The 144,179-nt window shown below is 45.0% G+C and overlaps 1 protein-coding gene across 5 annotated transcripts; it reads right to left on the bottom strand.

The window, feature by feature from the left end:
* Positions 1 to 75,065: 75,065 nt before the first annotated feature.
* On the bottom strand, positions 75,066 to 143,658 carry CLCN4 (chloride voltage-gated channel 4). 5 transcript variants are annotated; one of them, XM_070365558.1, is made up of 14 exons: positions 143,622 to 143,658; positions 143,385 to 143,473; positions 141,988 to 142,240; positions 112,680 to 112,834; positions 109,347 to 109,446; positions 104,739 to 104,926; positions 101,845 to 101,967; positions 96,118 to 96,324; positions 95,937 to 96,017; positions 94,316 to 94,861; positions 92,742 to 92,928; positions 91,273 to 91,671; positions 84,430 to 84,646; positions 75,066 to 75,235 (listed from the first exon to the last, which is right to left on the bottom strand). In XM_070365558.1, exons 4-14 carry the CDS (start codon positions 112,821 to 112,823, stop codon positions 75,145 to 75,147), a joined length of 2,283 nt encoding a protein of 760 aa, XP_070221659.1. In that variant the 5' UTR covers positions 112,824 to 112,834; positions 141,988 to 142,240; positions 143,385 to 143,473; positions 143,622 to 143,658; the 3' UTR covers positions 75,066 to 75,144. The 5 variants fall into 5 exon arrangements, with proteins under 5 accessions (XP_070221659.1, XP_070221660.1, XP_005909621.1 ...); XM_070365559.1 differs by lacking the exon at positions 143,622 to 143,658 and adding an exon at positions 143,020 to 143,109 and having other exon boundaries at positions 143,385 to 143,510; XM_005909559.3 differs by lacking the exon at positions 143,622 to 143,658 and having other exon boundaries at positions 143,385 to 143,521.
* Positions 143,659 to 144,179: the final 521 nt, after the last annotated feature.

The raw sequence follows: 144,179 nt of genomic DNA, 5'->3' as shown, positions 1-144,179 counted from the left end.
CCTGCTTCCTGCCATCACCTCTCCAATAGAAAAACCTGCGTCTAAATCCTTATCACAGATGCTCATCTCTGGGGCTAAGACCAAGAGACGGCTGGAAATGAGGGAAAGACAAGACGAGGTGTGCAAGGAAGATTCCACACTTCGGGTGAAAGGCAAGAGGCTGATTGAAGCCAGAAATGTCTTTACAAAGACAGACCTCCTAGATCCCAGGCTGCCCCACAGCTGACCTTGAAGAGGGGCCCCAGTTCAGGACAGGCTGAGGAACTGAGCAACACTTGGCTGAAATCTGAAGCCTCTGATTAGGCACTGTTCAAGGAGCTCTCATTTTAATAAAGGATGCAAAAAATGACAACCTCTTGACATAGCCAACCTGCATGGAGCTTTAGGGTAGGCTGAGTGAGAAAGCCAGTCTCAAAGGGTTACATGTGGCATGACTCCATTTATATAACCAGGCTGAAGGGATTAAAATCACAGTGAGAGAGAAGAGACTCAAAGTCACCAGGAGTTAGGGTTGGGGGAAGGGAGTAATGTAACATGAGGGTGTTTCTTCATGGTGATGGAACAATTCTGCATCCTGATTGTGATGGTTCTTTGAATCTATGCATTTCACAGATTTCACAGAAACACACAGATGTACACAAACACATGTACACAGACACAAATGCTTTAATAGTATTGTACCAATGCTAACTCCCTAGTCTTGACAATGTACTACTTTTATGTAAGACATTATTATTGGAGGAAACAATAGTCCAGGAACTCTCTGTACTATTTTTCCAACTAATAAGTTTTAAACTGTTTCAAAATAAAGAGATAAATATTTTTTAAAAATTGGATGCCAAAAGAAAGAGAGAGAGAAATACAGCCAACTTTCCCTTTCGTCTCCTTCAAATGGCTGCTGTAAGGCTGCATCCAAGGCTGAACTGTTGAGATAATCCATATCAAGGGCCCACCCCAGTATGTTCAGAATAGACATTACCAGTCTTTACGATGACTGTTGTTGTTGCTGCTGTTTACTCATTCAGTTGTGTCCAACTCTTTCGCAACCCTATGGATTGTAGCCCATCAGGCTCCCCTGTCCATGGAATTCTCCAGGTAAGACCACTGGAGCAGTTTGCCATGTCCTCCTCCAGGAGATCTTGCCAACCCAGGGACTGAACCAGCATCTCTTGAAGCTCCTGCATTGGCAGGCGGATTCTTTACCTCTTCACCATGTGGGAAGCCCTATGACCATGATAAGCAACAAATACAATATAGATTTTACTTTGGCCACCTAATCAACCAACAGTCTAAGATCTGAGCAAAGGCATTTACTCTACTGCTTAAGATAAGGAATCAGAGAATTTTCTGAATGTTTTATTTATACTGAATCACTCCTTGGGCCCGATGGCTAGAGAGAATTTCAACTTAGCTGAACGTGATTTAAACTGAAGTTGCTGGAGACGCTCCAGTGACGTCACGCCGGGGCCGGCGCCGAGGCGGCCCTCTCGGCCCGCGCCCTCCCCATCCCGCCCCGCCGCGCGCTCGCGGACAGTCGGCGCGCGGGCCGACCCTGGCCGGCGCCCCGTATTAAAAAAAAGAAAAAGAAAAACTGAAGTTGCAAAATGAAGGAGCTAATACCAGAGACCAGGAAAGCAGGTTTGGATTGGGGTACCATCCCACAAATTTGGTGCAACAACTGTGCTGAACCTGATCCAGATGAAAAGGAGATCTGCCTGCCATGCACATGGCTTCCAAACAGAAGGCTGTGGTCTGCACGTAGGTGCACACATGCGTGTTGGAGAGTGCCAGGGCATAAGCAACTATTTGATTCAAGGCCATCTGTTGGGACAGAGCGCTGGGATGAGGTGGTGAGGAAAAGTCTAGCAGCTATATGATGGGAGAATCAGCCACTGAGAGCAGATGTTAGAAACCAAAAGTAGGTTATTGGAAGGAAGGCAGAGCTGGCAGAGAGCCTGCAGAGCTTAAATTTTTTCACACGAGCAATTAAGCAGATCATCAATGGCAAATGTTCAGCAGTATTTTACAAATTTTTTTCATGTCCTAAATGTTAGAGAAACATAAAAGCTTTAAGGATTTAAATTTAATATCTACATTCCATGCACCACCCCAACTTGGGCGATTTCTCTTTCAATAGATTAAGGCCTGAAATTTCAGCAGAAGTCATGAGAATGGGGCCAAGAGAGAATCCACAGTGGAAACATCAACAGAGGGTAGACAGTGTTTTACCCAGTTTCAAAATGGAAACCCTGAACCCAAGTGAAAGAGCAGCTCACTGAAAGCAAACAGAGAGTGTGGAGAGACAGAAAACCAAGGCCGTGCCAAGAGAGGTCTAGCCACAGCTTCCCCCCAAAAAAAGACAGAACTGAGAACAGTGTTTTCCCAACCCCAATAAAGTTCTAAATCTGCCTTGGTACTTTCAACTCTCTATGCTGAGTCCACCACAATTGCTACGGAAAAGATAAAGAGAAGAAAATGGGTAGGTATGAAGTAGCAAAAAAAGAAAGTGCCTTGCTGGTCCAGGAGCCAGGGGTTAGAACAAACTAACTGTGAGGATAAATAGTGACTTGTGAAGAGATGTGAGAAGGGGATTCCGTTTTCAGAGCTTGGGCTGCAGGAGAGCTGAGAATCATGTTACAAGTAGAAGGGCCTAAGAGAGGACAAGCCCAACTTTTGACACAGTCAATGACTATTTGGAGAAAAGATGGATGGACGGATGGAAGAGCACAGGTATGAAAGGTAGGGACACTGATAGTACTAACTCTGATAGTACTAGCAATGACAGGAGAGATACTTAGTTTTGTTTTGTTTTGTTTTGTTTTTTTTTTTTACCAGAAAATATTCTTTGTTTTATTAGAATAAGAAAAGTGAAATCACTTCTTCCAGAAATACACAAGAAAGGACAAGGAAGCCCATGTTCTACAATGGAGCTGAAAGTCAGCTACCATCAAACTGTCTTCTTCAATGGTCATTCCTGAGCCACGTTCAACAGTTGAGCATTATTGCTGGTTAATAATGCTAAAAGATTAAGCAACTTATGAATTTGGAGCCATTCTGCATTACAGGATACAAAGACACAGATTCCAACATGTTACCTAACCCGGCTTTAGGGCCAAGCCCACAGAAGTCATTTTCCAAACAATAAAATGTCATTTTAGCCTCCAAATAGGATTCCACAAGTGCCTTCAGTATTTGATCACTGTCAAGACTTCTCTCGTCCATTCCTGAGCCACCGGCATATTTCCTGGAGAGGAAAACTCATCTTCACCATCCTCATTCACCAACCATTCATATAAATCAAGATCGCAAGTATATTTTCTCTTCTCCAGGATCCACAAATCCTAGTCTTTGGCCAGGCACACAAATCTTAGAATTCCTTTCCAAGTTGTTATTAGCCATCTTTTCACTCTTTATAAGTTCTCTTTATTTGTCATAAGACAGTCCAAGGGATTTTAATAAAAGTTAATCAATGCATTCATCCCTGTAACAGAGTTGATGCAGCTTACACAAATTTAATTTCAGTTTCAGTGTCTAGAAAAAATTAAAACAGACATTTGTCAAGCTTAGAATTGCTGGATCTTACATGACACAAACTCAGTTGAAACTTGTGTACAGAAAAGAAATGTGAGGTTTATTGATTCACATAATCTAACTTAAAGCACGCTGATCTGGAATTCAAACACCATTGCCACCTCACTCGACTTTTCCTCCACCTCCAGGTCTGCGTCTGCCCATTTATGGTACTGTGTCCCACGGTGGGGGTGGGGTGGGCGGGCTCCTCCAAGCTATTACTGGATTCCAACATTATTGCCAGTGACCCAAGGAAAAGGACACAGATTCCCTCTCCAGTTGCCCATGTATCCATTAAGGGAAAGGCTCAGGACTTCCCTGGTGGTCCAGTGGTTAAGAATCCACCGGCCAGGGCTTCTCTGCTGGCTCAGTGGTGAAGAATTCACATGCCAATGCAGGAGACACAGGTTCGATCCTGAGCCAGGAAGATCTAACATGCCGTGCTGCAGCTCAGCCCCTGCACCACCACTACTGAGTCCACACTCTAGAGCCCAGGCTCCACAACAAGAGAAGCCACCACAATGAGAGACTCATGCGTTGCCATGAAGACCCAGTGCAGCCCAAAATGCAAAGACAAAAAAAAAGAAGGGAGAGACTCCACATTTGCTGATTTGCCCTCCACTCAGAGCAACCAGTGTGACCAGATGATTAGGGGAATCTAACTGACCAGCCTGACTTGCGTTGCTTATACGTGCAGACAGAGAGGAAGGACGGACAGCCCGCCCACGTGAAGTGACCTGGAGGGACGTGACCCCAAAAGAAAGGCCAGGTGCTGTTACCTAGGATGGCCAAACAGTCCACCCTTGTCAGGGGCCAGGTGAGTGTTCCATAGTCTCAAAATAACTGACAATTAAGTATGAATTTCACTTAAAACCTATTTTTCAAATTCTGCAAGATACTTTGTGTTCAAATATAAGACGATTTTGTTCTTTGCAAGCTAAAAAAAGTTTGACCTTGCAGTGAATACTTTGTTTCACTGATTTAGACCTAAATAAAAGCGCATCGTGTGCATTACCTTGACAATTTTTGTGGTATCACCGTGTATTTAGAATCAACTGTTTGAATGTGGGGTGCGTATTAGTACATTCCCTCGGGGACTGCAGGCTGTGCAGGAAGTGATCTCAAGGCCTTGCAAACCATTAAGGATGCTCTGGGGAAGGGAGCAGTGGTAACCATGGCAGCCTGTGTTGGTGACAATTGTTGAACAGGGTCTTCTCCTAATGAACTCCCTCATAGAAGACAATGAATTGTTAAAGATAAGTACTAAGACTGTGGCCCTGTGAATTTATATATATATATATATATATATATTTATTTATATATTTATATACATGCACACACACACTGTGTGTGTTTATATATATGTACACTAAAACTTTATACCTTGTGAATAATATGTAAAATATTAAAACCTGACATATATGACAACCAACTTTTCAAACTTAAACCAACACAATTTGGTTTTGCAGAGGAAACGTATTTCATTACTGACATTATTTTAGAATACTGGAGTATGGAGATGGTAATCAAAACAGAACCAGCGTTTACTTGGGTTTATTCTTGTAATAAAAGTCTTCGTGGGCAATGCCCCCCAGTATTGCCTGCACGGGAGGTGGGCTACTCCCCCTGCTCCACCTGTGGGAGCCCATTGCTCCATTCTAAAGGCCTTTGGTCCAAAGAAGACATACAGATGGATAACAAACACATGAAAAGATGCTGAACATCACTCATTATCAGAGAAATGCAAATCAAAACCACAATGAGGTACCATCTCACGCCGGTCAGGATGGCTGCTATCCAAACATCTACAAGCAATAAATGCTTGAGAAAAGGGAACCCTCTTACTCTGTTGTGGGGAATGCAAACTAGTACAGCCACTATGGAGAACAGTGTGGAGATTCCTTAGAAAACTGGAACTGGAACTGCCATAGGACCCAGCAATCTCACTGCTGGGCATACACATCGAAGAAACCAGAATTGAAAGAGACAGCGGGTACCCCTTTGTTCATCACAGCACTGTTTCCAATAGGCAGGACATGGAAGCAACCTAGATGTCCATCAGCAGGCGAACGGACAAGAAAGCACTGGTGCATATACACAATGGAATATTACTCAGCCATTCAAAAGAATACACTTGAATCCGTTCTAATGAGGTGGATGAAACTGGAGCCTATTATACAGAGTGAAATAAGTCAGAAAGAAAAACACCAATACAGAATACTAACGCATATATATGGAATTTAGAAAGATGGTAATGATAACCCTGTATGCGAGACCATTAAAGAGACACAGATGTACAGAACAGTCTTTTGGACTCTGTGGGAGAAGGCGAGGGTGGGATGATCTGAGAGAATAGGTTTTAAACATGTATATTATCGTAAGTGAATCAGATCGCCAGTCCAGGTTCGATGCATGAGACAGGGTGCTCGGGGCTGGTGCACTGGGATGACCCAGAGGAATGGGATGGGGAGGGAGGTGGGAGGTGGGGTTTAGGATGGGGAAGACGTGTACACCCCGTGATGGATTCATGTCAAGTATGGCAAAAACCACTACAGCATTGTAAAGTAATTAGCCTCAATGAAAATAAATGAATTAAAAAAATAAACTACATTCCTTTGCTAAAAATGGCCTAATCAATGTTGGCTTTGTGATGTCCAAAAACACCATGCTTTCCTTCCTTTCTTCCCTCCTTCCTCCCCCCTCTTCCTTTCCTTTTCTTTCTTATTATACAACTGTTAACGTTTGCCTTCCATTTATAGTTAATACAGAGTACTGGCACTCTTCCCCACGTTGTACAATACATCCTTGAGCTCATCTTACACCTAACACGGTGTGCCTCCCACTCCCCCACCTCTGTATAGCCCTTCCCTCATCCCCTCCCCGCTGGTAACCAGTAGATTGTTCTCTGTATTTGTGAGCCTCCATTTTTGTTATATTCTCTACTTGGTGGTGTTTTTAGATTCTATAAGTGATATCATACAGTATTTGTCTATCTCTGTCTGAGTTATTTTACTTCATAGTATACCTTCCATGTTGCTGCAAATGTCAATATTCCATTCCTTTTATGGGGCAACTTCCTTCTATGCCTTTTTAGCAAATGGCACTGCCACCGCACGCATGACATGGCTCCCCGGCTCAGTTTCCATCTCTGCACGCACGCAGAAAAACACCAAGTCCTCTTCCTCTTCTCCCATGGGAAGTGTATCTTTGAAGCTGAGTCTGGAACCAGTTCTTTCCCCCCCTACTTTCTGGCAAACTGGACCTTCTGGGCCCATCTCCAACCCCACAGGACCCATCTCTCTCCCTCTTCACACATTTATCCCTGCCCTGCCCTCTCTGCCCCCACTCTCAGAGAACTCAGAGACAAACATAATTTCACATCAGGTTGATTTTATTTTCTTTTCATTCTTAATGTATGGAGTTGGTATAATAGTCACGTCTGTACTGTTGGCCAGTACTCAGCGGCAAGACCCCCGAAGAATTCTGAGGTCTCTAGCCATGCCTTCAAGTCACTGGCTGCCCACCGGTCCCGCTGGAATGACAGGGATCTCCACACTCTCTGGGACCTCCTCTGGTCCGTTCTGATTCAGCTCTTCATTCACCTTGCAACACTGGCTACAGAGCTTTGAGCCTCCGTTTTTTCTAAGGTTCCTTGTGGTGGGTGGTTTCTGAGAAGTTTTCTTGGTCAGCTTTGCCTGAAGGTGATTATTCACTCTCACACTTGCCCTGGCCACCTGGAGAAAACAAGAGAGGGGAGAATGGCATTGGTTTGGGGAAGAGGGTGAAGGTGGACAGGAACGACAGCTTCAGGAGAAGGGGTGTGGGCAGAGAGGGGTTATGTGCCAGGCAAGGCCAGGGCAGGGGGTCTTATGGGGTGGGGTCAATGGGAAGAGGAGTTTGGGTGGCCTCAGCTGACCTTGACATTTTTTTTGGGCCTCAGTTGAGAGGAGGTCTTCATCCTTTTGTCCCGGGTAACAGGAGGCAGGTGTTTCCTAACTACTCTGGAGCCTTGGGGGGTTCCCAGTCCGCGTAGTCATTTTGAGGCCTCCCAGTGGTCTGCTCCAGAGCCCCTGAGCACCGCTATATATACCCCTCCCCAGGGAGACACACCCTCATGCTTTATGAGGTCAGCAAGTCTCCTGCCCAGCCAATGGTGGCCCTGGGTGGGCCTTGACATCACAAAGCCCCATCCTGACACCTCTAGCGGAGGATGGGGAGCAATTCAGATGTTTCGGTTGGAGAAATGAGGCATTTGTAATTCCCCTAAAGAGGCCTCCAAACTCCCTGCCAGCCTCATCTCTCTAAGTCAACTCTGATGGGTCACATGGCAGGGAGAGTGTGTCTCCTCCAAACCTTGTCTATTCTATCTATTGATGACTGTAAAAGTGTAAAGGAAATAAAAAAAAAAAATCTGAAAAAGATACAGCTTAAGCAGCCCCAGTTAACATAAGTTTATTTTCTTTGTTCCATAGTCTCAAAATAACTGACAATTAAGTATGAATTTCACTTAAAACCTATTTTTCAAATTCTGCAAGATACTTTGTGTTCAAATATAAGACGATTTTGTTCTTTGCAAGCTAAAAAAAGTTTGTACCTTGCAGTGAATACTTTGTTTCACTGATTTAGACCTAAATAAAAGCGCATCGTGTGCATTACCTTGACAATTTTTGTGGTATCACCGTGTATTTAGAATCAACTGTTTGAATGTGGGGTGCGTATTAGTACATTCCCTCGGGGACTGCAGGCTGTGCAGGAAGTGATCTCAAGGCCTTGCAAACCATTAAGGATGCTCTGGGGAAGGGAGCAGTGGTAACCATGGCAGCCTGTGTTGGTGACAATTGTTGAACAGGGTCTTCTCTTAATGAACTCCCTCATAGAAGACAATGAATTGTTAAAGATAAGTACTAAGACTGTGGCCCTGTGAATTTATATATATATATTTTTTTATATACATACACATGCACACACTTGTGTGCGTTTATATATATGTACACTAAAACTTTATACCTTGTGAATAATATGTAAAATATTAAAACCTGACATATATGACAACCAACTTTTCAAACTTAAACCAACACAATTTGGTTTTGCAGAGGAAACGTATTTCATTACTGACATTATTTTAGAATACTGGAGTATGGAGATGGTAATCAAAACAGAACCAGCGTTTACTTGGGTTTATTCTTGTAATAAAAGTCTTCGTGGGCAATGCCCCCCAGTATTGCCTGCACGGGAGGTGGGCTACTCCCCCTGCTCCACCTGTGGGAGCCCATTGCTCCATTCTAAAGGCCTTTGGTCCAAAGAAGACATACAGATGGATAACAAACACATGAAAAGATGCTGAACATCACTCATTATCAGAGAAATGCAAATCAAAACCACAATGAGGTACCATCTCACGCCGGTCAGGATGGCTGCTATCCAAACATCTACAAGCAATAAATGCTTGAGAAAAGGGAACCCTCTTACTCTGTTGTGGGGAATGCAAACTAGTACAGCCACTATGGAGAACAGTGTGGAGATTCCTTAGAAAACTGGAACTGGAACTGCCATAGGACCCAGCAATCTCACTGCTGGGCATACACATCGAAAAACCAGAATTGAAAGAGACAACGTGTACCCCTTGTTCATCACAGCACTGTTTCCAATAGGCAGGACATGGAAGCAACCTAGATGTCCATCAGCAGGCGAAACGGACAAGAAAGCACTGGTGCATATACACAATGGAATATTACTCAGCCATTAAAAAGAATACACTTGAATCCGTTCTAATGAGGTGGATGAAACTGGAGCCTATTATACAGAGTGAAATAAGTCAGAAAGAAAAACACCAATACAGAATACTAACGCATATATATGGAATTTAGAAAGATGGTAATGATAACCCTGTATGCGAGACCATTAAAGAGACACAGATGTACAGAACAGTCTTTTGGACTCTGTGGGAGAAGGCGAGGGTGGGATGATCTGAGAGAATAGGTTTTAAACATGTATATTATCGTAAGTGAATCAGATCGCCAGTCCAGGTTCGATGCATGAGACAGGGTGCTCGGGGCTGGTGCACTGGGATGACCCAGAGGAATGGGATGGGGAGGGAGGTGGGAGGGGGGTTTAGGATGGGGAAGACGTGTACACCCGTGATGGATTCATGTCAAGTATGGCAAAAACCACTACAGCATTGTAAAGTAATTAGCCTCCAATGAAAATAAATGAATTAAAAAAAATAAACTACATTCCTTTGCTAAAAATGGCCTAATCAATGTTGGCTTTGTGATGTCCAAAAACACCATGCTTTCCTTCCTTTCTTCCCTCCTTCCTCCCCCCTCTTCCTTTCCTTTTCTTTCTTATTATACAACTGTTAACGTTTGCTTTCCATTTATAGTTAATACAGAGTACTGGCACTCTTCCCCACGTTGTACAATACATCCTTGAGCTCATCTTACACCTAACACGGTGTGCCTCCCACTCCCCCACCTCTGTATAGCCCTTCCCTCATCCCCTCCCCGCTGGTAACCAGTAGATTGTTCTCTGTATTTGTGAGCCTCCATTTTTGTTATATTCTCTACTTGGTGGTGTTTTTAGATTCTATAAGTGATATCATACAGTATTTGTCTATCTCTGTCTGAGTTATTTTACTTCATAGTATACCTTCCATGTTGCTGCAAATGTCAATATTCCATTCCTTTTATGGGGCAACTTCCTTCTATGCCTTTTTAGCAAATGGCACTGCCACCGCACACATGACACGGCTCCCCGGCTCAGTTTCCATCTCTGCACGCACGCAGAAAAACACCAAGTCCTCTTCCTCTTCTCCCATGGGAAGTGTATCTTTGAAGCTGAGTCTGGAACCAGTTCTTTCCCCCCCTACTTTCTGGCAAACTGGACCTTCTGGGCCCATCTCCAACCCCACAGGACCCATCTCTCTCCCTCTTCACACATTTATCCCTGCCCTGCCCTCTCTGCCCCCACTCTCAGAGAACTCAGAGACAAACATAATTTCACATCAGGTTGATTTTATTTTCTTTTCATTCTTAATGTATGGAGTTGGTATAATAGTCACGTCTGTACTGTTGGCCAGTACTCAGCGGCAAGACCCCCGAAGAATTCTGAGGTCTCTAGCCATGCCTTCAAGTCACTGGCTGCCCACCGGTCCCGCTGGAATGACAGGGATCTCCACACTCTCTGGGACCTCCTCTGGTCCGTTCTGATTCAGCTCTTCATTCACCTTGCAACACTGGCTACAGAGCTTTGAGCCTCCGTTTTTTCTAAGGTTCCTTGTGGTGGGTGGTTTCTGAGAAGTTTTCTTGGTCAGCTTTGCCTGAAGGTGATTATTCACTCTCGCACTTGCCCTGGCCACCTGGAGAAAACAAGAGAGGGGTAGAGAATGGCATTGGTTTGGGGAAGAGGGTGAAGGTGGACAGGAACGACAGCTTCAGGAGAAGGGGTGTGGGCAGAGAAGGGTTATGTGCCAGGCAAGGCCAGGGCAGGGGGTCTTATGGGGTGGGGTCAATGGGAAGAGGAGTTTGGGTGGCCTCAGCTGACCTTGACATTTTTTGGGGGCCTCAGTTGAGAGGAGGTCTTCATCCTTTTGTCCCGGGTAACAGGAGGCAGGTGTTTCCTAACTACTCTGGAGCCTTGGGGCTTCCCAGTCCGCGTAGTCATTTTGAGGCCTCCCAGTGGTCTGCTCCAGAGCCCCTGAGCACCGCTATATATACCCCTCCCCAGGGAGACACACCCTCATGCTTTATGAGGTCAGCAAGTCTCCTGCCCAGCCAATGGTGGCCCTGGGTGGGCCTTGACATCACAAAGCCCCATCCTGACACCTCTAGCGGAGGATGGGGAGCAATTCAGATGTTTCGGTTGGAGAAATGAGGCATTTGTAATTCCCCTAAAGAGGCCTCCAAACTCCCTGCCAGCCTCATCTCTCTAAGTCAACTCTGATGGGTCACATGGCAGGGAGAGTGTGTCTCCTCCAAACCTTGTCTATTCTATCTATTGATGACTGTAAAAGTGTAAAGGAAATAAAAAAAAAAAAATCTGAAAAAGATACAGCTTAAGCAGCCCCAGTTAACATAAGTTTATTTTCTTTGTTCCATAGTCTCAAAATAACTGACAATTAAGTATGAATTTCATGTAAAACCTATTTTTCAAATTCTGCAAGATACTTTGTGTTCAAATATAAGACGATTTTGTTCTTTGCAAGCTAAAAAAAGTTTGTACCTTGCAGTGAATACTTTGTTTCACTGATTTAGACCTAAATAAAAGCGCATCGTGTGCATTACCTTGACAATTTTTGTGGTATCACCGTGTATTTAGAATCAACTGTTTGAATGTGGGGTGCGTATTAGTACATTCCCTCGGGGACTGCAGGCTGTGCAGGAAGTGATCTCAAGGCCTTGCAAACCATTAAGGATGCTCTGGGGAAGGGAGCAGTGGTAACCATGGCAGCCTGTGTTGGTGACAATTGTTGAACAGGGTCTTCTCTTAATGAACTCCCTCATAGAAGACAATGAATTGTTAAAGATAAGTACTAAGACTGTGGCCGTGTGAATTTATATATATATATATATATATATATATATATATATATTTTATATACACATGCACACACTTGTGTGTGTTTATATATATGTACACTAAAACTTTATACCTTGTGAATAATATGTAAAATATTAAAACCTGACATATATGACAACCAACTTTTCAAACTTAAACCAACACAATTTGGTTTTGCAGAGGAAACGTATTTCATTACTGACATTATTTTAGAATACTGGAGTATGGAGATGGTAATCAAAACAGAACCAGCGTTTACTTGGGTTTATTCTTGTAATAAAAGTCTTCGTGGGCAATGCCCCCCAGTATTGCCTGCACGGGAGGTGGGCTACTCCCCCTGCTCCACCTGTGGGAGCCCATTGCTCCATTCTAAAGGCCTTTGGTCCAAAGAAGACATACAGATGGATAACAAACACATGAAAAGATGCTGAACATCACTCATTATCAGAGAAATGCAAATCAAAACCACAATGAGGTACCATCTCACGCCGGTCAGGATGGCTGCTATCCAAACATCTACAAGCAATAAATGCTTGAGAAAAGGGAACCCTCTTACTCTGTTGTGGGGAATGCAAACTAGTACAGACACTATGGAGAACAGTGTGGAGATTCCTTAAAAAACTGGAACTGGAACTGCCATAGGACCCAGCAATCTCACTGCTGGGCATACACATCGAAGAAACCAGAATTGAAAGAGACAGCGGGTACCCCTTTGTTCATCACAGCACTGTTTCCAATAGGCAGGACATGGAAGCAACCTAGATGTCCATCAGCAGGCGAACGGACAAGAAAGCACTGGTGCATATACACAATGGAATATTACTCAGCCATTCAAAAGAATACACTTGAATCCGTTCTAATGAGGTGGATGAAACTGGAGCCTATTATACAGAGTGAAATAAGTCAGAAAGAAAAACACCAATACAGAATACTAACGCATATATATGGAATTTAGAAAGATGGTAATGATAACCCTGTATGCGAGACCATTAAAGAGACACAGATGTACAGAACAGTCTTTTGGACTCTGTGGGAGAAGGCGAGGGTGGGATGGTCTGAGAGAATAGGTTTTAAACATGTATATTATCGTAAGTGAATCAGATCGCCAGTCCAGGTTCGATGCATGAGACAGGGTGCTCGGGGCTGGTGCACTGGGATGACCCAGAGGAATGGGATGGGGAGGGAGGTGGGAGGTGGGGTTTAGGATGGGGAAGACGTGTACACCCGTGATGGATTCATGTCAAGTATGGCAAAAACCACTACAGCATTGTAAAGTAATTAGCCTCCAATGAAAATAAATGCATTAAAAAAAATAAACTACATTCCTTTGCTAAAAATGGCCTAATCAATGTTGGCTTTGTGATGTCCAAAAACACCATGCTTTCCTTCCTTTCTTCCCTCCTTCCTCCCCCCTCTTCCTTTCCTTTTCTTTCTTATTATACAACTGTTAACGTTTGCCTTCCATTTATAGTTAATACAGAGTACTGGCACTCTTCCCCACGTTGTACAATACATCCTTGAGCTCATCTTACACCTAACACGGTGTGCCTCCCACTCCCCCACCTCTGTATAGCCCTTCCCTCATCCCCTCCCCGCTGGTAACCAGTAGATTGTTCTCTGTATTTGTGAGCCTCCATTTTTGTTATATTCTCTACTTGGTGGTGTTTTTAGATTCTATAAGTGATATCATACAGTATTTGTCTATCTCTGTCTGAGTTATTTTACTTCATAGTATACCTTCCATGTTGCTGCAAATGTCAATATTCCATTCCTTTTATGGGGCAACTTCCTTCTATGCCTTTTTAGCAAATGGCACTGCCACCGCACGCATGACACGGCTCCCCGGCTCAGTTTCCATCTCTGCACGCACGCAGAAAAACACCAAGTCCTCTTCCTCTTCTCCCATGGGAAGTGTATCTTTGAAGCTGAGTCTGGAACCAGTTCTTTCCCCTCCTACTTTCTGGCAAACTGGACCTTCTGGGCCCATCTCCAACCCCACAGGACCCATCTCTCTCCCTCTTCACACATTTATCCCTGCCCTGCCCTCTCTGCCCGCACTCTCAGAGAACTCAGAGACAAACATAATTTCACATCAGGTTGATTTTATTTTCTTTTCATTCTTAATGTATGGAGTTGGTATAATAGTCACGTCTGTACTGTTGGCCAGTACTCAGCGGCAAGACCCCCGAAGAATTCTGAGGTCTCTAGCCATGCCTTCAAGTCACTGGCTGCCCACCGGTCCCGCTGGAATGACAGGGATCTCCACACTCTCTGGGACCTCCTCTGGTCCGTTCTGATTCAGCTCTTCATTCACCTTGCAACACTGGCTACAGAGCTTTGAGCCTCCGTTTTTTCTAAGGTTCCTTGTGGTGGGTGGTTTCTGAGAAGTTTTCTTGGTCAGCTTTGCCTGAAGGGGATTATTCACTCTCACACTTGCCCTGGCCACCTGGAGAAAACAAGAGAGGGGTAGAGAATGGCATTGGTTTGGGGAAGAGGGTGAAGGTGGACAGGAACGACAGCTTCAGGAGAAGGGGTGTGGGCAGAGAGGGGTTATGTGCCAGGCAAGGCCAGGGCAGGGGGTCTTATGGGGTGGGGTCAATGGGAAGAGGAGTTTGGGTGGCCTCAGCTGACCTTGACATTTTTTTTGGGCCTCAGTTGAGAGGAGGTCTTCATCCTTTTGTCCCGGGTAACAGGAGGCAGGTGTTTCCTAACTACTCTGGAGCCTTGGGGCTTCCCAGTCCGCGTAGTCATTTTGAGGCCTCCCAGTGGTCTGCTCCAGAGCCCCTGAGCACCGCTATATATACCCCTCCCCAGGGAGACACACCCTCATGCTTTATGAGGTCAGCAAGTCTCCTGCCCAGCCAATGGTGGCCCTGGGTGGGCCTTGACATCACAAAGCCCCATCCTGACACCTCTAGCGGAGGATGGGGAGCAATTCAGATGTTTCGGTTGGAGAAATATTCTAGTTTCCATTTAATGGGTGATCCTTGGGAAATGACCACCAGTGACTGAAACCTTTTTCCATCCCACCTTGGTGATAGGATGAGGCAGCTTAGATGTGTGTGAGCCCATCGTGTGCAAAGGTCTAGTTTCTCATTAGACATGTGCCTCACAAACTGCACTTTTCTCATCTTGTTTTCTTTCTGGCACCTCCTTGGAGCTGTCTTGTTTCACAGTCAAAACCATGGTGGAATTCATTTCCAGGAATAGGGATGCCACAAGCTTCCAACTGTGCTGGGTGATCCCATGAAAAATGACACTGAATAATCAGGAAGGGGTGTCCTGTGCATCTAGTTCCCAAGGTTTCTCATTAGGTGGTTGGCTCTGGAGGAAAGGGGGATGAATTGTGTGCTCCACCTCAGTCCTTGTTTTTCTAATTGACTAGTAGGGTCAACCAGCCTGAGGCACAACCCTGGGGACAGTTTGTTGACTTAGTGGGCCTTCCTGGGTTTCCTGCCAAGTGTTCACATCCTGGTGTCCACTTGTTGCTTATTCACCCACGGTCCATCACACTGCTTAAAATTTTAAGAGATAGAACAAAGCACACCATAAACAAACCCAAAAGATGATCCTTACAATTTTTAGAAGATCTTAAAACCTGATAAAAAAATGTGAAAAAGACACAAGCCAACAGTTTATATGAAACATGTATCACTGGCCTTTAACTTTATTAAGACATGTTTAAAAGACATGAGCAGCCAATTCACAAGAAAAGTATGTAACTAGCCCCTAACCATATAAAAAATATATTTAATCTCACTAAGGAAGATGATGCTGTGACACTGCTGCACTCAGTATGCCAGCAAATTTGGAAAACTCAGCAGTGGCCACAGGACTGGAAAAGGTCAGTTTTCATTCCTATTCCAAAGAAAAGCAATGCCAAAGAATGATCAAACTACTGCACAATTTCACTCATCTCACATGCTAGCAAAGTAATGCTCAAAATTCTCCAAGCCAGGCTTCAGGAATATGTGAACTGTGAACTTCCAGATGTTCAAGCTGGTTTTAGAAAAGGGAGAGGAACCAAAGATCAAATTGCCAACATCCGCTGTATCATGGAAAAAGCAAGAGAGTTCCAGAAAAGCATCTATTTCTGCTTTATTGACTATGCCAAAGCCTTTGACTGTGTGGATCACCATAAACTGTGGAAAATTCTTCAAGAGATGGGAATACCAGACCACCTGACCTGCCTCTTGAGAAACCTATACGCGGGTCAGGAAGGAACAGTTAGAACTGGACATGGAACAACAGACTGGTTCCAAATAGGAAAAGGAGTTCGTCAAGGCTGTATATTGTCACCCTGCTTATTTAACTTATATGCAGAGTACATCATGAGAAACGCTGGGCTGGAAGAACACAAGCTGGAATCAAGATTGCTGGGAGAAATATCAATAACTTCAGATATGCAGATGACACCACCCTTATGGCAGAAAGTGAAGAGGAACTAAAAAGTCTCTTGATGAAAGTGAAAGTAGAGAGTGAAAAAGTTGGCTTAAAGCTTAACATTCAGAAAACAAAGATCATGGCATCTGGTCCCATCATTTCATGGCAAATAGATGGGGAAACAGTGGAAACAGTGGCAGACTTTATTTTTCTGGGCTCCAAAATCACTGCAGATGGTGATTGCAGCCATGAAATTAAAAGATGCTTACTCCTTGGAAGGAAAGTTATGACCAACCTAGATACCATTTTCAAAAGCAGAGACATTACTTTGCCAACAAAGGTCCATCTAGTCAAGGCTATGGTTTTTCCAGTGGTCATATATGGATGTGAGAGTTGGACTGTGAAGAAAGCTGAGTGCCGAAGAATTGATGCTTTTGAACTGTGCTGTTGGAGAAGACTCTTGAGAGTCCCTTGGACTGCAAGGAGATCCAACCAGTCCTTTCTAAAGGAGATCAGTCCTGGGTGTTCTTTGGAAGGACTGATGCTGAAGCTGAAACTCCAGTACTTTGGCCACCTCATGTGAAGAGTTGACTCATTGGGAAAGACTCTGATGCTGGGAGGGATTGGGGGCAGGAGCAGAAGGGGACGACAGAGGATGAGATGGTTGGATGGTATCACCGACTTGACGGACATGAGTTTGGGTGAACTCTGGAGGTTGGTGATGGACAGGGAGGCCTGGTGTGCTGCAACTCATGGGGTCGCAAAGAGTCAGACACGACTAAGCGACTGAACTGAACTGAACTGAAGGTAAGAAAAATCATACTAAAATTCCCTTGAGAACTGAAACTGAGGCAGAAGTGGCATAGATTTTAGAAATTGCAGAGACATTAAAATACTTGGAATAACTGTGGTTTGTGTGTTCTAAAATTAAGTAGAGCCATGGAAATCCTAAAATAGACCCAACTTGATCTTACAGATATGAAAACTACAGAGTCAGATGACAAACTCAGTGGATAGAAGACATGACAGATTAGCCAGGGCAGCAGAAGAAAATTGTGCACTTGAAAAGGTAGCAATAGAAAGTGTCCAGAATGAAGAACAGACTACACCAATATATACAAAGTATGACACAGTATTATGTATTGAGTTTTGTCCCCTTAAGAATCAGGATTGGTTAAACATCTGAAAATCAATCATTGTAATTCAATTTACTAAAGAACTAAAAATGAAACACATTAGGGTCATCTCGATAAATGCTGAAAAATAATTTGGAAAAAACCTAATATATTTTCCTGGGTTGGAAAGATCCCCTCTAGAAGGGATAGGCTACCCACTGAAGTATTTTTGGGCTTCCCTGGTGGCTCAGCTGGTAAAGAATCTGCCTGCATTTGGGAGACCTGTGTTCCGTCTCTGGGTTGGGAATATCCCCTGGAGGTGGGCATGGCAACCCACTCCATTATTCTTGCCTGGAGAATCCCGGTGGACAGAGGAGCCTGGTGGGCTTACAGTCCATGGGGTCGCAAACAGCTGGACAACTGAACAACTGAGAACATTCTGTATAAAAAACTCTTAGCAAACTAGAAATAGAAAACTTCCTCAACCTTATGAAGGTAATAAACTGTATAATTAACATCACACTTTATTGTAGAAGACTAAGTGCTTTACTTCTAAGATCAGGATCTACAAAAAGATGTCCACTCTCACTATACTGAATTCTCTTCATGAAGTCATATTAGAAAATTATTGAGAAGTTATCCAGTTTAGAAAAGAAGAATTAAACTGTTTTTATTTGTAGGCAACATTTATGTAGAATAGCTAATAAAATCTACAGCAAAAACAAAATAAAACTAAAACTAAGAAGTAATTTAAGCAATGTTGCAAGATAGACAGTTGATATATAAAATTCAATTAAATGATTTTCTCTATGGTAACATAGACAATTGAAAAACAAAATAAAAAATAATAACAATAACATTGAAGTTTTAAAAACTTAAGAATCTGACAAAATATATGAAAGGTACAATGCAAAAAAAAATTGGACAAAATATTTGAACAGGAAATTCACTAAATAAGGATATACAGATGGCAACTAAGCACCCACAGCACAAGAAAATGATGGCTGTAATGAGAGAACAGACATGAACATGTGTGATGAGGATGTGAAAAAATTTGAACTTTCATGCACTGCTTATGAGAATACTAAATGGTACACCCTGGTGGAAAACACTTTGGAAGTTGCTTTAAAAATTAAATATTGGGTTACCATATGACCCAGTGATCCCACTTCTAGGTTTATACCAACAAGAATGAACAAAATAAATGTTTACCCAAAGACGTGCACATGAATGTTCATAGCAGTCTTATTTCTAATAGGCAAAAAGCTGAGATGAACAACATGGCAGAGGAGTAGGTGGACGTGGAGTACATCTCTCTCCACGGATACGTGAGGAATACACATTCAGACACAGAAGTGCTTGCAGAACAGCAGCTGAGAGCAGACGGGAGTACCTGACGAGAGGAAAAGAATATATGGAGCCACTCAAAACTTGGTAGGATGAAGGAACTAGGGGGGAAAACAGGAGTGTTAGTAGGACTGGACCTGCCCTCGGTGGGTGGGAGAACTGAAGTAGGTGTCCGATCCCCACATGGGAGCAACTGTCTGGATCAGAGGAGAAACATTTAAGGCTGAGAGTGAGACAGCTGATCTGTAGCAGCCTAAACGCAATAAGAATCAGTCCTTGCCACAGCCATACACACCCCAGAGAGGGATGCAGGTCCCCTAGAAGGCGCAGCAGCTGTGAGCTGGGAACATAGGGATTATGGAGCAATCCCAGGGCGAGGGCTGCTGTTGACTGTAGAAAGGCGGACCGAGGGAACGTGAGGGAAGAGATTGTCGTGGGATATGGCTGTGGAGGTAAGCCAGGCAGCCATGGAAGCAAGGCGATACTGCTGAGTCACTGGAGGAGGGTGGAGCCATCACCATAGCCTCTCTCACCCCACAGGCCAGCATCAGCAGCCGAACAATAGAGAGGCTGGTCCATCAAGTGCCTGACTCACTGAACTACAGAGCAGGACCCCACCCATTGTGCTCCTTTAAGTGACTGATGAGCCAATCTACAGAGTAGGAGCCTATCCAGGGGGGCCCCCTCTATGTGCCTGATGTGCCAAACAACAGAGAAGGACCCCAGGCAAGGGAGTCCTCAAAGTGACTGAAAGGGAAGAGCTATGGAGAAAGACTGGCCAAAGAGGCCTCCTGATCACCAGCTACAAGAGGTTGGAAAAAGATTCTGATAGGGCCACAACTCCTGCGGCACAGGCAGTCCGTGTCCGTGCACACTTGGTGCTGCCAGGGTCCCCACAAGTCAAGAAAGTGCACCACCTTCATGCTCAACTCTCACTGGGACAGAACTGCCACAGGCAAAAAAAGCCTTGCCTCTATGCGCGCAGGGTCACCTTGGTAGTGTCTGACTGTTTGCGACCCTCTAGACTGTGGCCTGCCAGGCTTCTCTGTCAGGGAAGGGGGTTCTCCAGGCAAGAATACTGGAGCATATTGGCCAATACTGGTTGCCATACCCTTCTAGAGCACTATATTTCCTGCTGCCCTAGCTGCCAGCTCCCCTGAGTACCTGGTGCTGCCAGAACCCCTGTGATCCAAGCAGCTGCACCACCTCAACACCTGGCCCTCACAGGGGCAAATCAAGTCCTCCAGGGCAACCTCAGAAGCAAACCCCAGTGGATGACCCACGTGCAGAGATGGAAATAAAACCACAATTGAAACCCAGGGGCAGTGTGGCTAAGGAAGAAGACCCAAAACCTTCCCACCAGCTATACAAGCTGCAGATTAAATCCAGATGAACAACTGGGCAGACTCTGTGTCTGTGGAATATATAAAAGGACATTGCGAGCTCCCACAAAAGAAAATGCCCTAGTTCTGATAGCTATGGACATTGGAGGCAAGAACATGCAGGTGTAGGACCAGATTAGAGTCTGAGCTGCCCCCACAGCAGGTCCAGAGACCAACACAGTGTTGGAGGGCATCCTAGGAAGTCGAGCAAGGGAAAGGACGCTGACTATGACTATGACTATGACTCCCAGCAAGGGAAAGGACGCTGACAGCAGGGACTCAAGAAAAACATATACTATTCTTATATTTTGACTTGTTATGCAGTTTCTTTTGGATTTTTTTTTCTCTTCTTTTTCTTTTTTCCCCTCTCTGTTGTAGTTATCGATTTTATTAGCACTATGAAATCTAACTTCACCAATGAAATGAGAAAAACAACTCGAGTCTTTCTCCTAAACTTGGGCATCAAAAAAGAGCAGTCAGGACCATGCACGTCTTGCTTGCTAATATTCTTCTTCCCTGGTGGCTCAGCTGGTAAATTATCCATCTTCAATACAGGAGACCTGGCTTTGATCTCTGGGTTGGGAAGATCCCCTGGGGAAGTAAAAGGCTCCCCACACCAGTATTCAGGTCGGGAGAATTCCATGGAATGTATAGTCCATGGGGACGCAAAAAGTTGGACATGGCTGACCAAATTTCACTTCACTTTTATGAAATCTGCTTGAGCTTTTACGGCTTTTTTAAAAATCATACCTCTAATTGTTTTTATAAACCTCTGCCTCTATGTTGGACTTTTGCAGTTCTGTGGAGTTTGTTTTTTCTTTTTCTCTTTAATTTAAAATTTTCAAACTTATTATTTTTCTACATTATTTCTTTGTTTGCTTTTCCTACTGTTCTTTCCCACTTGCAGTTAATCTTTACTATACATAAATCTCCTTTATCTACCTCTATTTAACTTTGCATATCTATTCTTTTTTTCTTTTCTTTCTTTCCTTTCCTCTCACCATATTTGTTAGTTTTCATTGCTTTATTCCCCACTTGGCACCTTCCTTTAGTTTTCTTTTCCAGTTTGTGCTTCAGTTAGTTTTGTTCTTAACTGGTAGATATCATTTTTGGTTTCCTTTGTTCACCAGGTCAATCTATTGTACTTTATTTTTGTTGAACTGTTTTGATTTTGCTTATGGGTGTATATGTGTATATTCCATTATTTTAATTATTATTTGCCTAACATTGTAACTGGCATTTGTCTGGGGTTCATATTTGGTTGCTTTTGGATATTTGTCTTAATCTAACTTACTGCCATAACAAACCACCTGTGGAAGCTCTGTTCCGGACCAGAGATCCAGCCCTGAGCCTTTGGAGTGGGAGCACTGACTCCAAGACCCTAGATAACCAGAGAACTCCTAACCCTAGGGAGTATCAAACAGTGAGAACTCACACAAAGGAAACCACTTGAATACAAGACTTGGCATCACCCAACCACCAGTAGCACCCACTGCAGGCATTTCATCCAAACAAAAAAAGACAAAAGTACAAACCCAATCATCAGCAGACAGGATTACCACCTCACTCAGCCCTGCACATCAGAAGTTAAAAAAAAAAAAAAAAAAAAATCAGCACAAGTCTCACCCAATGCAAAGCTTACACAAACCACTGGACAAAGTTTAGGAGGGCAGAAACCAAATGGAAGAAAGAACTGAACTTTGAAGCCTGGGAAAAGGAGACCTCAAACACAGTAAGTTTTTAGAAAAACAATGAAAAGGCAGAGAAATGCTGCACAAATGAAGGAACAAACTAGAAACATGGAAGTCCAAATAAATGAAGAGGAAAGAGGCAAACTGCCTGAAAAAGAATTCACAATAATGATAGTAAAGATGATCAAAAACCTTGAAAACAGAATGGAGAAAAATGAGCAAAAGACCTAATTAACAAAGACCTAGAAGAATTAAAGAATAAAAATACAGAGACAAACAACACAATTACTGAAATTAAAAATACTCTAGAAGGAATCAACAGTAGAATATATGAAGCAGAAGAACAGATCAGTGAATTGGAAGATAAAATGGTGGAAACAACTGCTGAAGGGCAGAATAAAGTAAAAAGAATGAAAACAACTGAGGATAGTCTGATAGACCTCTGAGACAATATTAAATAGACCAATATTCAAATTATAGGGGTCCCAGAAGAAGAGAGAAAAAGAAAGGGTATGAGAAAATTATTGAAGAGATTATAGTTGAAAATTTCCCCAACACAGAAAAGGAAATAGTCAATCAAGTCCAAGAGGTGCAAAGAGCCCCATATGGGATAAACCAAGGAGAAACACATGAAGACATGTACTAATCAAACTAACAAATATTTTTTAAAAAACTACTGAACTTAACTTCTATGTCCAGGAAAATTATCCTTCACAAATAAAGGAAAAGTAGATATTCTCATATGAAAAAAAATTAGAGAATTCATTCTCAGCAGATATCTGGTCTGTAAGAAATGTTAAAAGTAGTTATTTACACAGAGTAAGATGATATTAAGAGAAGCTATGAGTTAAGAGAGAAAGAGTGTCATAAAAAAAGAAATAAATGAAAGCAAAATAAAATGAAGATTTTTGCTTATTAATTAGCAAAAGATAAATGCTTGTTTGGGCTTCTCCATTTTTACTTTTCACTGATTATGAATCTTAATTAAAGTGGGTTTCTTGTACACAACATATATTTTGGCATGGTGGTAAAGAATCCACCTGCAATGCAGGAGCCATAGCAGACATGAGTTCTATCTCTGGATCAGGAAGATCCCCTGAAGGACAGCATAGCAATCCACTCCAGTACTTTTGCCTGGAGAATCCCCATGGACAGAGGAGCCTTGTCAGCTTACAGTTCATGGGGTGGCAAAGTGTTGGACACAACTGAGCAACTAAACAACAACAGACACACATTCCGAACAGAAACTCTGAAGATACTAGAAATAGATGAGAAAATCCTGAGCCTAAACAAAGCTAAACAAAAAGCATAGACACTAGAGCTAAATTATAAAAAGTTTTAGGCAACAAAATGTCTCCCAACAGTAAACAGTGTGTTCCACACAGAGAGGAGTAATTTTTAATACCCACTCAATAGAAACTTTCTAGTTAATTCATAAATTAAAGGAAATAATAAATGTCCAGAAAATAAACATAGTATAAAAACTCTTGATCATTTCATATCTAATTATGAGTGTAAATGTGTTAAGTGAATTTTTAAGAAAAAATTCTTAAATTTATGTTCTGTTAAAGTTCTGGAAGTCCTAGATACATCAATCAGAGAAGAAAAAGAAATAAAAGGAATCCAGATCAGAAAAGAAGAAGTAAAGCTCTTGGAGTTTTTACAGATGACATGATACTGTACATAGAAAACCCTAAAGATACTATCAGAGAATTACTAGAGCTAATCAGTGAATTTAGCAAACCCACAGGATACAAAATCAATATACAGAAATCACTTGCATTCCTATATATTAACAATCCTATATACTAACAATGAAAAATCAGAAAGAGAAATTAAGGAATCAATCCCATTCACCATTGCAACAAAAAGAATTAAATATCTAGGAATAAACTAACCTAAGGAAACAAAAGAACTGTACACAGAAAATTATAAAACACTGATGAAAGAAATAAAAGATGCCATAAACAGATGGAGAGATATTCCATGTTCCTGGGTAGGAAGAATCAATATCGTGAAAATGACTATACTACCAAATGCGAACTACAGATTCAGTGTGATTCCTATCAAATTACCAATGGCATTTTTCACAGATCAGATCAGTCGCTCAGTCGTGTCCGACTCTTTGCGACCCCATGAATCGCAGCACGCCAGGCCTCCCTGTCCATCACCAACTCCCGGAGTTCATGCAGACTCATGTCCATTGAGTCAGTGATACCATCCAGCCATCTCATCCTCTGTCATCCCCTTCTCCTCCTGCCCCCAATCACTCCCAGCATCAGAGTCTTTTCCAATGAGTCAACTCTTCGCATGAGGTGGCCAAAGTACTGGAGTGTCAGCTTCAGCATCATTCCTTCCAAAGAAATCCCAGGGCTGATCTCCTTCAGAATGGACTGGCTGGATCTCCTTGCAGTCCAAGGGACTCTCAAGAGTCTTCTCCAACACCACAGTTCAAAAGCATCAATTCTTCGGCATTCAACTTTCTTCACAGTCCAACTCTCACATCCATACATGACCACTGGAAAAACCATAGCCTTGACTAGAAGGACCTTTGTTGGCAAAGTAATGTCTCTGCTTTTGAATATGCTATCTAGGTTGGTCATAGCTTTCCTTCCAAGGAGTAAGTATCTTTTAATTTCATGGCTGCAGTCACCATCTGCAGTGATTTTGGAGCCCAGAAAAATAGTTTGACACTGTTTTCACTGTTTCCCCATCTATTTCCCATGAAGTGGTGGGACCGGATGCCATGATCTTCATTTTCTGAATGTTGAGCTTTAAGCCAACTTTTTCACTCTCTACTTTCACTTTCATCAAGAGGCTTTTGAGTTCCTCTTCACTTTCTGCCATAAGGGTGGTGTCATCTGCATATCTGAGGTTATTGATATTTCTCCCGCCAGTCTTGATTCCAGCTTGTGTTTCTTCCAGCCCAGCGTTTCTCATGATGTACTCTGCATATAAGTTAAATAAGCAGGGTGACAATATACAGCCTTGACGAACTCCTTTTCCTATTTGGAACCACTCTGTTGTTCCATGTCCAGTTCTAACTGTTGCTTCCTGACCTGCATACAAATTTCTCAAGAGGCAGGTCAGGTGGTCTGGTATTCCCATCTCTTGAAGAATTTTCCACAGTTTATTGTGATCCACACAGTCAAAGGCTTTGGCATAGTCAATAAAGCAGAAATAGATGTTTTTCTGGAACTTTCTTGCTTTTTCCATGATCCAGCAGATGTTGGCAATTTGATCTCTGGTTCTTCTGCCTTTTCTAAAACCATCTGGAAGTTCACAGTTCACATATTCCTGAAGCCTGGCTTGGAGAATTTTGAGCATTACTTTGCTAGCATGTGAGATGAGTGCAATTGTGTGGTAGTTTGAGCATTCTTTGGCATTGCCTTTCTTTGGGAATTGGAATGAAAACTGACCTTTCTAGTCCTGTGGCCACTGCTGAGTTTTCCAAATTTGCTGGCATATTGAGTGCAGCACTTTCACAGCATCATCTTTCAGGATTTGGAATAGCTCAACTGGGATTCCATCACCTCCACTAGCTTTGTTCATAGTGATGCTTTCTAAGGCCCACTTGACTTCACATTCCAGGATGCCTGGCTCTAGGTCAGTGATCACACCATCGTGATTATCTGGGTTGTGAAGATCTTTTTTGTACAGTTCTTCTGTGTATTCTTGCCATCTCTTCTTAATATCTTCTGCTTCTGTTAGGTCCATACCATTTCTGCCCTTTATCGAGCTCATCTTTGCATGAAATGTTCCTTTGGTATCTTTTATTTTCTTGAAGAGATCCCTAGTCTTTCCCATTCTGTTGTTTTCCTCTATTTCTTTGCATTGATCGCTGAGGAAGGCTTTCTTATCTCTTCTTGCTATTCTTTGGAACTCTGCATTCAGATGTTTATATCTTTCTTTTTCTCCTTTGCTTTTTGCTTCTCGTTCTTTTCACAGCTATTTGTAAAGCCTCCCCAGACAGCCATTTTCCTTTTTTCATTTCTTTTCCATGGGGATGGTCTTGATTCCTGTCTCCTGTACAATGTCACAAACCTCATTCATCAGGCACTCTATCAGATCTAGGCCCTTAAATCTATTTCTCACTTCCACTGTATAATCATAAGGGATTTGATTTAGGTCATACCTGAATGGTCTAGTGGTTTTCCTTACTTTCTTCAATTTAAGTCTGAATTTGGCAATAAGGAGTTCATGGTCTGAGCCACAGTCAGCTCCTGGTCTTATTTTTGCTGACTGTATAGAGCTTCTCCACCTTTGGCTGCAAAGAATATAATCAATCTGATTTCGGTGTTGACCATCTGGTGATGTCCATGTATAGAATCTTCTCTTGTGTTGTTGGAAGAGGGTGTTTGTTATGACCAGTGCATTTTCTTGACAAAAAATAATCACAATTCATATGGAAACACAGAAGACCCTGAATAGCCAAAGCAGTCCTGAGAAAGAAGAATGGAGCTGGAAGCATCAATCTTCCTGACTTCAGATTATACTACAAAGCTACAGTTATCCAGACAGTATGGTGCTGGCACAAAAACAGAAATAGAGACCAATAGAACAAGATAGAAAGCCCAGAAATAAACCCATGTACCTATGGGTACCTTCTTTTTGACAAAAGAGGCAAGAATACACAATGGAGCAAAGATAGCCTCTTCAATAAGTGGTGCTGGGAAAACTGGACAGCTACATGTAAAAGAATGAAATTAGAACACTTCCTAACACCACACACAAAGATCAACTCAAAATGGACTAAAGACCTAAATGTAAGACCAGAAACTATAAAACTCTTAGAGGAAAACATAGGCAGACACTTGATGACATGAATCAAGGCAAGATCCTCTATGACCCACCTCCTAGAGTAATGGAAATAAAAACAAAACTAAACAAGTGGGACCTGATTAAACTTAAAAGCTTTTGCACAGCAAAGGAAACGATAAGCAAGGTGAAAAGACAACCCTCAGAATGGGGGAAAATAATAGCAAATGAAACAACTCACAAAGGATTAATTTTCAAACTATACAAGCAGCTCATACACCCCAATGTCAGAAAAACAAACAACCCAATCAAAAAGTGGGAAAAAGACTTAAACAGACATTTCTCCAAAGAAGACATACAGATGGCTAACGAACACATGAAAAGATGCTCAACATCACTCATTATTAGAGAAATGCAAATCAAAACTACAATGAGATATCACCTCACAAAAGTCAGAATGGCCATCATCAAAAAGTCTACAAACAATAAATGCTGGAGAGGGTGTGGAGAAAAGGGAACACTGTTACACTGTTGGTGGGAATGTAAATTGATACAGCCACTATGGAAGACGGTATGGAGATTCCTTAAAAAACTAGGAATAAAACCACCATATGATCCAACAATCCCACTCCTAGGCATATACCCTTAGGAAACCAAAATTTAAAAAGACACATGTACCCCATTGTTCATTGCAGCACTATTTACAATAGCTAGAACATGGAAGCAACCTAGATGACCATCGACAGATGAATGGATAAAGAAGTTGTGGTACATGTACACAATGGAATATTACTCAGCCATAAAAAAGAACGCATTTGAGTCAGTTCTGATGAGGTCGATGAACCTAGGATCTATTATACAGAGTGAAGTGAGTCTGAAAGAGAAAGATAAATATCGTATTCTAATGCACATATACGGAATCTAGAAAAATGGTACTGAAGAATTTATTTACATGGCAGCAATGGAGAAACAGACATAGAGAATAGACTTATAGATATGGGGAGAAGGGAGGAGATGGTGAGATGTAAGGAAAGAGTAACATGGAAACTTACAATACCGTATGTAAAATAGATAGCCAACAGGAATTTGCTGTATGGCTCAGGAAACTCAAACAGGGGCTCTGTATCAACCTAGAGGGGTGGGCTTGGGTGGGAGATGGGAGGGAGGTTCCAAAGGGAAGGGATATATGTATACCTATGGCTGATTCATGTTGAGGTTTGACAGAAAACAACAAAATTCTGTAAAGCAATTATCCTTCAATAAAAAAATATTTTAAAAAAAAAGGTAGAAAAAGGCACTCAGGTCAGAGGCAGTATCATGAGCCGAAGAATGTGCTGGCTTGAGCAAGCAGCAAAAAGTTTGAGGTAAAAGGATGCTGGGAGATGGGGCTGAACAGCTAATTAAAAGCCATGCCACGAAGGCATCCAAATTCCTTGAACTTTTCCTTAAATGTTGTGTGGGTGATGAGGACCCACAGGCAAGTTTTCAATATGTGAGTGTCATCAAATGCACATTTGAGGCTGGTAACTCTGGTGTCAGTGTGGGTATCGATTAATGTGGAGTTGGCTGTCACCAGGAGAGCCGTGAGAGGCAGTTCAGACATGACATGATGAGAGTCTGAAGAAACAGCAGACACAGAGAGAAGACCACATGTTTGGGAGAGATTTAAATGATAGAATCTGTGGGTCTTGGCAGCCAACTGGCAGAGGGAAAAAAAAATCAGTGTGGACTCCTGAATCTCTAGCTAGGGTCATGGAGTTTCTATGACCAGGAAAGACAGAAGAAAGAGCAGGTTTAGAGGAGAAGGGGGTGAGCCCAGTGAGGAAGGTGCACAGCTTGCAATCCCTGTGGAGAGATCCAGGAAAGAGGATCCTAGAATGAAGAGCCCAGCCCTCAGGAGAAAGATCTGGCATTGGCATTCCCCTAAAACCATGGGGAATGCCAATATTTCCAGGGTGCTGAGGAAGATAGGGCAGACAAGGGACCAAGAAGGGTTTGTTAGAGAAAAAAAAAAAGCAAAATGCCAGAGAGTAGAGAAACACACTTCAAGAGGAAGTGAAAGTCACTGTCGTGTCTGATTCTTTGGGACCCCATGGACTATATAGTCCTGGAAATCTCCAGGCCAGAATAATGGAGTGGGTAGACTTTCCCTTCTCCAGCAGATCTTCCCAACCCAGGGATCAAACCCAGGTCTCCCACATTGCAGGCAGATTCTTTACCAGCTGAGCCACAAGCAAAGTCCAGTAAAGAAGATGAAATGAGTAATGCTGAATCCAGAACATTCTGGAATTTTCTGTGGACTGAAGGTATCATATGGAAAACAGGAAGATCAAGAAGAAAAGTGCCCCATTTATCAAAAGTAATAATCATTAAAATCCTTATAAAATTCATATGTTACAGCATTCTACTCTGTACACGGCTGAAAGGTTTGACATAACTTTCTAGGTGGGTGTAAAACTTATATAAAGACCTTTTTATGCAAATGAGAAAGACTTTAAAAGTAGGGTCAGTAAATTTTTTCACCGACAGACACGATAGTAAATATATTCAGATTTACAGGCCTGTCTGTCACAACTACTCTGCCACAGTAGCAGGACAACAGCCATGAAGGACATGAACATGAATGAGCACAGCTCTGCTCCAATAAAACTTTATTTAAAAAAAACAGGCAGTGGGCCAGAATTGCCCTGAGGATCATAATCTGAGGACTCCTCATCCATAGTAATATCTTTAAAGACCTTCCTCCTCTTCACAACCAGGTGCCAAAAAGGAGGGAAGTGAACAAACCACAGCCAGAAGAGCGCAACTTTTCACAGCAACTATAGACTGATGCCAAGAACATTCCAGGGCATTCTGTCAGCCCTGTAACCATCAAAGACTCTAGTCAATGTTCCTGGGAACTGGGAGGTGTTTACTTCTGGCAGAGACAAGTTCTGCCTTATCAGTATACTTGTGATATGCTGTGCCTACAAATTAAAACACTTAGAATTTTTCCCCCAAGTTCCAACCATATGCAGATATCATTGTTTTGTTTCTTTCCACTACTTCTGTTTTAAGTCACTTTCAATAGTTTGTGTAAAACTGCAACTATTCTAATTTGATTGTAGACATGTATGTTTTCTTTTTTTCCCCAGACACAGTGATTTGTATATATAATATTGAAAAACAAGGCATTTGAAGTTTTAAGGGGAAAAATACAAGTGTTAGTCACTCAGTCGTGTCTGACTTTTTATGACTCCATGGACTGCAGCCCACCAGGCTCCTCTGACCATGGGATTCTCCAGGCAAGAATACTGGAATGGGTTGCCATTTCCTCCTCCAGGGGATCTTCCTGATCCAGGCATTGAACCTGGGTCTCCTGCATTGCAGGCAGATTCTTTACAGTCTGAGCCACTGGGGAAGCCCTTAAGATGGAAACTCCTCAGTTCAGTTCAGTTCAGCCACTCAATCATGTCCGACTCTTTGAGACCCCATGGACTGCAGCACTCCAGGCTTCCCTGTCCATCACCAACTCCCAGAGCTTCCTCAAACTCATGTCCATCAAGTTGGTGATGCCATCCAAACATCTCATCCTCTGTCATCCCCTTCCTCAGCAAATTCTTAAGTGAACAATGCAAGATTGCAACTCAGTTAAATTACTAGAAACATTTTTAGACATTTTAGAAATATTAGAAGAATTTTCGTATTTTCTAAGTGTGTGTGTGTCAGCCTCTGGAAGTGATTCATTGAGGTTTTGGCTAGCCAACCGAAGCATGCAGCGAATTTCATCAGTGTTCTGCTTACAGTACAATTGTACTCTGTATCTCCTTGAAAGGTACAGTCAGCTGACTTGCCTAGGCCAATAAAATGTGAGCAAATGTGATATGTCACTTTCAGGCAGAAGATTTCAGAACCATATATGGCTCTGTTCCTCGGCCATAGTAACCAGCAAATTTCACATGGTCAGTGTTCTTTCAGCCTGGGTATTAAACACTTATCTGGGGGACACTCATTTTTTCTGAGTATACCTTAATTTAAAACCCTCATCTGAACAGCAGTTCCTGCAACCCAGGGGTTTGACAATTTTCTCTGGAAATGCCCAGAAAGTACCTATTTTCAGCTTTGTAGTCCATTATAAGCCTACCACCCTGTAGCAGGGAAGTATGGCTGTTGTTTAGTCACTCAGTCGTGTCTAACTCTTTTGACCCCATGGACTATAGCCCATCAGGCTCCTCTGCACGTGGAATTCTCTAGGCAAGAATACTGGAGTGGGTTGCCATTTCCTCCTTCAGATCTCCCCAGCTCAGGGATCAAACCCCCAGTCCCCTGTATTGGCTGCTGCTGCTGCTGCTAAGTCGCTTCAGTCGTGTCCGACTCTGTGCGACCCCATAGATGGCAGCCAACCAGGCTCCCCATCCCTGGGATTTTCCAGGCAAGAGTACTGGAGTGGGGTGCCATTGCCTTCCCTGCCCCTGTATTGGCAGGTGGATTCTTTACCACTGAGCCACCAGGGAAGCCGTAGCAAGGAAGTACCATAGTCAGTAAAAACATAAATGAATGGGTCAAAACAAGTTTTGGGTCAAACTATTTACAAAAACAAGTAGCAGCCAGATTTGACCTGCAGTAGTAGTTTGCCAAAGATCTAACCTACTGATCTAAGTAACTCGGTCTTAGAGTCTAGATGTATTTCTTCCCAATAGGGGAAGGGTGGCTAGACACTCCAAGGAAGGAGGTAATCATAACTGAGAGGAAAAATCTACTTAATCTTATGTTTCTCAACTGCTGCAGGAAAAGCCAGAAATAAAGGACCAGAGAATCCACTGGACTCAAAGCTGAGCACAGGTGGAAGGGCAGAAATTGCTACAGAATTAAGTACTTGGGGTATAAGGAATTTGCTATACAATCATGTACACCTTTGTGTTAATTCAAAATTCTCCATAATACAAAGTGAAGGGGGGAGGGGATAGTTAGGGAGTTTGGGAGTTTGGGGGTACATGTACACATGACTGTATTTAAAATGGATACCCAACAAGGTCATACTAAACAGCACAGGGAACTCTGCTCAATGTTACGTGGCAGCCTGGATGGGAGGGGAGTTTGAGGGAGAATGGACACATGTACATGTATGGCTGAGTCCCTTCCCTGTTCACCTGAAACCATCACAGTGTTGTTTGCTAACCCAGAGTGAAAAGTTGGCTTAAAGCTCAGCATTCAGAAAACAAAGATCATGGCATCCGGTCCCATCACTTCATGGGAAATAGATGGGGAAACAGTGGAAACAGTGTCAGACTTTAATTTTGGGGGTCTCCAAAATCACTGCAGATGGTGATTGCAGCCATGAAATTAAAAGACGCTTACTCCTTGGAAGGAAAGTTATGAGCAACCTAGACAGCATATTCAAAAGCAGAGACATTACTTTGCCAACAAAGGTCCGTCTAGTCAAGGCTATGGTTTTTCCAGTGGTCATGTATGGATGTGAGAGTTGGACTGTGAAGAAAGCTGAGCACCGAAGAATTGATGGTTTTGAACTGTGGTGTTGGAGAAGACTCTTGAGAGTCCCTTGGACTGCAAGGAGATCCAACCAGTCCATTCTGAAGGAAATCAGTCCTGGGTGTTCATTGGGAGGACTGATGCTAAAGGTGAAACTCCAGTACTTTGGCCACCTCATGTGAAGAGTTGACTCATTGGAAAAGACTCTGATGCTGGGAGGGATTGGGGGCAGGAGGAGAAGGGGACGACAGAGGATGAGATGGCTGGATGGCATTACCGACTCGATGGACGTGAGTTTGAGTGAACTCCGGGAGTTGGTGATGGACAGGGAGGCCTGGCGTGCTGCAATTCATGGGGTCACAAAGAGTCGGACACAACTGAGCGACTGAACTGAACACAAAATAAAGTTTTAAAAAAAAGTGAAGTGAGGGAGGAGCAAAGAGAAAAAGGAGGAGGAAGAAGAAATCTCTGGTATTTCATGTAAGTGTTTTGGAAGATGTTTTCTGGGAATTAGTATAATTCATGGCTTTGTATTTGGCAAAATTCACATAAAAAGAACATCATGGCTGGAATCATGGTCAGTATTTTATCTTTGAAATAGCATGCCTATTTTTTTTTTAATTATTTCTCTAGTCCCCGAGAAACTGTAAGGGCTCAGCTGGCCCCTTAATCTATATGACATTTTTATGACAATTAAAATATCACCCCAAGGAGAGTCTTTCGTTCCATTGTCAGATTTTATTGGGCTAACATAAGCTAACAAAGCAGAATAAAATTATACAGCTAATATTATATTTAAAACATCAATTTATTACATTTAAGGTTATTCCAAGGAAAAACACTGGCCTCTGGTGTTAACCAAACAAAATTAATCACACAGATGTTTAATATCTATGTGATATTATAATTCTTCCCTAAGTTTCTTTGTTTGGACCACACTTAACAAGATTCATCCTCTCAAACATAATGAGACTTTAACGGCAACTAAAAATTATCTGATGTCCTTTTGTCAGTTCCTTGCAGTAGTTGTATGTAAATTCACTCAAATCTTTCCAAAGAAAAACTGTCTTTTCTGGGGGTGGGATGGGGGAGAATACAACTTTGTCTCTTTTCCTCCCCTTTGTGGGCTTTGAACTGCAGAGTCATACAGGCTTGAGTTCAAACCACCACCCTAGCACTTGTATGTCTTGGGCCAAATTGCCTAAGCTTTTTAAGTGTCAGTTTCCTCATTTGCTAAAAATGAATACATATATAAATGCCAAAGATTAATCTCTATAAAGCTTTTAGCATGGTGGTTGATCCACAGAAAGTATTCAAGAATTGCTAGCTCTTTTCCCTTCTCTGGGATTCCCAGGTGGACGCTAGTGGTAAAGAACCCACCTGCCAGTGCAGGAGATGCAAGAGACGTGGGTCCAATCCCTGGGTCAGGAAGATCCCCTGGAGGAGGGCATCGCAACCCACTCTAGTATTCTTGCCTGGAGAATCCCCATGGACAGAGGAGCCTGCAAGGCTATAGTCCCTGGGGTTGCAAAGAGCCAGAAATGACTGAAGCAACTTTGCACAATGCAATCTGGAACCACATTTTCCTAAAAAGTCCCTGCCCCCTTGATCTAGTTCAATTACTTATCAATCCTATTTGATTGAAGAGCCCAAGCTTAGTCCCAAACGATCCCATGTCCCATGCAGCCTAAAGTGCATACAATCTAGCTGAGCTGTACAACCAACAGGAGAGCTTTTAAAATACAATTTCCCTGATCCAGCTGGGTTGTCAGCCTCAAGGACAGCACCCTAGAATCTACATTTTTAACCAAGACCCCAGGCAGCTCTTTGGCCAGTGGCCTGGAATCATCCATACATCTCGCTTGGTTGTCACCTATACAGCAGGGCTTATGGTCAGCATCAAGATCCATTTCCTCACCCACAATCCCTGGGTGCTCCTCACAGCTCTTCAATATCCAAACTTCAACTTTTCATAACCCAAACTCAAGAAATGCAAGAAAAATATGAGAACTGCACCAAACAATGTTTTTGTAAACAGCTGCTTTCAATGTTATCCTAGGCTAATGTCATGCTCTCTTGCCAGTGGTATTTTCAGATGTAGGGCAGACTGTAAAGACAACGTAAACTGGGGGGGGGAAAAAACTATCCACCAGCATAGCCTCTCCAAAAGGCATTGATATTGAGCATGGTGGCCACTGACATTACAGGCTTCAGTGTTTTAGTCATGTTTTATTATTTCTCTTTAATTATCAACTTTTCTCTAGCCATTCCTTCTGAATAAATGCCATCTCTAGGTGATGATTCTTCAAGCTATGTGAGTTTTAATTTTTGCTTTTCATAAAGTCACATTGTCCCAAGCAGACACACCAGCAAGAGAAATAATGTTACTGCTTCTTCTAACCAGTGGGGTTAGGCAAGGTCTAAATGACTTTTCCAAGGGCAAAGAGCTATGAGGGAAGGTGGGGAGAGGAGGCACCCCAGATGTAAGGCTCTTAGCCCACCTCCTTCCACTCAGCCATGGTGCAAAACTGTAAAGTTGGCAACCTTGACTTTGCTTTCCTTTTCGTTGATCCAGCTTCAAGAGCTAAACATTCTAAAACATTTGTACTAGACTGGGGTAGTGAGATTCTCAGAGACCAAAGAGTTTTCAGGGTACCCATTTTAAGGGCTTCCCTGGTGGCTCAGACAGTAAAAAATCTACCTGCAATGTGGGAGACCTAGATTCAATCCCTGTATTGGGAAGATCCCCTGGAGGTGGGCATGGCAGCCCACTCTGGTACTGTTGCCTGGAGAATCCGCATGGACAGAGGAGCCTGGCAGGCTGTAGTCCATGGGGTCAAAAAGAGTTGGACGTGACTGAGCAACTAAGCACAGCACAGCACACTGAATGTTTATGAAAGAAAGGGAGGTAGGGAGGAAAGAGGGAGAAAGGGAAACAAGGAAAATGAAAGGAAGGAAAGAAAGATCTTAGTTTTCTGAATGTTGAGTTTAAGCCAACTTTTTCACTCTCCACTTTCACTTTTATCAAGAAGCTCTTTAGTTCTTCTTCACTTTCTGCCATAAGGGTGGTGTCATCTGCATATCTGAGGTTATTGATATTTCTCCCGGCAATCTTGATTCCAGCTTGTGCTTCCTCCAGCCCAGCATTTTTCATGATATACTCTGCATGTAAGTTAAATAAGCAGGGTGACAATATACAGCCTTGACGTATTTGTTTCCCTATTTGGAACCAGTCTGGTGTTCCATGTCCAGTTCTAACTGCTACTTCCTGACCTACACACAGATTTCTCAGGAGGCAGGTCTGGTATTCCCATCTCTTTCAGAATTGTCCACAGTTTATTGTGATCCACACAGTCAAAGGCTTTGGCATAGTCAATAAAGCAGAAATAGATGTTTTTCTGGAACTCTCTTGCTTTTTCCATGATCCAGCGGATGTTGGCAATTTGATCTCTGGTTCCTCTGCCTTTTCTAAAACCAGCTTGAACATCTGGAAGTTCACGGTTCTCTGGCTTGGAGGATTTTGAGCATTACTTTACTAGCTTTGCTGGAGCAGCTGTGAAGAGATACCCAACGTCCAAGGTAAGAGAAAGCCCATTAAGATGGTAGGCACTGAAAGAGGGCATCAGAGGGCAGACAGACTGAAACCACAATCACAGACAACTAGCCAATCTGATCACATGGACCACAGCCTTGTCTAACTCAAGGAAACTAAGCCATGCCGTGTAGGGCCACCCAAGATGGACAGGTCATGGTGGAGAGGTCTGACAAAATGTGGTCCATTGAGGAAGGGAATGGCAAACCACTTCAGTATTCTTGCTTTGAGAACCCCATGAACAGTTTGGGACTAGCAGAAGCAAACTATTATATATAGGATGGATAAACAAGGTGCTACTATATAGCATGGGGAACTATGCTCAATATCCTGTGACAAATCATAATGGAAAAGAATATGAAAAATAATGTGTAGGGATTTCCCTGGTGGTCCAGTGGCTAAGACTCTGTGCTCTCAGTGCAGAGGCCCCGGGTTCGATTCCTGGTTGAGGTACTAGATACCACATGTCACAACTAAAGATCCTGAGTGCCACAACTAAGACCCGGTGCAGCCAAATAAATACAAATAAATCTTTTTTTAAAAAAATACTGTATAGATATATATAACTGAGTCACTTTGCTGAATAGCAGAAATTAATACTATGAACACTTCAATTTTTAAAAAGTGAGTCAAAGAAAAATAATTAATAAATACAAATTCAGGTAGGACAGGGACATGGCACAAATCTGTCCCTTGTAGGAAATAACTGGTGTTTGGGAAACATATTCTCATCAGTCAAGTGTTCCAAATGAAGGAATCGTGTTATCCGGGGGCAGAAACTGTGAGCAATGCCTGCAAAGGCCCAGACAAGCTGACTGTCTAGTGTGGGTGACCCCACATAGTTGCAGGTCTAGAAACCAGAACCATAGAAGTGATGAGCTCTCAGAAGACACAGTCAATCCTTTTGCTTTATGGAGCAAAAATTGTTTTAAGTGACTTATCCAAAGTCACCAAGTTAGCAATTACTGGTGTTAAAACTGGGGCCTCCTGCCAGTTCACCCCTGGCCATCTCCTCTCAAGAGCCCATCCTTTCAGCTCCTGTTCAGCCTTCTAGACAAAGATTTGCTACATCTCCCATTTGTCTGAGAGACACAGCTAGCAAACCAACTCCCCCACCAGGTGAGTGAGGGAGCCAGCATGTCCAGTGTTTGTATGGGGCTATAATATTAAGGAAGCAGGAAGTGAAAAGATATGTGCATGGTTTGTGAGCTCATAAGATTCATCAGCCCAAGAACAATGACTAGTTTTGAAACAATGAGCTTATAGATTACATTCGCCCAGAGAAAATCACTTTTAACAAGGATGACCTAAGAATCACGTACACAGATTTCTTTCATTTTTTTAATGTGTCTGAGTTTTTTAATGTCACATTTGTCGGTTTTTGATGATTCATTTCTTATGGCAACTATAGGCCAAAAGAAAAAGAGGAAATTGGTTTACAGGATAGATTTTCATGTACTCTAAGGGTCAAAACAAACTCCATGGATGAGAGACCAGTGGACTCAACATCATTAAATATTTTCGTCTCTGAAACTGAGACCCAAACAGTGACCTGGGACACAGCCTACAGAGAGAGAAAGACCTTTTCAGTGGTGAATGGCTGCCCACCTCAGCTTGGGGAGAGCCAGGCTGGAATGACCTTTTCTATATTGAGAAGGTCAGGCAGTCTCAGTCAGGCAACCTGCAGCTTATCATGAATAAATTGTGCCAAACAGATAATGTATTCCAAGCTCGTGCCTGCCTTGAGGAATATATCAGCCTCCACAGCTGCTGGTAGAAGATGTTAATATTTCTTCCATTTTAGAGGCGGCATCATGATGAGCAGAACACACTCATTAGACGTGGTCAGAAACCAACAGATGCTAACATGTATCACTTGGCAGCTGTCCATACCAGGAACTCGATGGTGCTATTTCCCATAAGTAAAAGAATGGAGCATTTAATCCCTGGCAAGTGAGAACCTATTACATGGAATTTATGAAATGATAATTCTGTGTATCACAAGAATATGATGACTCATTATTTTCCTACCGAGGAAAAAAGCAAGTTCTTCCTTCTTTGCGGTTTCCACTGAGCATATTTTTGATTGTGAGATCAACCAAGGAGGCTGTTGTCCTTTTTATCACCTACAGACATGTCTCACTTTACACAACACGTAGAGTCCAGAAAAACTGTGGCTGTCTTACATTGCTGAATATAGAGGCATGTTTTTCTTAACTGAAGTACAGTTGATTTACAATATTGTGTTAGTTTCAGGTGTACCGCAAAGTGATTCAGTTATACAAATATATATACTCTTTTTTCAGTCCTTTTCTTTGTAAGTTATTATAAAATATTGAGTATAATTCCCTGTGCTATACAGTAGGTCTTTATGGGTTACCTATTCTATTTTTTTATTTCTTGGCTGTGCTGCACAGCACGCAGGATCTTAATTCCCTAACCGGGGATTGAACCCATGCCCCCTGCATTGGAAACATGGAGCCTTAACCACTGGACCACCAGGGAAGTCCCAGTTATCTATTTTATATATAGTAGTGTATTTCTGTTCATCCCAAACTCCTCATTTATCCCTCCCTGCTCCCTTTCCTTTTTGGTAACTATAAGCTTGTTTTCTATGCCAGCAGGTCTATTTCTGTTTTGTAAATAAGTTCATTTGCCTCATTTTTTTAGATTTCACATATAAATGATATCATTGGATATTTGTCTTTCTCTGACTTACTTCACTTAGTATGATAATCTCTAGGTTTATCCATGTTGCTGCAAATGGTATTATTTCACTCTTCTCATAGCTGAATAATATTCCATTATATATATCACACACACACACACACACACATATATATATATACACCGTACATACTATATATATACATATGTATGTGTATATACATCTTCTTTATCTATTCATCTGTGGATGGACATTCGGGTTGCTCCCATGTCTTTGCTACTGTAAATAGTGCTGCAATGAACACTGGGGTACATGCGTCTTTTCAAATTAGTCTTCTCCAGATACACGGAGGCACATATTAAACCCTCAATGAGAGTGAACAACTTGAGTGCCAGTGGTGCTGAGTGGCTGTCTACTCCATTGCCAAGTCCTTGTTCTTTCAAACGGCTCACAGTAATGTTTCAGAGATGCCTCCCATTTTTCATGGGCAGCTTCAAACTTTTTGGAAGGTAGAATGCAAAACGGAACAAAGGCATTCATTCATTCATTCATTTTTGATCTCATACAGAAATGAAGATTCTTCACAAAAACATGACAAGTCACAACCAATTTTTTTAGTTCTACAATTTTTAAAACTTTTCTATAGTAAACATTATGCTATCTGAGCATGTAGAAAGGCAGAGGTTGATAAAACCTTCCAATTAACTGGGCATTAAAATTCCCTGTGTGTGTTTGCAAAGAACTAGGATGATCTCCAGAGGGTTTGGGTCTGGGGCAAGTCACGGGAGATAACTGAGTCCTCTAGTACTGAAATATATTTCCTCAGGCGAAATTGGGTTAAAATGAACTTCAAAGCTTCCTCAGATCAAGAGAAACCAGAGCTTAAGAGTCAGGATCAGAAGGAGATAAAATTGTGATGAAAATAAAAGAAGTCATCACAAGGTAGGAAAAGTCACAAAGGGCAGGATACAGTTATTTGTTTGCAAATGATTATTATGCTTCTCATTATTGTGCCAGAGGACAGGGACTCCACAAGGAAATGGAAGCTACTGCACATTTCAAAAATATCACAAAATAACCATGGCTATGGACATGCATGTGCGGGATGAATGGTCTGTGCTGCTGCTGCTGCTAAGTCGCTTCAGTCATGTCTGACTCTGTGCGACCCCATAGACGGCAGCCCACCAGGCTCCCCCGTCCCTGGGATTCTCCAGGCAAGAACACTGGAGTGGGTTGCCATTTCCTTCTCCAATGCATGAAAGGGAAAAGTGAAAGTGAAGTCGCTCAGTCGTGTCCGACCCTCAGCGACCCCATGAACTGCAGCCTACCAGGCTCCTCCATCCATGGGATTTTCCAGGCAAGAGTACTGGAGTGGGGTGCCACTGTAATTAAGCGCAAAAAAGCCTGGGGGCTCCCAGAGGGCTTCATGGGCCTAAGCATGCAAATCTTATTTTTAAAATATTCATATCCTTAAAAGAGATAAAAATGTACCTATGCATGTATGTAGATGAATATATACACTTCTGATGCTGTGAGTTACAAAATCCTTGTGCAAATCTGATTTCAGATTCGTTATTCTGAAATCACACTTGGTTCTCCTCAGAGTCCTTGGATCATATATGAGCAGCTCCTCTTAAAAAATATCATATATCCACTTTCTGTCCTCTGATTACAGCCACTTCAGGATCTAAGTTCTAAGAGAGAAAACCAAGCTAAAGGGCATTGTGAAGCTCATGACCACATCATTACAAGATGATAACGAAGTTACTCACCTTTGTAACTAGGACTGGAGGTAGGACGTGAGGCGGGTGGCTTCTTCCAGCTGCATCAGGAGACAGTTTCTTTTTTCCTGAAACAGAAGCCTGTAGGTACGAAAACAGTCCACTGGTGGATTTCAAAGGTGGCAAGTATATTTCCTAACAAGAAATGCAACTATAAATTCCCCTGAACTGATTGAGGTTTGAATTAACTAAATTCTATAAAGCACATCCAAGTCATAAATACCAAGATAACAGAGATATTTTGTTTTACTTGAAAATGTACCACCAGCCCCCTGAACAGTGCCTGATACACTGGGGAAGTGCAACACATGGGTGGGTAGGTAGATGGATAGATAGATAGGTAGATGGATTGATGGATGGGTGGAAGGAAGCAAGGAAATTCTGAGTACAGCACCCTGGGTCCTTGTAGAAGTTCTGATCAGCTCTCTAAAAAATAGTGGGCTTCCCAGGTGGCACAGTGGTAAAGAATCCACCTACCAATGCAGGAGACATAAGAGATGCGAGTTCGATCCCTGGGGCAACCCAGTCCAGTATTTTTGCCTGAAAATGTCCATGGACAGAGGGAGGCTGGCAGGCTACAGTCCATGGGGTTGCAAAGAGTTAGACACGACTGAGCACACAGCACATACAGACAAAATAGTAGCTGGAAGTTATCATACAACTGTATAGTATATTCTTTGGAGCTTGTGGGAAATATCTATTTAACAGTATTTAAATGGGTACAGCTGTCTTTCCATAGCATGGCTCATCTCATCTTGGGTAAACCTTTTATTATCTTCATAAAGTCCAGGTTAAATAATCCCTCTTGCTTTGTTGTAAATCCATATATAAATTGAACAAGTTCTCCCTGGCTATTAAAGTCAAGATAACTATACCCAAGCATGGGGGAAAACAGGTGAGCAACAGCCCTTGCGTATTTTATCTCCATCAGGTTTATTTCTTCCCAGATGTGCTCCATTTCACATCTGCTTTTCCTAGTTCAGGGCACTCTCTGCTGTTATTTGTCCCTAGAGGTCACTGCCCTGTCTACAGTGAGTGCTAAATCATGACTCTAGAAAAGGACCCTGAGAGCAATAAAGAGTGTTTCAAATGCAACTTGATTGATCTTTATCCTCACATAGTGCTTTCTGGCCTAATGATAAGGAACTTCTTTCTTCTCCTATTGAGTGGCAACTGAATTATTTTTGTGCAACAAAGAGTGGAGCATTTATTGATTTACTGCAACCATCTAGATGCACTGAAGCTTTCTTCACTTAGACGCTTCCTTTGACCTTTGGGTGAGACATGAGGGGTAAGGCAAGTGCTCATCCTTATCACATTCTTATCCTCTGAAAGGATGAGGCCCCCTCCAAGCCCAGCATTAACTCAGTCAATAAACATCTGAAGCCTGAAAGCTTGCAGAAGCACTGTTCTTTGCCCAATGATCACCCCTGAAAAAGCCCATGGCCTAAGATAGGGAACAGAGAGGTACATGAGAATTACTTTCATTTAAAACTCTTCCATTGAAGAAATATTTGCCAAGGCTCAAGTATGATTATGGGAAAGTGGCCACTGTATGCCTTTGACTATGACAGCCTTTCTCAGACCTCTTTGAAAGCCAGGTTTCCACCTTCATGGCTTAACAATGAAAATCCAATAGGAGACTTCACAAGTTTTTCCTTAACCAGTCAGAACCTCACATGTAGAGTCCCTCCTGTTCCAGTTATCTGCCACTGTGTAACAGGCCACTCCAAACTTCATGGCTTAAACTAGCAATTTTTGCACAAATCTGAGTTGACTGGGCTCAGCAGGTGGTTCTTATGGCCTTGGCTGGAGTCTCTCACTCAGCTGTATTTAGCAGGATCTGAGTTAGCTGGGTCACAAAGCCCTTACTCACATTTGGTGCCTTAGCTGGCTCTCCACATGGTTGCCTTGGGCTTGCTCACAGCATGGGGTGGTGGGGGCGGGGGGGCGGTCTCAGGATAGTCAAATTTCTCAAATGGCAGCTGGTTTCCCAAAGGGTGGACATTAAAGCTGCCATTCCTTTTAAGGCTGGGACTCAGAACTCCTAGAATGTCATATCCTTGACATTCCATTGGGCAAAGCAAGTCACAATGCCACAGTTCAGATACCAGGGAAGGGTGGAAGTTCCACCAGTGTGGAAACAGACTCCACCCTTGGTAGGTGGAACAGCATGTGTGTATAGGAGGATGGGAATTGATGGTGCCCATCTTTGGAGAGTTTCTTCCCCACTTATTCAGAGGAAATAAATCCACCCTTTTGCCTAAGGCTGGCAAGTTACACCACTGACAGTAAATTTCAGTACTATGTGACAGGTGACATCAGAGAGGTAAATTTTGTTATTATGTTGTCAGGACAGAGGAAATAATCAATGGTGATTTGGAAGGATGCATCTGGAAATTCTTCACAAAGGTAGAAACCCTCTATGGTACTCCTCCAACCCTTGCACTTTAGCAGAGGAGTTTAGGGAAACTAAAGGGCTGCATACAGTGAACACTTCTTAGGGAAGAGTGAACTGTGACTGGTCTGTATTGTATTAATACAAGAGGTTTGTATTAGTTAGGTAGGCTAACTATCATAGTGAACAACTCCCAGATCTTGGTGGTCTCACATTAATTTAAAGGTTTATTTCTCAGGCATATCATAGTTCAGTGCAGCCCATCAGGCAGGCTTTGCTCCACATAGTTATTCTAAGACCCAAGTTCCTTCCATCTAATGGTGCTAACATCCCTGGGGATCTTAAAGCTTCCCATTAGAAGCTCTGTGTTAGATCATCCGTCAGGGAAAGAGAAAGCATAGGAAATAACAAGGAAACTAGATGGGCCAGGCCCAGAGATGGCTTACGACATTTCATCTAACTCCAAGGAAATCTGGGAAATGCTGTCAAGCTTATGCCTTAGAAAGAAAGGAAAACGGTTTGGAGATCAACTAGTTGAACTCTGCCACAAACTCTTACTCACCCATCCCTGCCTTTATAAATTGTACATAACTCCCATTATTGAAAAAAATTCTGAATTTGCATTTAATGCCTATTATCAGCCATTTGAGAAGACTTAAATGTGATATAATTCTGAAGAAATACCTAAGCAGTCTTCTTCTAAAGAGCTTTAACACTCTAAGCTCTGGAAGATATGAGAGAAACTCCATTTCCTTTCCCAATTTCAACTGAAATAAAGGTCAAAAGAATAAATGGAAGGAAGTACAACAAGTTTCTGATTTTCTATGATTATTAGTTTGCTCTATTTTTGAAACATCTCATTTCTGGCCACTCTTGATGGTGGGTGTGTGTGTGTGTTACCAGTATTGTAACCCATGCACTGTCTGCCTATCAGACAGTCAATTCTAGCCCAGTACCTAAAGAACGAAAGACAGAAGATACAGGACATGAATACAGAAAGCTCAGGCAAAAGCATGACTTTCCACAGTCCCCTCCTTCCCTGCCCCACCAGCGACACTCCTCAACACTGCTTTCATGCCAACCCTGGTCCATCTTATAAATAACTTAATATCCCTGAAGAAGCAGTGTTCTGCACGGACAAACTGCATAGGGCTCCTGGGTAGTTTGAAAGAAGACATTATTTGAGTAGAAACCTTGAGTTTGCATTTGCCAGTGCATTTTTGTTTACTTGTTTACTTTGAGTCCTAAAGGAGTTTAACTAGAAGGTTTTTCCACCTAACCTATTTTGATTCTTCAGATACCTGAGGTTGAGATCACCATACTTCAAATATACTTATGATCAATTCACAGACAATACCATGTATATTTTTATAAGAAGGTAGAAATGAAGTTCAGTCAGTATAGGATTGGCTGTGCTGCACTAATAAATATTTCAAAGGCTTAGCACAGTGTAAGTTTACTTCTCACTGACGTGAAGTCCAGAGCAAGTTGGCCAGAGCTCACTTCCATGTGGTGACACAGGTATCCGTTTCCTCCATGCTGCCAATCATAATCTGTGAATTCCAGGGTTGCCGTGCTTGGGAAAGAGAGGGATGTGGCACTTACAGGCCACCTCTTCATTTCCTTGGTCCATAAGTGACGCATGGCTTTTTCATACTCAGTGCCCTCACTAGAAGTTGTCAGATAGCCCCTTTTCACAAAAGCCCGAGAAATATTGGGCAGCACATTGTAACTTTGAAGACTAACCATCTTTGCCATATAAGAGGAATAAAATCAGTTCTGAAAAGTTAAACATACTTTGGATGCAATTATGAATCAGGAACATGTGTATAAATGGGTGACTGAAGAGTCTGGGAGATATCCAGAGCTCCATGAAGACCCTGAGGCCCTGGAAAATCACTGGCTAATCTGGAGATTTAAAGGCATTGGTGCTTCTGGTCACTGGCAGTATGTCAAATTTTCCTTCACCTGGGAAAAGAACAGATACCTAAAATTGATGCTTTTGTCAATAAGGCAAAGTGCTGCCAGACTCTTGTTTCAACCCCAAATATAATTTAGACATGCTGCAAAAAGAGAAGAGAATTGCAGATACAAGTATCAATTCCTGAGCTAGAACTTCCTCTTCCAAAGTTGGGACTTGCTATCTTAATTATCCTATGAGAGAAAACCTTCCAACGAGAAGAGCAAATTGTAAGCAGAAAACATCAGTTCTCATCATTTCTGCCCCAAGATGAAATAAAGTCACTGGGCATGGCTCCATTTGCCCCATCCACAATCTTGGGATGAGCACACCCACCCAGCTCCAACATTTGAAAGATAAAGAAATGTGGCTAAAACACCACATGTCGTTAATAAATGATTATTACTTGATACTGTCATGGTAAAAAGAAATGAGAGAAAAACACTTCTTTTTCTTTGCTTATCTCTTTCTGTTTTGAAATGTCCATCCCAATACTTTCAAAAACCATTGAGCTAATTAGGACTAGTAAGAGTTTGCCCCTGATCCCAGTAAGATCAGAATTATACCAGCCTCAACTTAGAGAGGCAGGTCTAGAAGGTGATTGGAAACTATTCCACTGTGTTACATTCTTTTTACATCGGTTGGATCATAGAAAAAGCAAGAGAATTCTAGAAAAACATCTACTTCTGCTTCATTGACTACACCAAAGCCTTTGACTGTGTAGATCACAACAAACTGTGGAAAATTCTGAAAGAGATGGGAATACCAGACCAGCTGACCTGCTTCCTGAGAAATCTGTATGCAAGTCAAGAAGCAACAGTTAGAACTGGATGTGGAACAACAGACTGGTTCTAAATTGGGAAAGGAGTACGTCAAGGCTGTATATTGTCACCTAGCTTATTTAACTTATATGCAGAGTACATCATGTGAAATGCCAGGCTGGATGAAGCACAAGCTGGAATCAAGATTGCCAGGAGAAATATCAATAATCTCAGATACGCAGATGACACCACCCTTATGGCAGAAAGTGAAGAGGAACTGAACAGCCTCTTGATGAAAGTGAAAGAGGAGAGTGAAAAAGCTGGCTTAAAATTCAACATTCAAAAAGCTAAAATCATGGCATCCGATCCCATCATTTCATGGCAAATAGATGGAGAAACAATGGAAACAGCGAGAGACTTTATTTTCTTGGGCTCCAAAATCACTGCAGATGGTGACTTCCAGCCATGAAATTAAAAGACACTTGCTCCTTGGAAGAAAAGCTATGATCAAACTAGACAGCATATTAAAAAGCAGAGACACTACTTTGCCAACAAAGGTCCATCTAGTCAAAGCTATGGTTTTTCCAGGAGTCATGTATGGATGTGAAAGATGGACTATAAAGAAAGCTGAGGGCCAAAGAATTGATGCTTTTGAACTGTGGTGTTGGAGAAGACTCTTGAGAGTCCCTTGGACTGCAAGGAGATCCAACCAGTCCTTCCTGAAGGAAATCAGTCCTGAATATTCATTGGAAGGACTGATGCTGAAGCTGAAACTCCAATACTTTGGCCATCTGATGTGTAGAGCTGACTCACTGGAAAAGACCCTGATACTGGGAAAGATTGAAAAGAAGATTGCAGGAGAAGAAGGGGACCACAGCGGATAAGATGGTTGGACGGCATCACCAACTCAATAGGCATGAGTTTGAGCAAGTTCCAGAAGTTGGTGATGGACAGGGAAGCCTGGCGTGGTGCAGTCCATGGGGTCACAAAGAATCAGACATAACTAAGAAATTGAACTGAATTATACTGATATTCTTTTTGAAGAAAGGCTATTTTTTTAAGGTTAGATGGTACTAGTCTACCTGTAAACTAGAAAAATGTGCATGTTTGCATGTGTGCTAAGTTGCTGCAGTCGTGTCCAACTCTTTGGGACCCTATGGACTGTAGCCTGTCAGGCTCCTCTGTCCATGGGATTCTCCAGGCAAAAATACTGGAGTGGGTTGCTATGCCCTCCTCCAGGGGATCTACCCAACCCAGGTATCAAACCCACACCTCTTACATCTCCTGCACTGGTGGGTTCTTTACCGCTAGCACCACCTAACAGAAGCAAAATATAGTAATGTTTATCCACGAGAGAAGAGGGCACTGAATCTGACAAATGCAAATGCTCTCATTCTTAGAGATAAATACTAGGGAGAGAGTTGAGTGGTTTAACAGAATCACCACGACCTGGATAGAGTAGCCTTGACAATCCACTAGCCTTGATCCTAATTCCTTGTCAAGCACCCAGTCTTCTGATTTCTAAGCCAACTCCCCACATGTCTGGATACCAGGGCAGAAGGCATCAGGAAGGCTGGCACAGATGCCCCAGCCCAGCACCCATTAGAGTTGGCATTTGTGTTCTATATTATCTTAGTCTCTCAGGTGATTGGCTAGCTTGAGTCAATTCCCAAGAGCTCAATATCACTGATGACATGGATAAGATAGACTTTCTGTCCTTGAAAACCCAGAACATGGTGAGCCCCTACATTGCCTAAGCTGTCAGTCCATCAGCTCATGTCATCTCTCTCCTGGCTTTGGCAACACCAGTCACAACACCTTCCTGGATATACGCACAGACACTCGGTACAATGAAGTCACTCACCTCCGTTATAGTTTATGATTTAACAGGAATAGACACAAAAAGAGCTCGATTCTCAACTACAAAGTAGCAATTATATAGCCCTTTGCTTGTTGAATTTACCCAGCCACAGACATGCCTGTAATAGCATTTGCCTTCAATTTGCCCCTTGAGGCCATGGGAAGTTTCAGGACACTGCCACTGACTCACACTGGGTTTCCACCCTGAAGTTTCCACAGAAAACCACTATTATTTGTATTCACATCAAATCTCAGTAATTAGAAGTCAGATGGGTGAAGCAGAGCTTCTATTCTGTTGCCTCGAGTGCAGGTCACGAGAAGTCACTATGGGAATGTATTATGATTCTCAGCCACTCAGAAAAGAAAGGATGTTGATCACTTTTGTTTACCGGCCAGTGAAAATAGCAGCGACTGCAGCTGCATTTTTTCAGACCATATGACTTGGAATTCGTGCCTTTTAGTTGGCTGACTTCTGATGGCCATTTATAGACCCATAATGTTACATGCCACTTTCCCATAAAATTCACTCCTGCTTTTTAATCCCAAGGCCAGTGATGTGCAAACTAGGTATCTGAATACACATTAGACAGAGTGGTCTCAGAGAACTGATGACACTCAAGTCCAGGGTAATACCCTGTTTCCTGACTCTTCCTTTGACCTTGGATTTCCAGTTTAGCAAGACTAAAGTCAACCCCAAACAAAAGAATCCCAACCCTTTCCATACTGTGCCTGCTGCCAGAAGGCAACTCACATGGAAGATTATCAGTGGAATTCATGTGTTCTCACCTCAGGTTCTACCCAGGGTCAGTGCCTCCATGAGAAGTGGCCATGGCTATACGGGCTACCCCAAAGAATGTGGGTGGGCAGGCCATCTCCTTGCTCTCTGTGTTCATCACCCCACTTTGATGGAGGCCATGGCCTCATCGAAGTAAAGTCTACACCCTACACTTAGTGGCCCACCCAAAGCTATAGGCATAGCTTTCAAATCAGGTCTGCCTTGTATTTCCAGGGCAAGTGTCAGAGAGGGACACAGGTCACCTTGGAAGTGGTTTTGCTCATATAGTTTTTAACAGTATTATTTGTATTTGCTTTGGTGGTGGAGGGTGGTATCTTTTTTTTTTTTTGGCGGTGCTGAGTCTTCACTGCTTCGTGCATGCTTTCTCTAGTTGTGGCAAGCAGGAACTACTTTATAACTGCAGTGTGCATGCTTCTATGGTGGCTTCTCTTGTTACACAGCATGGGCTCAGTAGATATGGCGCACGGGCTTAGCTGCCCCTCGGTATGCGGGGTGTTTCTGGACCAGGGATTGAACCCGTGTCCCCTGCATTGGTAGGCCGACTCCTCACCATTGGACCACCAGGGAAGTCATTGGAAGTGGTTTTGAAAAGAAGCACCAATGAGGTGGTGACTGGAAGTCTTTTGTTGTACCCACTCAAAGTTTAAGGTTCTCGCCTCCCTCCTCCCTCCTCTGTCTTACATCCCTTTAAAGAACATTGATTGCTTCTTCATCTGCCCATGTGCCAGCTGAGTTCTCCAGGAAGCAGGCACCAAGATGGATTTAGAAATGCAAAAGATGTATTGGAGAGGAATGTCTGAGGGAAAAAAGGGAGGAAGAGGGATGGGGCAGAAGAAGAGGCCAGATTATGATGCTGACCTGACAATGTCTCCATCAATCTGACAGTGAGCTCCAGAGCAAAAACCACCCTTAGAGGAGCCAGAATTGGGAAGAAATGGCTAGGATCTTTGTAGCACCGCCTTGTTCAGGCCTTGGCCAGGGACTGCCCTTGGAAGAGCATGACCCTGGCTCCAAAGTGGAGGCAGGTGGCCAAACAGACTCTGCAAGTCATCACCAGCTTTTTCCTGAAGCCAGAAGAAAGATCTGGGCAGCACAACTCCATGTCTGCCAGAGCCAGCCACCCCTCCCCTGGGACCCAGCTGCATGCCCAACTCCATGTCATTCTAGCAGGGCAACGAGTTGAGACCCTTTGCTTTCTTAATCACGGGGATGAGCACATGCCCCATGGAAGGATGATCAGAATCACTTTTTGAACATTAGGCAGAAGGCAGCAAGGGTCTCTCTCTTTTTCTCTGCAGGGATGAATTCTAAGGACCATGGCAGCTTACTGCTTCTGGGGGGCATCTTGTCACCACGCGGATAAGCCTATCAGAGGATCAGGCAGAAGCAAACACAATCAAGAGATGGCACAAGGGACAGGGAGGTGGAGACACACTGATGTGAGGGAGACACCTGTCTGAGCCACTTCTGATCCTCTTGGCCTCTGCCCTTACTCCAGCCACCGCTACCGAGATCAGCATCGTGAAGACAGAATCTGTGATATGTGCTACCCTCAGAGTTCCCTGTGGCTGCACCGAGTTCACTTTCTCCCCAGAGGCTTCTTTCTGGTGGGACACCTGTGGGAGCTGCTCAGCACTCCCATGCACCACCCATCAATGTGAGAGGAGTCAACACCCATGGGCCATGCTTGATGAATTCAGGAGAGAGCCTATGAATCTATGCCTCCCTCTTCTGTCTCCGGGAAGGACAGTCTTGTGATGCGCTGGAAGGCTCTCCTGAAGATCCCACAACTCAAACTCCAGTTTCCTATCCTGCAAGGCATCTTTTGCTGCCTTCCCTTTCCAATGCTGCTCCCAAATAGACCACTGGGACACAAGCCTTTGTCTTAGGTTCTTTTATGGAGGAACCTAGCTTATGACAGATAACAGTATGGGAGCACCAGGATCCAGCTATTCCTGAAACCACTCCCTTGGACTTCTCAATTCCTTGAGTCAATAAAATTATAGTTTCTTTTTTCTTTTTCTTTCTTTGTTGTGTGTGTGTGTTTAGGCTAGTTTGAGTTGAGTCTTTGTGATTTGCAGTCAAAAAGAATTCAGTCCCACAACCCTATTCTCTTCTTCTAAGTCACTTATCACCCCCGTTATAGCACCACCATGTCCATCTTCCCAGTACTCTCCATATTCCCAGTCAGCTCCAGGAAGACAAAGCGTCATCACTGACTCCTTCTCATCCATCTCTTCCCACTTAAGAGCAAATGTCAAACCTTGCAAGCTTTCAGTGTTCTGCATCTAAAATGTGTCTCTTATAGATAGCACCTTGAGCCTGAAGTGCCTGGGAGACCTCAGCTGCACCCGATTGGGAAGGTAGAGAAGCCAATCTGGAGTACCTGAGAAGGTCAAGGCCAGACACTAGTGTTCAGTTCAGTTCAGTCGCTCAGTCATGTCCAACTCTTTGCAACCCCATGAACTGCAGCACGCCAGGCCTCCCTGTCCATCACCAACTCCCAGAGTCCACCCAAATCCATATCCATTGAGTCGGTGATGCCATCCAACCATCTTATCCTCTGTTGTCCCCTTCTCCTCCTGCCCTCAATCTTTCCCAGCATCAGGGTCTTTTCCAGTGAGTCAGCTCTTTGCATCAGGTAGCCAGAGTACTGGAGTTTCAGCTTCAGCATCAGTCCTTCCAATGAACACCCAGGACTGATCTCCTTTAGAATGGACTGGTTGGATCTCCTTGCAGTCCAAGGGACTCTCAAGAGTCTTCTCCAACACCATAGCTCAAAACCATCAATTCTTCGGCGCTCAGCTTTCTTCACAGTCCAACTCTCACATCCATATGTGACCACTGGAAAAACCATAGCCTTGACTAGATGGACCTTTGTTGGCAAAGTAATGTCTCTGCTTTTGAATATGCTGTCTAGGTTGGTCATAACTTTCCCTCCAAGGAGTAAGCGTCTTTTAATTTCATGGCTGCAATCACCATCTGCAGTGATTTTGGAGCCCAGAAAAATAAAGTCAGCCACTGCTTCCACTAGTGAGGGATGATCAAAACCAAGAGCCTGGATGAGGTTGCTGAAACATCTTGACCGAGGGGAGGATTGAGGCTGGAGCCTACAAGCCCATATTTACAGACTGGAGGAGAACAGTGTTCACTGTTGGTCTCCCCAACATTACAGGTATGTTACACAGGCCCAGAGGAAAGCTAAGCTGCAGAATTTCAGGTGCTGCAGAAGATAAAGAAAGACCCAGAAGGAAGCATAGCCCTCACTGAGGGCCCCCTTCCTCTCAGATGGACTCCATCTGGGGCATCACAAGGATGAGGAGGTGAAAACGAGTCTCCATCTTCAGCCACATCTCTGAGTATCGAAGCTCTCTCTAAGATAGCTCCCTTGTCAGTACTGATCAGATTACAGAAGACAATTGACTGGGGCAGAAGTGCAGTTTGGAGGGCAAAGAACCAATTTATGCCCTCTTTTCGAGGCTCAAATCTCTCACTTGTTATCTTTCTCATTTTTCCATTAAAAAACCTCTCCATTTCTGGTGGTTGCTGATCATGGCCAAGCAGCAGGCCTGAAATTTACTTAGTTCTGAATTTGTGCACAATTGAGAACCCAGAAAAGTTCCCCGGGCTTTGCAATCATGCTCAAACTGCATCAAAGGGGAATTGAAGAGGGGCTGGAGAGAGAGCTGACATTCCAGAAACCTGACTGAACTTGGCTTAGAGAGGCTTGGGAAGTGTGTGTCAGAATGACGATACAGTATGAGGTTAGCTGAGTGAAATGGGAGGTGACAACTGATTGTTGAGAAGGCATCTTAATGAAGTTTCTAAGGGAGGAAAGGATACTTGCTGACAGACAGTAGTTGCTACTATGATAGCAGACAATTTTCTGGGGCCTTGAGTAGGAAGGCATTTTGTCTTAACCAATGCGCCCATATTGCAAATACCAGATGGCTGGTGCACGCAGCACACGCTTCATAATGACATTTACAACCTCAGATGGCAGAATTCTCTGCTCTTTCTTTCCAAACATACTGCTTCTGACATGTGCCTTTGAGGACTATCCAGTAAAAGACAAGATAAATTCATCAGTCACCATTCCTAAAACATTAGTTGCCCAAACTAAACTATTGGGTTGTCCCAAAAGTTCATTTGGGTTTTCCCATAACAGCTTATGGAAAAACCTTAATGAACTTTCTGGCCAACCCAATACCTATCACAAGATGAAACAGAACCTGACCCCTAGTGCCTGCATTTTTCCAGGAATATTTACTCCAATAAGATAACTCGGGGATTAGAAGGAGAAGAGAGGTTAAATGTCAAAAGGCAAAAACATTCCATTCACTGCCCTGATACTAGGGGTCTCCCGGGTTGCACACTCATTTGCAAAGGGAGGCTTTGCATCTCCTGTCTTCCTGAGCCTCCTCGCGTTATCTTTAAAAACCCGAGGACTGGCTTAGTGCAGGGGTGTCAAATGGTCCTCACTGCTCTCAACATCATGAACTTGCAAATGAGGTAAGCAGTTGGTCAAGCCAAAGAAGAGTCCTGCCATCTAGCAGAAAAGTATCTACCATAAGGTCAAACCAGGGACAGGCCAAGGATGGCCCTCGGACCCAATCCACCCCCCACCCCTCCACACACACACACACTCATTCACTCTGCCTGTGGTGTGTGGGCCGCAGATGTGACTGGAGTAGGCTGACAGCTGAGAACCTGGAGACCAGCCAGGGTGTCGCCCTCTACCCCTATTCCCTCCTCTGCACCCAGAACCTGACTCTGGGCCCATGCTGGTCACCACTTACACACTGGGGCCACAGCTATGGGCAACTACTGGGTGATGAGCAGCCCAGGCCTCCAGCCAGGAGTGTGGGTTAAGATGACTCAGATGTCCAGGAGAGAGGAGTGTGCTGGGACCTGGGGGTCCCTGAGACAGAGAATGAAACTGATTAGCGGGCATGCCCCTCTCCCCACACCCAGCTCCTGCTCCAGACAGCATCAGGCCCCAAGGCAATGGCAGACCACTCGGCCACTGGAGGGCTCCAGCAGATGGCAACTGGACATGAACTTGCCCGGCACCCAAGACCAGCTACCTGGGCCGATGGACGGGGGCATGGCAGAACTCTCTCTCTCTCTTGTTCCATGAGAATTTCCAGAAGAGGCTCTGCTTTGCCCCCTGACCTGCAAATCAGGAAGATTTATTATTTCCTTACAGAAAAAGGTTGAGACCACTGACACAGATTTCCATAAAATGTTTTCTCCAAAAGATAAATCATGACAGTGAGGAGGGGGCTGGAGAGGGGGAAGCTTTGGGTGCCTACACTGGGAAATCTGAGGTTCTTCATAGGTGTTCAGCAGAGAGGCACAAACCAGATTATGTCTACACCAGAATACACACACTTCTGAGCAATGCATTACTTTCTTACCTTTCCTGTCATCTGCATACCAAAATGGCAAGCCACTCCAGTATTCTTGCTTGCAAAATCCCATGGACAGAGGAGCCTGGCAGGCTACAGTCCATGGGGCCACAAAGAGTCGGACACAACTGAGAAATAACACTTGGTTCTCGTGGGTATTTGACAGCCATCTCCTGGGCACGAGTGGCCTCCACACATTGGAAATGAACTGGGCAGTGACAGCTGGCATCTGATCACATAGCCCGGCTGAGTCACACCACACGTGACAGCTGTCGAAGGATGGGGTACACGCTGAAAGGTATTCTCTGCCACAGGCAAACTTCTCGCTCATGACAGAATGAGGCTTCTCAGCCTCTCTGTGGTGGGGGCTGTCCTGTGCATTGTAGTCTGGTTCTCAGCTTCGTGGCCTCTACTCCTGTTGTGGATTGAACCATGCCCCCTTAAAACACATGTCCAAATCCACACCCCCAGCACCTGGGACTGGGACTGTGCTGGGCAATAGTATCTTTGCAGATGTTAAGTTAAGGCTCTTGAGATAAGATCATCCTGGATTTAGGGTGGGCCTTAAATCCAATGACGAGTGTCCTTATGAGAGAAAGGAAAGGGGGATTTGAGGCACAGAGATATAGAGGGGAAGGCCCCAGGAAGCTGGAGGCAGGGACTGCAGTGATATGGCTACCTGAGCCTGGGACAGAGGCCTGAACGGAAGTCTCCCTCAGTCTCCAGAGGGGACCAACGCTGCAGACATCTTTTGGACTCCTGGCCTCCAGAAATGTGAGACAGGACATTTCTATTCTTTTAAGCCACCTGGTTTGTGGGAGTTTGATACAGCAGCATTAGGAAATGAATATAACTTATTAGAGGCCAGTAGCAGCGTCCATGGAACAACAGACTGGTTCCAAATAGGAAAAGGAGTACGTCAAGGCTGTATATTGTCACCCTGCTTATTTAACTTATATGCAGAGTACATCATGAGAAATGCTGGGCTGGAGGAAGCACAAGCTGGAATCAAGATTGCCGGGAGAAATATCAATAACCTCAGATATGCAGATGACACCACCCTTATGGCAGAAAGTGAAAAGGAACTAAAAAGCCTCTTGATGAAAGTGAAAGTGGAGAGTGAAAAAGTTGGCTTAAAGCTCAACATTCAGAAAACAAAGATCATGGCATCTGGTCCCATCACTTCATGGGAAATAGATGGGGAAACAGTGTCAGACTTTATTTTTCTGGGCTCCAAAATCACTGCAGATGGTGACTGCAGCCATGAAATTAAAAGACGCTTACTCCTTGGAAGGAAAGTTATGACCAACCTAGATAGCATATTCAAAAGCAGAGACATTACTTTGCCAACAAAGGTTCGTCTAGTCAAGGCTATGGTTTTTCCTGTGGTCATGTATGGATGTGAGATTTGGACTGTGAAGAAGGCTGAACGCTGAAGAACTGATGCTTTTGAACTGTGCTGTTGGAGAAGACTCTTGAGAGTCCCTTGGACTGCAAGGAGATCCAACCAGTCCATTCTGAAGGAGATCAGTCCTGGGTGTTCATTGGAAGGACTGATGCTAAAGCTGAAACTCCAATCCTTTGGCCACCTCATGTGAAGAGTTGACTCACTGGAAAAGACTCTGATGCTGGGAGGGATTGGGGACAGGAAGAAAAGGGGATGACAGAGGATGAGATGGCTGGATGGCATCACTGACTCGATGGACGTGGGTCTCAGTGAACTCTGGGAGTTGGTGATGGAAGGGAGGCCTGGCGTGCTGTGATTCATGGGGTTGCAAAGAGTCGGACACGACTGAGCGACTGATCTGATCTGATCTGAACAGCGTCCTTCAGTTGTGACAATAAAAACTACCTCCCAGAACTTCCCTTGGCGGTCTGCCAGTTAAGACTTCCCCTCCCAATGGCAGGGGTGCAGGTTCAATCCCTGGGCAGGGAGCTAAGACCCCACACATCTCATGACCAAAAAACAAAACAAAACATAAAAAACAGAAGCACTATTTTACCAAATTCAATAAAGACTTTAAAAAATGAAATGGAAAAAAAAAAATACTTCCCAACATAGTCAGGTGTCTCCTGAGGAACAAAACTGCCCCTGGTTGAGACCTACTGTGTTAGCATGACACATTCTAGAATTGAAAGGGAAGGGATCATGCCATCTAAAAGGAAGGGATTCCTGAGTCCATAAATGCTACTCAGGCATCGTACAAACAGTGCCCAGGTAGAGATCACCAACATGCCAGGCAAATGCAGATACCTGGATGGAGGGACTGGAGATGCAGAATGAGCAGCACAGTGCTCCTTTTGCTGCTCAGACATTCTCTCAGACATTGGACTCAAGAATACTTTTTAACCCATTTTTGATCACAAAACATTAAGAGACCTGGAAACTTCAATTCTTGGTGAGGTGGATGGTGAAATTCAGCATCCATCAAACCCCAGGAGCCCCCTCCCTTCACAAAAACACATCTCCGGGAGCCAGTGAAACAGTTCCCAAAGGGCTGCCTTGACTGACTCATGGCCTGTTCTACCACTAGCTAAGGCGAGATGCTGACTTCTCTATTGCCAAGAACAAACTTGAGCTGTTTCCAAAAGAGGGTGACATACAGTATCAGTGCTGGTTAGAAGTGTGGGCTTGAGAATCAAGCCGCCTGCTTTTGGAGGTGGGTTCTGCCATGCGCTAGTCAAATGAGTTACCCAGAGCCCCACATGCTCGTCTGTACAGTCTGTGCAAGTAGGGGCAGCCATAGGGGACTCAGCTCAGATTGACTTGTCAAAAACGTAATGATCTTAAAAAGTGCTCAACCTGAAGCTTGACGGGTCAAGTGTTAAGGAAATTCTTGTGATTATTAATTAGAATGAAGCCCATCCCTGAATTAGCCAACCAGTTTGGTCAGAACATAAAAGTTTCTGTTGCTTGGAAGACCATACAAGAGGCTCAGAGCTGCAGGGAAAAAAAAAAAAAAACCACTGGATTCCAAGCAGCCAGAGTGTTTGGGCAGAGAATTTTCAATTATCTGGATGAGGGATTATCCACAAATAGTTCAGGTAATCAAAAGCAGCAGTTAATCCAGAAACACCTGGACAGCAATCAGCAGCCACCATCACAAGGCAATTTCCCTCCTGGCAACAGCTAACTTACCTGCGTGCAAGGTCAGGGGCTCTGCTCGGAGAAGCCCCAGCCGATGAGTGATAGCAGAGCTAAGACACGCCAACCCTGACCTTGATTTCATCACAGTTAACCCACAAAGCAGATTCTGAAAAATAACTGAAAATAGATGCCCAACATCACAATTATGTTGGATTTCCAAAGGCGATTTAAGAATATATAATTTTTAAAACTTGACTATGTGGGTATATTGGCCTCGCAGATGGCTCAGTGGTAGAGAGTCTGCCTGCCAATGCAGGAGGCGCAGGTTCGATCTCTGGATCAAGAAGTTCCCCGGAATAAGGAAATGGCAACCCACTACAATATTCTTGCCAGGGAAATCCCATGGACAGAGGAGCCTCATGGGCTACAGCCCATGGGGTTGCAAAGAGTCAGAAATGACTGAGTAACTGAGAACATGTGGGTATATTAGTTTCCTCTTGGTGTTGTAACAAATTATCACAAACAGAGCAACATAAGCATATTATCTTATAGTTCTATACAGCAGAAGTCCACACGGGTCTTATGGTATTCCTTGTTTTTTCTACCATCTAAGGGCTGCCCACATTCCTTGGCTCCTGGTCATGCATAATTCCAATCTGCTTCCATCATGTATCACCCTCTCTGACTGTGACATTCCTGTCTCCCTCCTATAAGAGCCTTTACGAGCCCACTCAGAAAATCCAGGATCATCTCTGCATCTCAAGGTCCTAAAACGAATCACACCTATAAAGTCCTTTTTCCCATAGAGGTTACAAAATATTCATAGGTTCTAGGGAGTACAATGTGGACATATTTGGGGGACAATTTTTGTATCTCCCAGACTGCAGAAATTCTAATGACATACACATCTAATCCGAGATGACTATAATTATGGTAGATTGTAAGAGAACTCTCCAGTTCTGTCATTTTTAAGAGTGTGATTCAAATCATTCTTTTGATCATTCTTGTTATACATGAAGGCACTGAAGGGACTGAATGCATACAGAGGTCAGTGTGCATATATGATCAAAGTCATGGTCAAGGGCAGCCAAGAGAAAACACACCAAGTCTAGACAGAGGGGTCAAAATAAGGGAGTTGGCTCACCTCTGATAAAGCAAATACCAGACCACCTGATCTGCCTCTTGAGAAATTTGTATGCAGGTCCGGAAGCAACAGTTAGAACTGGACATGGAACAACAGAGTGGTTCCAAATAGGAAAAGGAGTACGTCAAGGCTGTATATTGTCACCCTGCTTATTTAACTTCTATGCAGAGTACATCATGAGAAACACTGGACTGGAAGAAGCACAAGCTGGAATCAAGATTGCCGGGAGAAATATCAATAACCTCAGATATGCAGATGACACCACCCTTATGGCAGAAAGTGAAAAGGAACTAAAAAGCCTCTTGATGAAAGTGAAAGTGGAGAGTGAAAAAGTTGGCTTAAAGCTCAACATTCAGAAAACAAAGATCATGGCATCCGGTCCCATCACTTCATGGGAAATAGATGGGGAAACAGTGGAAACAGTGGCAGACTTTATATTTTTGGGCTCCAAAATCACTGCAGATGGTGACTGCAGCCATGAAATTAAAAGACGCTTACTCCTTGGAAGGAAAGTTATGACCAACCTAGATAGCATATTCAAAAGCAGAGACATTACTTTGCCAACAAAGGTCCGTCTAGTCAAGGCTATGGTTTTTCCTGTGGTCACGTATGGATGTGAGAGTTGGACTGTGAAGAAGGCTGAGCGCCGAAGAATTGATGGTTTTGAACTGTGGTGTTGGAGAAGACTCTTGAGAGTCCCTTGGACTGTAAGGAGATCCAACCAGTCCATCCTGAAGGAGATCAGCCCTGGGATTTCTTTGGAAGGAATGATGCTAAAGCTGAAACTCCAGTACTTTGGCCACCTCATGCGAAGAGTTGACTCATTGGAAAAGACCCTGATGCTGGGAGGGATTGGGGGCAAGAGGAGAAGGGGACGACAGAGGATGAGATGGCTGGATGGCATCACTGACTCGATGGACGTGAGTCTGAGTGAACTCCGGGAGTTGGTGATGGAAGGGAGGCCTGGCGTGCTGTGATTCATGGGGTTGCAAAGAGTCCGACACGACTGAGCGACTGAACTGAACTGAACTGAAAGAGATTCTCAGAGGCCAGCTGGGGAAAGAACAGAGACAAGCTGGCTATCTGGACAGATTACGGGCATCCTAGACACGTCGATGACCAGAGAGAGCTGACAGATACCCCACTCCTTGTCCCTTTGCAGCGAGAGCTCTGGGGTGTGTGGTCTGCACTGTCACCCACGTCTCCAGCTGCCCACAGAGGCGACTTGCTGGATAACACACCCTTCGCTGGCTGCCTCTCCCTCTCTGCCTCACCTCTTCCTGCTCTTTTATGTTGGTTCCCAGCATCACCTTCCAAATAAATGACTTGTCCTTGAATCCTTATCTTGGGATCTGCTGGTGGGAGAATCCAGACAGCCCCCTCTGTTGGCATCAGCCTCTCTCACAGGAGCGCAAGGCAAATGACACTTTCCCTGGTGCCTATCATTACCCAGTGCTTGAGTGACAGCAGAATCATCGTGCTTCAGAAGACAGCCCTGGGCCAGGTGGACCAGTGACAACCAGATAAAGTGGGGAGGGAGGGTGCAACAAAAGACCTGAAAGTTCTAAAGAGACCCAAGACATAAAAACGTAGCCCTTATCTCAAATATCCCTATTTCAAAAGGTTTCGCTGGTGGCTCAGGAGGTAAAGAATCATTTGCCTGCAATGCAGGAGGCCTGGGTTCAATTCCTGGGTCAGCAAGATCCCCTGGAGAAGGAAATGGCAACCCACTCCAGTATTCTTGCCTGGAGAATCCGATGGACAGAGGAGCCTGGTGGGCTACAGTCCATGGGGTCACAAAGAATTGGACACAACTGAGCAACTAAACAACTTGGCTCAGCTTCCATCCTTTTAGGATGTCTCCTCTGTTGAGTTATTCAAAGCTGACCTTGATTCACAACCACACACACTTTCTAAGTCATACACATACACAACGCACTACATTATGAGGTTCTGAATGAGATAAAGAGGGAAAAGACATATCCCCAGTCAGCTGTGTTCTGATAAATGTTCTCCAAAGGAGCCCCGCCCCGCCAAAAAATGCCTAGCTTGTGGTACCCACCGATCTCCGGGTGTAATTTTCCCACCATGGCTGATTTCAAGCTAGGAATGTGACATCAACCTGCTGGCAAAACTCTTACAAATTAAACCATGGTTCTTGTGAGTGGTACAAGCTGACTTTATCACATCACTGCCCACTCTTCTAGGAATTTATAACTGTAATAACTGCATAGTTCGGGTGGGCTATTTGCCTTATCAGAGTGACCCCAAAGTGGAAAATGACTGAATATAACAGAGCTTTGTTTCTCAGTCATGTGCCAGTGCTGGGCCAGTAAACAGGGAGCTGGGAGTTCTCTTCCATGGTTATTCAGTAGCTTCCAAGGTCATCCCAGGTCATCTCCATTCCACCCCAGCAGAGTAGAAACCTGCAGAGGATCACACATGGGACATTTTTCTGGACCTCACCTTTGCCCATATTCCATTGGCTAGAACTAGTATATGGCCACATCTAACTGCAAAGGATGCTGGGAAATGTAGTCTAAGCTGTGTGCCCAGAAGAGAATATGGATTTAATGGGCATCAGCTGTCTCTGCCACAATCATATTTTTAGCATTCATGTGTCAGACACCATGCTCAACAAGTTTATATGGATAGAAATGGACTAACATCTTTTACAGTTGAGAACTGAAACTTTCAGACACTGGCTTTTGTCTTTGGGTAAGCCTTAAGTAGGAATGGATTCTTCCAGGAACAAGATGGGGCCCCATGAGCAACCTTTGTGGTCATGCCAGGAGGGATGTGCAGATATCCGCCAACACAGCTATGCATCGACAGCTACGACATGGGGTCCGAGCAGTTTGTTAATAATATGAAGTATTCATCTATGCACAGTATCTCTTCTTAAAAACTATAAATTAGTACACTTATTCCTTCAATATCATTCCCCAACATTTTGTCTCAGCTTCCTTGAATCCCCAAAGAAGCAGCCAGGGTGCAAACAGTATCAGGATTTGCCCACAAACTCAACATCTCCCTGTGGGAACATGTGTGCTGGTGAATTTCAGCCATGCTGAATGTCACAGCTGAAAACCACTTCAGGAACCATTTATCTAAAGATGACAATGCTCTATTTACAGGTCTATTTTTATTACCCTTCAGAAACGGTTATGAGACATGTCTTTTGGATAATTTTTCTACTGCTGTTTAGTTGTTCAGTCGTGTCCAACTCTTCATGACCCCATGGACTGTAGCCTGCCAGGCTCCTCTATCCATGGAATTCTCAAGGCAAGAATACTGGAGTGGGTAGCCATCCCCTTCTCCAGGGGACCTTCCCAATCCAGCGATCAAACCCAGGTCCCCTGCATTGCAGGCAGATTCTTCACTGTCTGAGCTACCAGGGAAACCCAATTTTTTTTTACTAAGTAAAGAGAATTACTTCAAGCTCTTAAATTTAAAAGAGAGAAGATCTATTAACCAAATCCAGAAATACTGAAATTTAATCTCTTTTTTATTCTCTCTCAACACTGAACACCAAAAGAACTTTCCAGTCACTAGGGCATTTTTCCCTTTGATGTGACATGTTCAGTAAAGCCATGGGCATGGATTTCCTGAGCTGTTGGTCTCTGTGGAATTTAGAACCTGCCACGCTTCTTTGTAGGTTGAGTTTGATCAAAGATACACCAGGACACAGATTCTTCAGAATGCACTTTCAGAATCATTCTTTTCAAGTTCACGATCTCTCAACCCAGCAGCCCTTCTCAGGCCATGAAACACCAAGCCAATTACCATTTTCTTTTGACATGGAGTGTTTTATGTGACATTTTACACAATGACAGATGGGTCTCTTCTGGGGAAATGCTCTGTGTCTTTATAAAACTCTGCCAGGATTATTTTCTTGATTTATTCTAAAAGGTCACAAGTAAGGAACAGGTTTTCAGCACTTATCTGTTCTTCAAAAACATGTAATGGTTATCATCGATATACAAAATACTAGAAGTGACACTGAAGAAAGATCTTGGAGACATCACTCCTCGACCTTGAGAAACTCACAGATTTGACCAAGAAAGCTAATCTCAGTTTTTCACCTTCAGAACTCCCACTTTCAGAATCAATAGATTAGGTGTATTAGTTCTGGGCTGAAAAATCAAACAAAACCACAAGTGACTGCATCTGCTTCTAGATACTGTACTTTGGAACTTAAAACTAAGGTATCCCATAAAGTGAGGCCTGCTCTTGTTAACTTTTAGGGTCCAACTTGAATGTCAAAGTGCAGACTTGAAACCATCATGAGCTCACACGGTCCCACCCATCCTGGAAACAGCATATGCACTGCAGTTTCATTCTCTAGGTCCAGTAATTGCAAAAGCAAAAACCCAAATCAGATGATGTGATTTCACCCAACAACAGCCCTTTCTCGGAGTCTGTAATCACTGTTTATACTTTCCCATGTCAGTCTGCGGGAGTCCCCCTCTCTCTGCTTTTCTTCTCCCGTTGGCAGCTGGTTCTGTGAACGTTTGGTTGAAACAAACATTCTTTCCCGGGGCATGTATGTCTGTCTCCCTGATCTGGGGCATCAGCGCATAGCCCTGAATTCCGTACATCTTGGTGAGGTTTTTCAGATCGGGTATGGTGATGCTTTGGAGAGGGGGAGGCTCCGAGAGGGACAGGGTGACGCTGGACTCTTCACCCCCAACCCGTGCCACACCAAGGTGTCCCTTCCCCCTTGATAAGCCTTGACTGACGATGCCTCTCCATTTTGGAGCTCGCATTACAATATGACTTCTGGGGCCTTTGAAGTCCCAGCTGCAGGAGCCAAAGAACTGGAGTGATTAGGGGGCCAGCCCTCTCCGGGAAGCGGGTAGCTGCACACTTGAATACGAAATGCAATTAAAAAGGAGCACCTGGGCTGAAATCGAAGCAAGGAATGTGACTTTGGATCCAAGGAGAAGTGGGCTCGTTGTAATCACGTAAGAATGTTCATCTCCACAAAGTGCTTGATTCAGAAAAACCCCAAAACTTAAAAAAAAAAAAGAAACAAAGCAAAACACCCTCTGACTTGCCAGCACGTTAAAAGAATGCAAGGATTCTTGCGGACACCTTTAGGGTCGCTCACAGTTAACATTAACTTAGCAGAGGCTCCACCCAGGACAATGGTGAGACCTTTTTTTGCTTTACACTGTCCTGGCGCTTTCCTAGTTCCCCAAACGCCCATAGATTCTTACTTTTTACATCCCTTCTCATACTCATTTCGCTTGGCCACACCCTCGGCTAATTTCCCAGAGGCAGTGCCTGTTTCCAGGTGGCGCTAGTGGTAAAGAACCCATCTGCCAATGCAGGAGACTTAAGAGACATTGGTTTGATCCCTGGATTAGGAAGATCCTCTGGAGGAGAATGTGGCAACCCACTTCAGTATTCTTGCCTGGAGAATCACATGGACACAGTAGCTGGGCATTCTACAGTCCATAGGGTCGTGAAGAGTCAGACACAGCTGAAGCAACTTAGCATGCACACACGCAGTACCTGTTTGGGGGATTGGGGAGTGGGTGTGTGGGAGTGGGGGATGAGGGGGCGTGTGTGTTCTGGTTTTAGCATCTTACCTCCATCACAACTTGCCCATCACTTTGACCAGAGGATCTAAAATTTGACCTGCATCTGAATCAGCTGTTAAAACTCAGATGGCTGGGTTCTGTCCCCAGACTTTCCAATTCTCTAGGTCCAGTCTTGGGCAGAAAATTTGCATTTCTAACAAACTGCTGGAGGATCGTGATGCTGTTGGTCCAGGGACCACACTCTGAGAATCACTGGGTTAGACCAACCAGTTCAACTCAGAGACTGAGTTAGTGAGTCGTCATATTGAGGGAAAAGTTCCTGGGCTGAAAGTCAACAAGAAGAACCAAGTCTGAGCTCTAGTCAGACCACCAACAAGCTCGGCCAACTTGGGCAGGACTTTGCAGTCTTGACCACACTACAGAATACCTGGCAGCCATTTATCAAGTTAATGCCAGGCCCACCCAAGATGGACTGAATCAGAACCTCGGGGTGATTTCCATGTGCTTTAACCTCTCCAGGCCTCAGCTCTGTCTTCTAAACAATAGGGATAGTAATTTTTATCCCATAGAACCACTGAGGGGAAAAACACAAATACTAAAACCCCTTTGTAGATATACAGATGGCCCAAAGGCACATGAAAAGATGCTCAACATCGCCAATTATTAGAGAAATGCAAATCAAAACTACCATGAGGTACCACTTCACATGGGTCAGAATGGCCATCATCAAAAAATCTACAAACAATAAATGCTGGAGAGGATGTGGAGAAAAGAGAACCCTTCTGCACTGTTGGTGGGAATATAAGTTGGTGCCATCACTATGGAGTACAGTGCGGAAGTTCCTCAGAAAACCAAAAACAGAATTACCATATGATCCAGCAATCCCATTCCTGAGCATAAACCCAGACAAAACTCTAACCCAAAAGAGATACATGCACCCCTATGTTCATAGAAGCATAATTTACAAGAGCCAAGACATGGAAACAATCTAAATGTCCATCAACAGAACAATGGATAAAGAAGATGTGGTACACATACACAACAGAATATTCGGTCATAAAAATGAAATATAGCCATTTGCAGCAACATGGATAAACCTAGAGATGATCATACTAAAAGTTAAGTCAGAAAGAGAAAGACAAATACCATATGATATAATTTGTATGTGGACTCTAAAATTAAAAAAAAACACACACACACAAATGAATTTATCTATAAAACAGAAACAGACTCACAGAACAGACTTGTGATTGCAAAGGATAAGGGGGGGGGTACAGGAGGGATGGACTGGAAGTTTGGAATTGGTGGGTGCAAACTACTATATATAGCGTGGATAAACAGTAAGGTCCTACTGTATAGAATGGGGAGCTACATTCAATATCCTATGATAAATCATAATGGAAAAGAATCTGAAAAAGAATGTATAACTGAATCACTGGTGTACAGCAGAAATTAATGCAATATTGTAAAACAACTATGGGCTTCCTTCGTAGCTCAGTCGGTAAAGAATCTGCCTGCAGTGCAGGAGACCTGGGTTAGATTCCTGGGTCATGAAAATCCCTTGGAGAAGGAAATAGCAACCTACTCCAGTATTCTTGCCTAGAGAATCCATGGACAGAGGAGACTGGCAGGCTACTGTCCATGGGGTCACAAGAGACAGACACGACTTAGCGATGAAACCACCGCCAAATCAACTATACTTCAATAAAACTCTTAAAAATTAAAAAAAAAAATTATACCTTCATAAATGACAAAGCACCAGTCAAATGCTAGCTGCTAAGTTTCCTTTGCAGAAAACATTTCAATTTTAACTGAGCTTACCAATACCTCTATTAATATCTAAGTCAGAACAGATATCTCTGGCAAAAGTTAATCTCTTGGAGAAACTTGGAGGAGAGAAAAGCTTTTCAACACATTCATCTTGCTCCACCAACACACAGGCCTCTCCTTGCTTCTGTTTTGAAAACATGTCTTTCTGTTTTCCACCCAGTGCAAGGAAGAAAGTTCAATTACTCTTGGTGGTTCTCCAGTGGTTTGGTGACCCTAATTAACTCTAGGCCAGGAGTTGGCCAACTTTTTCTGTAAAGGGCCAAATAGTAAATCTTTGAGGCTTTTCAGGCTATACAGTCTCTGCTGCAACTACTGAACTCTGCCTTTGTGGCTTGAGAGCAGCCACAGACAATTCGCAATGAATGGGCATGGCTGTGAGCCAATAAAACTTTATTTACAAAGACAGGTGGCAGGCTGGAGCTGGCCTGTGGGCTGCAGTTTGCCAACGGTCTCTCTAAACTTCCAATGAAGTCACAAAAATGTTCAAGTTAGCAGCTCGGTATCTTTCTAACAAAATGTCATGAGCAAAAAGCTGTTTTCTATCCATGCGCACGCGTGCATCTGTGTGTGTGTGGAGAAAGTAATAGATATCTGGGAAAGGAGGACAGGGAAAAGGACAGAACTGGCTGAAAGTCAAGTCACTTGCTTCACAATTGCCACCTGGTGTGAGCTATGTGCCTAGGTAAGGTGACTATAGCCTTTGCCGGTGGCCCACGTTAGGTTCTTTGAAAGCAACACAGGAAGCTTAATATTCTGTGATAACCATATGAGGAAAGAATCTGAAAAAGAATGGATATATGCATATGTATAACCAAATCACTTTGCTGTAATCTGAAAGTAACACAACATTGTTAATTCAACTATACTCCAATAAAAAACTTTTAAAAACTTAAAAAAAGCATTAGTCCCTCTCCCATTCACCTGTGTTTTCTGCTTAAAGGTGGGGGGCACACTTCCCAAGCCACCAGGCACAGCAACGCCTGTCCCCAGACCTTGGACTCCCCACCCCGTCCTTGCCTGACACAAGGCACTTCCCCCTACTCCCCCTATCCCAGCTTTAAGAAAAACTCACCTAAACACCACCAAACATGGTCCCTTTGTCTAGGCTTCATAAATGTCAATGCTCACTTCTGCAGAAGTCAATTATAGGGAGGTGGTGGGGGGGGATTTGCTCCCCTCCCCCCAACACATACACCTTGGCAGTTTCCAGAGACATCTGGGGTTGTCCCAACCAGGGGGATGGCTGCTACTGACACCTAGTGGGTAGAGGCCAGGGATGCAGTCAGACAATTTCCAGTGCATGGGCCCGCCCCAAGAATGATGGAGCCTCCAAGGCTACTAGCGTTGCGGTGGTGACTGGGAAAGTCTGGGGACTGAGAAATGGGATTCAGGGACCTCATGCCAAGTTTCTCTCCACCACGTTTCTCTGGACAGGCTCCTTCAGTGCCTCAGTCACTGAAGCCACCGCTGTTTCTTCCTCTGGAAGTAAGAGAATCTTGGAGAACTGTGGATCTCAGAGCTGGAAGTGAACTCATGAGACCCATCACCTAGGGCTGTTGTTGTTTAGTCGCTAAGTTGTGTCTAACTCTGTGACCCCATGGACCGTAGCCCACCACACTCCTCTGTCCATGGGATTTCCCAGGCAAGAACACTGGAGTGGGAAGCACTTCTCCAACTTGACTCTGCACACAAATCCCTGAGGATCTTGTTCAAATGCTGATCTGACTCAGTAGACCTGGGAGGGACTTGGAACTCATTTCTAACCAGCTGTGGGGATCCACACTCAGCTAATCCCTAAATATCTTACAGGTTATGAAGCATAAGGAAATGTCCCTGTCTCACAGAAAATGTGCTTAAAGTTCATTAAAGGGGCCTTGCTTCTTCCAGGTCACTCACACAGAAATTCAGAAAAGAAACAAAAAAACAGACACTCCTGATGCCATAGTTACAACTCTCTAAGACTAGTCTGTGGAACCCCATGAGATGGAACTTTCCAGTTTAGTTAAGCACAGAATCCACTCTTTCCCTTGGGCACCTGGCAGAAATACTGAATCTTGGAAACACTTGGGGAAGGGCAACCCTACCACATGCAGACTTACTCTTTGAGACCCCCTACTCCATGGAGCAGGGCTTCCCAGGTGGCGCTAGTGGGAAAGAACCTGCCTGCCAATGCTAAAGCTTTGTAGAAGGTGCGGGTTCGATCCCTGGGTTGGGAAGATCCCCTGGAGGAAGGCATGGCAACCCACTCCAGTACTCTTGCCTGGAGAATCTCATGGACAGAGGAGTCGGGCAAGCTACAGTTCACTGGGTCATAGAGTCGGACATGACTGAAGTGACTCAGCACTCCATGGAGCAAAAACTCGGCACTGGGCAACTCCCTGGAGAGTTCCTCGGTGATCATGTAAACCACCCACAGCCAGTCCTAGAAAGGCTCAGGTCTTTCTGGGGACCGACAGAAGTTTGAGAAATGTCAGAAAAAGAAATCATCAGAAGGGAGCTAGCACCAATTTCTACTTGGTTCAGAATCCTTGGCAGGACACAAGTGGGGGAGCCCTGGGAGCAAGCCTGAGGCATGAAATGAACATGGAGCCATGCAGAAGGAAGGGAGGGAGGGAAAATGTTCTACTTGCAGCAGCATCCCCGGGACTCAACCTGTCAGGCAGCCTGCGGACTGAAAATTTACGTGTGTGTTTTCAATTTCTCTGACAGAATCTGTTTGGATTGAGGATGGCTGTTTAATCTTTGAAATATGTGTTCCATCACAAACGCTGGAATCACAGAGAAATTGCTCCCTTCGTTCTGGGAGCCAAACCCTGACCAAAGGGGTTTGGAAATCCCCACAAGGTGCTCTTTGGTTATTGCTCATTCAGAAAGAAAAAGCCATTTCTCTAATGAAATGCAGTGCTGAGGAACTGCCAGAAATAGATGCTCCCTACCTGCTTTCCCAGATGGTAGCTTCTTTCTAGCCAATTAACTACCAATGAACTGGGGAAGCGCTGTAACAACAGGCATGCCGGGCTCCCCTGCACTCAGCCAGAGCATGGCGTCCTGGGAGGACATGAAACTCTGCTCGTCTTGATTCACGAAAGCCCAGAAAGAAGCCTGCCTGACCCAGACACTTTATTTGCAAGGCCTTTCCAGTTAGCTTGAGCTAGAATTAAAACTGGTGGGTTGCCACCTTTTGGACAACTGTTAGTTCATTCTGCCGCCTCTGGCTTCTAACTACTTAATGTTGAAGGAAGTGCTTCCCAGGTGGCTCAGTGGTAAAGAACACGTCTGCTAATACAGGAGACGCGGGTTCAATATCTGGGTTGGGAAGATGCCGTGGAGGAGAAAACGGCAACCCACTCCAGTATTCTTGCCTGGGAAATCCCGTGGACAGAGGAGCCTGGAGGGCTATAGTCCCTAGGATCACCAAGAGTTGGATGCGACTAAGCACGCACATTGAAGGGAAATAGCCAGAACCTATAAAATGCTGCTCTTCATGGGTTTTACTAATGAGACTTCTTTCTATATTAATACCGCGCCACAGTCAGGTTTCTCTGTCTGCAAGAGTAGTGGGTATAGGGTTTTATACTGTCTGAAAATAAGTAAGTTAAACAGTCTTGTGTTTCAGGAACTCTTGCTCCAAATCTGAGGCTAATTAATAGTTCAGCATCCATGTGAATTTATGCTTTCCTGCTCAAAAGTCATTATAAAATAGAATATACATATGTATAACTGAATCACTTTGCTGTACATGTGAAACTAACACAACATTGTAAACCAACTATACTGCAAATAAAAAGTCAATATAAAGCCATAGAGAAATGGAATTTCCCATCAAGTGGTTTTTTTTCCTAATAATTTCCCATTAATCTGGAGTCAGTGAGGGTTTTTTTCACATCCCTTAAGAGATCTGAGATTTTGGTTCTTTTGTTTGCTTTGTTTCATTTTTGTTTTGGGGGTGGGAGGAATGACTGAAAGAGTTGGTGGGAAAGGCAATTGGTTAGTTCAACTTTCATTTATTTTTAGCATTCTTAAAATGTCTTATGTCTGTTAACCACACAAAATTAAAGTAACTTCCAGTTAAAGTTACTGAGAGGACTACATAACATGAAAAGGCTATAACATTTACTATTTGTATGGTCTATTCCAGGCCAAGTGCTTTACACTGATTAACTCTCACAAACACATCTCTAGTGAAGAGCATTGGCCCAGTCTACAGTAATGGGGAAACCCAGGCTCAGAGAGGTATGATTCTTCAACAATGTCACACATCCAAGAAGCTGCAGAGCTGGAATTCAAGGGCAGTTCTACAGGCATCTAAGTCAGCATGACTCCCTGAAAACTCAATGTTGAAATTGTTAGAATGTTGGTTCTTTTTGCTCTTCAGACACCACTAGACCACAGAAATTTCCAGGCATGGCTTTAATACCACAGATATGCCAATGGCTTGATTTCCATCTCCAACTCTAATGATTCCCCTGAACTCTGGACTGGAATGTCCAACAGGTATCTCCAGTGTAGCACTTCCAAAATGGAGCTATTCACCTCCACTAGCCCACCTCAGTAGATGGCGACTTAGCTGTACTATTTCATATCCATCCAACCATAAATCTGCTGGTTCTGCCTTGGAAATACATCCAAAATTCAAGAACGTCTCTGGGACAAGCCTCTATCCCAGCTCACCTATTTGTGATAGCTTCTGGTCTTGCTATAGAACAGCCAGAATTGTTTGTGTACCAGGCAAATTCAACCTCATCCTTCCTCTGAATTCTGTATCTTTCCCTGGCCTTCCATGATGGAGAAGCATGTCCTTGGTCTCCTCCTCCCCCACAGGAAAAACAAAACCAATTTTAAAATCTCCTCTGCCTCCCCAGGCACCATACCCTGCAGCTACTCACCGCTGGTGGCCCTCGACATCACCCCAGGCCTGCTTTAATGAAGGACAGTTGCTCGTGTGGGCCACCCTGCTGAAGGTCAGCCTCCTAAGCTGTCCCTGTCAGAGGGGGCTCCCCTTACTGCCTCTTCCAGGTCAAGGATACATGAGCATTCTTGGTGTTTTTTTTTTTTTTTTCAAATTTTCTGTAAAGTTGAACATTTCAAAATACAAAACTGGTCAGGAAGGATGGAATTCAAACTCACCAGGCTAAGAACAAGGGATTTAAAAGCTGAGCCAAGCTCAAGTCCCAATCTCGCGTCACAATCTCAAGAGTGGATCTTTAACCTTGCCAGACACTTCCACAGTCACCAGAATCAGGTTTTGAAGGTTCCCCAGGGTAACAACAGGCTGAGATATCGCAGCCTCTCTTCCATTTTACAACATGCTGCTTGAGGACTCTGTGCTCATTTCATTTTTAAAAAACCCTCCTACACTGTTCGTGGGAATGTAAACTGATACAACCACTATGGAGAACAGTACAGAGGTGCCTTGAACATACATGATCTAGCAACCCCACTTCCGGGCATATATCCAGAGAAAAACATACTTCCAAAAGATGAATGTACCTCAATGTCCATTGCAACACTATTTATAATAGCCAGGACATGGAAGCAACCTAAATGTCCACTGACAGAGGAAGGGATAAAGAAGATGTAAAGAAGATGGAATGGATAAAGAAATAATACAATGGAATATTACTCAGCCATGAAAAAGAATGAAATAATGCCATTTACAACAACATGGATAGACCTAAACACTGTTGTACTGACCGAAGTCAGTCGGACAGAAGAGAAATATATGGTATCATGCATACCTGGAATCTAATTTTTAAAAAGATACAAATGAACATATTTACAAAACAGAAACAGACTCAGATTTTGAAAATAAATTTATAGTTACCAAAGGGGAAAGGTGAGGGAAGGGATAAATTAGGAGTTTGGGATTAAGCTATACACACACTAATATATGGAGAAGGAAATGGCAACCCACTCCAGTATTCTTGCCTGGAGAATCCCAGGGACCGGGCATCCTGGTGGGCTGCCGTCTATGGGGTTGCACAGAGTCCGACACGACTGAAGTGACTCAGCAGCAGATAACCAACAAGGGCCTTCTTTTTAGCACAGGGAATTCATCTACTCAACACTCTGTCATAATCTACATGGGCAAAGAATCTAAAAAAGAATGAACATATGTATAACTGAATCACTTTGCTGTATACCTGAAACTAACACAACACTTTCAATCAATTATACTCTAATAAAATTTTAAAAAATAAAATAAAAAGTTTCTTTAAAAATACAGAGTTCAAACATACAATGTTCAGTAATTCGCCAATGTTTACAGAGTGTTACAATATTTAAAAAAAAAAAAAAAAAACCACATTGCTATATCATCATTCCAACACCAAACGTGAATATATTACTTTCCCAGCACAACTAGGACAGCGAATAAATAGTTAGACCCACGTCAGTGAAAATGGAGTCTGGTTCATGCTCCCCAACGTAGACAGGGACAAGTTCCCTCCTCATGTCAACCATTTCAAAAGTTAGAAGCAGAGTCTGATAAAACGCTGCCCATGTGAAATGAAAATGAAGATATAATATTACAATTACTTGAAATTCAATAGTTCTTCTCCTTGAGTTTCTCACCTTTTCCAGCTCAGCATCGGAATAATGAATACAATGAATGCTAAACAGATTTCGCATGTGTTGATAATTTAAAGGAATCGGTTCTCACCTAAGTGAAACAAACTGCTGGACATTTTTTTCAGTTTCTGTGACTTATTAGGGCCAAAAAAAAAAAATTCCTATTGACATGTCCTCTCCTTTATCAAGTCATCGAGAAATTTCAAATAGAGAACTATGAGATTGCCACAGCAAACACTGAATATGGATTTGCTTCTAGCACACTTGCCTTTCCATAAAAGCTACATGCACATGGGCATTCCCAGGGGATGTGCTGAAAAACACAAGAAATCCACGTCACACTCAGGATGCTCTTTATTTGCCATCTGTCCATCTACAATACATTCCCTCAGTGATAGAAAAAGACAGCAAGAAGTAGGTCAATGTGCCTCATTATGGAACTCCTTTTCCATTACATATTTATATCTTATTCACATAAAAAATCTATTCAGAGAGAACCCAGAAAGTTCTACGAATGTCTACAAACTTTGGTTCTGGAAAAAGAAACAAAAACAGTATTCAACTTGAGTCAGAGTTCCAGAGTTACTCATCTCGTTCACCAGATCACCAGGTAAAGTGGACGAAGTTCTACATGCGGATACAGCGCACTTCAGAATCCCCATCCACGTGCAACAAAGGGCCCAGCGGTATGTTCCCTGTGAGTCTGTCTGAGGCCAGGATCAGTGGCTAGTCAGGGCTCCAGGGGAGGCAGGCAGTTGACTCTGGCAGTGGCGCTACAAGCCCCCCATCCCAGCCCTGACCTGGCTGTCCAATGCTGGCCCTAAGCCCCACAGTTGACTCTAAGCTAAGCACTGGGGGAGAGGACATGAGCCCATGGTTGACCTCGGCCCAGAGTCAACTCCCCCCTCCTCTCCTCTCCTCTTTCCAGGCCTCAGCTGGAGGAGGGCGAATTCTGTGGTTATACTGAACTTTGGCTGTCTGTTCACTGTTTTGTGTTCCCTTCTGAAGCTCCATGTTTCAGCTAACAGGGTGTCCTGGATTATATAAATCCAGGCTATGACTAAAACTCTTTGGAAAGCCTATATAGGAGTAAGAGGGGAACTACATTAAGACTTTTGAGGACTGAAAGCCCAGGAGAATCCAGCTTCACTCGCACTGTTCCATGGAAACTTCAACAGCAACAAAACATTATGATCTGTCACTCAGTACGTAGGTCCTATGAGTGCGACCACAAATGTCATTCTCTTATAGGACCTAAGAGTATATTCTACTACCACAGACTGACCGTTCCACACTGAAGTGGCTGTCTGCTGTTATTTGGAAGGAGGCCAGTTAATTACAGACACATTTTCCATACTTTTGTCAGCAGGATCTGACTTCAACTCCTTTAAGTTTTCAATCAGGTTAAACCCATCAGTATATTTTCTTGTATCTACTAGAAGTTTCACCGAAACCCTCTTATAGACGGGTTTCTCTCCAGAATAAACATTTTTATTAGGGCTAAGAAAGGATGGCTTCTGATTGGGAGTGCCAGGTCGAATCCAAGAGGGGAGGGGGCTGTAAGGTCACGGGAGAGTGTTTGATGTGGTCAGCAGGACAGAGGGGGAAGATGGCAGGAAGAACAATGACAAACACACAATGACAGCATCCAATAGAGTAGACACCATCCCCCTCCCAAGGGCCAATCCCCCTTCCTTAGTCAGAGAATTTCAATCTCACTGAGTGCAACATGCCTACATAGCTAAATATTCTCCTTCCCAGACTCATGTGCAGTGGGGGGGTACCAGAATTTCAGCCAATGGAGGTAAGCCAATCATCTCTAGGAAAGCTCTGTGTTCCCCCTGCACACAATACACCTTGTCACCTGCCTCTTCATTCCTCTTCCAGCTTTTAGAGAGCAGTTATCAGATCTGGCAGGTCAGTGACCATCTTGTGACTATGAGGCAGGAAGCCAACGGGTAAGGGGTAAGGATGTGGAGAAAAAGTACCAAAGGCCATGAGTCATCAAGGATACCCAGTCCTGAGAGCCCACCTCCAGGTTTCTTAGTCCACTCTTCACTGTGTGTTTTCTATTATTTGCAGCCAAATGCACACCTAATACATCAAGAGCCAATGATGAGACTGAAAAGGATGAGGATGACTCAGGGAAAAGGAAAGAACAAAGACAAAAGGGAAAGGACAAGGGGCATCAATCTTACCGACATCACCCAGTAGACCTAAGAAACATAGCTTAATTCCTTCCCACAGACACAACCGAAGTCTTGACTAAAAGAATAAATGTATCATTACGTTCAACTCAAAGATGCTCAAATTGGCTGTCTCAAATTTAACTCTGTCCTCCTGTGCTCTGATTGCTAATATGAAAGTGCATGCTTATACATTAAAGCTGGATGTTTTGCATCCTACAGAGAGGAGAATGGAACAGATTTAGAATCAATTTAGTATTTCTCTTGCAATCCATTTGGAGGAGTTCCCACTGAGAACTCATCTGCCTTACCCTCTCGGCAGCCGTATTTAATAAGATCTGAGAAGAAAAATAAGCACTAACACTGGGTAGTCTGTTTTGACATTTGTATATGCTATTTGGAAATTCAAGTCACTATGGCAAGCTGGCAGAATATAGGACATGGCCCTTGGAAAGCGCTAGACTGATCAATATTTAAGAATGCACAGGCAACAGCAATAAATGAAGCAGATGCAATGGAGATGCAAATCAATGATGGGTATGTATACCCTCAAAATAAGGACAAATCTCTTTCTGTGGCAGGAAACAGCACAGCACTAAATGCTCCAACAGTTCGTCGTGCAGTCCCCAGATGCTAGTCTTGCATAGAGAAATGTTTTCTTCATATTCAACAAGGCATAAGACCCAATCTTGGTTCAGAAACTGAGGGATAAGCAATAAAACAGGCTGAGAACAGGAGCCAGCAATGGCTCATCACAAGTGAACCCACTAGCATACTTGCAGCTTTCGCTATGTTCACATTTAATTTCTTTTTCTTTTCCAACAAAGTAAGTGCAAATATCTTTAGTCTGATTCAGTAACATAGCAGCCAAACCTCAGGAACCAATAAATAAGGACACTGACACGCCAATACCCCTTGGCCTTTCAGATTCAAAGCTTTACCAACACCAGCCTGCAACAGAAGGGGCAAATGTTTCTTGACTCAGCAATTGTGTTCCAGATCCTTGTACAAACCACATCATTTACCCCCACCCACATGCCCCCACAGCAGTTACTAAACTCACAACACAGCTTGAAACTCATAAGGGGTTAAAGCTATAAAATGCCTACTCATAGGTGTATATTTTTTTAAGTTTCATTCTTTTCCCCTTCCTTTCAAACAAAGCTTTTGTTTCCGCTGCTCCCAGTGCATGACCGTTCATTAGGATAATAACTATCATTTGTTTATTTCTTTCCAATGATACAGTTGTATTTTTCTCAAAGAAACTACCATCTTGTTTCTAATTAAACATGATGGATTCAGGGTCCTGGTTTGCCATCTGGGCCATATGTCTCAGAACATCCTTTTTCGTGATGATGCCAAGAAGTCTCCTGGAGAAGAAACAAAATAGAGAAAAAAGGTCAGTCTTGCAATATTGATTCACATCTCTCTCTGATCCCCAGCGCTCTTCCCACCCAGGCGCAGGGAGAGACCACATTTCCCAGCTATCCTTGCAGATGGGTAGGGCCAACTGAGAGAGCTCTGGCCAATGGCATGTGGGTGGAGGTGAGCGATGCCCCTCCCAAGTCACCTGCACATTTCCTCTCTCATTTGATGGTTCCAGACAGAGGAGCCAGTAAAGGACTCTGAGTTCACAGAGGATGAGTTGGGAGCCATCAGATTCAAAGACCTGGGCCCTGGGATGACTGTGTGGTGCAGAGCTTACACCTGCTGCAACTCATACTAGATGTGAGTGACATGGGAGAAAAATTAATCTTTATTGTTTTTGGCCACTGATATTACAGGCTTGCTTATTAATGTGGTAAGTCTATGATGACTAATATATACTCACCCAATTTTTAAGAATATAATCAGTTAAAAAGGGCTTATAAAAGCCAATGTCAAAACTTGATCACACTGCAGAAATCCCATGTGTAAGGCATTTTAAGTGTAAGAAGTTTTAAGTATAACAATTGGTTCCATTTTAAATCTATCTTACTGGAAGGGTAAAGTTTGACATTCATGTCTGACTATTTATATAAATTACCTCCTCTTCCAAAGTTCCATGGCTGTCTCCTTACAAAAACAATGCCACTTCCCAGAGCCCCTGGTATATGGCCACCTATACTGTAAACTGTCCAACTCCTACTTTTTACAAACACAATGTGAACAGTGTTCCTGGGTCATGAACACACACTTGCACAACTGTTCATGGCAGCCCTTGTCTCTGCTCGGTTTTATTGAATATTTAAATGAACATCTGCTGGGGTCAAATCACGCCCCCTGGGGAAAGTGAAAGGAGTGAAAGAAGGGGATTACACAAGTCTCCGGGGAAAAGAAGTTCCACTGCAAACTTAACCTCACCTCATCTCCATCATCCCCAAGAAGAGGAGAACAGAGAAGGATGGCAGTCTCACCCTGGAATATTGTATGGCTATTAAAACGAAAGGTTTCTGGGGCTTCCCTGGTGGTCCAGTGGTTAAGACTCTGCTTCCAATGCAGGGGGTGCAGGTTCAATCCCTGGTTGAGGAACTAAGATTCCATAAGCCACACAAGGGTTAGCCAAGAAAAAGAAAAGATTTTTTTTTAAATGGCAGGTTTCTCCTATCTGTGAAAAATGATGATATACCAAAAAATACGAAAACAAAGCTGTACTACACTGCCATTTATTTAATTAAAGCCAAAGTATCAAGCTCATCTCTTACTAATAGGAAGTGAACATGAAGATGGGGGCACAAGTACTCAAAGCAGTATTGCAGTAAGGTATAGCTGGTGAAATGGACAGTGGTCAGTGAAACTGTAAGATCAGAATTCTGACTTCTTTGTCCATGACCACGTTGGACGTTAACCTTGAAAAAGGGATTGATTTCTTGTGTTAGTTTCCCCATCTATCACACCCCGGGGCAGAGAGGGACTTCTTTCCCTCCATCTCACTGGAACGTCTTCAAGAGAGAGGGAAAGAGCAAGAAGGGCCTTTCAAAGCATGATACAGAGGCTTCCCTGGTGGCTCAGTGGTACAGAATCTGCCTGCCAATGCAAAAGACATGGGTTCGATCCCTGGTCCAGGAGGTTCCCACATATGCCACAACTACTGAGCCTGTGCTCTGGAGCCAGGGAACCGCAACTGCTGAGCCCACGTGCCACAACAAGAGAAGCCACTGCAATGAGAAGCCCACACGCAGCAAGCAGGAGGGGCCCCCACTCACCGCACTAGAGAAGAGCCTGTGCAGCAACCAAGACCCAGCAGAGCCAAAAACTAAACACGTAAGGCTTCTTAAAAAGCATACTACCAATGTATGGCAAAACCACTCCAATATTGTAAAGTAATTAGCCTCCAATTAAAATAAATAAATTTATATTTAAAAAATACATTAATAAAAAGCATACTAAACTAATTACAAATAGAACGTCCAGAGGATCTAATATAGTTTTCATACGTGAAAAGGAATAGTAGTAACTCTCTTCCTTCTTCTCAGTAACACCCATACGGAATACAAGGTAAAGAGAAAAAGAGCAGATATGACAGTAACTTCTGTGTGACTGAGTCAAATTTGCTTTTCCTAGTTAACTGCAAAAAATGAAGATAACTGGAAATTAGCCAGCAGTTTACCTCTAAACAAGACAGTAATAAGTTTTTTTTTTTTTAGTTTTTTGAATGTTGAATTTTATTTTTAATTTAATTTTATTTTTAAACTTTACATAATTGTATTAGTTTTAAGTTTTATAATAATCACATTTATAACATATTTATGTTAAATTGCTTGAAGTGTTTAAAAGAACAAGCCACATTAAATTTTAGTTAATGTTTAATATTATACATTGTCAAGAGAGAAAGTAAATAATTGACTACGAAACTTTAGAAATATTACAGGTAAAATGCTGACAGTGTTTTTTAAAAAAACATGCTGAACAAAAAGAATAATGGCAACACAGATGACAAAACTGAAAGAAAGCACTACAACCAAAAGCAATAGTCTCAAAAACTGGAGAAAAAAATGTATCAAGCACAACAGAATTAGAAAATCAACATTTTGCAACCCTCAGTGCAATCATTAGTTTAGTCAATCATTTATCAATGGATTCCCAAACCACTGCGTAAATGGTTGCTGGAAAACAGAAAATGCACATGGTCTCAAAGTATCCCTCCACAGATTACATACAAAGAGAAAAATGTCCCCTTATAACAGAGCGCTCTGGCCATCACCACCTCATCCCAGTGATGGAGCTTATCACCAGTCAAGTCAGAAAAGCTGACATTATGACATCATCAATATTGGAACATTGCCCGAAGCTACTGTAAAAAAATTAAACCATGAGGAAGCAATCAAACAAATTCACAATGTGGGACTACTGGTCTGAACTCTTAAAAACAAATCTAGGTCATAAATAACAAGGAAAAAAGACAGGAAGCTCTTCTAGATAGAGACTGAAGAAGCAAAACAAACCAATGCAATGTGTGAACACTGAAGGAATTCTGGACTGAAAATGACATGAACTAGATAGTGAATGATAAACTTAATTACTGTTAATTTTGCATACAGCTCCATGGTTATGAAAAAGAATGTCCTTAGTCTTAGAAAATGTATGCTTCAAATATAACTGCCCAAACTTGGAAACACCGAAGACGTCCTTCAGTGGGTGAGTGAATCAACAAACTGGTCCATCTAGACAATGGATATTACTCAGCACTAGAAAGAAAAACCCCACTCCAGTCCTCTTGCCTGGAAAATCCCATGGACGGAGGAGCCTGGTAGGCTGCAGTCTATGAGGTCGCTAAGAGTCAGGCACGACTGAGCGACTTTCCTTTCACTTTTCACTTTCATGCATTGGAGAAGGCAATGGCAACCCACTCCAGTGTTCTTGCTTGGAGAATCCCAGGGACAGAGGAGCCTAGTGGGCTGCCGTCTATGGGGTCACACAGAGTCGGACACGACTGAAGCAACTTAGCAGCAGCAGCAGAAAGAAAAACAAGCCATCAAGCCAGGGAAAGACATGGAGGAACCTGCAATGCACACCCCCTGCCTCCCCTACACACTGTGTGACTCCAACTCTATGACGCTCTGGAAAAGGCAAAACGCTGGACAGAGTAAAAGGTCAGCGGTTACCAGAGGCTGAGGGGAGAGAGGGAGGGACACACAGACCACAGAGGATGTTTAGGGTTGTGCAACTATTCCTGATGATACTGCAGTGGTGGATACATGTCATTATGAATTTATCCAAACCCACAGGATGCACAACACCAAAAGTGAACCCTAAAGTAAATGGTTACTGTTGCTTAGTCACTTAGTTGTGTCTGACTTTTTGTGACCCCATGAATGGTAGCCCACCAGGCTCCTCAGAATACTGGAGTAGGTTGCCATTTCCTCCTCCAGGGGATCTTCCCAACCCTGGGATCGAAGCTGCATCTCCTACACTGGCAGGTGGATTCTTTACCACTGAGCTGGATCATAGTTAATAATAACACCTCAATACTGGCTCATTGAGGACAACAAATATAAACCATAAATGTAAGATGTTAACAGGAAGAGAAACAGAAAGGACCAGAGAGGGAACTCTGTACTTTCTGCTCAATTATTTTGTAATTCTGAATGGCTCAGAAAATACAGTCTATTAATTCAAGAAGACAAAATTCTTAGGAGGGAAGAAAGTGGTTGTCTGAATGGAAGGGTCAGGGGTGGTAAAGGAGGACAGAGCTAAGAACCATTGTTCCTTCCAGCTGTGTAGGGCTTTCCTAGTGGCTCAGATGCTAAAGAATCTGCCTGTGACGTGGGAGACCCAGGTTCTATCCCTGGGTTAGGAAGATCCCCTGAAGAAAGGAATGGCTACCCACTTCAGTATTCTTGAGCTTCCCTGATGGCTCAGACATTAAAAAATCTGCCTACAACACAAGAGACCCAGGTTCAATCCCTGGGTCAAGAAGACACCCTGGAGAAGGAAATGGCAATCCACTCCAGTATTCTTGCCTGGAGAATCCCATGGACATAGGAGTCTGGTGGGCTATAGTCCATGGGGTTGCAAGGAGTCACACAACCGAGCGACTAACACTTTCTTCCTTCTAGCTATTTGGAGCTACTTGACTTTAACCATTTTTATAGATCAGTGACTAAAACACATTTCTAAAATTTATAAAAATACAGTAAAATCAAAGATGCCCCATAAAACAAGATGCTATTATCCTAAATCCGCCAAGGTGAGTCTGAGTTCTGATGGAGTCAGCTTGTACTGCCATAAGAAAGTACCACAGACTACGTAACTTAACAACAGAAATGTATGTTCTCCTGGTTCTGGAGGCTGGGAAGGTCAAGATCAAGGTGCTGGCCAGTTCGGTTTCTCCTGGGTGTGTAGACGGCCACCTTTTTGCTGTGTCCTCACACGGCCTGTTTCTCTATGCAGGCATCGCCAGTGTCTCCTCTCCTTCTAAGGACATCAGTCCCATCTGATTAGAGATGGGACTTTTATGACCTCATTTAACCTTAACTCGCTCCTTAAAGTGGGCTTCCCTGGTGGCTCAGTGGTAAGGAATCCACCTGCCTACGCAGGAGATGCAGGTTCAATCCCTGTGTTGGGAAGAGCCCCTGGAGGAGGAAATAGCAACCCACTCCTGTATTCTTGCCTGGGAAATGCCACAGACAGAGGAGCCTTGTGGGCTACAGTCCATGAGGTCGCAAAGAGTCAGACATGACTGAGCGACTCAGCATGCATACACACACCTCCATACAGACACTGTCTCCAAAGACAGCCATATTGGAGGCTGGAGCTTCAGTGTATGAATTTGGGGCTTGGGGACACAAAATTTAGTCCATAACAGTCCTTCAACTCCCTTTAAAATAAAAAAATGAATAGTTAGAAGGCAAGCAGCTTATGCCTATAATATATAACTAAGAAAGGTGTGATCATCAGAGAAGCAGCAGCATGTGAAAGGAGGAAGAACCTTTTCATCCGAGGTGGAAGGAGTTCTGAGGCTGGGGGCCACCAATCAGCAGACAGTCATTCAGCTTAAAAGTCTCTTCGGTCCTTACGGACATTTGTATTTGAAAGCCTGGCTCAGGACACCACGCTTCAGAACACTTGGAGAACATAACTCAAACTGGATGATATCCATGTTCCTTGGTGGATGACAAGCTCCTTGATTTTCTTTTTTGTAACACTTTTTGAGCCTCCTCCAGTTCTCCCTCACATAGAAGCTCATCAAGATGCTGAAGAAACCAATATTGCTTTCAAAAAAAAGACTTGGTAGCGTCTGCAAAGTGACAAGAACTTAACTGTAACACACACAGGCACCCTTCCCGTATCTATAAAGCCTGGGTTTTGTTTCCTTATGTCCATCCTTAAGACAGTATCAAAACACTAGGCATCTGCAGTCCTGACAGCCCTGTCTTAAAGCTTGGTAACTATAATGTCTGAAAGTCAAGCTGGTTGTAACGGTTCTGGGGAAATACGGATTCAGGAGCTGCCTTGGGTTCAGGCATAAATTGTGCCCTGGCCGAAAGAAATTCAGTTCAGTCCAGTTCAGTCGCTCAGTCATGTCCGACTCCTTGTGACCCCATGGACTGCAGCATGCCAGGCTTCCCTGTCCATCACCAACTCCCAGAGCTTGCTCAAACTCACGTCCATCGAGTCAGTGATGCCATTCAAATATCAAAAAAGAAGAAAGATAAGCAACCTCCCAGAAGGAAGCAGCATTCAATCCAAGGGGGTTTGTTAGTGGTATGAAACGCCCTACTTGATCTAAATCAAGTGTTTCGATGTCCAGCCTCTCTGGGTAGCAGTTCAAGTGAATCTGTGGAATGATAAACAGTCTATCTAAGACCATGAACATAATTCAGATTAGAGCACCGGGGCTCTTGTGAGAAGACCACCCTGGTCAGGACCTCAAGGCCCACCTAGCATCTTCTCTGCTCCCTTTTTCTTTCTAGATCCTCTATGGGGAAAATCCCAAATTCACTATTGGCCACTGGACGCTTCCAAGACTTCAACTTTATGAGGACAAAGACTTCTCTGGCTCCTGGTCTGGTTTCATGATCACCATAGAGCCCAGGCCCTGAGAAGTCCTTCAGACTACACTAGTCAAGGGTACGAGCTGTGGGGCTCGGCCAAGAGCTGGGACGGTACATGGTGATGGAACAGATCAAAAACATGAGCTGGCTTGAGCCGGGCCTGCCCTGGCTCAAAGCCCAAGGAGATGAAAGGCCCCGCAAACAAGGATCTCCTGCCAGCGCTAACGTATCAGCATCTGTGTTTGTTTAAAGTATATACAGCGAGAGAGAGTGAGAGCGATTTTGTGTTCTCACAGAACATTCGGAGCCAATTTCAGCACCCAGATCTTCACAGGAAAACCTCACATGGGGCTCCGTGAGGTGTGAGCAGGCGTCAAGGGCAGAATTTCCTGCCAGAACTGAAAATTCCAATGATAACTGACGTGGGATTATTATTTTAAAGGGAAAGAGAAACTGCTAGACACTTGAGACGACATGGGTGATCACAGTGGTATTTCTGCCGAGCACTGGAAATTCAAGCACACATCAGTGGGCTTCAGTCGTTTATAAAGTGGGGACCTTGACCAGCGGTAGCCCCTGGGAGCTGGTTACAAGTACAATTCTCAGGGCCCCTCGCAGATGGGAAGGATCAGTAACTGCAGGAGGGCCTGGTACTCGGGGTTTAACCTGAAGGTTTACTCCTCTCAGATTCTGATGCCTGCTCAGGTTTGAGAACCACTGGGTGCCTTTAAAATCCGCCAGTAGAGGGGAAGTACTGGGCGGTCCAGTAGTTAAGACTGCACTTCCACTGCCGTGTGTCCAGGTTCAATCCCTGGGCTAGGAACTAAGATTCTGCAAGCTGCACAGCTGGACCAAAAAAGAACCCACCAGGGAAAATAATCTCTAGCCTCAAATGCTTATTCATCTGTTCATTGACTGCCCCTCCTCAAGCACAAGACACCCACCAGCTGCAGTCAGAGCTAAGGACACTCATCCTGTCAGCTAGGAGTTCTCTGGATCAAGTGCAAATTCAGCCCCTTGCAGAGACCTGTGCTGCCCGCCATGAGCAAAGCAGCAGGAAGAAATCTCTCCAAGTGAGGGGTGCCTGCTGCATGCTCAGTCGCTCAGTCGTGGATGACTCTTTGCGACCCCATGGACTGTAGCCTGCTGATAGAGGCTCCTCTGTCCATGGGGATTCTTCAGGCAAGAATACTGGGGTGCGTTGCCATGTCTGCCTCCAGGGGATCTTCCCACCCCAGGCACCGAACCTGCATCTGCCTGTCTCCTGCATTACAGGCAGATTCTTTACCCATGAGTCACCTGGGAAGCCCAAGTGAGGTGTGCTCTGTGGCTACCCCGGGCCGCCAGCCCAGGGACACTCAGCTGGAACAGGAGTATCACTTGGGCCTGACAAATCTTTGCTTTGATGGGGGCTGTGCTGTGCACTGGAGGGTGTTAAACAGCATCCCTGGTCTCTACCCACTGGATGCCAGTAGCAGCATCTGCCCCCTCCACTTATGACACCCCCAAATCTCTGCAGGGCCAATCACCCTGCTTGAGAACTGCTGGGTTAACCAGGAGCGAGGTAGCCCTGGAAATTGTGTCAGAGAGTTGAGCCTCAGGATCCTAAAGGCCAAAACTGCTATTTCAGGTACCAATATCTCCATAGCCCATACCCTACCTCCCACCTCCAGCCCATAAAGCAATCAACTAGGCAGAGAATCCCAGGTTCCAAGCTACCTGAACCAAACCAATCCCTTCCTCCACCCAAGCTTCTGAGGCCCTTGCATTTAGGGAGAGCCCCTGAGCCCAAGGCACGGCCCACAGGGCACTGCACCTCTCACACCATCATGAACCTTTGATCTCTACAGCACTGGTTTTCTGCTTCCTGATAACACGGTGCGGAAGCAATACTGCTGTGGCAGAGACCAAGCCACGAGCTACCAAAGCTTATGGCTCTACGATCACACTGGAAAATGTCAAGTCATTTTCAACAGGCTGGTGCATCAGGGAACAACTTGAGCACAATGTGCACCTCACGTTTGTGTGTGGTCATTTGTCTATGAGAAAAATCCAGAATGTAGCACCCAGTGGCATGGGAAAACCCAGCTGCAGCCCTCGCCATGCCCGCTTCCACAAGCCAATTGCACGGCTTTCTCAAGGTGAAGGGACTGATATCCTTCTTCTCAACCACTGCATGTGTGAAAAATGTGCGACAGTTTTTATGAGATTCCCATCTCTCTTTCTTAGCGTGTCACCGATGGAATGTTGGAGCATCGTGTGCCTCAAGCTATTTTCCTCATCAGCTCTGAGATTTTCCTTGCTCATTTTAGCAGAACAGGGTGAACCTTCTCCAGGAACCTGGACCACTGTGGGGGTTGGGGTAGGGAGCCCCAGCCCCTCCCCATGGGCTCCTCCCCTTTAGACTCAAACTTCAGCCTCAGGGCAGAAGACAGCAGCCCCACTTGGAAGCCTGCCTCCAAGCCTTGCTGGCATCTCCTCCTGCACTCGCCACAGCCTACTGACATCTCTTAGGAGGACTGGTCCCTGGTCCCCATCAGCCTCCCATGGGCCCTTCATCTTGTGCCCCCCAAGGTCCGGCCACTCACCCGCTCCGGGTCACCAGGCACTGGCGGAGCCCCAGCTTCCGGAAGATGTCCACCACCGTCTCCATTGGGGTGTGGTCGGTGACCGTGAAAGGGCTGAGGTTCAAGACGCGACGCAGCTTCAGGGGCTGTGGGCTGTTGGCCGGCAGTTCGGGGGGCTCCTCAGTGAAGTACATGACCGAGTCACTTACGATGCCCTCCTGCCTCTGTCTGGCATTCTCTGGAAGGGGCCAGCAGGACAGTGAGCTGCACAAGACTCCTGTGTGGAGTCCCTCTCCCCATCCCAGCCCAACCCACCCCACCCACAGCCATACACGACTCCCCCTCCCCAACAACCTCGAATCCCACACAGAAGAGGAACAGAGGGCAAACTGTACACTCCTAATGAGGGGCTTCAGTCAAACAGCGGTGGAATTGGCATCTCTTTCTCTCAAGCTAATGCTGTGCGAGACTCCCCTGCTGTGTGTGACCTGATCATCCATTGCAAAGACTTGCAAGATGGGCCTGAGCAGGATGGCTCCTTCCTGGGAATGCACTGCCTTTGCCTGGACGCCAGGGCACCCCTGCTTTCCTAACACACCTCATCAGGGGCTGAACTGTGACATGAAAAAAAAAAAAAAAGAACCTAATGAGCTGCCCAATGACCTTAATACATTGCTTTGTTGTGTTTTCACAAACTAACTTATAATGAGCCCAAATGGCATTTATAAATCCTGAAAGGAACAAGAAACCAAGAGGACCATCCCAGACTTATAGCCCAGAAACACAGCCTAATTCCAAATATAAGCCTTGGGACCAAAAAAATAGCCCTAGAAAAGCTGCATTCCCCACTCCTCCCCCACCGCCAATCCTTTGGATTGTCTCTCTTAAAAAAAAATGGGCCATTTTGTGGATTTCACAAAGAAAGATAGTAACACTGTTATGGTAACAATTAGCCTATTTCTATCTGTAGACAGGCCCATGTGAAAAAAAGCTGCAGAAAAAGTAGGGTAACAGGAACTCATTAGAAATACAGCTTTATGTGGTACCAGAAACCCAGGCTATTTTAAGTCACACATGAAATAAATCCATCGGTCTCCAGATATTTCTCCAAGGCGATTTTCCTTCTGTTGGAATTTTAATCTTTCTTTTGGTTCATGGGAAAAGGTTAGGGAAAAGGTACAGCAAGGCTTGCCTTAAAATGGATTCTGGTTTCTATAATACACTTTTTTTGCCTTCTCAAAGACGACTATTCACCTATATTGTTCTTTGAAAAATAAAAATTCTAACTGCTGGCTCTAAAGCCATTTATTGCCACAGAATACTCTAATGGAAAACTGGCAGCATTCGGGGTCAGACTGAGTTTGAAAAGGGGTCTCTGTTTAAAAGGGGAACAGAGGGCCCGCTGGGCAAATGCCTGCACAGTATGTGCGTCAGATTCAATTGAGTTACATCAAATGGAGTGAGATTCAACCCCAAATACCAGATGACACTGGTGCACAACGTGTTTGCAGATGTAGATGCCACACAATACACACTACACATTTCTCTCCGAAATCAAGACAGATCTCTCCTGAAACACTAAGGTGAGAAGCAACAGTCAACACACACTTACTACTCATTTTCATGAAAGTGAAAGCATTAGTTGCTCAGTCGTACCCAACTCTTTGCAACCCCATGGAATACAGCCCACCAGGCTCCTCTGTCCATGGGATTTCCCAGGCCAGAATACTGGAGTGGGTTGTTATTTCCTTCTCCAGGGGGATCTTCCTGACCCAGGGATCGAACTTGGATCTCCCGCATTACAGGCAGATTCTTTATCATCTGAGCCACCAGGGAAGCCTACTCATTTTCATAGACAGATTGATTTTCTCAAAGTCCCACATAACAGGAATTTCACCTATTTCAACAGCCCAGTTGAACATCAGGTTTGGATCAAGCCACAAACCCCAATCAGGAACTGATCACATGGATTTGTTGAACCCCTCATAAAACTAAATACAACTTAGCCAACTGTGGATCCAGTTGTTGAAATAAATAACAAGCTTCTATTGCCTCTGAATATACTGATTGAGTTAGAAGCCCTGATTCTAACAGCACTGAGCTCTGTTATTTCTTGCTCAGTGCTGTGTTCCCAGTGCCTGGACAACGCCTAGAATACAGCAGACACAAAACAGATATTTGCCAAATGCACGCATGAGTCAATCATTCAAACTGAATGAATGAGTGAGTAGGTCTACTGACCATCAGTGCCCTTGGCTGTGCCTCCCATACACAACACAGTCTATCTCACAAAGGAAGCATTAGAGGAAAGCCTTGAGCTCTCCGCTGCTGAACAAAAAGGCCCCAGCTGCAGTCAACAAAAAGGCACTTGCTAGCAGCAGTATGATCATCATGTCAGGTTCACGGAGGGTAATGAGGAAAGTGTTGATGAAGTGAATGTCACACACTGTCACAGGCCAAGAAATCGTAAAAGACTGAGATGGTTAGATAGCCATCACTGACTCAATGGACATGAATGTGAGTAAACTCCAGGAAATAGTGGAGGACAGAGGAGCCTGGTGTGCTACAGTCCATAGGGTTGCAGAGTCGGACATGACTTAGCTACTCAACAAGTTACTACAATGGCTTCAGAGAAATGGTTCTCAACTGGGAGTAATTCTGCCTCCACCCTCAGGGTAGAGCACAAGGATAATACTACAGTTCAAAGGTAAGCACCTCTCAACAAAGAATGATCCAGCCCAATGTCAATGGTTGAGAAACTCTAATCATATTTTTAGGGAGGTAATACTGTATCATCCTGTTCATTAAAAATGCTTCCACAGATAAATGAGGTCCTACTGTAGAGCACAGAGAAGTATATTCAATATCCTGTGATAAACTATAATGGAAAAGAATATGAATAATAATGAATGTATATCTATGAATAACTGAATCACTTTGCTGTATAGGAGAAAGTAACACAAGATGGTAAATCAACTATACTTCAATAAAAAATCGAAATTTAAAACAATTTTAATATTAAAAAAGCTTAGGCAGATGCCAGATATTGAAGTTTAAAAAAATAAAAGCTTCCATAAAACACACATAACTAACAAGAAAGGTTAAAAAGGAAAAGTAGAAGCAACTATAGTGGCGGTCAGTACAAAGCTGTTGTGGTTAAAAAAAAAAGAAGTAAAAACTATTTAGAAGAAAAAGTAGATTATTTTGTGACAAATTATAGCTTATAAGGGCTTCCCAGGTTGCATCAGTAGTTAAAAAAAAAACAAAAAAAAAAACCTGCCACCTCAATGCAGGAGACATAAGAGGCACTGGTTCAATCCCTGGGTCAGAAGATCCCCTGGAGGAGGGCACGGCAACCCACTCCAGTATTCTTGCCTGGAGAATCCCAAGGACCGAGGAGCCTGGCAGGCTACAGTCCATGGGTTCACAAAGAGTTGGACACAACTTAAGGACTTAGCATGCATATAGCTTCTAAGGCATGGAGAAGTCCCTCTGCACATATGTTTTCATCCCCAGCAGAAAGAAGCAGATGACACCACTGTTCCACATGGCCTCTCCCATCATTAACAGCGCTCCCAGGAAGAAATCTCTTCAGGGGCAAAGAGCTCACCCAACAGATCAGACACGTTTCTTGGTGCTCAGTTCTGGACAGAGAGCCCTTGTAAGCAAGCCTCTTCCATACGCTGGAGAATCATCATCAAATCATCCACCAGGCAAAAAAAAAAAAAAAAAAATGAGAGTTCCCTTAACTCTGGCCCATGATTCTAACTTTCCATCCCTTTAATCATCTTTGTGGCTTCCCATGGAGTCCTCTCTGGGTCTGTCCTCACTTAATTGCAGAATTCAAGACGAGAAGAGCCTGAGCCTGCTGAATGCAGCAAGAGCCGCATCACTGCCAAGAAGTCAAGTCCCATGTCCCAGGACCTTGCCCAGGGCCATATACTGCCCTGCGTGCATGTGATGGTGAAGGGGGCCACATGTACTAGCTGCTCTCCAACAAAGACAGCAGCTATGGTTTGGCATACCAGAGATGGACTGGAAATACAACATTCCCAGCTTCATAGGAGCAACTTAAATACTATTTTAAACATGACACGTAAGAAAAAAAAAAATTGTTCTTTGTCTCATCTACTGGGCTTCCTTGGTGCCTCAGTGATAAAGAACCCACCTGTCAATGAAGAGGCATAAGAGACTTGGGTTTGATCCCTGGGTCAGAAATATCCCCCGGAGAAGGGCAGGGTGCTCACTCCAGTATTCGTGCCTGCAGAACTCCATGGACAGAGGAGCCTGGCAGGCTACAGTCCATGGAGTTGCAAAAGTCGGACACAACTAAAGTGACTTAGTACACATGCACCAGTTTTTTCTTATCTTGGACCTATCTAAAATCTCTGCTCCTGAGTTCCCTGGAAGGGAAACTGGCTTGGAATCATTACTAGCTCAATTGTGCTCAAGCTCAGTCAAGTCAGACTCTCTGCAACCCAGTAGACTGTAGCCCACCAGGCTCCTCTGTCCAGGGGGATTCTCCAGGCAAGAATAATGGAGTGGGTTGCCATATCCTCTTCCAGAGGATCTTCCCGACCCAGGGATCGAACCTGCATCTCCTGCATTGGCAGGGAGATTCTTTACCACTGAGCCACCTGGGAAGCCCCTACTAGCTCAATGCTCAGGTCCTTTTTCTGTATCCACAAAAGGGCATCTCATTCCACAAACACTCCACCAGGGTACTGGACTCTTCTGGAAGGAAAACAGCTTTTCTGACTGCTCACACCCGAAGACAACTTACCTTCCCAGAAACCATGTAAATAGCAGCTTTCATACTATTTTCCATCTGATGGAAAGCATATAGGTACTATTTACACTGCATGCTGCCTCTCCAAACACTTCAAACATAGCTTCTAGGAGAGCACTCAGTTGGCAAGCTGATATTTCTTCTCAAACTGGTTGATGACAATTACTGCTTCCCACTTGATTACAGTAATGGGTTTCAGCAAAATTAGTAAGCTGTCTCCTAGCAGGTGTGCCTGCAGCTACACAATAGGTAATGGATTCTGTGACATTTATTACTTGAGTTTTAAAATTTCAACCTTTGCTTAAAAGATTTTAGGGACTGAATAAATTTTTTTAAAGGCTGCTGATTACACTAATTTAAAACAAACCCAACCTACTATACAACTTTTTTTTTTTAAATTTCATTATTTATAAGGCTATAGTCATGCCTAAAGGTACCTACCTATTAAGTGACAGGACCTATAATAAAGAGAAAGCAAATGTGCTTTTGTGTCTAAAACATACAATCAATTGTTGCTTTGGAAAGAGGTAAATATGTTTCAGCAACGTGCTAAAATTAGACACTATAGCCTGCTTAAACTTATTTTTATAAAGCCTTTGATGAAGATACTTTAAAAATATTTTAAAAGCTATTTAACATGGTGAAAATGTTCTAGAAATTCAAATGGAGAGCCTGAGAAATAGTTAACAAAGGGCGGGGATAAGCAAAGGTATGTTCCCGGTGAGGTGCTTTGCCATCGCACCTGGAAAAGTCCCTGAGGCAAACTTCATAAACGTTCTGGAAGTTCAATTATCAAGGGCACACGGGAGTTAGGCCATGGGCCCCCAGCATACTGCAAGACAGAGGGACATGCTGAGCAGGAGGGCATTCATGTTGACCTCGCACCGAGGATGCGTTCTGTGCCTCCTTACCCCGGCTGCATCAGGAGGTCTGGCAGCACCACCACCGGGATGAGGGGAGCGCTCCTCCCTGCCAGGGCCTTCACAGACTCACACCTAGGCCTGTCTTTGTAATCCTTCTGCCTCCTGCTCCCCTTTCAAGGTGCCCATCCATAGGTCGACAGGTGACCTTAGGCTTGAGCCGCCCATCTCTGGGACATAACAAACACCTGGGCACCATTTCCTCTCTCCTCTCCCAAGTGAATAGCCTGCCCCTTGGCACAGCTCGCCCAGTTAGCCTGTGAGGAGGAAAAACATCCCACAGTACTGACTTGACCCACATGGAACCCACGTGACTTGACCTGCTGGAACCAGACATGACATCATGAAGTGACGTGAAGGGCTTGAGCGGTGCCGAGAGAGGTTTCTGAGGCAAAGAACTCAGCATCTAGGTCAGTGAGCCCCCCGGAAGTCCATGGGCGCTGGCCCATTCACAAAAATGGGGTTTCACTGTTTCATTAAATGGGAACTAATTGAGGGATTGTGTCCTGCTAGGTGCCCTTCCCAGGAAGGGGGACACCATGATCGCACTCCTTACTGGTCACTGCTGCTGTCAGCCACCCTACTCCATTGGCCTCCCACAAGAGTTTGAATAAATTCAGGTCAGAGCTACAGGTGCACAGCCTTCAAGTGTCGTAGCAAAGCTGCTCACTGATTGCTCCATTCAGAGCATGCACTCCTAATGTACAGTGACGAGATAGTTATTTTATGATCTTTTCATTACAGTTTGATCGGATAAAAGAGGGAGCTTGGGAGAAATGCAGGGTCTCAGGTGGCGCTAGTGGTAAACAACCCACCTGCCAATGCAGGAGATGTAAGAGACGTGGGTTCGATCCCTGGGGTGGGAAGATCCCCTGGAGAAGGGAAAGGCTACCCACTCCGGTATTCTGGCCTGGAGAATCCCTGGACAGAGGAACCCGGAAAGCTACAGTCAAGGGGGTCGCAAAGAGTTGGACACAACTGAAGCAACTTAGCAGGCAGGTACCTCCCCAGACCTCCTGCAGTCTGGCCAGATCCCCAGGTGAAACAAACAAGCCTTCAGCTTGGCCTGAAGCCCTCTGACCCTCATCTACCCTCTCCAACCTCTTGGAGAATTTGGGGGCACATTTGTTCCTGGAGACTCCCTGCTTTACTCACTTATGGCAAGAATCAGCTCTCTCCTCTGGGCAAAGCCGATGAGGCGCTCTGAGTCTCTGGAGACGACCACAGGGAAGCCATTGTAGTCAGTCTCCTTGATGAGTGTCTCCACGTCCTCGACAGTCATACTGTCCTGGGTGAGCACGGACAGGGGTGGTTCCCCTCGCCGCGGGCGCATGACATCAGTGGCCAGTGTGCGGTGGGTGAACTCGTCCTTCACGTCCAGGAACGGGTACCCATTCAAGTGGATGTGGGCCTCGTAGATGCCTTCCTTCCCAAAGGCATCGGCCACCCACTTGCTGGTCACGGCTGCTGCCATCAGGGGCACGATGTACTCGAGGCCTCCCGTCAATTCGAACATGATGACCACCAATGACACCGTCATCCTGGTAACACCACCTGCAACACAAGAGAGGAAGGGAATCACAGGACTCCACTCCACACCTGCAAGAGGACACAAACTGGAGACCGACAAGCCGGCTCCGTCCTCCTGGCCCTTGTTCTACAGGAATGGTCCTACACGGTGCCCATGCTCGGACCTCGGTAAACACAGCCTCGCATCAGCACCATAAGTCCCATCTGTCCGGGTCTCCTCCTGTGAGTGACAGTGAGCTGTCTATTCACCCAGGACCGCACCCTCTGCCTGCAATGCGGGAGACCCGGGTTTGATCCCTTGGTTGGGAAGATCCCCTGGAGAAGGAAATGGCAACCCACTCCAGTACTCTTGCCTGGAAAATCCCATGGATGGAGGAGCCTGGTGGGATACAGTCCACGGGGTCACAAAGAGTTGGACACGACCGAGTGACTTCACTTTCACTTTCACACCCTTTGCATTTTGGTGAGTGGATCCTATATGGGCTCTGCAGGTTTCTGTCTCAGTACATGTGGCTCTTTCCCCAAACCCCTCAAGCTGGAAATGGTAGAGATTTCTAAAGGCTATAGGCAGCCATGTTCCAAGTGGCTCAGTAGTAGAGAAGCCACCTGCCAATGCAGGGACGTGGGTTCAATCCCTCGGTCAGGAAGATGGCCTGGAGTAGGAAAGGACACCCCACTCCAGTCCTCCTGCCTGGAAAATCCCATGGATGGAGGAGCCTGGTGGGCTACAGTCCACGGGGTCCCAAGAGTCAAGCACAACTGAGCGGTTAAATGATGACAAACAACAGACAGGAGATGCGCCCACCCTTGTGTCCCTTGGTATTCAAAGGAAGAATCCACACTAACTCCTGATCTTGCAATGAGGAACAGCTGGAGCCGGGTCATTCTTCCTTCACTGGGGTGGGGCTAGGGGAGGGCTGTCCCATAGATTCTAGGATACTGAGCAGCTCCCTGCTGCCTACACACTGTTTTAGATGGTACAGTGACAAGATGGCAGAGATCCCATCAGCCTGGGTCCCTGGATGACTAAGCAAAGAAAAGCCCTGGGCTACTCACATCTCTCTCACACACACACACCCACGCCCACACAGTACCTAGGCAAGCTGCAGCCCCCACCATGGCATAGAGCCCTGGGGTGACACAGTCTGCACCGGGCCTGCACCAGTTCCTGAAGATGATCCAGTCATGGTGATGGTAAGCCAGCTGCTCCACACCGATTCCCACCATCCTGCCCGCCATGGCCCCCACAGCCATGCTGGGGATGAAGAGGCCAGACGGGATCTGCAGGGAGCACAGGAGAAAGATGCATGAGGGAAGGGGTCCCCATTCCCGCCGCCACACCCCCCCAGGAAACTCGGCCTCCCTCAACAAGCTGGTGTCTTCCTTCAGTCTTCAAAGGCGGGGCAACGCTTCAAAATATGGGTCAACTGGGAAACCGTGGACCAGTGATCTACTGTGACTTGGAGAGAATGCAATTTTACACTTTCATTTCCTCGCCTTCAAAAGCTGGCCTGGTTTGCCTGCTGTGGATTAAAGGATGATAAGCCCCACTGCAAATAACATTCAAAGTGCGCATCTGTCACTTCAGATACTCACCACTCTCTCTCCCCTCGCCCATCATTCAGATCAGCTTTTAAAATGAAATGTCACGCCACAGCATGACAATGGAAAAGCTAAAAACATCAGTGGACCTGTCTTGCATCTTCCAAAAACCTTGTCATGGACTTACTGCCCTCTTGAAAATACAGCAGCCAAACACCTGTCAGAGAAACTATATAAACCGAAAGGCCTCAGTAATAGCACGTTTTGTATTCTGCTGAGAGAATACATGTTCATCTCTCTAGTCATCAGACACGTAGTACAGAACAGACTTGACTCTGTTCAGAGACTGCACATGGCTGCCAATTGTGACCGGCAGCTGCATTTATGAACCGCAACCCCTTCCTGGCCGATTGTCATGAATCTGAGGATGGAAGTGGGTCTTTAACCAAATTCAAGTTAAGTTTGGATCCTCCGGTGTAATTTCAAGACTGTGTGACATTCCTGAGGAAATTATTCCTTGAACATCTCTTATCCCCACCCCCCTTCATCTAATCCCCTGTGACTTCAAAGCAGACTTCTCCCAGCAGGCACCAGAATGAAAATAAATCCCTCTGCATCACAGACAGTCACCTTTAATAATGTCTATCCTTCCTTGTTCTCAAGGCAAAAATTCAGGTTTGTGTTTGACCACTGCATCCAAGTACACAGCTTCTCAAGACTTTCTTAAAAAGAAACAATTCATAGAAATACCACAAAAACAATTGCTGTGGAACAGAATTGAATTCTGGAAGGTTCCCAGTGTTCTGCTCCTGGTCTGAGGTGCTGGTCACACAAGTGTATTTTGTGAACATTCACCAAGCTGTACACATCTCCGTATGAATGATACACTCTGAGCCTTAGCTTCTTCACTTATAAAATGGGGTTAAAAATCTCTACTCCATAGGCTTACTGTTTATCAAAAGCATTGTTTTTTTGTTTGTTGAAAGAATGTCAAGTGGCCGGCACCTGAGACCATTCAGCAAAGCTCAGCTCCCCCTTTCTCCTGGCATGATCAGATTCTGGGGTCCCATCTTCAGAAGGACAGGGTTGCCCCCCACCCCTGGCACCTTCCCTCCCCTTCACTGACCTTCATGCCAAAGGTGAATATGGTAATGATGATCTTGAAGATCAGCGCCAGGGCCAGCTGCCAGATGGCCGTGTAAACCCCAACCCCGGCTGGCCGGTCGGGGATGTCATCCACGGGCCGCGTCATGTTGGGGTCGTTGATGTAGTCACACAGCTGGGAGGACTCAAGGGCCCCACAATCATTGAAGAGCTCGGAAATGAGCTCGCTTGTGCTGCGGCGTGTGTAGGGGTTGGGGTAGGCAACAATGGCGGTGATGGCAGTCACCGCGATGACCTCCAACACTGGGTACTTCCCCAGCTTGGTGGTCTTGCGCCTCCGGCACCAGGCGATGTTGCAGCGGATGAAGAGGGTCCCCCACAAGCCCCCGAAGACCCCAAGCAGGATGAAGGGGAAGAGCTCAGCCATGTACCAGGGCGTGTGATACTCCACGTAGAAGAGGACGAGGCGGCTGTTCCCGAATGGATTGATGGATCGCAGCGTGAAGGCTGCCACCAGGGCCGCAAAAAAGGACCGCCACAGGGTCTTTAAGGGAAAGTAGTAGCTGACCTGCGACCAACGAGTGAAAAATAAGAGACTGGTAGACAAAAGAGCTGCCCCAGGGCCCCAGACCCACTGATCAGCAGCCCCCTGCTGGCATTTGCCATGAAAGTCATACTCAAATCAAAAATGGGAGGAACTTACTTCCTCAATCAGTGGTGTAAATAAGGCCCAAACACATGAACAAAGATATTTTAAAGGACTCTGTCTAAAATTGGAACAGATACCATTTAAGGTGCATTTGAGCTATTTTATAAGAGAAATGAGAACACTGTATCATAATTCTGTTTATGACACAGAGAGCCTCCTAAAAGAAAATCAACCTCTGATTTGATTCTTTAGACAACAGAGGCTGGGTTGAAACTCCTGGCTCAGCAGCTGTATCTGGAGGGCACACGAGTTAAGAATGGTTTTTACACTTTTAAATGGTTCAGGGAGAAAAAGAATCTATATATATGTAGCTGAATCACGGCACTATATGGCAGACATTTATACGTCATTGTAAATCAACTATACTTTTTGGGGAGAAAAGAATATTTTGAGACGTGAAATATTCAAAACGAGGACAATATCTGCTGACAATGATAGAAAATTCAAACTCCAACATTCACAAGGAAGGTCTTTTTGGAAGACAGCCAGGCGGCGCACGGCCATGTGGTCTGCTGCACCCCCCAAGCTACAAGGGCCAAGATCAGTGGCTGGGACCAGGCGCCGAGACATGTAAAGCCTCAAGTATTTACTATCTGGCTCTTGACACACAACATGGGCCGAGCACTGGACTAGATCCATTCTGGTGACAAAAAAAATAAAAATTGTTTATTCATTACATTGTTTATGGAAGAGACAGGAGACCAAATCTCCACCCTGCCCCCTCAAAATCACACTGGCAATTTTTAAAACAAGACTTTAAAAAAAGGTATTTCACAGAGAATACTGTGGCTCCTTCATGAGTTGTAGGAATCTCTCAACCCTCCTTTGGATCCAGTCCTCAAGAGAGTTGAAGAAGAACGCCTCCTGCCTTGCTGACCCCCCATGTGTTTCTCGGTGCTCAGAACCACGGGGCCCTTCCACTGCCCATGCTCACCTCTTCCAGACTGAAAAGCACACCCCCAATCGGAGCACCAAAGGCCACGGAGACCCCAGCAGCGGCCGCGGCTGACAACACCTGTGAGGCAAAGAGGTCCCGTCAGTTCCAGGTCTTTCGGGAAAGTCAGCAGGTGCAGGTAAGCCCGGAGAGGATGGGGCTTCACTCTGCGCATGCTCACCTCACGCCTTTTGCCCTCGTTCTTGCTGTACTTGGAGAAAAGGCTGCTGAAGAAGTTGCCGCAGCAACAGGCCACATGCACCAGCGGCCCTTCCTTGCCCAGGCTCAGGCCTGAGGACACCACCAGCACCAGCGTGACAGTCTTGATCAGCAGGGTCCACTTGCCCAAGTAGCCCCTGATGATGAAGCCACTCAAGATGGTCTTTATCTGAAACATAGGATGGAGAAGGTCGGGGAGTGAGCTGCCTGAGTGCCTCTGCCAGGAAAGTAACACCTGCCTCCTCCCAGAAGCATCTTTCAAGCTGAGATTCACTAAATTGTATGGAACAGAGGCTGCTTTTGTTGGTAATTTAGCTATAATTTGATATTATAATTTATATTAATGCCTACTTTTATACATTAATGGAACCCCCGAGACAATTCACTGCATAGTAAATCTTAATAATTCCGGAGTAATGAGATCATTCAAGGAATGAATAAGTAGTTATCAGCCTAATTTTACGTATGGCATTTTATCCTATGCAGGTTACCCTCTGCTGTGTTGAAAAGATACATGTATCTATTGATTTTAACTGTTTATTTTTGACTATTGAAAGATGGCCAAGATAAAGAGACATCTGGCTAGCTTTGTTGCAAAGCAAATACAATAAAATATCAATGGAACTTTAGATAGGGGTTGGCTAACTATGGCCACTGGGCCAAATGCAGACCACAGCCTATTTTCGTATGACCCACAAGCTAAGATCTTTAAAACCTAAGCTTTTAATCTTTTTAAATGTAGTATGTAAACAAGGTAAAAGACGAGGGCAGCAGAGGATGTGATGGTTAGATGACATCACTGATTCAATGGCCATGAATTTGAGTAAACTCTGGGAGACAGTGAAGAACAGGGAAGACTGGTGTGCTGCAGTCCATGGGATCGCAGAGTCGAACACGACTTAGCTGTGAGTGAGAATAGTTCCTCAATTTTGCCTCTTGACTCACAAAGCCTGGGCTTCCCAGGTGGCACTAGTGGTAAAGAATCTGGCTGCAACTTAGGAGATGTGCGTTCGATCCCTGGGTGGAGAAGATCCCCTGGAGGAGGAAATGGCACCCCACTCCAGTACTCTTGCCTGAAAAATCCCATGGACAGAGGAGCCTGCTGGGCTACAGTCCATGGAGTCACAAAGAGTCGGATATGACAGAACATACACGCATGCACTGGATATAGAAGCATCACCAACGGATAAATAACATTTTATCTTCAACCTCTCCCACGATTGGCTGAAATGAAGTGAATGTTTACTGCCTAGCTAGCAATTTACAAGCCTGTAATCAGAGATTCATTAGACACAGAGTGAGCCAGCCAGTGAAATTTGTGGTCAGTATCCATTTTCCCATTGTATAATGCATAATGGGACAATCTCAGCTCTTGTCACTGTCAGGATGTTTACATAACATCAAAGTGCCTCCTAGTGGGCATTGCTCTGCCAAGCAATCATTTTCTTGAATAGCTATCCTAGTCCTTCTTGAGCTTGGTGCTCAACAGCATCCTCTGGGGAATTAAAAACCAAGGAGGACTAGTTAATCCCCTCCCCCGGAAATCTGATGTAATTGATCTGAGGTGTATCATGGGCACAGGGAGTTTACAGACTCCACAGTTCAGTTCAGTTCAGTCGCTCAGTCATGTCCGATTCTTTACAACCCCATGAATTGCAGCACTCCAGGCCTCCCTGTCCATCACCAACTCCCAGAGTCCACCCAAACCCATTCTAAAAGGCAGTCCAGGTAGAGAAGCACTGTTCCCATCCTGAGAAGAGCAATACAACTCTTCCTAATTTCTCACTATTTAAGGTCAGTCCTGAAATACTCTTTGGCTTTTCATCACCTGTAATGCTAATATAGGAAATTTCACAATGGGTTTGAACAGACCATTTTCATCTCAGGAATTACTGACAGATATCTGTTTTTCTTAATTCAAAGAGAAAGACCAACAGTGAGCAAGCATGTGGGCATCTATTTGAAAGAACTCTCTAAGCTCCTTCCTAGAAAACACAAGGGAGGTCTTCCAGCTCTCTAATCAGATGAACCAGCCTTTAACTAAAGGCACACAAACTAGCAGTGGTTAAACTGGTCTTTAACTAGTGGTAGTGGGCTTATTTGAGCCTGTGCTCTGGGAGCCCATATCCCTTTATTTAAGGGATGTTTTATTATGCCTGCCACAATCCTGCCCTTTTGTATTGCCTAGAATAAAATTATCTATAATTTTTTGTCAGTTAATGTGGATTTGGACCCAAGGGTACACTTGAAGAGCATGATACCATTTAGAAAATTACAAGCATCTAAATTACCTGAGCCATTGCCAGCCATGACATGTGGTGAACTGAACAATGTGAGAGGTATTTCATAATTCTCAAAAAAACGACTGAATAAAATTGTCATGATCAAATTAGGGATTAAAGAAGGCAAATTTGTTCCCAGCAGATGCCAAAATCTAATCACTCGCTTTAATTTGAATTAATAGAGACTGAATCAAGCAGGGCTCTAAGGCAATGCACTGCAGCACATTTGTGACTTGACGATGGCAACTTTAAAACCTCTGTGCTGTGTGCTGTGCTTAGTTGCTCAGTCGTGTCTGACTCTGGGACTCCACAGACTGTGGCCCGCCGGGCTCCTCTGTCCATGGGATTCTCCAGGCAAGAATACTGGAGTGGGTTACCATTTCCTCCTCCAGGAGATCTTCCCGACCCAGGGGTCGGGACCTGCATCTCCAGCATTGCAAGGCGGATTCTTAACCACTAACCACTGCACCCCAGATCACCTCCTATGATGGGAAGTATATTTTCTAAAAAAGCTCATTTAGTGTCTTTGCCGAAATGAAGATCAGCTCAGTATCTCAAACTGAGTGGAGTTGTTTGCATAGTTAGTTGGGTTTTGACTGGAAGGATTTTATTCGTACCCATGAATGATTTCTTTGCATTTACTTTTTACTCTGCTCCTTTCCTCCAAGAACTGGGGTAAGTGTTAGGAATTTCTAGCTCTACTATAATAACAATGAAAATCTGCTACTACTGAGTCATAGTAACTAAACTTCAATTATAAAATCTCCATTGGGTTCCTGACACTTGAAAAGATTATTGTGAACTCTTTTATAAATAGAGACATGAATCTGTTACATATTATATACAGCTGAAAAAATATTTATGTACCTACTATCATGTACCCACTCCCAAGTTTAGGACAGAAGAGCAGGAACCTGTGAACACCTTGTCTTTGCTTTCTCAGTGGACTCTTCCAATCATTTCCTTGCCTTTCTTGCGAGCTTTAGCACATCTGGGTATGACTAAACAGTATGCTTGTTTCATACAGGCTGTTTTAGAGACTCTACAGAAATGGAACCATACTTCACATATTCTTCTCTAACTTACTTTTTCCACTTGATATCACTTTTTTGAACTTTATTCACATCAATGTGTTCCTTGCACTTTGTCACACAGGAAACAATGCTGAACTTGGTATTTGACTCATTTTGGGTTCAGCTGTCATAAATGAAGACGCCATCTGTGGATGAGCACCAGGTCCACCAGACGCCCTCCCACACAGAGTTCCGTGTCTGTGAGCTGGGCCATGCATCTCTGGTTCTTGGAAGAGGAAGATGGTATCCCCACTCGCAACACCTTTTATTGCTGCCTTCAATTTCCCACCAACTCCCCACTACCCACCTCCTTATTTTTACAGGTGGCTTGAGTCCAAAAGCGCCTGTTGCTGGGCACTGGGATCAGAAACTAAGATGCCAACAATAATCTGTTCTCTTTGTCTCAATATCCAATAAAATGCAGTCAGTTCTGCCCGGACACTTGTTTGGAAAACACAAATTTGTTCCAATGTGATTCATGCGTCGGGGCAGAACTTGAGCATGATGCCAATTTCGCGTCTGTTTCTGCACGATTTCCTCTGAGAGAAACACAAGATGGAAAACTGCAGCTGCCAAACTGAGCCAACACACAAGCACACGTCTCAGACAACTCCCAGTTTGCACGCGCACTAGGGTGGTATTCATACATTCCTTAACCATTTAACATGTGTCAAACTGTGCTACTGGTTCTATGTGGTTCCCATCTTTTTATGTGCCACCAATGAGGTTTCTGGGCACTGTGCCCCTAACTCCATCTTCCCAACAAGCTCTGTGGTTTTGGTGATGCAATTTCACATCGCCCTTGACTTGGCATGCATATGGTACATTAGGAATTTCCCAGGTGGCTCAGTGGAGACATGAGTTCAATCCCTGGGTGGGGAAGATCCCCTGGAGAAGGAAAAGGCAAACCCACTCTGGTATTCTTGCCTGGAGAATCCCAAGGTCAGAGGAACCTGGCGGGCTACAGTTCATGGGGTCACAAAGAGGCAGCCACAACTGAGCACGCACACATAGTGCATTACAGCAGCACTGGCTGTACGGAGCAAATATGCTGCAATGCACAGCTTATTTTTTAGGTTCCTCCAGCAACGTGTTAATATCAACTATCCAAAATTCAGCATGAAATTGCCTTCTTAAAACATCTTTTCCTGGAACAAGATAATGCTGAGCTTTCCTTTCAACGATCCTTTAATTACCCCAGCCCTTCCCATGAACCGCCCGGACCAGCAGTGCTGTTGGTGGTGCTGCCAAAGAGTGTGGGTCCGCTGCCATGACCGCTCACATCTTTATAAACTCAGCATCTCCACTGTCTATGGGAGCTGCTGAAGCACCAACTTGAAGGAGAATGCAACAGCAGTGATTAGAGTGATCGTCTAAGAACTTTAAAAATGATTTCTGGCTCAAAGCTGCACTGTCTGGGTTTTTCGGGAATTCGCTCAATTATGGTTTTTTGAACCCAGCAGATCCTCAGTGGTTTGAAGTTTAGTCCCGGGCATTCTTCCTGATCGATGAAGTCACTTCCCTCATGCTCTGGTTACCAGAAAGAGCTGAAAATATTTATAAGAACTCTAAACTCACACGGGTGCATTCACAGCACATGTAGTGAACATGGAATTTAGTTTTTAAAGATTGCTCTTATCCTCTCACAAGCAGAGCAAAAACGTGGCAAGGGAGTTTAATAAGTAAACTTTCTGAGCACCAAACTCCCGCTGTTGCCCCTTTCACAGCTGATCACTGATGTACTTGCATACGTGCGTGCTCAGTTGCTCAGTCATGTCCAACTCTGTGTGACCCCATGGACTATAGCCTTCCAGGTTCCTCTGCCCTTGGGATTCTCCAGGCAAGTGGGTTGCCATGCCCTCCTCCAGGGGATCTTCCAGACCCAGGGATCGAACCTGAGCCTCCTGCATTGGCAGGCAGATCCTTCACCACTGCACCACCTAGGAAGCCCTAAATGCACTTAAGGGTTACTATAGGACCATGTCTGCGTGTGTGGTTAATGAACTCCAGTTCCACAGGCTTTAAGACTTCTGCCTGGTACGCAAAGACAAGAATTGAAGCATCTGAGAATAAACAGAGCATAAATCGTGAAGCCAGACAGCTGGGTTCGACTCCCAGCTGACCAGCTTAGCGACCTTGGGCAAGTTACTTAACCTCTCTGTACTTCACTTTCCCCAACCATCAAATGAAGAATAAGAGTACGGACCTCATAGGCTCTCTGCGAGAATGAATGAGTGAACAGATGTCCAATGCCGGGAACCATGCTTAGCGCCTAAGTGCCATGTAAGTGCTTGCTCTTCTAATAATTGGCACAAAAAGCCAGCCCCCACTCACCTCGGGTATACCAGAGCCACAGGCATATGGTGCAAATACTCGTACCAGGGAGACAGCCAGAAATGCAAACAGCAATGCCCACAGGATGTACATTAGGTAATTCAGAATGTAAGCACTGGCACCCTAGACAAGACACAGAACAAGAAGAGACACGTGAGCCATTGCAGACCCAAGCAACACGCCTAGCCCTCTAGAATGAGAGAGGACCCTCTGACCTGACTGGGCAGCTTCTCGCCTGGTCCTGTGTCAACAAAGAGGCAGGTTAGTTTTATCAGCTGTTGCTATTGCTACAGCGGTTCACACAGACACAGCACCAGCTGCTTTTCCAGGAGCTGTGTACACACATCTTCCACCAGGTGACACCTCAGCAGTCCTGGAAACTGTGAATGAGGCTTGGTTTGAATTGCCCTGTGCGCTTGAGTTAATAAAAGGCATGTAACAGAAAATTCTGCCTTCGAGCCCCCAGAAAGTTTGTTTGGTCTCGTCTGCGGTGGATCAGCCTCTTTGCTTTGGTGAAGGCCAAACCCACGCTGCAATTAAAACCAAAGAGGAAGTGTGTGAATTGCCTTTTTAAAACTTTTTATTTTGTATTGAGGTATAGCCTATTAACAACGCTGTGACAGTTTCAGGTGGGCAGAAAAGGGACTCAGCCATACACATACCCGTATCCATTCTCCCCTAAACTCTTGTCCCGTCTGGGGGAACTGCATTTTAGAATACTGCTACTCAGATGTGGCCCCTGGACCGGCAGTATCACCTGGCGTGGAATGGAAATGCAGTCTCAGGCGCTGCGCCAATATTCTAAATAATCTGATGTGTGGGGAACACCTTCTGGACCAACAACACAGTCTGGGGTCTTTGAGGCTGAGGACCTGGTGTGCTGGGCAGACTACGATTCTCTAGGCCTCAGCTTCTGCCACCATCTGATCTGTCACATGATGAGCAGGAAAAGCCAGGGTGCCTCTAAGCCAGGCCACTGAAACAGCCACACGTGCGCCTGTAAAACACAAAAACATGCTCCAGGAGATAGCTCTAGCCTTAACAACCAGAGATATTCACACCTGGTGTGGTGAGAAATCAGGAATACATTTCACCCGGAGAAAAATGGACTTTTCTGTGACTAATAATAACATCTCACCCTGGCTAACACTAATTCTTTGAATTCAAGTATAAATCTTGGAGATGGTTGAGAAGCTGGATGGCCATAGTTCCCCCCAAAGTAGGAGCGAAGAAACCAAACATGGCGGCCAGCCAATTCAGCCTGCCCATCTCCATCCAGCCACGTGAGAATCTATTTTTGGAAGTGATGGAGAGCACTGAGGATGTGTGAAATTTCAAGAGCCCGTCAATTTCTGAGATTTGACAGAATTCATTTTCAACTCCACTGAGAAAGATTGAGCAAAATAGCAAAGTGCATTCCAGAAGTCTTCAACAGAGGTAAATCAACTGGGCAAAGGAGAATGGGGGAGCAAGGAGGAGAATATGTATCTTCCAAGAACAGTTATATGGTGAACGGTCCTCACAGTACCCTAACGTGAATCCTGGCAACTTAGCTCCCTATCACCTGGGTTTCTGATCTGTCGATGACCCTTAGTCACTGTGGTAACCACTGAACTCAGTTAGAAATTAAGCCTTTTCCTGGACAAAGATTTGTGCAGATCTGAAAGTCAGAGAGCCATGAAGGCAAGAGCCTGGTCTGTGCTTCACTGCTACAGCCCCTAGGCTGGGATATTCCCATTGCAGAAGGCCCACAAACATCCTCTCTGATGTGTTCACTGGAAGATGATAACTGTCTCCACAGGGAGACAGCCCTTCTCATCTGCTAGGAGGGCTACGATCCAAACCAGGTTAACAACTGGGGTCGGTGAGGATGTGGGAAAGCTGGAACCCACATACGCTGCTGCTGGAATGCAAAAAGGTGCAGCCACTTTGGAAGACCGGCAGCTCCTCAAAAGGTTAAATGTAGGGTTGCCATGTGCCCCAGGAATTCCCCTCTAGGTATGGACCCCAAAGCAATGAAAACATACGTCCACACAAAACCCTGTAGATAAGCTTTCAAAGCAAAGTCATTCATAAGGCACAAAAGTGGAAGCATCACATGTTCCTCAGCTACTGAGTGGAGAAATGACACGTGCTGATGCAGACAATGGCATGTTATTGGGCCGTGAAAGGAATGAAGTCCCAATTTACGGTATGACACAAATGAACTTGGAAAACATTATGCTAAGTGAATGAAGCCAGACACAAATGTCCATGCGTTGTATACTCCATTTATAAGAAAAGTCCACAATAGGCAAATCTGCAGAGATAGAAAGCAGATTGGTGGTTGCCCAGAGCTGGCAGATTTGGCGGGAAATGGGGAGTGACTGCTGACAGGTACAAGGTTTCTCTGGGAGTGATAAAAATGTTCTAAAATTAGATCAGGGTGATGGTGGCACAAATGCGCGAATATTCTAAAAGAATATTAGCATATTCGTGTTAATGAAGATTAATTCATTAATATTAATATTTATTACACAGATTAATGTATACACATAGAATATCCTCTGGAATATGAATTACATTCACTAAAGCCATTTTTCTAAAACAATATCTTTTCTCCTCAGTTAGAAGTAATAAAAATCAATTCTTATTTCTTTAGCATGATCAAAAGACCACTCTCGGTAAGAAAAACAAAACCAAATACCAGGTTTTAAAAACTACATACGTTGTACACATGCAATAGTGGGGAAGGACTTTCCAATTGAAGTTTGAACCCTAGAACTAGAAAACAAGCTGAGTGGGAAGTGGCACTCATATTAGCCACAGCTGAAGGTCAGAGCAGAAGGTGAGTGCATAGACATTCCCCAACACCAGCCAGGGGACTCCCAGCCAGGACACACCCACGCACTCACCTCCGACTGATTCACCAGCAGCTCCGACCACTTCTGCCACAGGGGACACTTGTCCCTGTCCTCAAAAGTGGTCTCATTGGAAGTCCAGCAGCACTGCTCATGGCTATACCAGAAGGCGGACAGGCAGATGCCCTCTTTCAGGTCGGTCATCCAGTCGACAGCGAGATCGATGACCCCGGCCAGAGTGCCTGAAAGAAGCAGCAAGAGCCACTGAGACGGAAGCCGGCGGGACCCAGGCAGCATGGAGGGCAGGCAGAGATGCCCGCGCCCTGGGCTGCCACATGCCCCAGCAGCCTCTTTCAGCAGTCTTGAGGTCACCTGAGCATGTGGCAGGGCCCATGGTGTGGCAAAGGTGGCACCCAGCCCACTGAGACACAAAGGCCAATGATATACAGTCCTTGGGGGGCTTCGATCACACAGGAGGGAGAGACCTGCAGGGCAGAATTCACTGCAACCCCCTGGGGCTTTCAGAACCCAGCCCTTCTAAGTTTTGGAACTAGGGTACCAATACCCAATAAAAGATGGAACCCCCTCAGCAACTTCCAGGGCAGGATGCTGGAATCACAAACTTATCTCTCCAGAAAAGACAATTCAGACAAAATGGAGAGAAATCAACTATGACAGCCTCATCATTTCAATCAAGTTTTATATCCAAATGGAACCCAACTTGAAAAATGTCACTTATTAGAATCTTCTGAATTTTTACATTTTGGTTGAAGGACTGAGGAGTGATTTAAGTAAACAACTACTCTAAAGGCCAATAGAAGTGGGATAAAATAGAGTGTGCAGTGGGTCACAGAAGGCCATCTTACTAGAGTAATCCATTCCAGTCCTTTGTGAAGGCAGAGAATATTCTCAAGCTACTGAAGTTTTCAAACTTTTACTAGCATTTACTACAATATTATTTCCCTGCCAGCATCAACACCAAAGGCAACCACACACCAACAAAAGGCCCCCTGGCCCTGCCACTCTCCTGTTGCATCAGCAGTCACCCACTGTTCTTTCCAGTACTGCCCAAATCCTCAGCAGCACACAGGCTCTTTCCTCAGTCTCCGAGTTTCTTGCCAGGCTCCTCTCTCTCCACCACTAACCCCACACACTGCCCACGCCATGCCCCTGAGCACACCAGGCCCTCCTCTCTGCACTTCCTCAGACAGTGCTGCACTCTCCCAACTGGGCAAGCTCCTATTTATCTTCCAGATCCTGGCATTTCTATCACCTCCTTCAGGAAGCCCTCCCTGATTTCCTAAGTCTGAGCTAAGTATATTTCCCAGGCATCCCGCCATCCCCATACTTATCACATCCTGATATGACTATATTTATATGTGTGTGTGTATACATACATACACACACACACACTCCAACTAGTCTATAAGTGGGGCAGGAAGACAGTCTCTTGTCTGGTTTGTGTGCCACCGTGGGAATCAGGCCAGGCATCCAGACCCTGTGTCCCCTTTAAGTGGGCAAGGGCACACAGCCTTGTCCACTGTTGTATGCATGTCAGGTGTACAGCTGGAACTATATATCAGGTTGAATGAATGAGAGCAACAAATAAATGAAAATCAGGAAACTCAGGTCCATCCATTCACTCAAGGGCTACTTACTGAGCACCTACTTACTATGGAAGTAAACTCTACACCCTGGGGTACAGCACTGAACAAAGCAAACTCAGGTCCCTGCCTTCATGGAATCATACCTCATGCAGGGAGAAAGACACTAGACTAAATAAGTAAGTAAGGGGGCTTCCCTTGTAGCTCAGTTGGTAAAGAATCTGCCTGCAGTGCAGGAGACCCAGGTCCAATTCCTGGGTTGGGAAGATTCCCTGGAGAAGGAAATGACAATCCACTCCAGTATTCTTGCCTGGAAAACCCCATGGATAGAGAAGCCTGGAGGGCTACAGTCCGTGGGGTCGCAAGAGTTGGACATGACTTAGCGACTAAACCCCCAAGTGAGGGCTCTGACAACAAGAGAAGAATACAGTGTGCTCCGGGGGCGGCCATCCCCCACAATGGTGCCGGAGAACAGGTCCTCAAAAGGAAAACCAAGGGTCGCCATCTGACCAAGGAATTCTACTCCTCAGTGTCTGCCCACGAGAAATGAACACATATATCCTCACAAAGATACGCACACAGATGTTCACAGCAGCATATTCACAAAAGCCAAAAAGTGGAAACAACCCGTATGCCCGTCAACTGCTAAATGGAAGAACCAAATGTGGTCCACCTAGCACGGCAATAAAAAGGAATGAAGTACGGACACATGCGACAGTGTGGATGAGCCCTGGCAACATTATGCTTAAATGAAGCGAGTCAGAAAGGATCACATAGTATATGATTCCATTTTGTGAAAGGTCCAGAATAGGCAAATCTACAGAGACAGAAAGTAGATCAGCGGCTGTCTAAGACTAAAAAGAGGCTGAGGGCGCTGCGGCTGATAGCTGAAGGGTAGGGAGGTTCTTTGGGAGCTGGTGAAAATGTTCTAAAATCGATCTTGGTGTTGGCTGCAAAATTCTGTGAATACACTAAAAACCACTTTAACAAGGTGAATTGTATGGTATGTGAGTTATAGCTCAATAAAACTGTTACATACATACACACATACATACACAATGGTGGGCGAGGGTGATGAAGTTCCGAGAGAGAGAGAGAGAGAGAGAGAGAGAGAGAGAGAAAGGTACTTTTAGAAAAGGTGGCAAGAAAGATGACCTTTGAACAAAAACGTTGTGTGGAACAACAGTGACCCCCAGCGGTGGCTCTGGGTTAACGCCCCTCATAGGAGCCGCAGGTTGCGCCGCTCCATCTTAGGAGTCAGAATACAATACCCAGGCTGCCACTAAGGAGGTGACAGGCCAGGCAGTGGGACTCCTGGGTCTCACCACCATTAGACAGCTGGGGAATGGGAAGGCGAATGGGGCAGAGTTTTCTGGATTTCCGTTCCCAGTACATCCAGATCAAAAGAACACTTTAGCCGCCTTCATCGTTAAGATCATCCATTTCTTGCCTCCCTCCTCTATTCATCTCCTGATGTGACCCTTTGCCAGTGGTCCTCACCACTGGCTGCACATCAGCATCACAGGTAGAAGGGGCCTTACTCAATGCTAGGGCGTCATTTCTGGAGTACTATTTAATTGCAATTTGGGCAGCAGTAGTTTTAAATCCCCAGGTGATCCCACCTAAAAGAAGTGAGGTAAATTGGCTTACCAGAGAAGCCAGGTTGTTGGTATCTGATATGTTAAAAACAGCCCAACTGGGCTCTTGGATCAGTTGATAAATCTAGGCCAGAACATCTACTCGGATTCCTTCATTTCCAACGTCCATCTCTCCTTTCTGGGAGCCAAAAATAACCCTGGGTAGAGTTTTATACATCTATTCTAAACAAAGACATCAAAATTCACAGCAAACTACTTTGCCTTCCTTTAAAGGTCTTCACATTAGCAGTCAAACAAAGGGGTGGCAAAATGTCGTATATCTATGAACTGCTACCAATATCCATGGGGAGCGGAAGGGCAGGATGGGGCGAATAGGCAGCTACTGTGACTGGAGCGAGAGGACTGCCACTTCAGCACTTTTATGGGCCCTTTATGACCCACCAGGCACACAGAGCCCTTCCCTAGCAACCGAGCCCCTCCCACCATTGTAGATATAACAAATGAGAGGTGGCCAGAAATCAGAGTCCTCCAATCACAAAGTTTCACTCTGTGTCCCATGGGAGTGCTGTCAGACAGCATGTACTACACTAGACCCATATCACAGTCATTCTCTGATCAGTCCTATAACCATAACTATGATGTTACTACAGGCAAGGGGTTTTCTTAAGGAAATCTCTTTAACTTGATCAGTTTTTTCCTCTTTGACATTAACCTTCACAGCCTCCTAAGAGTAAGGAAATTTCAGGAAACGATTTCCATGGAGGGTTGGAGTATTTGCTATTAAAAGGGGAGGCATAACTTCCAGATACACATTCATTTGCTCTGAAAACACCAATGGGTCACAAACATGGTGCTGGGATTATAAAAATGAAGGACGCAGAGTCCCTGAGGTTCAGAACAACCCAAGGACTGGATGTACATCTCCCAGGCCTCTCTCAGACCCTGCAGTTTCGTGTTACTGGGAGTGTCTCTCGATGTTCATCCCAGGGCCTGCCAGTGTTAGTCAAGTTCATTCTCACAGGATGTTTTAGAGAGCAAAATGTTCCCATCCTTTCTAGCCTGCTCCATAGCCAAGTCCTACAGAATGTGAAGTGTGTGCTTTTGGTTGCTCAGTCATGTTTGACTTTTGTGACCCCACGGACTGTAGCCCGCCAGGCTCCTCTGTCTGTGGGATTCTCCAGGCAAGAATACTGGAGTGGGTTGCCATTTCCTTCTCCAGGGGATCTTCCCGATCCAGGGATCGAACCCATGTGTCTTGCACTGGCCAGTAGATTCTTTACCGCTGAGCTACCAGGGAAGCACAGCTCTCTTGGTACTGCTCTCCAATGACTGTACCTGGTCCACCCATGCCTTGGGGTCTCCTTACTTCACTGACGATAGATTGGTACGTCATGTATTTTGCTCTTAGATATTTCAAGCCACAAACTCCTGGCATGAAGCACAAGAGAAACAGCACGTACCTGCCAGCAGGCCAATGAGCAGCATGACTGCCCATCCCGACCAGGCATCCAACAAACTCTTGATGAACTCCCATATGGACTCCTTGCTTTTGCTGGTTATCTAGAAATAAAGAGACATCAGAGCTGATGTGGATACACGTTCCAATTCAAACTTACTTTTCTGCAACTGTTTCCTCAGGAAACAGGGTGAATGAGAAAACAAATATAATTAAGCAACTAGATGGCCACTTAGGTGATTCTTTCAGTTACTGAGCATGATGGTCAAATGGGCTTTCTTGTTCAAGGAGCTATGAAGATGACGATCTCCAAAGAATCAGAATCCCCAAAAAATCACTTAAAAAACCTTACTAAACATGACTGGATCCCTGATTATTCCAAAGTCATTCTGAAGGGAGATATCACTTCGGTGTCAGCATTTTCAATACGAATCACTATTTCAGCTTAGATTGTAAGGCCTGTTCACAAAAGACCCTCTTCAACAAAGATTTCATTTCCTTCTTTGGTTTTCCAGGTTACATGTTAAAAGCAAGAACATCCTGGTCAAATACATTTTATTTAACTGGTACATTCCAAGCATAAGAACGTGTGTGTGTGTGTGTGTGTGTACAGCTTTGGACTTTTGGACATCTTTTTTCTAAAGTGTTTAACTTTTGTATTGGAGTATAGTTGATTTGCAACGATGTGTTCATTTCAGGTGTACCACAAAATGAGTCCGTTTTTTATATATCTTCTTTTTCAGATTCTTTTCCACTATAGGTTATTACAAGACATTAAACATAGTTCCCTGCACTATACAGTACGCCCTTGGTGTTATCTATTTCATATATAGTAGTGTGTATCTGTCAACCCCAAACTTCTAATTTATCTCCTCCCTACTTTCCCCTATGGTAACCGTAAGTTTGTTTTCTATGTCTGGGAATGTTTTTGTTTTGTAAATAAGTTCATTTGTATTAAATAAATTCATTTGTATATTTTAGACTCCACATATAAGCGATATCATATTTGTCTTTCTATGTCTGACTTACTTCACTTAGTATGATAATCTCTAGTTGAATCCATGTTGCTGCAAAAGGCATTATTTCATTTTTTATGGCTCGATAGTACTCCACTGAATGTATATACCACATCTTCTTTATTCATTCCTGTGCTGATGGACACTTAGGTTGCTTCCATGTCTTACATGTAAACAGTTAAGAGTTTTCTCTAATATGCTCAGGAGTGGGACTGTTGAATCCCATGATAACTCTATTTTTAGTTTTTAAGGAACCTCCATACTGTTCTCCATAGTGCTGTACCAACTGACCTTCCCACCAATGGTCTAGGAAGGTTCCTTTTTCTCCGCATTTATTATTTGTAGACTCTCTCTCTCCAGCATTTATTATTTGTGGACTTTTCGATGATGGCCATGCTGACCTGTATGAGGTGACAACTTGTGGTTTTAACCAACAGCAAGAACGCTGAATGAGGCAGCATGGACCACATTTCCCAGGCAGATGGTTATGTCTACACACACTGTAGGAGCCCCCTTTTCCCTCCCTGTGTTAACAGCATCCTACATCCCTGAGATTATCATTCCCCTACACCCTTAAGAGCAAGGGCTGGCAAACATTTCCTATAAAGAGACAGAAAGTCAATATTTTCAGCTTGGAAGGTCAGATGGTCTCTGTGGCAACTACTGGAGTCTGTGGTTGTCACACAAAAAGAACCATAAAGAGTGCGCGCACCCGCAGGCGTGGCTGTGTGCCAAGGCAGTGGGACTTCTGGGAACAGGCGATGCGCCGGATTTGCCCAAGGGCCACAGTCCGCGACCCCTGTTCTGGACAGAAGGCCACCCCCTCGCCTCCGTTCCTCCAGGTCAGAGCCAATCACCTGCATCAGTGTCCACGGGACCTCACTCCCTACACATCTCTCAGCCTCCCTTCCCTGCCACTGTGTAACGTGATGTGACTCGGTCTCACTCTGGATGTGACGGCTCATTCAGACTCTGTGAAGCTGTTCTCGCCTTTGTGGCTGCTGCATCTCTGACCTGACCTCTCGGTGGAGGGTGCTCCATCCTCGCCACTCTCTCCCCCTTTCACTTACAGCCACTCTGCTGGTTGCCCTCCTTCACCTAAGCATCCATCCCTGGTCCCCAGTCCCTCCCACGGAACCCACTAAATCTTGGCAACACTCCTGATCTCTCCCTCTCCAGACCCAGGCTACCTGGACCACTTCTAAAGCTTCAGCACCCACTCACGCCAAGAACACCTCATTCTCCACCACAATCCTGACCATGCCCTTGAACGGCACAGGGCTGCAGGCTGGACAATCAGCTCAAACTCACAGCAGCTGAAACACAACTCAGTGGCCTCCCCCTACAATGTGCTGCTCTGATTATCTCCCATCTCATCATCCAAGGCCTCCCCCGCTTCTGACCACCCCCAGGCCATCCTGACCCCAGTACTGCCCTCCATCCTGCCAATGGCTCCTGTGAAGGATCATGACCCCAAGCCTCTCTTCGTTAGCACTCATGTCAGATCTGCTTCCTCTTTCTCCTGAACTCATTTCCAAGCTTCCTGTTTACCCCCTGGTGGAACATCTCTCTGGTGGCCATCAAAAGGAAATGTCAACTCTTCTACTCAGTCATTCCCAATGTGGCCCCATTGCCCCTGCACCCAAACTCATCTCCGGTCCTCTCCTTCCTTGAATCTGCCACCAGACCTCAGAGCTCCTTAAACTGCCTAAATGGGCAGTCTTTCATGTTCCTGTGACCTACAAAAGGGCAGCTCCTGATTAGGACCCTTTCCCCTTCCTCTTCGTAGCACACTCTTACTCATCCATCAACACTCCACTGAAATGCCACCCTCACTAAAAAGTCCCTCCTTCATGGGCCCTCCTAAATGATCCCACAGCACTTGATACACAACTTTATTGGAGTCCATTAAAATGCATCTTGATGCCAGCGAGACACCAGGTGCTGTAATATGTGCTTTCATACACACATAGCCTCATTTATCTATAGGTATACTTACCTTCATCATCGCAAATGAGAGGGTCCAGAAACAGCACCCCAAAAGTGACCCAGCCTGAAGGTGGCACGGTCAGGATGTACCTGATCTATCTGCTTCCAGAGCCCCTCCTCACCCTCCACACCACACCTTGGTATGACACAGCCTCCCACCCAAAGCACCTGGTACTATAAGTATCTGTTCACATCACTTCCTTCTCTTCTCTAGAACCTGCCTTAAAACATGATGCATGAATCCAAGTACTAGGTCGGTAACCATCTGGTGAAAGCATGACTAAGCCCTCTGAAGGGACTCCCCTCAATGTAGCTTTATGAACAGCACAGACCTTCCTGTGTCTGTCGGTGTCCCGTGATTTTTCCCTCAGCCAGTCGATGGTGTGGAAGTCCTCATATGTCCCCACATCAGGGAATGGCTCGTCGAGGAAATCCATCAGGTTTCCAGAACCACTGATCACTCCTGTATTGACCATGCTACTTACATCTGGAAGAGAAAATCTGTGGTTAGAAATGAAAGCAGGGCATCTGCATAGTCCTGGAAGGACAGTCTATGTGCTCTATTTTCTGGTACCAGAAAGACTGATTTCAGCATAAGTGGTTCTGCTGTGATGAAAACAGTCTGTCTTAGTCAGCATCGACTGCTGTAACAAAAATACCACAGACTGGTTGGCTTATCAACAACATACATTATTTCTCATAGTTTCAGAGGGTGGAAAGTCCAAGATCAAAGCACTAACAGATTTAGTGCCTGCTGAGAGTCCACTTCCTAGTTCATGTGGCCGTCTCCTCACTGTGTCTTCATGTGATGGAGGTCTCTGGGTCTCTTTCATAAGGGCACTAATCCCATCCAGGAGGGCCCCATCTTCATGACCTCATCACCTTCCAAAGGTCCCTCCTCCTAATATTATCGTACTCGGGATTAGGTTTCAACATATCTTCCCTGGTGGCTCAGACGGTAAAGCGTCTGCCTACAATACAGGAGACCTGGGTTCAATCCCTGGGTCAGGAAGATCTCCTGGAGAAGGAAATGGTAACCCGCTCCAGTACTCTTGCCTGGAAAATCCCATGGACGGAGGATCTTGGTAGGCTACAGTCCATGGGGTCACAAAGAGTCAGACATGACTGAGTGACTTCACTTTCACTTTCACTTTGGGAAACCCAAACATTAATTACTTATTATTTGAGGCAGTTATGTTCCATAAAGTCACCATGGCCACTGAATTAGTGAGTACTGAAGCACTGTCCCTAAGAGAATTATAAGGTTAGGTTACTTGAAGCCTTTAGTCACATCATCAATATATAACTTTATTTTGTGTCTCCTTTTAAAGACACCTTATCAGATACATATGGACTTCCAAGATGGCTCAGCAGTAAAGAATCTACCCACCAATACAGAAGGTGTGGGTTCAATCTCTAAGTTGAGGAGATACCCTAAAGAAAGAAATGGCAAATCACTGCAGTCTTCTTGCCTGGGAAATCCCATGGACAGAGGAGCCTGGTTAGCTACAGTCCATGAGGTTGCAAAAAGAGTCACATGTAACTTAGCAACTAAACAACAACAGCAAAAATATCAAATATATATTGTTGACTCATTCACATTGAACTCACAACAGCACTGTCACTCATGCTGCAGGAAACTTGTCTAACACACAAGCTTATTTTCTCCATAAGGCATAGCGCAGCCTTCTCAGGCTCAGAAACACTACAGGCCCTCCCGCCCTGCATCTCAGGGCTGTTGGAAACAATGAAATTACCAGTAAAAAAAAAAAAAAGGAACAAAAATGGGAAAAATATGGCACTAAATAAATTGTGAAAAGGACACTTGCTTCTGGTCTGGGAACTAAAACAAGATGGCTAAGCACCACGTTCTCCAACCTCAGCAAGGATCACGCATTTCTGGCAGCTCACCACGTGCACTCTGCAAATGACTGGGCAAGCACCACAAGTATTGATTGCTCTTGGGCTCACAAATACATTTTAGTGAGAAGGCAAATTCACAAATATGGAGCCAGTTATACTGACAGTCGACTACACACATTTCTGGAAAACCTCATGTTCTGCAAAAGCAGGACATCAAAATGAGAGAGCTGGTGGAGTGGAAGGGAATAGGGTTGAGCCCTACCACTCAAAACAAAAGCACTGTAATCAAACCAGTAACCAGCTCCCCTAGGAGATAAAGTGGACCATGCAGGCAGGCAGCCTCTGGGGCTGTAGTGTGGATAGCCAAGACCTACAAAGGTCTGTCGAGTCAAAGCTATGGTTTTTCCAATAATCGTGTACAGATGTGAGTATATAGAATATATATAAAGAAGGCTGAATATAATATTCAGGCTGAATGCCGAAGAACTGATGCCTCTGAACTGTGCTGTTGGAGAAGACTCTTGAGAGTCCCTTGGACAGCAAGGAAATCAAACTAGTCAATCCTAAAAGAAATCAACCCTGAGTATTCTGTGGAAGGACTGATGCTAAAGCTGAATCTCCAATACTTTGGCCACCTCATGCAAAGAACTGACTCATTGGAAAAGACCCTGATGCTGGGAAAGTTTGAGGGCAGGAGGAGAAGGGGACAACAGAGAGTGAGATGGTTGGATAGGACCACCAACTCAATGGACATGACTTTAAGCAAACTTCGGGAGGTGGTAAAGGATAGGGAAGCCTGGCGTGCTGGAGTCCATGGGGCTGCGAAGAGTGGGACATGACTGAGTGACTGAAAAACACCACCACCAGTAGCAGCAATGGGAGAGTGAAAATGCTGGCAAGACTTAACTGGTGGGAGAGTCATTCTATGGTCTGAATGTTTGTGCCCCCATCCCAAATTCATACGTTGAAACCCTAATCCCCAGTGGATGGTATTAGAAGGTGGGATCTTTGGGAAGCGATTGGATGCTAAGGGAAAAGTCCTCATAAATGGGATTAGTGCTCATATAAAAGAGGCCCCAGGGAGCATGCTGGTCCCTTCCACCGCATAAGTACACAAGCAATCTGTGACTGGGAGAGTCAACCATGCTGGCAGCCTGATCTCAGACTTCCAGCCTCCAGCACTGCGAGGAATAAATATCTGTTGTTTATAAGCCACCCAGCCTGTGGTATTTTGTTATAGCCGCCCGAACAGACTAAGACAAGCCAAGAACCATGCCAGGCTGGAGGCACACTGCCCTGGGCAAGCTGCCCTGAGTGCAAGCACTCACTTCTAATTTTCCTTAAAATCCAGTCAAAAGGGCGCCTGCTGCCAGGGCAGTAGCAAAGTTGCATGTTTCTTCCTCTCCTGCCTAAGATAACAATTCCACTCCCATTACCCTGGCTCCCCTCATCTGGAAAACAATCGCAAATAAACCAAGACATCTCCCGCAGTTACACTGCCATTAGAACCTGATTTACAGATCGCATAGGAACTCATTTGACCCAGAGAAAACACTCTGCAGCAGGATCAACGCTCACTCCCAGTTAGCGAGAAAAATCATATACTCTTACAAAGACAAGAGGAATAAGCACTAAATTAAAATTACTTTGGCAAACAGCATGGCAATGTGAATTATAAGGCGTAGACCGCAAAACTGCCAGAATAAGATGGTTAAAGAAGGGAAGGGTGGTTATTAAAATATTTGAGCACAGGCTTCTCTCACTGCTTTATGTATTTTTATATCTGGAGGACTCACCCATGACCTGACAAAACTGCATTTTGATCAAATTGAGAAGTCGCTACGGGCAAAGTGGAGTAATCACCCTACACACAGTAAAGTGGCCATAGAAATGGATTTATTGACTGTGCAACTTAGCTGCTTTCAAAACTTTAAAAGTTTGAGGTTTGAGCCATGCCAAGCTGAAAACTATACCCACCGATGAGTGCCCAGCAAAGAAGTATACTGCAGAAGTCAGTAGCAACCAATAAATAAGAAAAGGGAAGGCATAAAGTTAGAAAGCAAAGATTTCATTCTCACTTTTACAAAAACAAGATGGTAATAGCCTTGTATTATATGCGGTAAAGAAAATCTCTAATGGGAAAAATGAAGGCGGCAGGCTGTTAACTCACCACAGGGAGCCCCTGTAAGAAAAACCTAACCAGCAGCAGAGCAAAGAACTGCAGACACTTGGATGTTCTATTATAAAGAAGTTCATATTACCTGAAACTTAACAATATCTCTAAGCAAGCAACAACTCCGGGCAATAACGGTTGAAACAAAAAGTCACTCTGGAGAACAACCGCAACTTTAAACTTTTTGATAGAGCATGACATGGTCATGACAATCAGACATAATTGGTAAAGGAAAATAAATATGATCTAATCGGTAGATCTAACTGGGGGCCTTTAAGAAGGAGGTGCTGACTTTTCGTAGTTCCCTGGCGAGGAACTGAACCCAGGCCCCAGCAGTGAAAGTACCAAGTCCTAACCACTGGTTGTTGTTGTGGTTCAGTCGCTAAGTCATATCCGATTCTTTTGCGACACCATGGACTGTAGCTCGCCAGGCTCCTCTGTCCATGGGATTCTCTAGGCAAGAATACTAGAGTGGATTGCCATTTCCTTCTCCATGGGATCTTCATGACCTAGAGATCGAACCCACATCTCCTGCATTGGAGACGGATTCTTTACGACTGAGCCACCTGAAAAGCCCCCCTAACCAATGGACTTATATGCAGAGTACATCATGAGAAACGCTGGGCTGAAGGAAGCACAAGCTGGAATCAAGATTGCCGGGAGAAACATCAATAACCTCAGATATGCAGATGACACCACCCTTATGGCAGAAAGTGAAGAGGAACTAAAGAGCCTCTTGATGAAAGTGAAAGAGGAGAGCGAAACAGTTGGCTTAAAACTCAACATTCAGAAAATGAAGATTATGACATCCAGTCCCATCACTTCATGGGAAATAGATGGGGAAACAGTGGAAACAGTGGCTGACTTTATTTTGGGGGGCTCAAAAATCACTGCAGATGGTGACTGCAGCCATGAAATTAAAAGAAGCTTACTCCTTGGAAGAAAAGTTATGACCAACCTAGACAGCATATTAAAAAGCAGAGACATTACTTTGCCAACAAAGTTCTGTCTAGTCAAGGCTATGGTTCTTCCCGTAGTCATGTATGGATGTGAGAGTTGGACTATAAAGAAGGCTGAGCGCCAAAGAATTGATGCTTTTGAACTGTTGTGTTGGAGAAGACTCTTGAGAGTCCCTTGGACTGCAAGGAGATCCAAGCAGTCCATTGTAAAGGAGATCAGTCCTGGGTGTTCATTGGAAGGACTGATGTTGAAGCTGAAACTCCAATACTTTGGCTACCTCATGTGAAGAGATGACTCATTTGAAAAGACACTGATGCTGGGAAAGATTGAGGGCAAGAGGAGAAGGGGACAACAGAGGACGAGATGGTTGGATGGCATCACCAACTCAATGGACGTGAGTTTGCGTAAACTCCGGGAATTGGTGATGGACAGGGCGGCCTGGTGTGCTGCAGTTCATGGGGTTGCAAGGAGTCAGACACAACTAAGCGACTGAACTGACTGACTGACTAAATAGGTATATAACTCCTTACTAAAACTAGCAAGGGGGCACTCTTTCTGTCCCCTCCTGATGTCTATGTCAGAAGCTTTCTCTATCTTTTGTATACTTTCAGTTCAGTTCAGTCGCTCAGTCGTGTCTGACTCTTTGTGACCCCATGGACTGCAGTACGCCAGGCTTCCCTGTCTATCACCAACTGCCGGAGCTTACTCAAACTCATGTCCATGGAGTCAGTGATACCATCCAACCATCTCATCTTCTGTCATCCCCTTCTCCTCCTGCCTTCAATCTTTCCCAGCATCAGGGTCTTTTCCAGTGAGTGTTCTCTTTACACTAGGTAGCCAAAGTATTGGAGCTTCAGCTTCAGCATTAGTCCTTCCAATGAATATTCAGGACTGATTTCATCTAGGATTGACTGGATTGATCTCCTTGCTGTCCAAGGAACTCCCAAGAGTCTTTTCCAGCACCACAGTTCAAAAATCTGTGGTTTTTTATACTTTAATAATGTATGGATGTGAGAGTTGGACGTGAAGAAGGCTGAGCACCGAAGAATTGATGCTTTTGAACTGTGGTGTTGGAGAAGACTCTTGAGAGTCCCTTGGACTGCAAGGAGATGCAACCAGTCCATTCTGAAGGAGATCAGCCCTGGGATTTCTTTGGAAGGAATGATGCTAAAGCTGAAACTCCAGTACTTTGGCCACCTCATGTGAAGAGTTGACTCATTGGAAAAGACTTTGATGCTGGGAGGGATCGGGGGCAGGAGGAGAAGGGGACGACAGAGGATGAGATGGCTGGATGGCATCACTGACTCGATGGACGTGAGTCTGGGTGAACTCCGGGAGTTGGTGATGGACAGGGAGGCCTGGCATGCTGTGATTCATGGGGTCAAAAGGAGTCAGACACAACCGAGCAACTGAACTGAACTGAACTGAACAACCTCATTACACAAAAAGCTCTGAGCAATCAAGCAGTTCACGGCTCCTAGCAGCAACCTTTCAATACCTTAGAGAGAGATTCACTGTAACATGCTGGTATATTTTCTTCACAGATATATTTTAAAAGAATTCCAAGTATCACATATCTGGCTGTTTAATTTCATGCTTTTCCCCTCTACATTTTGAATAATTACCACTGGAAAGGCACCATGGCATAGTGATTAAAAACACAGGCTTTGAAACAGCACTGCCTTGGTTCAAATCTCAGCTCTGCCACTGAGAAGCTCGGTGACCTTAGGCTAGTTGCTTAACCTTACTGTGCCTCGGTCTACCCATCTCTGAATTTGGGGGCGGGGGCAGGGGTAGGGGCGGTCTAACAGCATATACCTCCGAATTTTGTTAGCACAATTAAAGAGCAGACGTTTGTGAAGCACCTTACTCCTGATACAGGATTGCTGGGGCTTCACAACTGTTGGTCAAATGAAAAACCTGAAGTGTTTCATGAAAACACGTTTCCTTACCACCCCACATGTTCCCTTGGTCTCACAGTTTATCTAATCCATCCTTTGATGTCTGCAGCGGACAGAAGCAACCTGATGGATCCCATTTCTGCTCAAGGAGATTAAGCAAACTCAAACTGAACTTCTGAGGCACCCTTGGTGATTTCTGTTTACCAAGAACCTGTGAGGCCATTAAAACATGAACCCATGCCTGGCATTTTAAATATCTTTTCCTGAAAACTCTTCAAAGTCTTTACATTTATCAGAGACTATTTTCTTTCAAATGAAAGACATCTATTTTCGCTAACCGAGAAATCTGCATTAATCCCATCTGGCTGTGTGACCTCCACTGATCTCCACTGACCCTCACTGCCCTCTTCTCAAAAACCAGAGTCCTGGGCTGGACTGTTTCTCAGGTGCTTTCCACTCCAGAGCGCACGCACATGACACAGAGCTTGAAACTTTATCCCCTTTCACATGCATGGGGACAAGCAAACATTTTTTAATTCCTCAAAACTTTTTGTTTCTGTATAGATATTGGTTAAGCCTAGGGGACTTTCCAGAAATTTCAGAGCTATCTTCACCACCAACTGTTTATATCAGTTATTACAGAGCAGAAAAGCATCTTTTAAAAAAACATACTCTTCCCTGTTGGCAAAGTTAAAATGAGATCATCTGAGTGATAATCTCACATCCTCAAAAATTATAGTAATATATGTGAGCATTATTGCCCTTCACACTTACAAATGGGAATCCAGAAGTATAACACACAAGAGATTACTAAACACACAGAAAAAGCGAGCCCCGGGTAAGTAGGGGGATCTTGTAACTGGCAAGAAGCCGAGAGTCCGTGTTCCCTTCTTCGATGGAAATGCATGCGCACCAGTAGCTGCCACAATCTAATTTCTCTCCAATCAGACCAGATGAAAAGAGCAATCAGGAAAGTGGGGTGTGGAGCTGGGCATATGGGCATAATCACCGGGAAGTCCAGGAAGCAAGTTATTTACAGTCTTCCGATATGCCCTGGTTTTCGTAGAACTCCAGTTTTAGTAAACAGAAGCAGCAAATCTAATGTCCTAATTTTACCTACATTCTAGAAACTGCTCTGCGCTACTCAGCTAGCCTGGGGGCAGGTCTGGATTACCCTGTGGAAAAGTCAGACCTTCCCCTGGTCAACCTTTGCATCACCTGTGTTTGGAAGAGGGGCACAGAGGAGCAGGCAAGGTGGCTGCCGTCTTGGAACCTTTTCCTTTTGGCTTACAGAGATGCACAGGGGGTGATAGCGATTGTTCTTTTTCTACATATTTTTAGATATAATTCACATACCATAATATTCACCCTTTTACAGTGGGATTTAATACATTCACCAGGTTGTACAACCATCATTACTATCTAACTCCAGAACTTTTATTCTCTAAAAGTAACCTCATGCCCAGAGTAGTCACTCTCTTGGCATAGCCTCTGGTAAGCACTCATCTGGACACTTCATAGAAACAGAATCATGTCATATGTGTCTTTTGTGCTGGGCTTCTTTCTCTTATCATAATGTTTTCAGGGTTCATCCATGTTGAACCAACAACGCTTCACTCCTTTTTATGGCTGAGTAATATTCCATTCCCATTTATTTCATAATTTTCCACAGTTTATTGTGATCCACACAGTCAAAGGCTTTGGCATAGTCAATAAAGCAGAAATAGATGTCTGTCTGGAACTTTCTTGCTTTTTCCATGATCCAGTGGATGTTGGCAATTTGATCTCTGGTTCCTCTGCCTTTTCTAAAACCAGCTTGAACATCAGGAAGTTCATGCTTCACATATTGCTGAAGCCTGGCTTGGAGAATTTTGAGCATTACTTTACTAGCGTGTGAGATGAGTGCAATTGTGCGGTAGTTTCAGCATTCTTTGGCATTGTCTTTCTTTGGGATTGGAATGAAAACTGACCTTTTCCAGTCCTGTGGCAACTGCTGAATTTTCCAAATTTGCTGGCATATTGAGTGCAGCACTTTCACAGCATCAATAGCTCAACTGCAATTCCATTACCTCCACTAGCTTTGTTCGTAGTGGTGCTTTCTAAGGCCCACTTGACTTCACATTCCAGGATGCCTGGCTCTAGGTGAGTGATCACACCATCGTGATTATCTGGGTCGTGAAGATCTTTTTTGTACAGTTCTTCTGTGTATTCTTGCCACCTCTTCTTAATATCTTCCGCTTCTGTTAGGTCCATACCATTTCTGTCCTTTACTGAGCCCATCTTTGCATGATATGTTCCCTTGGTATAGGAATACCAGACCACCTGACCTGCCTCTTGAGAAACCTATATGCAGGTTAGGAAGCAACAGTTAGAACTGGACATGGAAAAACAGACTGGTTCCAAATAGGAAAAGGAGTACGTCAAGGCTGTATATTGTCACCCTGCTTATTTAACTTATATACAGAGTACATCATGAGAAATGCTGGGCTGGAAGAAGCACAAGCTGGAATCAAGATTGCCAAGAGAAATATCAATAACCTTAGATATGCAGATGACACCACCCTTATGGCAGAAAGTGAAGAGGAACTCAAAAGCCTCTTGATGAAAGTGAAAGTGGAGAGTGAAAAAGTTGGCTTAAAGCTCAACATTCAGAAAACGAAGATCATGGCATCTGGTCCCATCACTTCATGGGAAATAGGTGGGGAAACAGTGGAAACAGTGTCAGACTTTATTTTTGGGCTCCAAAATCACTGCAGATGGTGACTGCAGCCATGAAATTAAAAGAAGCTTACTCCTTAGAAGGAAAGTTATGTCCAACCTAGACAGCATATTCAAAAGCAGAGACATTACTTTGCCAACAAAGGTTCGTCTAGTCAAGGCTATGGTTTTTCCAGTGGTCATGTATGGATGTGAGAGTTGGACTGTGAAGAAGGCTGAGCGCTGAAGAATTGATGCTTTTGAACTGCGGTGTTGGAGAAGACTCTTGAGAATCCCTTGGACTGCAAGGAGATCCAACCAGTCCATCCTGAAGGAGATCAGCCCTGGGATTTCTCTGGAAGGAATGATGCTAAAGCTGAAACTCCAGTACTTTGGCCACCTCATGTGAAGAGTTGACTCATTGGAAAAGACTCTGATGCTGGGAGGGATTGGGGGCAGGAGGAGAAGGGGATGACAGAGGATGAGATGGCTGGATTGCATCATTGAGTCGATGGACGTGAGTCTGGGTGAACTCCGGGAGTTGGTGATGGACAGGGAGGCCTGGTGTGCTGCGATTCATGGGGTCACAAAGAGTCGGACATGACTGAGTGACTGAACTGAACTGAATATTCCATTGTGTGGCCAGACCACATTGTGTTTATCCATCATCAGCTGATGGACATCTGGGCTGTTTGCACTTGGGGGCTATTGTGACTAATGGTGCTATGATCATTCAAGTGTTCATGCAGACATGTATTTTTAGTTCTCTTGGGAAGACACCTAGAAGTAGAATTACTGGGTGATATGGAAACTGTATGCTTAACTCTTTGAGGAGCTGCCAGACTGAAACCACTTTTCTTAGTGAAGGTTTTTTTATTGAAATAAACATGTTTATAAAAAGGCAAAAATCCTAAGTATACACCTCCACAAATTTTCACAGACTGAAACCCCCCACATAACTGGCATCCGGATCAAGAACAGAACATGACCAGCCTCCAGCAGCTCCCTCATGGCCCCTTCCAGGCCCTCCTCCACCCCTAAAGGTATTCACTATCCTCATACCACAGATTAATTTGGCCTGTTTTTGAATTTTATATAAATGGATTCTTTTGTTTCCAGCTTCTTTTGTTCTATGTTATAAGATCTATCCATGTTGTTGAGTTTATCTGATTATCATTTGTTCATTCTCTGTGCTCTTCAACAGCAAATTTTCTCCATTAAGGGCCAGATAGCAAAGGTTTGGAGGTTTGTGGGCTATGTGGCTTCTGACAAGGACTACTCAACCCTGCCTCTGTCACGTAGAAGCAGCCAGAGACAATACGCAAATGAATGACTGGGACTGTGTATCAATAAAACTTGATCCATGGACATTGAAGTTTGAATTTCATATAATCTTCACCTGTCACAAAAAAATATTCTTTCAGTTTCTTTTGGTCATTAAAAATGTAAAAACCAATCTGAGCTCATTCTTGGCTCAGGGGATGAGCTGGATTTGGTCCTCGGGATGACGTACTTTGCCTCTTTCTGTTCTATGGTGTTCGATGCTGGAAACAAACACCAATGAATTTATCCACTCTCCTGTGGATGACATTGCGCTGGTTTCCCACTTGGAACCATTACACATGGTGCCTCCATCAATTACACATGATGCCACCATCATTTTCCATGCACACCCCCTCCAAGAAGTTGCAAAAAGCCATTCCACCCATTCCCTCCTCTCTCTGCCCAGCAGAGCCGGGTGCCATGAGACCCTGACAAAGTTAATGCCAGTTCCTCTCCCAGGTCAGACCATGACAACTTATTTGCCTACCGACTCTACTAGCTAATCCCCAGATGACTTGAGCAGGTGGAATGCAAAGTCAAAATTCAGATTAAAAGTCTCCAGTCAACAAGGAATACTGGTCACTTGAGGGGGAGTTCCAGCAGGTTCCTTTGGCAGCATGGGCATGGTAGAAACTGCTACCAAATTCTCCTCCTGACCTCATAAACCCTTCTAGCAGTCTGGCTTCACCACCTTTCTCCTTCCTCCTCACAGTAATGTAACTGCCCTTCAGGGGTTGGCAAGTATTTCCTACAAAGGGCCAGATGGGGACTCTTTCCAGCTCAGGGGGCCATACAATCTCAATCACAATTACTCCAGTCGGTTCTTTGGTCACTGAAGCTCAAAGCAGCCCAGACAGAGCGGAAAGAAGGCGTGTGCCTGGGTGGCCCAACATGTGACTTACAGAAACAGGCAGCAAGCTGGTGGCTGGGGGCTGCGGGCCCTGCTTCACAGAAGCACTCATGGGGCATCTGCTACTGGCCCGACCCCTATCCAAGCTGTCAGAGTCACTGGCAGGCCTGAAAGCCTCACCTACCAAAAGAAGCATTAAAATCCACTGGGAATTCACAAAGATAAAGAGGCGCAGCCGTCTCACACAGGATTCTGGAAGGGAAGGATGAGACCCTGGAAATGCAACCACAGGACCTCACTAGCAACATTTCAACCTGAAAGCTTCAGGGAAACAAAAGGTAGTTCTTCACACACACACACACACACACACACACATTTCTATGACATCCTACAATCAGAGAAGTTTCTCCAACTAATTAGCTATCCTAATGCTTACTCCTTGGAAGAATAGTTATGACCAACCTAGATAGCACATTGAAAAGCAGAGACATTACTTTGCCAACAAAGGTCTGTCTAGTCAAGGCTATGGTTTTTCCAGTGGTCACGTATGGATGTGAGAGTTGGACTGTCAAGAAAGCTGAGCGCCAAAGAATTGATGCTTTTGAACTGTGGTGTTGGAGAAGACTCTTGAGAGTCCCTTGGACTGCAAAGAGATCCAACCAGTCCATTCTGAAGGAGATCAGCCCTGGGATTTCTTTGGAGGGAATGATGCTGAAGCTGAAACTCCAGTACTTTGGCCACCTCATGCGAAGAGTTGACTCACTGGAAAAGACTCTGATGCTGGGAGGGATTGGGGGCAGGAGGAGAAGGGGACAGAGGATGAGATGGCTGGATGGCATCACTGACTTGACGGACGTGAGTCTGAGTGAACTCCGGTAGTTGGTGATGGACAGGGAGGCCTGGCGTGCTGCGATTCATGAGGTCGCAAAGAGTCGGACATGACTGAGCGACTGAACTGAATTGAACTGAACTGAATTCTTCAAGACAGCAGATGCACCTGGCATGTCAATAAAAATAAGGTCATAGCATCTCCCTGACAAAGTGGTCAAGGTCATGAGGGCTAGAGGTCACCCATATTCACAGGACATGGTGGAAAGGGAAGAATACTGAGTTCAGAGCCAGACCTTGGATGGCAACTAAAAAAAAAAAAAAATGCAAGAACACTGCAAGTCTTACAGATTTTCCAGAGGCTCCATCAACCAACCACAAGCAGCCTTTACAAAGCTGCTTTTCTTGCAACCTGAATGGATTACACCAGGCACTAACCTCAGAGCTGATGCCTGCCGGCCACTCCTCTGAAGTCCACCAGCCTGAGCGCCCCTGGGCTCAGAGAGGGTGTCATTGCAACACTGGGCCACCAGAGGGTGCTCTGCAAGCAGCCCTGCTGCCACCAGCCCATGAGTCTGCTGGGCGGAGCCTTCCTCCTCCTTTCTCCATCTGCAGCAACCAGTACCCTTCTCTGCCTCCCCTGCCATCCTTCCCTCAGCTTCCTTTAGCCCTAACTCCTGCCTGAGGGCCACAGCCCACAGCTTGGGCTCTGTGCCCTGAGCCAACTCAAGAGCAATTTCCACTGTGACCTGTGGTCACTCCTCTGTCACCTTCAGTGGCTTCTCAGCTTCTGTTGTTGCTGTTGTTCAGGCACTCAGTAGTGTCTGACTCTCTACAACCCCATGGACTGCAGCACGCCAGGCTTCCCGGTCCTTCAGCATCTCCCAGAGTTGGCTCAGACTCATGTCCATTGACTCAATAATCACCTTCTGACTCCAGTGCTTCCCTAAATGTACTTGTAATGGGCAGCTCTCACAAGCCTGCTGATCAGAGTTGAGACCCATTAGAATCTGCACTGTGATGTCATCTGTGAGTGCTCAGTCACTCAGTCGGGTCCAGTTCTTTGAGACCCCATGAACTGTACCCCGCCAGATTTCCCTGTCCGTGGGATTTTCCCGGCAAGAATGCTGGAGTGAGTTGCCATTTTCCTCCTCCAGTGATCCCATCTACAAGGAATCATATACATTATAAGTGGGGTGGAGGCATGGACGCTTCTTGTACAATCCATTAAGCCATACACTTAGGTGTTATGCACTTCAGCGAGTGTTTGCTATACTTTGCAATTTGAAGAAGTGTCTGAAAATGTGACCTGCCCCTCAGTAAATGCAGATTCTCAGGCAGATGATTCTCATCTGTGGTTTTTGCCCAGGGCATCTGTTCTTTCTTCCGGTGATGGTAGTGTCGTTTTTCCTTGGAGCACAAGCCCTTCCCCACTCTTCATGGTCATGGAGGTTTGGGTCGAAAGGGACTACAGTGGCAAGGGAAGCTCCCATTCGATGGGCAGGTACTCTCGGGCTGTCTAAAAAACACTTGCTTTTTTTTAAAAAGTTTCTTTTTTTTTTTCAGTGTAGATAATCTAAGTCTGTATTGAATTTGTTACAGTGTTATTTCTGTATAATGCTCTGGGGGTTATTTTTTTTTAGATATTTTTTGATGTGGATCATTTTTAAAGTCTTTACTGAGTTTGTTACAATATTGTTTCCATGTATGTTCAGGTTTTTTAGTTTTGAGGCATCTGGGATCTTAGTGCCCCACCAGGGACGGGACCCATACTCCCTGCACTGGAAGGTGAAGTCTTAAGCACTGGATTGCCAGGGAAGTCCTGCTCACTTTCTTTCGAAGCGCACAAGTGTCCGGAGAAGAACAGGACACTCCAAAACAGCTCTGTGACAGCCCTGTGGAAGGCGACTCGGGGGGAAGAAACTGAAGAGGGATTAGGGGATTAGGACCCTGGGGCCCTGCAGGCCAATGTGGGCACATCTTTGGCCCGGTGGAGTCCAGGTTGCTCACTTGAAAAAGGGCTGAGCACCCTCCGAGGGTAGCCTGGGGATGGGTCAGGAAAGGATGGCACCTGGCATTTGCCAGATGAGCTTGTTACTGAGTGGATGATGGCCCAGCCGAGCATTTAGCTCCACACAGGGGTGCAAGAGTGGGCCATTCTCACCCCTTAAAATTGTCCCTCCACCCATTTGGTACCAAAGCTTCCCCCACTCCCTGCCATGTGGGCACGTGACCCAGGCTGGCCAATTTAAGTCTCCAACCACCGCACACAGCCACTGACTGGGGAATGAGCAAAGGACCCACACAAAGCCACGTACAGATGGTGGGGAAAACCAGGTCCCTCCTTCGAAGTAAGTGGCTAACCTGGGAGCCACCACCATTAGGGCAGGTTTGGGGTTACAGGAAGGAATGAGGTCGGGCAGCAGACACCAAAGATGGACAGACCAGTGCAGTGGTTCCTGTTCCCAGGGGACACTGGGCATGTTTCGTCACATTTGACGAGGTGTGCTGCTGGCATCTAGTATAAGATGCTGCTCAATATCCTACAATGCATAGGACGGCCCCAAATGCCAACAGCACTGAAGTGGAGCAATTCTTTGCCTTAATCCAAGAGTGGATCAAAGGAGCCTTAGACACTTCCCTGTGGGGGTAAAGAATCCACCTACCACGCAGGAGACCCAGGTTTGATCCCTGGGTTGGGAAGATCCCCTGGAGAAGGAAATGGCAACCCACGCCAGTATTCTTGCCTGGAAAATTCCATGGACGAAGGGGCCTGGCGGGCAACAGTCCATGGGGTTGCAAAGAGTCAGAGATGACTGAGCAACCAAGCATTACACAGCCACAAAAAAGAATGAATTTGAGTCAGTTCTAATGAGTTGGATAAACTGAGAGCTGTTATACAGAGTGAAGTAAGTCAGAAAGAGAAAAACATATATCATATATTAATGCAGATACACGGAATATAGAAAAACGGTACTGATGAACCTATTTGCAGGGCAGCAATGGAGACACAGACAGAGAGAACAGACTTGTGGACACAGTGGGGGAAGGAGAGGGTGGGACCGACTGACAGATTAGCATGGAAACATATACAGTACCATATGTAAAATACATAGCCAGGAGGAATTTGCTGTATGACCCAGGGAGCTGAAACTGGGGCTCGGTAACAACCTAGAGGGGTGGGATGGGGTGGGAGGTGGGAGGGAGGTTCAAGAGGGAGGATACATATGTATACTTGTGTCTGATTCATGTTAATGTACGGCAGAAACCTATACAACATTGTAAGGCAATTATCCTCCAATTAAAAATAAATTTAAAAAACTACATCCATCTAGACCTAGAGATGATCACACTAAGTGAAGAAAGTTAGAGAAGGACAAATATCATATGATATCACTTATATGTGTAATCTTAAAAATGATCCACTTGAACTTATTTACAAAACAGAAATATACCCACAGATTTGCCGTATGACTCAGGGAACTCAAACCAGGGCTCTGTAATAACCTAGAAGGATGGGATGGGATGGGGTGGGAGGGAGGTTCAAGAGGGAGGGGATATATGGCTGATTCAAGTTGATGTCTGGCAGAAAACAACCCAATACTGTAAGGCAATTACCCTTCAATTTAAAATAAATAAATTTAATTATAAAAAAAGAAATAGACCCACAGACACAGAACACAAACTTATGGTTACAAAAGGGGAAAAGGATAGGGAGGGAGTTTGGGAATAAAATTGGGAGTTTGGGATTAAAATACACAGACTACTATATACAAAATAGATCAATAACAAGGATCTACTCTATACTACAAGGAACTCTATGCAACATCTCGTAATAACTTATAATGGAAAAGAATGTAGAAAAAAAGTATATTTATATATATATATAAAACAATCACTTTGCTATATACCTGAAACTAATACAACACTATAAATCAACTATATTTCAATAAACACTTTTTCAAAAAAACAAAAAAATTACATCCATCAAAAGACAGAAAACTCTATCAAGCTGTGAGCTCAATGCTTTGGCTATCACTGCAGAGGCAAACTCAAAAATACAAGAAAAACAGCTTATCTGTGCATATATACAGGATAAAAAGAATATGTAAACCATACTCAACTCACTAGATGGAAATGAGAGAAGTTGGGACATGCTTCTTTGACTGTATGCCTTTCCCATACCAGTTCTATCCTTTGCCGCAATGTGAGTTTGGAAGGCATGGCTTGCTTTCCCCTACTAGGCTCCGGGGGTTTCCTTAACTGCTCAATTCATCTCGATTTTTCCCTTATTGCTTTAAACCCCAGAAAATAAAACTGGGTCGACAAATATAAAGACACATCTCCTCCTCTGAGCAGCCGGCAGGCATTCTGGCTGACACCCCACCACAGGCGTGTGACCCAGAATCGCAGGGGCCCAAAGGACCCTGTCACAGCAGGCGGGTTGCGGGGCGGGGGGGGCAGGATGGACTGCAAGCTAGCAGTTCCTGTAGCCTCCCAGCAAGCCAGACTGCTCTTCACGCTTCAAGACATGCTGTCCCTTCCAGCATGTCCCACTGGTGGCAGAGTCACTCCTGATGGATTCGGTGTGGATGAAGACTGCACTGTGATGAACGCAGGAGGCAGAGTCCTCGGCCTTTTTTGTAAAGCAATGTCTTGGTCACTCCCCCAACCACTCAAAGCTTTTTCCCTCCCCTCTCCATCTGACCTGAAACCCCACCAACTTCAAATCCATTTGAGATGATGAGGAGTCTCGCTTCTAAAATGTAGACACCTTTAGGACAGTGAGGGGCCATGCTTTGTCTGCCCTTCTAGCCAATCCTCCAGCCCCTGAGTGATGCCCCAGTCCTTTCCCTGGGCAGGGAGGGGGGCATTTCACAGAGAGGCACCAACAGTGACAGGAGCCCCCTGGTGGCCCAGGAGAAAAAAAAAGCCACAGGACACCCAGACAGAGACACAAGTATTAACCTTTGTCAATTTCAAACTGTTGACTGGCGCTGGCAAAGTCAAGCAGGGTGACTTCCGCCTCCAGCTCCTGCTTCCCCCTCGGCCCCCTCCCAGCAGCCCCCTCTGCCATGGCACAGTTCCTGTGGCCCCTTTAAGGGGGGCTCTTTGTCCCCTTTCAGAACACAGCCTGTGTGTGGGAAGGGGATAAGGCCAACTGCAAACGGCCTCCTCCCGGTGACACAATGGACTCAGTGTTCTCACACCCCCCCACTCCAGAGGGCAGGGAGAGGGCCCTGAGGTCTTGGCGTTTCCGGTGCCCAGAATCAAGGATGGAGAACGTCCCCAGGGCCTCATCCTCATGTGCTCAGTCACTCAGTCGTGTCCAGCTCTCTGCGACCCCATGGACTGTACTCCACCAGGATCCTCTATCCATAGAATTCTCCAAGCAAGAATACTGGAGTAATGTGCCATTTCCTCCCCCAGGGATCTTCCAGACCCCGGGATCAAACCCATGTCTCTTTTATCTCCTGCATTGACAGGCAGGTTCTTTACCTCTAGTGCCATCTGGGAAGTCCTCAATTAATTTATCATCCTCATGATAATTACGGAGAAGGCAATGGCAGCCCACTCCAGTCCTCTTGCCTGGAAAATCCCATGGACGGAGGGGCCTGGTAGGCTGCAGTCCACGGGGTCGCGAAGAGTAGGACACGACTGAGCGACTTCACTTTCACTTTTCACTTTCATGCATTGGAGAAGGAAATGGCAACCCACTCCAGTGTTCTTGCCTGGAGAATTCCAGGGACGGGGGAGCCTGTTGGGCTGCCACACAGAGTCGGACACGACTGAATCGACTTAGCAGCAGTGGCAGCAGCATGATAATTAACAACAATCCAGTAGAGCTCCCAGTCTAAGCACTTCACACGGATCAGTCACCAGGGCTCCTGACACTCTCTGAATTAAATACTGTCAGCCTCAGGCCCATTTGACAGATTAGCAAACTGAGGCAGAGGAGGAGGTGAGGTTCCTGGACCAAGTTCCCCAGATAGTGAGTGGGGAGCCAGATTCCCACCAGGGCTGCAAGGGCCCTTCCTCTTGGGTCATGGGAGGACCGAAGAAGTCTCGTTCCTCTCAGGAAAAAAGAGCTACCTGTTCCCACAGAGAAGGTCGTGTTCGTCAAGCTTCTCCTAAACTGTGCAGAAAGCACCAAAGCAAAGGCCTGCTGGGCTCTCCTCCATTCTCCCAGGTGGACAAAGGCACACATGCCCTGGGAAACACTGCTGGACTGGTTCATCAGGGCTACCCTGATGAGCCCCACAGACTGGGCAGCTCAAATGGCTGAAACTACTTGTCTCCCAGTTCCAGAGCCAGAAGCTTGAGATCAGGTGCCAGCAGGATTGGTTTCCTGGGGCTGGATCCAGCCGCAGCCTCTCTGCTTAGAGTGCTGACAGCCATCTTCTCCCGGCACACCGCGCATCCTCTCCTCTCTGTGCCTATCTGCAGAAAGTTCCTTTTATAAAGACCCCAGTCAGGCTGGACTGAGGCCGCCCTCATGGCCTCATTCTAACTTGATTACCTCTATAAACATCCTATCTCAGCTTTCTCTGGTGACTCAGTGGTAAAGAGTGCACCTGCCAACACAGGAGACGCAGGTTCAATCCCTAGTCCGGGAAGATCCCACATGCTGCAGAGCAACTAAGCTCATGCGCTACAACTACTGAGCCTGTGCTCTAGAGCCTGGGAGCTGCAGCTACTGAAGCCCGCACAGACTGGAGCCTCTGTCCACCCCAAGAGAAGGCACACCTAGAGAGCAGCCCCCATCCTCCACAACTACAGAAAAGCCCAAGTAGCAGTGAAGACCCAGCACGGCCAAAAATTAATAAATTAAAATTATTTAAAAAAAATTTTAAAGACTCTATCAATATTTTGTGGAGAAGGCAATGGCATCCCACTCCAGTACTCTTGCCTGGAAAATCCCATGGATGGAGGAGCCTGGTGGGCTGCAGCCCATGGGGTCGCTAAGAGTTGGCACGACTGAGCGACTTCACTTTCCCTTTTCACTTTCATGCATTGGAGAAGGAAATGGCAACCCACTCCAGTGTTCTTGCCTGGAGAATCCCAGGGATGGGGAGCCTGGTGGGCTGCCGTCTATGGGGTCGCACAGAGTCGGACACGACTGAAGCGACTTAGCAGCAGCAGCAGCATCAATATTTTGGCTGCCTGATGCAAAGAATCAACTCACTGGAAAAGACCCAGATATTGGGAAAGATTGAGGGCAGGAGGAGAAGGGGGTGACAGAGGATGAGATGTTTGGATGGCATCACCAACTCAATGGACATGAGTCTGAGTAGACTCCGGGAGTTGGTGATGGACAGGGAAGCCTGGAGTGCTGCAGTCCATGGGGTCTCAAAGAATCAGACACGGCTTAGCAACTGAACAACAAGAACAAAATCTCCAACTAAGGTCGGATTCTGAGGTAATAGGTGTTAGGAATTCAGATGCACTTTAATAAGACGCACGGTTTCAGCCCATAACAGCAGCTGAAGACAATGCTGGTAAGAAATCCCGTGCAGTACGGTTCCCTCTCCCAAGAGCTCTGCAAACCATCTTCCAACACAACAATCTAACTTTCTGCTTATGTGAGCTTTGCGCCCTCGTGGATGAAAACAATGTCACAGACACTCACAACCAGCACCTCTGTGAAGGATAAACGCAGGGAATCCTCCAGCACAGCCTTGAGTTGTCCTCCCCGGTGTCCTAAGCATATCCCAGTGGGGTTGACCCCGGGGGAGGGCTGAAACGTCAGTCGATTCCTATGTTTTGGGCAAAGTGGGTGCTGGTGGGAGGCCGGACTGAGTTAAGAGGAAAAAGAACATGTCTGTAATCATTGGGGTGGCCCCTCTCCTCCTAACCCAATCAGTGCCTCCAAGGGTTCCGGTGGACAGAAAAAGAAAATTTCACCCTGAGCTAATATCACAACCCAGAAGGGAGGCTAAGATCCCGGAAGGAGGTAACCTCCATTCATCCGCCGGGATGTGGTTAAAAAGTGCTGGGCAAGCACAAGGGAAGCAACGGCCACCACAAGAAATGAGTCAGCAGGTCCCCGGCCACCAGGGCGAGGAGCAGACTTCCCGAGGGGACAAACGGAACACTGCATCTCGGTGAGGCTCCCTCTAGCCAAACCCCACAGCCATCCCAGCACTGGTGCTGCCGCTGGAGGGAGCAGCCTGACAGCATCCTCGGGGCGGGGGGTGGGGGGGGTCGAAGGACCCCAGGAGCAGGAACAGTCACCGCCAATGGGCAAGGCTCTGGTCTCCAACTTCCATCAGTTCAACTGATGGCCACCTCCCAGCTCTCAGGGCCACACAAGGACCCACCCAAGAGCGCTCGCTGAGAGGGGACCATGGGTGACCCAGGCTGGCCAGCATGGGGGTTGGGGGACAGCACTCCAGGCAGAGAAGAGCCACCTCACAGGTGCAGGGCAGGTGGTGGGCTCAAGGGGCCTCGAAAAAGCTTGGGCGACTTTATCCACAACAAGAGGCCTAAAGGTGAGCCTTGCTGGTGTCACATGTGGAATGCAAGAGCTGTTGCCTCTGCTGTCCCTGTGCACCACTGCCCAGCCCCGGTGACACTGTCCTGAGAGGCTGTGCAGGTGGCCTCCACCTTGAGGCACCAAAGTTACAGGGTTACAGTGTGACCCAACCCACGCGCTCCTGTGATAGCCAAGGCCTGCCTGCTACTGAGCACGACATGGCTGCTCAATTAGTCAGGGGCATGGCCCTCCAAGGGCTTCCCAGGTGGCGCAGCAGTAACCTGCCTGCAATGCAGGAGACCCGGGGTCGATCCCTGATCTGGGAAGATCCCCTGGAGAAGGAAATGGCAAGCCACTCCAGTATTCTTGCCTGGAGAATCCCATGGATGGAGGAGCCTGGGGGGTTCCAGTCCATGGGGTCACAAAGAGTCAGGCAAGACTGAGCATGCACGAACTCACAGTCCTCTAAGCTACAGCTCACATGGCCACCCAGCCTCCTCACTGGCCACCCAGCTTCCTCGTTCGCCCACCTCTGACTGTTCTTACAGCAGCCAGAGCCAGGCCCTTGAACACAAGTACTGGTGTGTTCCTCTTCAACCCAAAAGCACTCCATGGCTTGTCACCACACTTAGTCACCCAGGGTTGGTTCCACTCCCACTAAGTCCCTGCATGGTCTGCCCTGGCTACCCCTCTAAGCACTTGCCCCAGCACGCTTCTCTGGGTGCCTATTTCCTGGACATGCCCACCTCACAGCTGTTCCCTCAGCCCTGAGCTCTCCATCTCCTCAATGTTCACGTGGCTCCCCCTCAGTCCCTGGTCACATGTGAGCCCTCAGGGGGCCTGGGTAACCACTCCGTTTAACCAGGATTCTGAATCCACTGCTGCCCACCCTCTGCCTCTCACTGTATTTCACACAATCGCACAACCTATCAAATCCAGTTATCTTCTCTTTCCTCCACTTGAAGGTCACTCCCACCCAGGCACGAACCTTGTCCATTTGGTTCCACAGCAAACCCCAGTGCCTAGACTGGGGTCTCAACCACCAGTTGGGTGGGCAATTTCACCCACCCCAGAACACTTGGCAATGTCTCGAATTCAGCTGTCACAAGTGGGGGTTTGGGCCGTGGTTGCAACCCCTGTCAAGTGGCGGGAGGCCAGAAGATGCTGCTCAACATCCTCCAGGGCACAGGACGGCCCCCCAGAGAGTCCTCCAGCCTCAAAGCCCATAGAGTCCAGGGTGAGGAGCCCTGTCCTAGACACACAGCAGGGACCCAACAAACATTTGCAGAACAAAGAAGTAAATGAGGGAGTGAATGAACAAAAGAACTTGGAGGCTCAAGTCTCAAGTGAATGTCCATGCAGTTCTCAGGGATATCAGTGGTCTTTTCTCAGGGGCCTAATAGTTCCCTTAATTTTTCCTCTAATTTATATTTTATGAGTACTTACTCTGCCACGAGTTATGTGCTAGGTTTACATTGGTGAGCAAAACACTCACAGTTCCTGCACTCACAAAGCCCATAGTGCAGGAAAGAACATTCTGAGGACTTTCTTGGAAGTCCGGTGGTTAAGACTCCATGCTCCTACTGCAAGGGGCTCAGATTCAGTCCCTGGTCAGGAAACTAAGATCCCACATGCTACATGGCATGGCCAAAGAAAACACTCTGTTAGAGGCATCTTGGGACCTGGAGGGTTCCCCAACTGTGTTACTATCAGTCATGTGACCTTGGGTAAGTCACCTGACTTTTCTGGACATCTCTTGGTCACATGTAAAATATAAGGGTTGCTTTGATCTTGAAGCTAAGTCCCAACATCTATACTCTGTGCATTTAATTAATCCTGAGTGAGTGAATGAAGTCGCTCAGTTGTGTCCCACTCTTTGTGACCCCGTGGACTGCAGCCCACCAGGCTCCTCCGTCCATGGGATTCTCCAGGCAAGAATACTGGAGTGGGGTTGCCATTTCCTTCTGCAGGGGATCTTCCCAACCCAGGGATCAAACCCAGTTCTCCTGCATTGCCGGCAGACGCTTTAACCTCTGAGCCACCAGGGAAGCCCATAATTAATCCTAGAGAGGTCTTTTCCTCTTTGGCATTTTTACATGAGCATAATACCATGAGCAGAGATTACAAAAGCTTGAGGAATCCACATGCCCATCAAAATGAGACTGGTTAAGTAAACTTCCATACCATCCACACTCTGGAACTCAACTGTAAGTGAGATGATGTAAAACAGCCTCCAAGGAATGAAGAGAAGCAACATATACCAACTGCCTCCACTCTCTCTCTAAAAGTACTTTCACAATAAAATGGAATGAATGAAATCACTGCTACATGAAACAACATGGATGAATCTCACCATCATGCCTGGTGACAGAAGACAGATATAAAAGTATAAAGATCAAAGGACTTGAGGTATATGAAGTTCAAGAACAGGCAAAAGTAAACTGTGCTGACAGAAATCAGTATGGTGGTTGCCGGAGGATTTGACTAAAAGAGGACAAGATGGAGCCCTCTGGGAGTACTGGGAATCCTGATTTGTCAAAATCAGCTGAATTAAGATCCATGCATTTCCCTCCATGTGAATTACATCCCAATGAAGAAAAATGAGAAAGGAAAATGCTATACACCTTCTACACATGGGTGTCTTCGCACAGACATTTTCAGAAACAACATATAAGACAGTTATCAGCGGTTGCCTTTGGAAGGGGGATGAGGGACTGGGAATGAGAAAGACTTCATTTCATTCTCATAACCTTGATCTTGTGGGAAGTTCACACAACCAGCATGTATTACTATTTCAATAGAAAACAAGTCATTCAAAAACCACCATGTTCTGGAAAGAAAATCACCCCTTCTCTTAGAAAGGAAAACTCATTTCCGGTCACCCCTTGCAAATACAGTCAAGCAAGGGTCTGATAATAAGGCCTTTCCTACCGCCCACTTGCCAGAGTTTGCCGAGTGCTCACACACATCCCCTCCTCACCGCTAACTCACCCTCCTAGGTCTGGTTCAGGAGGGCTTCTGGGTGAGCTGAGAACTTCCAAGCCAGCAGGTCTCAACTGGGACCTCAGGTCCCTGCAGTCAAAGGCACCTTGAGCTCAGGTTAAAAACATTCCCCAGATCTCAGTCAGAATCCCCCACAAGCCCAAGAGTCTGTGTTTCTTTTCTAGCTTCTTTTTAACTTTTTATTGGGCACATTTTCAAATATAGAGCACATTATGGAGAAGAGTTCAATGAAAAACACCAGACTCCATCAGTGTTCCTATTTAACCATACTGGCCTCTTCGCACTGTCTCTCCATTCAACTGAACCATTTAAAAGTAAACTACTGTTAGCATAGGTGCATTATATGTGGAATCTAAAAAGAAATGATACAGATGAACTTAAAAACCAGAGACTCACAGACTTATCGAATGAACTACTTGCCAGGGGGAAGGGATAGTTAGGGAGTTTGGGATGGACATGTACACACTGCTACAGTTAACATGGATAACCAACAAGGACCTGCTGTACAGCACAGGTAACTGATCAATACTCTGTAATAACCTTATAGTTACCAGAGGGCAAGGATGGGGGAAAGGATAGCTATGGAATTTGAGATGGACATGTATGCTGCTGCTAAGTCACTTCAGTCGTGTCCAACTGTGTGTGACCCCAGAGATGGCAGCCCACCAGGCTCCCCCGTCCCTGGGATTCTCCAGGCAAGAACGCTGGAGTGGGTTGCCATTTCCTTCTCCAATGCATGAAAGTGTATACGCATTGCTATATTTAACATGGATAACCAACAAGGACCTACTGTATAGCACGTGGAACTCTGCTCAATGTCATGTGGTAGCCTGGATGGGAGGGGAGTATGGGGGAGAATGGATACATGTACATGTACGGTTGAGTCCCTTCCCTCACTTTCCACCTGAAACTATCACAACATCAGTAATCAGCTATCAGTCAGTCAGTTCAGTCACTCAGTCGTGTCCGACTCTTTGCAACCCCGTGGAATGCAGCACGCCAGGCTTCCCTGTCCATCACCAGCTCCCGGAGCTTGCTCAAACTTATGTCCTTCGAGTCAGTGATGCCATCCCAACCATCTATCTTCTGTCATCCCCTTCTCCTTTTGCCTTCAATCTCTTCCAGCATTAGGGTCTTTTCCAATGAGTCAGTTCTTCACATCAGGTGGCCAAAGTATTGGCCAAAGTAATCAACTATACTTCAATACAAAATAAAATGTTCAAAAGAAAAAATAAATTACTGTGGTTCTCAGAGTGGTTCTCAAAGCGTGTCTGAGATTCCCAAGACTTTTACAGGGGTCTGTGCTGTCAAAAATATTTTTATAATAATCTTATATTATTTGCCTTTTTCCATTCTCATTCTCTCAGGAGTGTACAGTGGAATTTTCCAGAGGCAACATGACATGTGATATTGCAGCACTGAATGCAAAAGCAGGTTTGAGAATTCATCTTTCTATTCAGAAGTACATAAAAGAGAGCTCCAAGGCATTAAAAAAAAAAAAAACACTTTAATAGTACCCTAAGCTCTCATGACACTTCACCCCTAAATACTTCAGCATGCACCACCGAAAAATAAGACTCTTCTATGAACACACATGTCAGTTATCTTCTGCTGTGTAACAGATTAGCCTAACAGAGAACAGCAGGAAACAACCACGTCTCATCTCACTGTTTCTGTATCAGGAATCAGGAGCGACTGAGCTGGGTGCCTACTGCACCGTAAGATTATCACATCTAATCAAATTTACAGTAGTTTCCTCATGTCACCTACTAGGCAGTCACATAAAAATAACCCAGGTATCCCCAACACCTATTATAGATGCCTGTTTAGGCCAGGATCCAGTCAAGGGTACAAGTTACATTTGGTTATTGTCGTAGACTGAAAGTATCTTTCCAGAATTCATATATTGAAATCCTAAACCCCAATGTGTCCCCAATATTAGGAGGTGAAGCCTTTGGGAGGTGATGAGGTCATGAAGGTGGAGCCCTCATGATGGACTAGCGCCCTTATAAGAAGAGACCTCATGTGTGGATCTGAGAGTTGAACCATACAGAAGGCTGAGTGCCAAAGAATTGATGCTTTTGAACTGTGGTGCTGGAGAAGACTCTTGAGAGTCCCTTGGACTGCAAGGAGATCCAACCAGTCCATTCTAAAGGAGATCAACCCTGAATATTCATGGGAAGGAATGATGCTAAAGTTGAAGCTCCAATATTTGGCCACCTGATGCCAAGAGCCAACTCACTGGAAAAGACCCTGAGGCTGGGAAAGATTGAGGACAGGAGGAGAAGGGGGTGACAGAGGATGAGATGGTTGGATGGCATCACCGACTCAATGGACATGACTTTAAGCAAACGTCAAGAGATGGTGAAGGACAGGGAAGCCTGGTGTGCTGCAGCCCATGGGGTTGCAACGAGTCGGACACGACTTAGCGACTGAACAATGACAAGACAAGACCAGAAAGCTAGTGTGCTCTCTTCCCACCATATGAGGACACAGGGAGAAGATGGCCCTCTGCGTCCAGAAGAGAGCCCTCACCAGAATCCAACCATGCTAGCACCATGATCTCAGACTTTCAGCCTCTGGAACTATGAGAAATAAACGTCTGTTGTTGATAAGCCACCTAGTGTGTGGTACTCTGTCACAGCACCAGAGCTGCGTAGCACAGTGATTCTATGCCTTATGTCTCATTTGATGGAGAATACTCCTCCTTTTTCATTTTCTTTCTCAGTATTGCCTGCGTGAAAAGACAGCACCTGATAGCCCACCCAAGGTGCCAAGCCATTCTGGGAACGAGGTTCCTGGCTAGCTGTGGGTGCCACCTGCAAACAAAATGGCTGAAGTGGACAAAGGAGGCTGTCTGGGCCCTGGCCTCTGCACACTGGGTCTTTCTCACTAAAGACCAACCCTCTTCCCAGGAGAGCCATTTTTATGGGGCCGCAAAGAGGCAGAGAGAGAGAGCTGAGAGCAAGGGAATTGGAGGAGGGACACCTTGCAGTGCCAGGCCCTCAGAGGGACAAGGATGATTTTTCTAATCATTCCAAGCCTCCTCCCCCAAACCCACTGCACATGGCCCTCATCCTACAATGCAACTGCCACCCTTGCTTCCCGTCTCCCAGGAGTTCCCGGTGTGCTGACCCTTTACCATCCATCTGACCCCCTGAAAACTCAAAGCAGCAGGACTAGCATGAACAGTAGCCCTATTTTATGGATTTGGCAACAGCTCTGGGAGTGGAAGTGAGGCGGCAAAACCGCCTCTGCAAAGTGTCAGAGCCAGAGCTTTAGTGGTCAGTCCTGCACTGAAGCTTAAAGGGCAAGACCGTGACCACCACCACCTTCAGGGGCCAGACGGGGGCTCTGGGGGCAGCTTGCGCTGGCCTCCTCCAGCCACACATGCTGCCATCATCTCCCCGCCACAACGGGTGCCAGCACCCTGTTATCTCCCTCTCTGCTTGTGACACCTCCACCCGGTCTTGCTATTCCGCTTCTGCAGATCAGGACGGTGACTCTGGGCTACTCCAGTTCCAGACATGATGGTCTAGTGCTTGTGTTTTTTTCCTCTCTCCCTGACACTCTCCTTTCTGCCAAGCCAGCTTCCCGGCTACAAATGGCACACACACAGGCCTCCCCTTTTTGACAGAAGCTATTTCTGGAACCCCACAGCAGAAAAAAAGCCTTCACACTGTGTTTCCCAATATATACAACATCATGAAAGGGAATCAGATCTCCGACCGAGGGCTCAGCATGAAACAACTCACAGGAAAATGAATTCTAGAATACTGGGGCCTGAAGAACATTGAGAGGTCATCTGAATCAATGATTCTCAAGCAGGGGCAATGGAGCCCCACAATGGGACAATGGCAGGGTCTGAAGACATTTTTGGCTGTCACAACTAGGGGCATCTAGTAGGTGGAGGCCAGAGGTGCAGCTGGACACCCCCACAACAGATTTCTCCAGCCCCAATGTCAACAGGGGGCTTCCCTGGCAGCTCAGCAGTAAAGAATCCGCCTACCAAGGCAGGAGACGGGGGTTGGATCTCTGGGTCGGACGATCCCCTGGAGAAGGAAATGGCAACCCACTCCAGTATTCTTGTCTGGAGAATCTCCTGGATGGAGGAGCCTGGTGGGCTTTAACAGTCCACGGAGTCGCAAAGAGTTAGACACGACTGAGCAACTAAACAACGACAAAACGTCAATAGTGTCAAGGCTGAGAAACCCTGATATAATACTCCTCGGTTACTTTGAGGACAAGAAAACTGAGGCCCAAAGGCACAAAGTGACTTGGTCCAAGTTGCACAGTCCCAAAGGCAGAGGTGGAGCTAGGTCTCTGCTATCTATCATCTGCTCTGCTCTGTCTAGGGTTGGGCTGGGGGAGAAAGGAGCATGGGAACAAGAGGATCAGAAAAGTCTTGTAGTCAACCTGAGCCAAATGAAGAAAACTGCAGTAAATTAATTACTAAATTACTGTAGCAAAACATCAGGGTGTCCAATTGCTGAAAGAAACGCCTTCTTCAATTATCAACTAAAACAGCATTGCTTTACTGGTCCTCCAACAATTGCTGGATGGGTCAAAGGATACATGGTGTGAGGTCCAGTACAATTTAGCAATACCACGGCTTCCCAGGGGATCACGTTTTACAGGTAAGATCGATCATATTCTCTTCCTAAGGGTACTGCATATATCCTGGCCTCATATGTGAAGGAGAGAAAGGAAAGCAAACACAGGTGGGAAATCTCAAAAGTGTTCATTAAAATCCCACATCCTGTCCTGTTAAAATTGAAGTCACCTGATTCCCCCTTCATCTGTCGCTGCATTATCAAGCCCCTTCTTCCAGCAAGCAAATTATTTAGCAAGGGAATTAAAAAGAACACTGAAAAATCATAGGGTTTGGTGTTCAGCTCCACCCCCTTCTAAAGACCATTTTGTTCTTAAGAGATATAACTGGTTTGCCTTCTCTTACACGCCTATTGGAAGCTTTATTTTATTGGATACTGTTAATTTTTTTAATCTATTTAAAACACCAGGAGGAAACAAACATTTCTGACATATCCCCTTTAAACGCTACAATCTTGCAAAATAATGCAAAACAATTTAGACCGCACATCTAGCTCTTCAATTGCTAACCAGTAAGTTTCCGTTCCGTTTCAAGCAAAGCAGCTTTGGCTTTGAAAGAAATCAGGCTAAATACTGAGAACAAAACAAACCCCTGTAAGAAGAATTAGTAAATGTGTCATTATTTAAGAATCACTCTGACAGTCGGTAAACAGTTGACAGTTCTCTCGGACAAGCCCCTCTCTCTCTTACAATGCATGTATTGTGTTCATTCCTGATTTTTTTCCCCTCCTGTGCAGGAGGCCGGGTCTTTCTGTCTGGCCCCAGGCCACTTTCCCGGGATGGATGGGCACGACAAGACTCAAGTCACGCGTGAGCCTACAACAGTCGCCCTCCACTCCTGCCCCCGCGCCCCCCTGATGCCTGATGCATGCAGCAGCCCCAACAGCCAGAGCCCCTACTTTCGTTTTCTGGGGTGCCGACGGGCTGCAGGGGCTCCGCCTGCAGAGTCTCTTACCTGCAGTGCCGCATGGCGCAGGCCGGTCGCCCACCTGCACCGCATCCTAGAGCATCCTTTCTTCAGCGCGACGGCTGCGAGCGCGCTGACGTCACCGGGAGGCGGTGCCCACACCGCCACGTGATGGCCTAGGGGCAAAGAGGGGAGGGTGGGAAGACCCTGGAAGTGAGGAGGGAGTGGCCGGGAAGCCCCGCTCTGGCCTCCGTTCTGGGCGGTGTGTTTGATGTGGGCAGCTGGCCTAGACTTGCACGAACTGTGGGAAACAAACAGCACACAGAAGGGAAGACCCAAATGATTCCAGGCTCCACGCAGGTAATAGGATTTCAAAAGAGCTAGCAATAAGGGGATTAGTAATGAAAGGAAATGATTTAGTCTTTTATTTTTCAGTCTTCATCAAATGCAATGGAGAACTAAACAAATCTATTTTGTGCAAATCAAAATGACAGTTAAAATATGGAGTGCATATACATACTTTGCACAGAGGGTCCATGTTTCAAATCGTATATCAAAAGCATTAATCTGAAGTATATTAGTTGTGGCATATAATACTAATTGCACTAATAAATAATGCTTTCTATTACTCCATAACAAATAATGCCTGCCAATATTAATGTGGTTTTGAAAAAAAAACTGTGCCATCGCATATTTATATTTCTTACTTGAACATTTGATGATTTAAAATAAAGTGCTATTGCGTGAACGTTGTACTTGTGTCTGTTTTCGTAAATCTTCTGGCAAAGAATTTAATCTCTCAGACATGAAAGTTAATTCACAGTAACTCATTATTTCACGTTTTCTAATTTTTATCACATTCTGCAGAAGTGAATCATCTCACTATTGCAGAAAATATGTACAATGTCAATATTTCTCATTCACAACTGAAACAGCCTTGCCTAGAAAGAGTTAGAAAATTCCAACTGTGACCATTTCGTAAATTTGAAATGGCGTATTTCAAACTTAAACTGTGAAAATATCAACTTTCTTGCCAAACCGCATAAACGTTTTTGAAATGTGAAAGGGCAAAAGCAGGACCTGTTTTTATTTGATTTCCAGCTTCATATAGATTAGTTTCTTTTCGTTTGAGTTTAAATGGCAATTTTAACATTCCCTTCGCTGGCGCCCCTGAAAGAGATGTGAAATAGATTGTTTCACGAGCAGGCCGGGGTTACTTGCTATTTATTCCGGCAGCTTTCGTGTCCTTCTATATTTAACCCTGGACGCTTTTACCACCATTCCCTCCGGATTAACCGAATTTCTGTTAAGATCAGTCTGTAATTTGGCCCTTGCTTCTCACAGCAATCGATTATTTTCAACTCGATTTTAAAAATCAACAAAGTGGCCACATGGTATTCTCGGGCCCTACTCTCATCTGTTTTTCTGAGGGATAAGTAACTTACCTTCTGCTTTCAGCTTGGTGGGATATAAAATTTAAATGCTACCGTAATCCCCTGCTCCAGTGGGTTGAGGGTCTGACAAATTCATTTTCCTGCCAGAGGCAAATGTCGATTTCAGCCTCAGGCGCCCCGGGCGGGCCCCACCCCCAACCCCCCCCCAACTACCCCCTGCCGAGAGCCAGTCTGGGAGTGTCACGTGCTCCACCCAGCCACTCAACCCTACCCAGCCGGCTCGGTCACCTCGGAGGCTGGCCCTGCCCATCTCGTTCGCCTCGTACAGCCGGTGCCTTCGGGTCCAGAGAGAAGTCCGCGTCCCCGATACGGGACGCGCTACCCGCTGGGACTGGGTTCGGTGGACGACAGTGATGGGTGTTCCAAGAATCAATGGAGGTGGGGCCGGGGATGATCTATATTATGCCCTCCGAGGTCTGAAATGACATGCTTTGTGCTCCAACTTAACGGAAATGACTACAAGTAAAGGCACCTTCCTCGGCGTGAAGCGATTTTTTTTTTTTTTTTGTCAGTAGGTTTCACCTTCTCCAGGTGATTGCTCAAGTGTAAAAAACATTACAGCAAACAGACGATTCAGGGCGCAGTAATTTTCAACAGAATGAGGTCACTTCCGACATCCTCCACCCCCACCTATGAGATTGTCCTTTAGGCAGAGGTTTACCAAAATAAAAACAAAAACAGAAAACGACACAACTAAAGCAAACAAATAAACAAAAAAACAGATACCACCCATAAAAATGTAAATAATCAATCTTCCTGGTGGGCTGTTCAGCAATTCCTACCAAA

Source organism: Bos mutus, chromosome X (genome assembly GCF_027580195.1).
Source record: "Bos mutus isolate GX-2022 chromosome X, NWIPB_WYAK_1.1, whole genome shotgun sequence".
NCBI classification, from domain to species: domain Eukaryota; kingdom Metazoa; phylum Chordata; class Mammalia; order Artiodactyla; family Bovidae; genus Bos; species Bos mutus.
This window is presented reverse-complemented; position numbering and strand designations above follow the sequence as displayed.

Coding starts and splice junctions, on each gene's coding strand:
- CLCN4 (XM_070365558.1), bottom strand. CDS start 112,823: ATGGTCAATACAGGAGTGATCAGTGGTTCTGGAAACCTGATGGATTTC. Junction 104,927..109,346: donor GCTCATTGGCCTGCTGGCAG/GTACGTGCTGTT, acceptor TGCTTCTTTCAG/GCACTCTGGCCGGGGTCATC. Junction 92,929..94,315: donor TATTCACCTTTGGCATGAAG/GTCAGTGAAGGG, acceptor TGCTCCCTGCAG/ATCCCGTCTGGCCTCTTCAT.